The sequence below is a fragment of the Vigna unguiculata genome, chromosome 2 (genome assembly GCF_037176805.1).
Source record: "Vigna unguiculata cultivar grain cowpea cultivar isolate G323 ecotype 2 chromosome 2, ASM3717680v1, whole genome shotgun sequence".
NCBI lineage: Eukaryota > Viridiplantae > Streptophyta > Magnoliopsida > Fabales > Fabaceae > Vigna > Vigna unguiculata.
Window position 1 is genome coordinate 22,332,619 of NC_140793.1, and position 144,179 is coordinate 22,476,797.

Sequence of the window (144,179 nt, forward strand, 5' to 3'; positions counted from 1 at the left end):
TTTCTAAGGAAGAACTAGGTGTGTTAGTTGTGAAAGAAGCTTTATCAAAAGGTGATGGTGAGTGTGACAAAAGAAAGAGGAAAGAGTGTGTCTCTGGTGGAACCAAAAAAAAAAGGAGTAGCTTATGAGTGTAATTGAGCAGCAAGAACATGATATTCGTGAACTTGGTGGAGCCATTGCAAAGTTGAAATCAACTTTGGATGAGAGGAAAAATAAAAGAACTGAAAATGATTTTGTTTCTCCTATTAATTTGAATGAAACGAATGTTCCAAGTGAAGCTGCAGAAGACAAAGATGTAACCAACAGCGATATGTACGTGCGTATGAGGAATCATCTACGGTTACGGTTCAAAAGCCGAGTAATCCAAACTCCGTTCGCAGGTTATGGTCCAAAGAAGAAAAGGATACCAGCAATATCTATCTATTTTGTTTGATGGAATTGAAATATCATTTTCATTTGTGTAATTGTAATTCAAATGTATGAAACATGTAGTTATGAAAAATTTCTTTTGTTGTGTTTTTGTACTGTTATGGTGTAGTTAATGAATAATGACTTTTCGAAAGTCTTTGTGGTTATTTGTACTGAAATTATTTAGCAGATAAATCTGGTAACTGTGTGGTACAAAAACCACATCTCAAAAAGACACTTATTGAACTTTAAGAAGACATGTCTTGTGGGAGATATTAATAGACTCTAGTTGAGATGTGACTGATATTTGTATTTTTTTTTTTTGCAAAACTTAAAGTTATGTACTTAAAACAAATTGTAATGAAAAATAATGTGTTTATAAATTGTCATGTTCGTGAATAAATTTTTTTTGTAACAGTCATCATGAATAATTTTTTTTAACTGTGTTGTACATAAAGCACATATGAAAAAGGCGGTTATTGTATTGTAAAAAGACACATATGGAACTCTTTTTTAGGTGGTTCATATGAGTTGGGAATTATTGTTTAATTCTTATTACAGTAATAAGATCAAGAATTTGTGTATTTGAAATAAAAAAAAAGTCTTGTTGGTCAACAAAATTTTTGACATGTTTGTACATAAAGTACATATGAAAAAGACAGTTATTGTATTGTAAAAAGACACTTATGAAATTCATTTTTAGGTGTTTCACATGAGTTGGGAATCATTGTTTAATTGTTGTTACAGTATTAAGATCAAGAATTTATGTATTTGAAATTTTAAAAAAATGATTTTTGTCAACGGAATTTTTTAGATGTTATTTGTACATAAAGTACATATGAAAAAGACAGTTATTGTATTGTAAAAGGACACTTATGAAAGTCATTTTTAGGTGCTTCACATGAGTTGGGAATCATTATTTAATTGTTGTTACAGTATTAAGATCAATAATTTATGTATTTGAAATTTAAAAAAAAAGTCTTATTGGTCAACGAAATTTTTGACATGTTGTTTGTACATAAAGTACATATGAAAAAGACAGTTATTGTATTGTAAAAGGACACTTATGAAAGTCAGTTTTAGGTGTTTCACATCAGTTGGGAATCATTGTTTAATTGTTGTTACAATATTAATATCAAGAATTTATGTATTTGAAATTTAAAAAAAAAAAGTCTTGTTGGTCAACTAAATTTTTGACATGTTTGTACATAAAGTACATTATGAAAAAGACAGTTATTGTATTATAAAAAGACACTTATGGAAGTCATTTTTAGGTGCTTCACATGAGTTTGAAATGATACCTGAATTATTGTGGCACCATAGTGGAGTGATTTATCAATCAAAAGCAATGAAGTGCAGAAATGTGAGAAGGTAATTGTGCTTAATAATGACTATCATAAAAATGACATATCCTGTTTTGCACTATCATGTTCTCTGTTCAAAATATGTTCATAAACAACACACATATCAAATCCAAGAAAAGCAAATACCGTACAAAATACATAATTCTGGTTTTTTGTTCATTGCAAAAAAGATCAAATGTCATTAACAAACAACAACCACATAACTTAGAATGTGTTTGTCAATGTCATCAGACTTCAATCATGACAACGTCCTATCCACCAAAAAATGTGTTATTCATTCAACTTGCAACCTAAAAAAAGTATATAATTTGTTACATTGTGGTTCATGTAATAGAGTAAATATTTAATGAAATTGATATTATATTACTATACCATAATTGCGACGATGTTGTAGACATTTGACTGTTTAACTCGTTGATTTGAAGCGAGGTTAATAAGGACATGAAACCTGAATTTGGAACACTTGAACTCTGCATCATATGTAAAGAACAGTCAGCCAACGAAGTGGAAGTAATAATTTACAGTGCAACTTAGTAAATGTTATGTACACAAACCCATTTAGGTGTATTTGTTCTTTGATCATTAGAATGTTGGTTCTCATTGCAGACATGAGCATCCATAGGTGGCTACAAATTATTTGAATGTTGTTAGTGGCATACTAAAAAAATGGTAACGGTTATTAAGCACAAATGACTTACATGAGTGTTGCAGTGTGTTTTTAAATTTGGTTGGGTAGACTTCTTTTTCTTGGAAACCTTCTCGACGGCTGATTTCATCCTTAATACACGTGGGTGACCTTTTCTCTTCATAGTAATGGGGCTCCGTACAGTTGTGTTAATTGTTCCAACGGATGTGGGGTAGTTATTTTTGTTCTGCATAATCGCATAACATTGTCCAGTGCTGTTGCGTAAAGACTTTAATTGATTAAACAAAATTTCAGTCCCAAATTCAGTTTTGCAAGCGACATCCGCAAGTTCAAAGAATTCTTTGCACAACGCTTGGTACTTGAGCATTTGTGGATCGTCATTTTTTGTGTTGTAAGCAGCTCTCATTGAAGTGTATCTCCTCCGAATCAGTTTACTCCACCTAGGTATTATGTATCTTGAGTGTACAATTTTGACTTCTTTTTGTGCTAGCACTACCAAACAGTGGCGGCATAATATTCCGCGAAACTCAAAAAACAAGCAAGTGCAACTGATTGTTTCGATTTGACAATTGTATACAACTTTGTGGTACTTGTTTGCACAATTGTCGTCCCATAAACACTCTTGCAGCACCACGTAATTGGAGACAAAGTCGTTGACAACAATATTTTTTATGACACAATTTATTTTGGATCTAAACTCATTTTGGATCTCCCCAAACTTTGCATTTGTGTAATTTTGTTGAAATCGGCGTTCTATCAAGGAATGAGTTGCACAAAGAATAGTTGTGTTGATTGACACAAAGTCAGCTTCACATTCCTTTTCTGCTTTATGTCTTAGTGCGTTGTCATATTGCACAACAAATTGATGCAATGTGGTTGTGGAATTGATAAATCCATCAAAGAAAGCATTTAGGCCCTCACTTCGCTGTGTGGTTGACATTCCAGCCCAAAATTTGGTCTTCAAGTACGCTGACACCCATCTAGATTTGTAATCATATAGTGTTCCTAGCCATTCATTGTTTTGTAATTCATATTTCATCATGAATTGAGTCCAACCACTTTCAAACTCAAGCACATTCACACTCTCGTATACCAATTTCTTGAATTCGCACTTAATTCCTTTGTATTGGGAGTACCCTTGGAGCTTCTCGAGAATTTTTTTTTCATTATGTGCCTAAAGCACCCTCTATGTCTTGTATTTGGAAAAACAATTTAAATTGTGTTTTGCATAGCTTTGCATTAATCTATGCCAATTTCGTCAAGTGACTTATTGGACATGCATTGACGCTAACACTAAAATAGCCAGACAAAGGTGGATGTATCTTCTGATGACAACAATCCACATCCTAATAATATTGACTGCTCATGGTGATTAACACCGACAAATGGTGCAAATGGCATGTCATACTTGTTGGTCAAATAAGTTATGTCGAATGATACGACATCTCCAAATTCTTAGCATGTTGCACGACGATGCGCATCAACGCAAAAAACGTTTGAGATGCGATCATCTGAATTCAAGTCAATGTCATAGAAGAAGTCACGGTTCAATTGTCGCATGTTTGAGAAGTGTGTTATCAGAGCCTGCGCATCACCATCATTGCACAATCTCTTGTGTTGCTTTCCAATGTAATTTCTGACATCACGCTCAACAAATGGAACATTTTTAAAGCCACCTGCTTCACAAACTAATGACTAGAAACTCTTGTTAATGCGCACACCAGCTTCATCATTCATATCTAGTGTCCTCTTGACCTGCATGGTTATTTTTTTGTTTCCACGTATCAACCTCGACTTTTTTGGACTAAGATCGTGGTTGTGGACATTTTTAATGTTGCGTATATACCACTGCCATTCCTTTTTCACACCACTAATTCTGGCAGGACAATATGTTCTCTATGTTGGGAGACTTTTTAATTCTAGAGGAATTGCAGAGTGACACTTTCCTTCACGACTGCAAACTAATTTGATGAAGCATAACTCATTGTCTTCTCCTTTTGATGAACTTCTAATTTTGACACCAAACCCACATTTAATAGCGTACTTCCTAAAACATTGCTTCAGTTCGTCTACACTTTCGAAAGTCATGCCAACTTGAAATAAAGGAATGTCTTCAAGAGATATTGGGTTAACATCTTGGCATGTAGTCATCACATTGACCCTATTAGTAATATTTAAATGAAAAATAGTAAAAAAATAACATCCACCAAAGCAAATAGTAACCACACACATTGCACATACAAACGTTTCGTTTGAAATTAACATTCCAGTACATTGCATTTTAGTATTACCATTAAAGTAACAATTTTTATGATTTTTTATTTAGGTCAAAGCTGCAAAACGTTAATAATAATGACAATATTTAATAAACTAATAAATGACCAACTAACCTTTCCGCAACAGTAACGCCATGTTGTCCAAACTCAGTAGATGTGCATCTTGGTGAAGCAGGTTGTTGAAACCATTCATGGTTCATAGAGTATAAAGCATTGGTGGAACAAGAGTATACAACACTTCGGGCAATGAAACAAAGATAGGAGGTAGGTGGGAAATAAAGGTGGTGGATAACTTAACTTTTGCAATAAGTTAATGAAGGACAATATTGTCTTTTACGACGTTTAATGTTTCTAAAAATATAAAATTATTTGAGCCTACAATTAGAAGCAATTAATTGAATGCATTCACTCTCCAACATTGCAGTTGTACCCACACGTAGGTTCTTCGCAAAATATCATATTTACTTCTCCAATTGTTCAAAATATTATTTTACATTGACATTGTTTGCCTTTTGTGTTAGTAGATCGTTCTAAGAAAAAAATAATTCGACGAAATGGAAGACTTGGAAAGTGTTGATGGTGGATAAGATATTTCAAAATCTTATTTGACAGCAATTTGCACAAATGGAAAAATGAAACAATGTGAAGATGGTGTTCATTTCGAAGGTCTTACGCCAACTCTATTCTGAATTGCATACAACACCATATTAAGGAGTTTGAAGGAAAAAAGTTTGTCGGTCTTTGCATATACCAAATGGTAATAACATTAACAAGTTATGTTACCGGAAACCAACGATGAATGAAAAAGGGTGTATAATTTATAGTGCTGCTGACTTATCAACTGATGAGGAAAATATCGCAATGATAATGAGTAAGCCCACATTTCCCATTAACACGATTATTGAACTTTTTGTCACCTTCACAAGGTCACCAGATGAAATACTTCATCTATTACATAAGACTCCACATTGTTCTTCATCAGATCTTAAAGAGAAACAGCATACGAGGATGATATTATATTTCAGCGGACATCTGAAGTGGGCAATTATACTAGAGTTCCATATGGACACGGTCTAATGTTCAGATCCAATGCAACGGTGTACGTCTCCCATGACTTCTATTTCGCTCACCTATTGGATAAAATCTCACATGGAATTGGCTGCAGAGATTGAAAAGAAATGATTGAAATTAGCTACCATCGCGCGGTTAAAATAGTGAAGAATTATTTGTTTCATGACATAGTTGAAATCAAATGTGATAACAATGCAGTCCAAATGATTCAGAGGTGGAAGGATGTCCAATGTATAAGTAAACATGTCATTCGTCCACACACTTCGACTGACATAGAACTGTTCATACAAACAAGGGACATACATCCACCAACACCACAAGAATATTCCGAAGATATCTAACCTTAGTTGTATAAGAATGCTAGAGGAGGATCATCACGAAGAACCAGATTGGATTATCTTTAGTTAGTTGTTTATTAACTTTTGTAAGAAGTCAACAATATGTCCGTCAAAGTTGTGTTTTTTATGATGCAAAATATTAAGGGAATTTAAGACCTTAATTGAATGGTTGTCATTGGTTTCGAAATATTTAAATTAAATAATATTGCATAATGTCATTGTTTGACTTTCTTTTTGAACCAATGGAACCATAATGCCACAGTTTGTGTCATAATGACATTCAATATTGTGCACAACCGTTTTCTTCAACCACATCAACTGCCACCTAACAAATATAAATATGTTCAAATGTTTAAACTCCTTCAATGCTCGTTAATGTGTCTATTTAATGTGTTTCATGTGGAACTCATCTCCCTATCTCTTTTTGTTTGCACATTATTTTTAGACCCATATTCTTGTTGAGATATGGCAGCCACGGGAAGTGCCAACAGCAGCAATATATTATGGACATTCAACACAATTCACGTCGCCTATATGGTAAGTACAGTTGTGGACCCATAATATAACATTTTTAAGCACCAATATTGTGTTTCCAATTGTCATCACTTCTATTTGTTGAAATGAGAACGTTGCATATATTGATCGCCATTTTGCGGTGACTTTTGAGGATGAACTGGTTGAGGAATGGGAGTTAGTCGACAGCAAAGGCCAAATCCACTTCGTGACCTATAACTTGGACGTCGACTGTCCCAAAATCACTCATGGCTGAATGGACATTCGGAGAGATTATCACATTTTCGGTGATCGTCATGTCCAGTTCCGCTACACTAGGAACAATTGTTTTGAAAACACCATCTTTCTAGGGACATGCACTGAACTTAGCATGCAGAGGTATTTGCGCCATGCCGCCACTGAGTTTCATGACACAATCTTTTGTGTGAGGTTGACCAAATATTAAAGTTGGGGCTCTCATCTGGTATATGTCATTTTCAAGTTTTCTATTTTCATTAACCAAATGTTAACCTCACATTAATTGGGAAACTGAATTTTTTTTTATGTTTTTTGGCAATTAGGACCTTAACACCAAATTTGCTACCTTGATCAAGAGCAAGCATATCAATCAGGTCGTTCTTAGTGGTTCTAATAGTGTTGTAGTATGCAAACTTCTAATTTTAGATTCACCATGCTCCACCAAGATTGGGAAGGGCTGGAAGGAATTTTGCAATGACCATCAATTGAAATGAGGAGATTATGTGCTCTTTGAAGTGGATCACACTGATGTAGATGAATTCATTATAGTCTTTGTCAACAAATATTTATGTGACGAGTAACTATGATTTTCCAACAATTAGTGATGTTATGTATGTTACCATTTTTTATTAAATCTGATATTTGTGTTTTGTGGTGAATGAGGTTCTACCTTAATTATAAACATCTATATTCACTAACATAAAAAATTCTTTTAACGTCCGATATTTTCGACATTTGACGTTTGTCCAAACACCAACGTCGTACTAGGTGACGTTAAAATAACATCGGAAAACAGAGCAGATGTCACTTAACGTTGGGGCAATAGGGGTCTGACGTTATTCAACGTCGGGGCCAAAAGCAGCAAACGTCAATTTTTGCGCTAAATGAAGTCAAAAAATAGAGCAGTTTGACTTTTGTTGGGCTTTGACAAACGTTAAATAACATCAGCCATGGCAAGCTCCGACGTTAAAGAATGTTTGTCAAAGCACCACCAGACTTTAAATTGCTTTGTTTTTTTTTTAAATTTGGCTATTTTTACAACATTTCCACACTTGAAAATCAACAAATTCTCATAACAGTTTCATAATAATTTCAGCACAATTCTGGAGTTATAGTTATATCTAATAACACTTAAGTTTCAACATATATTATAAACTAATATAAATAACACCAAACTAAAAGTTTCAACATGATATTTTTATACAACAAAGTTTTTGAAAGGAGTTCTAATTCATGTGGTATCAACTCCATCTTTCCAATAGATATGTTGTCCACTCCTATCTTAGTGTGTGAATAATGTCATCTGGTAGAGGTGATGGATTCTTGAACCGCTAAAAAATTAATACAATTTCATTATGTATGAATATCATTCTTTAAAGTTTGATATGATTTATAACATGTGAAAGATATATATATATATATATATATATATATATATATATATATATATTATCTATATTCATTCATCTTTAATTGCAGTTCAAATGATTGTTCTTATCCAAGACATGACATAATATCCACATTTCCCATGAATCTTCTTGGTTGTTACACTAAACATTACAAATAACATAAACACATATCAAAGTCATAAGTTGACATACAAAAATTAATAACTTTAAATTGAATGAGTTATAACCTTTGGACATAATACTTTAAGTTGTTGGCCTCTAGGCTTACCCACAATTCTAATGAAATTTTGGAAACATAAAACATATGTTAGTTTTTATAACTAAGTAGATACATAAGTTAGGATTGAAAAAAAAGTAATACTTACTCTTGTAACATGCTTTTCAAAGCAGGTGGAATCTTCCTATGACATAAATAAAACCATACAACCGTGCATTGTCTTGGAATGATGACATGTAGTTCCCAATGATACCAACCATCAATCACAAGTACTTAGGAGAAATAATTAATAATACTTCATAAAATATTACTAGCAAAAACACCTATGTATCATTGTATGCCGCAAAGTAGATCTTTCTATTTAACTCAACCATCCATGTTTGCAAATAAATTTTGATGTGGTCATATGAGTTTCCCAAAGGTTGATTGGTTTGAGGTTCAATGAATCCATAGACGGAATATCAACCTTGGTCCACAATGAATCCATAATAAATCTACACACATAAAATAAAAATTAATGCAACAATAATATTAAAAAATCAAATACAATTAGTCCAATTTTACAAATAACAATAAATATAATTTTATTTCGTAATTTTACAAATATTATTATAAAAATTCAATTAAAAAAAGAAATAGGCCAAAAAATATTTTAAGATAAAAATTATAATTGAAAATAAAAAAATACAAGCAATTATATACATACAATGAAAAAAAAAAGAGATAACAAGCAAAATAATCTCAAAACGATGCAAATAGGGATGAAAACACATAATACTCGGTTGAAAACGCCTAAAATCAATCCACAATCAAATCCCAACCAGTTTGGTGGTGAAAAATGTTCGAAACTAACCTAGAGGAGGTCAGAATAATGGTCGTCAACGGGAAAGATCGCGAAACACTTCAAATGGGAATGAAAACGGAAAATATTGAGTTCAAAACGCCTAAAATCTATCCACAATCATATCCCAACAAGTTTGGTGGTGAAAAACGTTTGAAAATTACCTGGAGGAGCTCAGAATGGTGGTCGCCGACGGAGAAGCTTCACGAAAAATTGGTGCGTGACGAAACAATTAGGCTTTGTGCGTTTCGTGTAGAGAAAACCCAAAAATTGACGTTAGAGTTGCGTGGTCAAACGTTACTTAACGTCGTTGCAGAAGGGGTTAGATGTTAAATTAAGTCGAGGTAAAGTGGGTCAAACGTTAAATTAAGTCGGGGGCAGAGAGCTCAGACGTTAATTTTTACATAACTTCGGGGTACTGTGGGTCAGACGTTAAATTACGTCTGTGTTGGAATGGGTAGACGTTAAAAACGTCAAATAATTTACAAAACTGTCATCAGTCATTTTTAACGTGGGACTTTTTCTGGGCTAACATTATATGGGTGACGTTATAGGGCTTTCTTGTGTTAGTGATTGGTCTTTTAAATTATATGTATTCTTCTATTGTGACTAACATTGAACCTAAAATAAACAACCAACATTGAAATGTGTGGATTAACGTTAATTCATCATTAGTAAACAACTCAAACAAATAACTAAAAATGAACATAGAAAAAATACCCAAAATTTGTGGTCTTAGAATTAATTGTATTCTTCTGTCTCAATAAGTGTCTTTTTGAAGTCTACATTTGGTACGAGTAATACTGGAAGTGGTTTTGAAGTGTCTTTTTACAAAAACAGTGCTATGGACCCAATGCAAAGCACATCCAAATAATTCCATTGATGTGAATCATCAGTAAACAATTCAAACAAGTAACTAAGAATGAACGTAGAATCAATAACCAATATTTGTGGTCTTAGAATTAACTGTACTCTTCTATCTCAATAAGTGTCTTTTTGAAGTCTACATTTGCTACGAGTAGTACTAGAACTGGTTATGAAGTGTTTTTTTACAAAAATAGTGGTATAGACCCATTGCAAAACACATCCAAATAATTCCATTAACTTGAATCATCAGTAAACAACTCAAACAAGTAACTAAAAATAAACATAAAAAAAATAATCAACATTTGTGGCCTTAGAATTAACTTTACTTTTCTGCCTCAGTAAATGTCTTTTTGAAGTCTATATTTGGTACGAGCAGTACTGAAACTGGTTTTGAAATGTTTTTTAAAAAAAATAGTGGTATGGACTCATTGCAAAACATATCCAAATAATTCCATTAACGTGAATCATCAGTAAACAACTCAAACAAGTAACTAAAAATAAACATAGAAAAAATAACTAACATTTGTGGTCTTAGAATTAATTGTACTCTTCTGCCTCAATAAGTGTCTTTTTGAAGTCTACATTTCGTACGAGCAGTATTGGAACTGGTTTTGAAGTGTTTTTTTACAAAAACAGTGGTATGGACCCAATCCAAAATACATCCAAATAATTCCATTAAGGTGAATCATGAGTAAATAACTCAAACAAGTAACTAAAAATGAACAGAAAAAATAACAAACATTTGTGGTCCTAGAATTAACTGTACTCTTCTGCCTCAATAAGTGTCTTTTTGAAGTCTACATTTGGTACGAGCAGTACTGGAATTGGTTTTGAAGTGTTTTTTTACAAAAACAATGGTATGGACCCATTGCAAAACACATCCAAATAATTCCATTAACGACCATTGATCAATAAACCTCTCTCAATGAATGAAGTAAAATTCAATTAAATCAAAAATTAACATTTGTCTTTTTAAAATTAAGTATTCAGCCTGTATTATTATGTTTTTCACATGTACATTTAGTACAAGAAATACTGTAACTCTCATTGAGGTCTATTTTCACAATAAATTTCGTTTTCCATCAATGACATTCACATTCAAATGGTTCGATTACCATCAAATCATCAATAAACCTGTCAATGTACAAACTAGCAAATAACTCCAACAAATGATTCAACAATATATATTATTGTGCCTACATAAGTGTTTTTTTCAATGACACTTTTAGTTCAAACACTGCAGAACAATTTTAATTATCAATTTCAAATCTGTCTTGGCAAACAATATGGTTTGGCCTCATAATGGATACATTTCGGACAGATTGCAATTCAAATAACAGTTTCCAATCAAATTCAAATAATGCATTAATATGACATATATATTACTGTGCGAGTATTAGTGTCTATTTCATCAAAGTTTCCGAACAAAATAAGTATATTCATTTCCTGCGTCTACTTCATTCTAACTATACATATCTACAATTATCTACATCCCATTTCTCAAAAACCATGTTATTGCATTCCATCAAAGATATGCCCACATTCATAACCTTAGTCTGCAAAACAGTACAGTCATAGAATTATGTTGTATGCAAAACCACAAACTTCTATATTTACAGCAGTTATTTCTTCATGAGCAGATCATAGTGCTGAATAACGTCATCCCGGTGGACATTATCTTCATGTAAAACTCAATCACAAATGAATTTCTGCCTCATTAATTGCAGTTCTTCCTAAAAAGAACAACATGATAATGTTACCAAATTTAATCTTCAAAGAAACACTAAAAACAAAAAAACCTATTATATAAATAAACTTACAGTACTGTAGTAAGGTAGAGCTTTGCCATCAAATTTGCTTACACCATCCCACATCTCTATAAATTTCAATACGAGGACTCCACAATCATGATTGCAAAATCAAATAATAAAAAAAACATATATAACACATACAACAGTATATTCAGACTTCATTAAGGTGTGATAAATTTCACTGATTGAACAAACAAAATGTCAGAAGTTACCCGTTAGGTTGAATTGGAGTGTCCACAGACTGCACTTCAAAAGATGGCTTGTTGTCTGAATCACAGTTTAATAACATAGAGAAAAAAAATTTCATGTTACGGGTCTGCAATATAAGTTGGACATATTATGGGAAACAATATAAGAAATTAAAAATGTAATAAACATATACAATTTCTACTTACAATACAGTTGTCTATCCTTGTGCGGTTCTTTCTACTATGTTCAAGGGAATCAAACACAAAAAATTTCATTGTCTTACAATTCACACAGTAGTACCACCAATGATCATCATGGACAATTGGAGCAAACAACTACAAAAAACATACAAGATTTATTTATTTGTTAAACATAAATAACACAATGCACCAACTTCCATGGCAACAAATAAAAAATGTACAAGAGTAATAAAATTTATACAAATTCAGCACTAAGGATGTCTTGCATGGCAACCAGCAAGCTACCAAAAAAGGTATTGTAGTCCCTTAATTTCCAAAAATGTTTGTTCGCAACTCTTTTATTGTTGTCATGTAAAACATAATCCTTTATTCCACAAAGCACTTTGTCAATTTCATATAATTGTTATCAAAATATCAAGTTCAACTAAATAATATAATAATACCGTGTACATGGGATTCATTATGATTCTTTGCACCCGTTGATGCAACTTCCTTTCATTATGCATCATAATGTTTGGTGCAAACAATACAGCCTAAAACAACACAATAATCTACTATTAAATTATTGTACATTATAACTTAATTACTAACATGAACATGTAATTTAAGTTCTTACCATGTTGCATACGTAACCCGTTGGTCAAAAACCCATACAGTCCTGGATCGTCAAGATTTAACCATTTATATTGCAAACAATGCTACAAAATTAAATTAATGACTATTATTAATTTAAATCAAGTAAATGAAACTTATAAGAGTAAAATAAATGTCGTACCGATATGGACAATCAACACGAGTCAATGTCATGTACAACTTCATCGCATCCACATCCAATAAATGACAATCAACTTGAATGGGTTCAGTTCTTGCTTATGGAATGGATTCACTTCTTCCTCCTACAATGGGTGAACTTGTTGCTGCTGGAATGGGTGAACTTGTTGCTGTTGTTGGAACAAACTCAATACTTCTGTAACGATATTCATCAAAGCTAACAATTTCTACTTTAAATGGAGTATATTGTCGTTTAACTTTTGCCTTTTTAACACTCTTTAGTCTAAAGTCTTCAGAAACCTTACTGATGTCAACATCATCATGAACTTTATCTCCACTAACTTTTTTCGCATCATCAAAATAAGAAGGCTTTTGTCCGCTTCCTTCAAAAATATCACCTTTATCATCTCCAACATTAGTCTCTTCTTGGGACGACCATTTACCACGTAAGAACATGGTAGTTAGAATCGTTAGAATCGTTAGAATCGTACGATTCGTATCGCGATACGGTTCAAAATTTTGGTCCAACGAAACGTATCAGTAGATGAATCGTTTTCTGACTTGAATCATGTTCTGAATCATATGAATCGTGTAGGAATCGTATGATTCCCGATTTAGTTTCGTTTCAGTCGATTCTGCCCACGCTTACACTTCCCCAAAATATTTCTCAAAATACACATCTCACGAGACACATTACCTACACGCTACTCAGACCTGCTACTCACACCGGATGAGCTTCACGCAACATGCAATACACATCGAAAATGAAAAAACCCAAACTAAAGAGTCACATTTGGAAGGATATTTAGTTATAAATTAAGAAGGGAAAGAAATATGAGATGCATAAGAAGGTGGAGAAGAAGCATAAAGTGAAAGAGAAAAGAAGAAGCATAAAAAACCTGACTGCCGGTGAAGAAGAAAGCACCGCGTGAAGAAGAAAGCATCCTGAAAGCATTTGGAACAATGTTTTTTGTCTAAATGTTTTTTGCCCAAATGTTTTCAAATGTTTTCTGCCGCTGGCTTTTTCATATATTGCTTTTTATGAAGTTTCTAGATTTTTAATTTTAATAATATTTAATTTACTGTAAAAGTAAATGTATATCACATCAACCTTTTATTTCACTTTTTCGGAAACCTTCACACACACGTGATCTTTCTTTACGTTTTTGTTTTTTGTTTTAATTCCATCTTTTTAGCATAAAGATCACTGTTTCTTTTTCAAATAAAATATATGTTTTGTACTTTAAAATAATTTAGCATAATTTACTATTCGTTTTCATAGTTTACTAAAACATAATTAATCTTTAAAATAAAGTATTCGTTTTACACTTTATATTTTGATAGTTCTTTTTATATTTTTTTTATTCTGAATGTTAATTTAAATTTTTTTATTCTGAATGTTAATTTAAATTTTTTTATTCTGAATGTTAATTTATATTTTTTTTATTCTAAATGTTAATTTATATTTTTTTTATTATGAATGTTAATTTATATTTTTTTAAGAAGAAATATTAGTTTGAATTTATTCTTATTTGTAGAATTAAAAAGAGTATGTCTCAAACAAAGAGAAAGAAAGAAATAGATATTACATGGAATCATTGTGAGAGTGTTCCTCCTCATAGACTTTTAGTCAAGTGCAAATATTGTTCACATACTTGTTGGGGTGGTGTAGCAAGAATGAAACATCATCTTGTTGGAACAAAGGAGAATGTCATTGCTTGTACATCTGTTCTTGATGATGTTAGAGAAATGTTTTTGAAGTTGTTAGAAGATAAAGAAAAAATAAAAGAAGCAAATCGGGTAGACTGTTTTGAAGAAACAGATATTCAATGTAGTAAGAAGGGGAAACAAGGAGTTGCAAAACAGACAACCATAAATGAAATGTTTAAAGATAGAGAGTTGGTGATTCAAGATATTTGCAACTGCATATATGGGAATTCTTTGCCATTTAATTTGGTAAAAAGCTCTTTATTTTCCCAAATGTTGAAATCTGTTGGGGAATATGGAAAGGGTTTAAAGCCTCCAACTTATCATGAAGTTAGAGTATCTTATCTGAAAAAAGCGGTTGACAATATCCAAGCTAGTTTGGAGAAATATAAGGTTGAATGGGAAAAATGGGGATGTACTTTGATGTGTGATGGTTGGACAGATGGAAAAGGGAGGTCTCTTACCAACCTTTTAGTTAATAGTCCAAGCGGAACAGTGTTCTTAAAATCTATTGATACCAGTAATGTGATCAAGGATGCTAAACAAATGTTTGAATTGTTAGATTCTGTGATTGAAGAAATTGGGGAGGATAATGTCGTGCAAGTTGTGATAGATGGTGCTTCTAATTTTGTGGCAGCAGGAAAGATGTTAGAAGAGAAGAGAACTAAACTATTTTGGTCTCCGTGTGCAGCTCATTGTATTGACTTAATTCTTGAAGACATTGGTGAACTTCCAGTATTTTACAATACGATTGCAAATGCAAAAAAAGTCACAACTTTCATTTATAGACACACATGGGTCCTAAATTTATATAGAAAATATTCTAAAGGAAAAGAATTAGCTCAACCAGCAGTCACAAGATTTGCAACTGCTTTTCTAACCCTTCAGTGTATAGCACAACAGAAAAATGCTCTTCGAGGTATGTTTGTTTCAGAAGCATGGACAACTAGTAAACATGCTAGTAAGACTGAAGGTAAACAAGTAGTGAGCATTGTTTTATTTGATGTTAGATTTTGGAAATCTATGCAATATTGCCTGAAGTGTGTCACTCCACTTGTAAAAATACTAAGGCTTGTGGATGGAGACTCAAAACCTGCGATGTCATATATTTATGAAGCTATGGATAGAGCTAAAGAGCAAATAGCTGCAAATTTCAAGAATGAAGAATCTCGTTATAAAAAGGTATGGAAAATAATTGATACTCGTTGGAATTTGCAGTTACATATACCTCTTCATGTTGCTGCTTACTACCTTAATCCTAAGTAAGTAACTAACACTATACTTTCTTAATGTGATTTTATAACGGAGTATTTTGTGATTCCTTGATTTGTGAAGTGTATTTTTAGTTGAATTTCGTTTGTTGTGATTCCTTATTGTATTATTATTAAATTTTTATAGGTTGTTGATGAATCATGGCTGGAAAGAGTAGAAAAGAGAAAGTTGTAGAAGAGGAACGAGTGAGTGTGTTGAATTGATGTTTTGCATGCAAAATTTTAAATTGTGATATAAATAGTTAATAATACAATGTCTTTTTTTGTTTTTAATGAAAGGTACTATTAATTAATTTTGTGGACACAAAATATATTGTTCAAATGAATAATTTGTTGACGGATGCACACCGTTCACGGATTGGAGAGACACCTTTCAAATGGTGTTTGGAGTTGGAGAGATCTTTAGATATTTGTACTCCTTTAATTCAGCAAATGGTTCGTCGATGGGATTCATGTGAACAATCTTTTCGTATCTGACAGCGTCTTGTCCCCTTTGGTGTTGTTGATATATGTATGAGCTTGGGTTTGAGTGTAGTTAAGGAGGAGGTTGAGTTTGATGGTTATGATTGTGGTTGTGTTGGTTAACTTTTTAGTGGTGAAAGTATAACAATGAAAGTTATTGTTAAACTAATTAGTTCTACAATAGGCATTGAGCAGGATGATGTTGATAATGTTTGTTGGATGTATATATTGTTGTGTTTTGTTGTCTTGTACTTTCCAAGAAATTCAAAATTTGTGTGTAACATGTCATTTAGGATATTAGACAATCTTGATACTTTGGTGAACTATAATGGGGTGGGGCAGTTCATAAATTTTTGGTTAATGGACTGAGTCGTGCTCATTTGATGGATTCCAAGCAAAAAAATCAACATAACATAACCTTACATGGATGCGTTGTGGTGTTAGAGGTAATATGTTTTAATGCATTGTTTATTTATGATGTTTAGTAATTGTTGTTGTGTTCTGATTTGATTCATTTGTGTTATGTTGTAGATTTGGGCGTTTGAGCGACTTGGATTAGGCGGGCCTAATAGGGAAATTATTTTCCCAAGAATTTTGCGATTGCCAAGTTTGAAGTTAAGGACAACTAACATTGAGAGGCTTTTGATTAAACCGAAGGTAATGAATTTTGTCATTTAAAATTTTTGATTTGGTTATATTCATTATTTTGACATCATTTGTTATGTTTTAATTATATTTTTAAATTGTTTTGTAGATTATTTGGGATTGGGCATTAATGGTTGAATGTAGATCAAATCCAATTGTTTGGGCTGCACTGAATATTGATGGTGAAGCAATCAATGAAGATGAAGACGATAGTGGTGAATCTAATTTTGAGGAGGCTTGCATGAAGAAAGTCAAAATGAATGAAATGGAACTAATTGCCATGAAGAAAGAGCTGAAGATGTTGTAGAATGAAGTATTCTTACGTTGTAAATGATCGTCCCAAATTCGGCACATATCAATAAAATTACACACAACATAGTCAAAAACCAACAAACTAACTTTCTAACATCCAACAACACAACTGCAGTTCGCATTTTGTACCCACCCAAACTTAACTGTCGAAACTCTTCTTCTTCAAAAGCATTCGCACATTTGAACCATTTTTGCTTACAAAAACTCGTTCACATTTTTAATTAACAATCCACAACAACATTTAGGATTGAGAGAGCATCGATTTGGGGAACAAGAACACATAAAAATGACATTTCATTTGGGGAACAAGAACATACGACAATAGGGTTTCATTTGAGGAAGAACAACACAAAAATACGGGAAATCGGCCGAGGAAGAAAAACATACCAAATTAGCCTTTGATTTGGAGAAGAACAACACAAAAATTAGGGTTTGCAATTGTGGAGGAAGTTGCAGCAGCGATTGGCAACGTTGTTCGATAGAAATAACAGCCACAAAGTCCGCCTCTGTTTTCCTTTCTCAAAATCGCACTATTCACTTATTTTTTTTTCTGTTTTCTATGCGAATGTCTGACCTACAAACCATTCTTAATCTTACTTTCTTTTCTTATTTAACAAAACATTAAAATATTCTATGCCACGTAAGCAAATAAAAAAAATCAAATAAAGGGATCACTCTATCGTTTTCCGGTTGAGAAAGAGAATAATATTAAGTGTTTAGCAAATAAGGTATATATCTATCAAGAATAACCCTTTAGTCTTGTCTACACATTTTTCAAGGCAACAATAGTTTTGCAAGACAAAGTCTCCTGTCATATCGAGAAACATGGTTGTGTTCCCAAGTCCCCACCTGAAAAAGTTTCGCAATTTCAAGGTAAAGTTAAAAACCCATCGACTGTGTCTATTTCATCTTCACTTGCGAGACCTGCAACTACGAATTTGAGTTTGAGCAAGAAGAGTTCTCCAAAGAGATGGGTTCGATCTTTCTCTCCTCCTAGAGTGGCAGCGAGATTATTAGCTTCAAGATTGGCAGCCAGATTTGTTTCAGCGTTGAAGAGCAAGAAAAATGCATCGCAAAGTGGTGGAATAGTAAATGGAGTGAATCAACGGCCAGCAGCAACTGTGAAATTCCCTCCTCCAAAAATTTGAAAATTCATATTATATGTTTCAGTTTAGCAGTTCTATGATGACAGTTTTATCTCGAACGTCATTAACTTTTTTAAGAATAAAGACTTCTAACTTCAAAAATAATGATACTTTGTGATGTTTTGATCCTTTTCTAAATATTTGTTCCCTAAAAAGAGTCTGTTAACGTAAGCTCATGGTTAACCGAATTAATATACAAACTAGTATTTTATTTATTACTGGCTAAAAACATGACATTTTACCCAAATAATTTATAGATCAGATTGGCTGGGAAAAATGTTTTTTGTTATATACTTTATAATGGATAAAATAATATTTCTTTCATATTATGTTGGTAATGAATTAGTTTGGTATTTTTCTATTTAGTAGAAATTTTACAATTAAGAGAGAAAGAAAGAAGAATGTAATGAATGTGAGTCCCTTTTTCTGTCCCAAAAAGGGCTGGGCCTGGCCTTTCGTAGGCCCAAGGTCAGCCCCTCTGAAGGACCCCAATACCCTGTCAGCCCCTCACAATCTCACTTTACCTTTGTTTCAGAAAAATAAGTTTTCCTCTTATCTCTCTCTACGAAAGCAGAAGCTCTGCTAAGGCATAGAGAAACTCCATCTTCGAGCTAGCTCAGTTGTTCTCCTCTGGTAAGTTACTCCTCGGATCTGTAGTGGCCTTTTTCCTTCTCCTTTTTCTAGTAGGGTGCTTTGTTGCATCTAAGGTTCTTTCTCTTACTCGTTATGGGTCTTGGGGTTTCTGTTTCAGCTCTACTCCAGCTCTGGGAGTTGTGGTGCTCCTTAGTTTCGGACCTGTTTGCGTTAGTTGCTCTCAATACAGGTAAGGAAAGCTAGGTTTTCAAGTTCTAAATTTATTTTTGTATGCTTGCGAGTTATTATGGGTTTTGGTTGCTTGAATGGTATTTTAATCATGTGTAAATGGCTGCCTTATATTCTGGATGTTGCTCTATGTCATTTCTGCCTTGCATGGGTGGAACAGTGGGGGAGAACTAATATTCTCGCCCAGGCGAGCTCGTCTCGCCTAGGCGAGAATACCAGCAGCTCGCTTAGGGTTCTACCTCGAGCACTCGCCCAGGCGAGGGGCTGCGTTTTGAGCGACAGGCCAGCTCGCTCAGGCGAGACAGCCTCGCCTAAGCGAGGGATCGTGAAACTTTCCAAGACCCACTGTTGTAGGCTCGCCTAAGCGAGAGCCCGTCGCCTGAGCAAGACAACTTCTCTCGTCTGGGCGACGACTCCTAGCTTGAGCGAGGCTGCTGCAGCGGGTGGCTTCAATTCTGTTGTTCTCTTTGTTTGATGGGTGAATTGTGTGATTTATTTACTTACCCTTTTTTTTTCAAAACCTAAAGCATGTGAATATATATGGTTGCTTGAATCTTATGAACTAAAAGTTGGTATGTTGGCATGAGTAACACATGGATTTTGGTTGGTTGGTTGAGAACTTACATGAGAATTGGATGTATGAAATAAAGGTGGTGGTTGTGTTATAAGAGACATGAATTTGGTGTGTGATAGGCGTAATTCCATGAATCTCGTGGAGAGACCCCATGGTGGTGTGTAGTGTATATGTTAAGATATGGATTCAAGTAAGGACCGCATCCCGAAACTCTAATGGGTCAGTGAGTCTCAGGTAGAGCAAACTGACCCAAGTGATGAGAATGGCGGGAGGCCCTAGTCTCTGGCAGGATAATGGCCTTAGACGTTTAAAGGCTAACCTTGTGTGTGGTAGGGTGAAACCCATTGGCAATGGCTCTGCAGAGCAGTAGAGGCTACCACAAGCGCAAGCGTCCAGTAAATCCGATCTTAGCATATGTATTCAGATAATTGAGTCATAGGGTCCTGCTTGTTTGCTATAACATGATTCTATGTGCCTACTGTGTTGCATGCTTGGACTGTTTAAGTACTTATCTGTTATACCATGATAAAATTTATATTACACTAGCTTACCCTTGCATTTCTGTTTATGTTCCTGTTATGTTTTCTTTTTTGCGATGATCACCCTTGGTGGGAGCAGATGGGGGAAATCCTGGGAGTAGGCCTGGTGGTAGGAGTGGTGCAGCTTAAGGGATCAGTATGTGTGACTCTCAGGAGCAGTTATGTGGCCCTAGTGCCTTTTTGTAATTTCATACTCTAAAGGAGCATCGTCTTCTGTAAAACTGTTAGCTTTCCTTTGCTTTTGTTATGGCATGGTGGTATATCCAAGTTTGCTTTCACAGTATATACTCTTAGATGACTGTAATAGTTACCTTTCTTATATTCTATGTTCATTCTAATTGCTTCTCATTATTATAACTATATGTGATGATTTATTTTAGTAGATTCTACCCTGTTTTAAATGGGATGTCACAATGAATGTTAATTTTTGGGAAGATAATGATATTAAGGTGTAGAAAGTATTATTATATAAATATAAATTATTGTATGACTAGATACATTAATGACAAAACTCTATCTAATTTTTTCGAGTTTTATGTCAACTTGTATTGCCGAGTTAACCTTTGTCTAATCTAAATCTACTATTGTTGGCCAACACTTAAACTTTCAGCAAGGTGCATTTAATTAAACAAGCAGCACATATTGTATCAGTCAGAATATGAAGTTAAGTAGACCGATATTTGTTGGTTATGTAATATGTGATTTTGTGAAATGTATTACTCTTCTCCGTTCTTCTTTGTGACACATGTACGCCGGAAATATTAAAATGATAAGTAATTTATTACCTTTTCTCTTTAACAGATGGGATCCAATTTCTTATACCGCGTCACCTCTCATGCGTTCCTGATTAACCTTTCCAGAATACATTTTTTATATTCTAAAAAGTCCATTCCGAAATACATGAGAAGTATCAGAAGAAAATTATGGAATTAAAGAAAACTTTAACCTCTATGTGCCTCACCTATACCAGAAAACAATGAGAAAAAAAATTACACGCAAAAGGTGTAAGGCCAGATTGACTGTTCAAGTCCAATAACCAACTAACTAGTTCGCTTCTCTAACAAAATAATTATGTTCTATTCTATAGAAGTTGACTATTCTGAATAATAGTTCTACTTCTATCCATGACAAGTTTCCTATCATCAATAGTTAATTTCGTACTGTAGGAGCAAAATCAGATCACAAATTATCATTGAAAACCAATTAGCGGGGGAAAAGATAGACAAGTGGCAACAGATTCATAGGCAATCTTGTGCCACATAGTTCTGATTATTTCTATTTTCATAATACAAAAAGGGCATAAAGTTGACGGCCATGCATCTCTAAAACCCCAAAGAAAAGTAAAAAATTTCAAGTAAAGCATGCATAAAAAGCTTTACATGGCACAACAATACGACAAAGATTAGCATGTGAACTTTTTTATAAGGCAAAAAGGACCTATTGGATATATAACATTAACGACCCCAGGAAAACTGCAATAACACGTGTTTGCAATCTCAGTAGTTAACGCAGTATGAACGCTCTAACGAGTTTCTTATTTGCTAGGAGAAGCAAATCTTGTTCGTTCCCTCTGCCGATGTATAGCTCGATCCTTTGGAGAAGATGTCTTTCCGCCCATGCCAGCCTGACGCATCATTTCTGCAATATTTGTCCAAATCAACTTGTAAATTAATGAATCATACCAAATTCAGCTAACATATTATGTTTCAATTATCTTAAGAATAAAGTAAGAAGGGAGTTTTAGAAAGAATGTGAGAGAGTCGCTAGCATTCTCTGCTCATGAGAAAGAATGTGAAAGACAATGACAACTTTGAATTCTCTGCTCATGTCTCTTGCTTACATAAAGAGTCAAATTGAGTAAGAGTTGTAAATTATAAACTTAATCCTTAACATTAGCATCATGGTCAATTTGGTATCGGGTATTACAAGGAAAACGATTTTTTTTTAATTGTAATAACTATCAATTAATTTGATTCTTGAAATTGACAGTCAATTTGGTTCCTTCATTATCAAATTTCATAGCATCATTGCTCAATTTGATCCCTGATATTACAAAAAAGGAGACTTTATTGACTGTAATAAATAACTATCAATTAATTTGACTGTTGAAATTGGTCAATTTGGTTCCTTTATTATCAAACTAGTCAATTTGGTTCCAAATTAGTCAATCTAGTACCAAAATTCGGCAATTCCGTCTACTGGATACTTATCAATTAATTTGATTATTGAAATTAAAGCATCAAATTGGTCAATTTGGTTCCTTAAATTATCACAGTAGTCAATTTAGTACCTATATTTGACAATATATTTGACAATTATCGCCAATTTGATACTTCAGTTTAACTAAATCAATTGACTTAGTACTAGATATTAGGTATAAAATTAAATTGACTAAATATGTACTAATCTTAAGGATCAAATTAACTAATACAGCCAAACTTAATGACGGTTGCAAAATCAGGAATTATAGAAACTTGTTAGTTATTTTAGTAAAATGATTTCGAACCTCGCTTTCTCTCGAGCTCCTGGTCAAGCTCTTCTTTCCATTTTCTCTGTCTCTCCGAAAAGCTTAGACTGCAAGTACAACATACAGTGCTTAAATTACTTTATATTTCTGATTCAAGCTTAGAAAAGCAAAGCAAGGCAAAAACAAACAAACCTTGGGCTACTAGGCTGCTGCTGAGAGTCAACTATCACTCCTTTCCATTCGTTAAGGGGAGATGCTGGAATATCGTGAGAAGTATGGTTATTTACATGGCCAACAGTTGATGAGGACTGGCCATTACTTCCAGGACTTCCAGTATTATCGATGGCTTTAGATGGTGTACTGATTGGTACTCGATTAGGTGATCTGCTTTTTGGAGGTAATTTCAAAAATTTTCGAGAAGCAGTATCATCACTTGTACTGTCAACATTGGGAGAAGAGGATGTATTTAAACTGTTGTAAAACTCTTCATATAAAGGTGTCTGTAGTTTTTTCAGTTCAAGAGCCTGTCATAAATGTATGGTCAACATTATGGCACAACAGTTAGTAGACAAAAAAATTGATGAATTTACAGCGGAATGACAAACTTGATTTCAACATAAAGCAATACCTTCTCATCCAAAAAGGCTTTGATTTTTGACTCTGTGAGTTCATCATCTTCCTCTGAAAGAGATGGAACACCTGGAAAGGAAAAATCTGGCTGCCCCTTATCATCCCCTGACTGATCAGGTGGCATGTAACTTTCATCTGTGACAAAATTGACCTCTCGATTTTCCAGTTCTGAATTTGCATCAAATTTACACCCCCAATCATCAGAGGGATCAGACATTGGGTTGAAACTCTACATGAAATAAAATGTGCCTGAGAAGTCATAAATTTCATATTTAAATAAAACAATAAGGACCTACAATCACCTCAATATCAGTTGACATCAGTGATTTGTATTTAACATCATTATGCGAGAACTCTTCTTTGTCGTCAATCACACACATATCGTCATCATCATTGCTCATTCCCCACAATTGTTTATTTCCAGAGTCCAGAGGATTTACTGTTGAAGAGCAAAGGCTACATAAATTACAAAAAAATTGCTAAATAAAACCATATTGCCGTTCACTAGCATCAAGAAAAATATAATATTGAAAATATAGCTCCATTATATCTTCCACGTAAATAACTACCAAATCTTACAAGTCCTTGAAGGAAATATTCAACACTTACATGGATTCATCATTTGGGGCACATGATGGTGAAGCTATAAAATTTTCCTGTCAGAAGTGAAAGCGATTTTTCTTAAAATTGGTTTGTAAAAGATGCAACAGCAATCCAAATATCACATCAATTTTACATACCGTGACATTAGATGACAGACTAAGAGAATTCATATGTTCACCAGTTACAAAGGGATGCTGCAGTCAGTTACAAACTTGAAAAAATTGTTAGGGAGAGCTGAAATATTTCATGCAAAACACTATTAACAGCAACAATAAGAATAAAAAAGTACAGTCTTCTACCAATCAATGGCCAGCATTCCTAAAATGGCTACACAAAAAATATTATACACTTCAGATGCGCAGTCTAAAAGAGAAATGCTTAAAGAATCACCTGCAGCAGTTCTGATGCTGATGACCTCAAAACCGGTTCCCTACAAAAGGATTATAAATTTAAATGATTTTTGTAATCTGATAAACTAACTTTGAAAAGAAAGCATACAAGGCATATATTCTCTCTTTTAACCACAATGCACATATTGAATGTTAAGTCACTTTTAATATAGAAATGTGCTGATGGATCTTTCTCCCCAAACCCCCTTCGCACCCCGCTCCACCCACCAAACAAATAAAAACTCAATAATGCTTAGTTGATCAATCTTCTATCATATACTTTAAGACAAGTATTAATCACAAAGAAACACACTAAAACTAGGAATCTGTAATGCAAGAAAAGCATATGAAACCTACTTCTGCAAACATTTTAGCAGAAAATCTTTTGCTGCAGCCGATAGATGATCAGGGATTGGTGGATGAGACTTAGTTGTCCCTATATGGAAGAGAGCAGCAACCTGAAAGTTTTTTCTTTTATTAGATTCACAGAGCACCTTAAGCATAATTCCAGGATTAATAATGAGATACCTCTTGTTGGTATTGCTGACTCCAGGGAGGCTTTCCAGTGGCCATCTCAATCACAGTACAACCCACACTCCATATGTCAGCAGAGCTGAAATGAAAACATTTTTATTTAGCATCAAATGAAACACCATTTCGAAAAGATATATTATACACTTGCACAAAACAACTAACAAAATAAAATTCAAAAAATACACCAAGAACAGTATATAAGAATCTCCTAGTAGAATTTCAAAGGTAGATCTGTGACCTTGAATTTGTAAGTGCCATTCATCTAAAACATACAACTATTTCTACAAGACACGACAACTGAGACAACCAGTTATGACTCTGCTTCAAATTGCTTAGGACTAGAAACTTTAAAAGCATATTTAGCCTATGTATCTTGCTGAAAATTCCTGCCACTAACTTCTTCAATATCTCAAGCAAAGATTCATATTTCTAAAAGAAACCATTATTGTATATTTAAGGCAGGAAGTTGTAATACAACTCCATATACACAGAATGGTACACCTGGAATCATAAACAGTCAGTCACAACTACGACAGCAAGTGATATCTGACCAGAAGAAACTTCCAGTTTCTCAATCACGTTAAAAGCATCCTAATAACAGAATAACAAGTTAAAATATGTCTACAGAGTTAATGTCCTTACAAGCTATGCCCAGTCTGAAGAATAACTTCTGGAGCCATCCAATATGGAGTACCCTTCATAGATTTGGCCCCGGAAATGGTTGCCTAGATAAAAAAAAAAAAAAAACTGCTTAAACAAATGTTCAAACAGAAGAAGCCTCACAAAGGTAAAACAATATAAATAATAGTAGAGCAACAGATAAGACTGAGATTACCAGCTCAACGACCTGTTTGGATGCCCCAAAGTCTGCAAGTTTTATGCACCCTTTATTATCTACCAAAATATTGGCCCCCTGAAATTAATTACAACTTGAACATCAGCCACTAGATAAGAACCAAGATAACATGAGTATCAGTGAAATATAATTCACCTTAATGTCTCTATGCATGATTCCATTTTTGTGCAAGTACTCGAGTCCAAGTAGTAGCTGCTTCGTGTAGGTTCTTATTACCTGTTGAATGAATTAGTTGAATTGATTTACCTTATAAAAAATAAAATTAAAAAAATTAAAAATAAAGTATAGCAGCTCAGTAACTAAAACTTACAGCCTCAGGGAAAGCACCAAACTTCCCCAACAGCGATGATATGGATCCACCAGGAACAAACTCCAAGAGAATATTTAGGGTGTCCTCTTCTCTGACCGTACCCAAATATCTCTGCAGCATAAAGATATAGTCAGTCAAGAAATAGTCGTCTGAACTAATTTTGCCTAAAGTGTCTTTCATCCATTGAATATCATACTCACAACAATGTTTGGATGTGAAAGGTCTTTAAGTAATTTAACTTCTTCTTCTAGCTCTTTTATATGAGCCTGTCAGTAGTATGTCAAAACATTAATCAAAGAACCGCATAAGGAAAGACTATATATAACAAATAAAATAGTAATGCCTTTAGAGAAAAGGAAATTGTAACAGCTAACAGCAAAAAGGAAAATTCAGATGAAAAAATATATGTAATGCCTTTAGTGAAAAAAAAAAATTGTAACAACTAACCGAAAAGGAAAGATCAAACATCTATAAGTTACAGCGATCCGGTTTAACATTTAGAACTGTATAAACAACTAACAAACGTCTATAATATGCAAGTTACAACAATTGACTGGCAACAAATGGCTTAGTCGATGAAATCAGAAGTAGTTGGGAATGGGATTTGATCAGACAACAAACCTGTGCCTTCTCCTTCGAAGCACTACTCGCCGCAATCAAAACCTAAAAACCAGACAAGAAAACGAAATCAATTTAAGCGATAAAGCTATAAACGCAGTAATTTCAAATTATTGAGGATCCCAATGACAGACTCGCCTAACAAAGCCAATTCCGATAAAGAATCATGCGAAAAAGAATAAACAAGCAGATGCTAAGAACTGAACTCCAAAAAATAAAACTATTCTAAAAGAAGATAAAACTAGAAAGCATAAATTAACGATGAAGTCAACAACGAACAAAGCACGGAGAAAGTAATTGACCTGTTTAACCGCCAGAAGCTCTCCGGAATCGATATTCATTCCAACGTAGACTTGGCCAAAGGCACCGCAACCGATCAACTCGCCTTTCCGCCATCGGATCGGAGGCGCAGCGTCCTCAGGAATAGACGGCGACGGCGGCGAAGGTTTGGAGAAGACTCTGGAAGTTCGTATACAATAACTGATCTTATCGACGAGGCTTCCTCCAACTCCGAGCGAGGTCTCGTCGCTCTCCGGCGAACCGCGGAATACCAGTGATCTGCGAACTGATCCGAAGATGTCTTGCATTTGCGATCTTTCTCGCGTTCTCCGTGAGAGTGAGAGTGAGAGATTGAAGAGCGATGCGTGTGTGCGAGAGACGTTGCGTCGGCAACAACAGAACTGAACTATACAAATACAAAGGAGAGAATAGAGGGAAAAGGGAAAGCGGACAACAACTTCAAATTTTGGGTGATTTTGGAATATAATAAAACTAATGTTTGGGGCTGTTTTGCTAATTTTTCAGTTTTTTTGGACTTGTTGCTTAATGTGAAACAAACACTTCAATTTCCTTTTCAGCTTTCACCGCTTTTCACGTACACCAAGTCCACCCTTGTTGAACTCATGATTATTGACTTGACTCTCTAATTTTAGAATTTTACTGCTTCAAGTTGTTTTCTTGTTCCTCTTTCGAATTCACCCGTAGCATAGAAATATGCTTTAACAGAAATAAATGAATAATATTATTTCACTCAGAAATATTAGTGGCCTGTTTACACAGATAATCAAACTAAGTTTGAAATTATAGCTAAACACAATATTATTTAATTGTGTGAGCAACTTATTTAAAAACGCCAATAATCACTCTCTTTTAATTGATAATAAATTTGTGTAAGGAAAAGGCCCAAATGCAGGAGCAATTGAATATAATTTTGCCAGATAGGTGATTGAATTTGAAAGCCTAAAGTTTTCATGCCATCATTAGTTATAAGCATCAAAGAGGCCAATGACCTCCATTCCAATTTTATAAAATTTCTTTCTTTAAAAAATTATCATAATTCTCTCTATTCTCTTTAGGTTTGATACAATTTCTCATATTTTCTCCGTAAAGGATAAATAGAGTTTCGATACTTTCAATTGCTTGAGTCTTTAATTGATATCGAGGTTGGAAGTAGAAATTTATGAATTTAATAATTTGTTAAAGCTTTGAATAAATTAGTATCTTAGTTTTGTTTGGATTTTGCACTTAAATCATAGGCAACCAATTAGAGTTAGATTTGTGAGTTAGAAACAAATTATTGATGTTTATAAATAAAAAGTAATTGTATAATAGTGTTTGTATCTTGTTGAAAATGTTGTAAGCTTTTGGATTGATTTTATGCATTGTAAAGTGGTTATAATTTTTTTTTCAAATCTCTGTTTCTAGTTTATTTTTGTTGAAGTGGGAGATTTAAAATATGTTGAAGTGTATAATAGTGATTAAATATGTGTTTACTTTGAGGATGTGAGTTATGTTTTTAAGATGTGAAGGTGGTTGGCTTATTGATACTTTCGTCAATATAAACTAATGTTTACATTAATATTAATTAATGTTATTTATATCACTTTTGTGTATATATGGATAACTTCGATCATCTTGATATGTGAAAAGTGTGACTTCCTATGTAATAACATAAATTGGTAATAAAGAAATTCAATCAAACAACAAATATTTTATTCCATTAGTAATATTTTTGAGATATTTTTTAATATATACGTAGATGTTGAATTACCAATGAAGTTCATCAATAAAACAAAATTTATCAACAAATTTTAAAATTTTAATTACCAATCCAAATATAATGGAAAAGTTCTACTTACTAGGTCATCACAAGATTAATAAAAATCTAAGTATGGTAAATTATAAATCGTACATTCTTCAATAATGAATTCATATCACAAAGGTATTTCAAAATAAACTTTCTAATATAATAAGAGGACTAACAATGTACAAAATAGATTTACATATTTAAACTTAAATTAAACAATTTTTTACCTAGGCAACCTCGTGTTGCTCCTCTCTTGAATCTGCACAATCTTATGTTCACGTGAAAATACACGATCATCACAGGTAAATATTACAACAAAAAACACGGGATAAGGTAGAGTAAATTATAAATATACTACTTTCTATAGAAATTTAAGTCACAACATCCACAAAATATCATTTTCAACTTAAACATCATATGTCAATTGCTCAACATGTCACACAAACCTAGCTGTAATGGCTTAGCCTTCACGACTCAACTTGAAAAAAAAAACATAAGACTCTATTTATGGAAGTTTAATATATTGAATAAACTTAGGGACTTTGCATTTGTCATCATTTGACCCCTGCCAACACACAAGAGTTATAACTATAATCAAATAAAAGCATAACCATGTTCCTCACTATATGAATACGACAAGGTAAATCTTTACATCGATTATGTATGGGTCTGCCCTCCCACATACGCAGATGTAAAGACCTCCTTCAACTCTCGCTACTAAGTGTTTTTCTCTATGTGAGTCAAACACTACTAGAGTCAAGATCAATCTCCTTCCAAAATCACAATCCAATACACCAATTGTCATCGTTAAACAATAGGATCCATTCCTTACGAACATCCCTACACTTTCAAAGCACGCATTCATACATTTTCAATTATGTTTCAACTAATCATTCACATGTACATAGCAAATATAAACAAATTAAAACATTAACTCAAGCAACAAATCTAAGAATTTTGAATCTAAGAACTTTCGTCCAAACGCCCCTAAATTTTCACTCAGTACAAACCAAAAAGAGGCCTAAAAGGTTTGCATCCAACCAAGGTGGCGCTCAACGCCCTTATGTCACTTAATAAAAGTAGAACAATGTAACATCCCTACTTTTAATAAACTATATTATTTACTTTAAATAAAACACTTAGAAAATCTTCTATTTTTACTAATGTTTCGTATTTTATTATGATGTAGTTTAAATATTAAAAATATATTTGATCATGATGTAGTTTTTACTTATTGAAAATAACAATAAGAAGAAAACAAAACTAATAAAATATGTATGTGTGTGTATATATATTAAAAAAATATGGTGTAAAAATATATTAATTAAAATATTATTAAATAGGTGTGTGTATTAAAAGAAATCTTCTAAGAGATAAGAAGATAAAGAGAGAAGATAAGAAGAAGAAAAAAATAGAAAAGATAAAAGAAAAGAAAAATGAAAAAAGAAGAAGATAAGAAGATAGGAACATGAGAATAAGAAGTGATAAGATTGCATTTAATGCGTGCAATTATCACTTTGAACCTAAGTATGTGTGAATGTGATAGGAAAGAGAAAAATAAATGAGGAAAGGGTGATTAGGTAAGAGAAAAAAAGAAGGATGAAGCTTGTCTCTTGGTTAATGAAGAGAATCTTTGCATTAATGAAATTTGCACATGATTTGCTTATAAATGGATGGAATGAAAGAGAAAAATGTAAAAAGAATGAAGGTGAGTTGCTTAAGAAAGTAAAAAAGTAAAAAAGTGAGAAAGAAAGAAAGGAGGAAGAGGGAGAAAGAAAAGGAGAGAAAGAGAAAGAAGAGAGAGAGGAAAAGATAATAGAGAGAGAAAGTTTAGAGCAAAGATTTGAAGAGATCCTAGTTCTCTACAAATATTATTAGTGTGTCCTTCAATCAATAAGCTAAGGAGAAGTGAGGTTAAGTTTTTTTTTATATTAAGCTTTTTTTATATTAATTGATAAACTTATGTGTGTTATATTAATCTCTTATTTATTTTGAATCATATAATATTTTATTTACTTCCATTTAACTTATTTTCATTTACTATGCTCTTATATTTAATTTAATTTATTTAATCTTCAGTTATGCACTTATCCTATTTATTTATTTAATTTAATTTATCTTTAGTTATGCACTGATCCTATTTATTTATTTTATTTAATTCATATCCAGTTATGCATTGATCATGTTTATTTATTTTATTTAATTTATCTCTAGTGGTCATATTTATTTATTTTATCTCCATTTATGCACTGATCCTCTTTATTTATTTTATTTACTTTATCTCTAGTTATGCATTGGTCCTCCTTATTTATTTTATTTAATTTATCTTTAGTTATACACAGGTCTTATTTATTTATTTTATTTTATTTATCTCAAATTATGCACTAGTCCTGTTTATTTTATTTTATTTACTTTATCTTCAGTTATGCACTGATTCTATTTATTTATTTATTTTATTTAATCTCTAGTTATGCATTGATTTTGTTTATTTATTTTATTTTATTTATCTCTAGTTACGCACTAGTACTATTTAATTTATATTTTTACTATTATATTTATTTATAACATTCTAATCCTTATCTAATTATTTATTTAAAGTTCTTGCTTTGATTCGTATTTTATCATTATTTTATAATTAAAAAAAATGTAAAGTAAAAGTAAATATTATTTTGTTAAGTGAGATTGGATAAAAGAAAATTACATGTACATTTTATTTTATTTTATATTCTTTGTGTATAGTTTATACAATAACATGATTTGATAGTCATCACATTTTATAACCTTTGAAAACATCTAAGAGTGTGTCAATTAAGTCTGGTTTCAATAAGTTGAGATTAAACCAATGTCAGAGTGTTTGTATTTGGGAAGTCACAATTTGGTACACTACGGGATGAAAGGCAGGGACCATGGTGGGGTCTAAGGAAGTTTTACCAAGTATGTGAATATCTGGATAGTTCAGAATAGCGCACTGGACTAGGATATTCATAGGCCAAACTTGGGACTATCCGATACCTGCTCGGCATCGTCAAGGTTAGGTAGTGAGTATATATCTCTTTTGTGGGCCGATAAATGACTAATATTATCGAGAAATAAATAATTATGACTGTACTAATATTTTATGAGAAATACTCAACTACCTAATCACTTCCCAAAGTAACTTTTGATGTCCATAATGGATCATCAAAAGTGGAATATGGATTCATATGTCTGGTAAAACAAGATCAAGTTTTGTGGTTGTAGGTCCAATTCTAGGCCTCAATGTCTCTATTGTTTGTTGAGTTTATTAAGATTGATATTTAAGGCTTATAAAGACCTCACTCCTTTCATATTTTTCTTTCATATGTACCTGTTGCATGAGTAGAAGGAGAACCTGCTTAGTGAGAGTTTTTCAGGATATTATTGGTGGATTTTCTAAAGATTTATTCGTGGATAAATTTTAATATCTTGATGAGATATTAAAAATATAGATAATCTTCTATTATGATATAGAACTTTTAATATTATACAAATATATATTTTTGTAATATTTCATGAACAATTACATAGATGTAAATTATTGATATATATATATATATATATATATATATATATATATATATATATATGGATATGAAGTTATGTTATTGTTAGTGTTCTCTCAAGAAAAATTTGATTGTACAAAAAAAAAATTAATTTCATATATTTTTCTTAAATAATAATTATTTAATACAGTACTCGGGGTATCACAAACAACGCCGAAGCCCCTAGAGCTCCATGGAAATGAAATTCCAAGTCGCACCCAACAATCCATGAGTGACATTCAACACTAATAAAACAATGAGCTCATTGTTGCTTTTGCACCCAACGATACTAAGATTTCACCCGACGCAATTAAAACAGAGGGACATTGTGTAATTGGCATCCAACGATGTTGTAGGGGCGCCCGACTCTACATAAAGGTTGAGTTTCATGTGAGATTTGATCGATCAATTTGGTTTTTTTAAGCTTTTTATCACTTAAAGATTTCTTGAATGGTGTTCTAATAATTACAATTGTAAAGAACAAAATGATCATTTATAAACAGGGGTAAAATGGAGTTTATGAATTTTATAAGGACGCAGGAAGAAAAAGAAAAAGGGGATACAGATAGAAACTTCCATGTAAAGCAGGAATGGCTGATTAAATTGGGCCAGATTCGGGCCTCATCGATTTCGGCCCATACAACCCTGCGCGCCGAAAAGAGAAAAAAAAGAACTAAGCGTGAGGGAGAAGTTTCAAGTTAAAAAGACTTCTCCTAACTACCTACCGCCAAAATAAATAGACCATAGCTTCTTGTTTCTCTCTTGGCTCCTCTTCCACGAAGGAACACAAGTGAGTGTAAATCATGTCAGATTCACAGTCCAGTACTGAGATCTTTACCATTCGGATTGTCTCCATCGACTATTACATGGCGCCGCCAATTCCTGACGCCGATATCTGTTATAGTAGCTTCCACGGTACGAATCCAGCCCTATGTTTTTTTTTTTTTCACTTTCCAAGAAAAATTGAAATCTGTCCAAGAACGAACAACAACAATTTAGGGTTGATTCCGCGTTTCAAAGTTTTAGTGTTCATTTCACTGTGCAATAGTTTGCGTTTCATTGTTTCATATTTTTACTTAGGTGGAGAGGTAAACGAGGTTCCTGTGATAAGAGTGTATGGTTCTACTCCTGCTGGCCAGAAAACTTGCTTGCACATGCACCGAGTAAGATCACATGTGAAATTTCTGTGTTGTAAACCATATTTGGTTTAGAAACTATGCATTACTCGTTATGGTTTCATATTTACTTCCCTCTTTTCCTCGTTGAGTTTAATTTAAAGTGATATCGTTTTTTCTATCATAAATGCAATACAAATAGTTTTTCTATTTTGTAATAAGCGAAGGTGTGACTGTTTCTTTCATATTGTACTGTTGTTACACTTAAATTATTTAATCTAATTATTCATTGTAGGCTTTACCCTATTTATATGTGCCGTGTTCGGATATACCACTTCAACTGGACCAAGGTAATAACAAGTCACATTTACCAGTATCTTCATATTTATATTTGAATTTGTTTGATTTCATTCTTTTGACGATTTTGATTAATAAGTTACTTATGTTTTAAGTTTTTACTGTTTTTATATGCTGTATGCAAATTTTATTTATTTTTCTTTTCTGTATTTTTACATTGTAGGCCAGTTTTAATAATCTGGATGACGGTTTTGATTTATCTAACTTTTTGCAGTATCCATGCTTCAAACAAATCTCACATTTTCATTTACTTTCTTGTTACGAGGATTTAATTTTTTTGGTTGTGCACAGGTGATGCATTCACCTATAAGGTAGCTGCTTCTCTTGAGAAAGCCTTAAAGGTATCCTTGCATGAGTTAGAAAGTGCTTAGTATCCTCTATTTCAATACTTTCTTTGTTATGCTTAATATATACGGTTTCTTATATTAAATAATAAAGATCCGGCGTCACATTTGGTTGCAACTTCTACAGCTTAAAGGCAGTGCTGGTTCTACAAGACAGCATGTACATGGATGCAGCATTGTACGAGCAAAGAAATTTTATGGCTATCATTCACTTGAGGAGTTATTTGTAAAGATATACTTGTATCCACTATTCTGATAGTTTGTACATATTTTTTATTTGTGAGATGTTTCCACGTGCATATATACCACTCGTATCTACAAGCTAAGATGATGCTTGCTTAAATCATGGAAACATTCTTACCCAAAAAAAAGTAAGCCTTGACCGGTGCTTAAGATATTATCCTCAAGATGTCTCTCGTGCAGCTAGTCTTCTCTTGGTATAATTTCTGGACATTTCTTATAAGTTTGATGCCTATAACTCGGTTATCACTTTGTTCAAAATGTGCAATTTTTTGTTCTCAAGTGGAAAGTATTTATTGAATTTATTGCAATTTAATTTGATGTTATACAGAATAAGCTTTACTTTTTCAGGCTGGTGCTGTTCTTGATAAAAGTTTACAGCCATATGAATCACATATTCCCTTTATTCTTCAGTTTCTGGTATGTACATCCGTATGATTTATTGTATCTGAAGGTTTATGTTAAACTAAAAATGACATCATGATTAAATTATTCATTGTCCTTGCATAGCAGCTCACAAACCCCAAAATTTTTATTTACCTGGCTGCATTCATCCGCTGGAATTAATCAGTATAATTTTCTGTTTTTCCATTTCTTTTATGGTTTGGGTTTATTTGATTGGGTTTGGAACATCCAGCTGCTGTCATGTGCTTGGAACTTATGTTATTTGTTAATTTTGATTAATCTATTGTCTAATGATTTATTCATTTCTTTTTTTACGTTTTGATAACTAATTGTTAATGGTTTGTGTGGAGTGACATTTGATATTTGTATTGAGGATTATTAGGATAAAAATATTCTAATATCTCCATTGCAATTAGGAAAAATTAATCCTTAGAATCTTCACATGCATTCCATCAAATTTTATTTTCTTTTAAGAGAATGTGATTGTTACAAATAGAGGAGTTAATAATGTAATTAACATGATTGTTATTAATAATGTATTTCTTTATCCCCTCTCATCATTCAAGTATGTTCAATTGGTTTATTGACATTTCCTAGGGCTACTTATGTGAACTATCAGACTGAATGTATTTCTCCATGAATGTTCAATTACTTTGATTGCAGCCCAAATGAAAAATTGTGTAACACATTTTTGCCTAGTTTTTCTTGTGTTGTAGATATATACACTTTGTTTTTGTCGTGTTAGGTTGATTACAACTTGTATGGCATGGGTCAATTGCACCTATCAAAGATGAAGTTTCGCCATCCAGTACCTGACACTTTAAAGAAATTAAATATTGATGGCCAGCATACAAAGGTGTGTTGACTTTCACATTTTTTATTTTCAAGTCCCTCTAATTTTCTTGTATTGTTTAACTAACAAACTGTTATATTTTTCAATGATATATGTGTCCCTTATTTATATTTGATACTGTAATATTTTGATTAGGCAGATCTACCTGCTCATGCATGTTTAGAGTCAAAATATTGGATGTCTTCCACGATTCCATCTGAGTGGATATGGTTACCCACAAGCAAATTCAGTGCTTCTTCAATTGATGAAGGTCACTGTCCTAAACGCCAAAGCATCTGTGAGCTTGAAGGAGATGCTTCTGTGAATGGTTTGTCTGGTTTCATGGCCATACTGACACAAGCACAAATGTGCATGCAAACGTATATGCTTAAATATGTAATATTGGTATCTTCTGCTACTGTTTTTTTCCTTACGAAAACATATCTGTTGTGGCAGAGATTCTTAATCAGCAGTTTAAAATGTATTCATCTCTCTCACAAACATGCTCAGATATCAACATGGTTCAGTCACTTGTACCAATATGGGAGGTAGTTTATCATGATTGATCTTCCTGTATCTCTATTCTGCATGTTATTTGTTTGGTTTTTATCTAAATTAATTGGCTTAATTGTTTCAGGAACAAAAACGAACTGGGATTCATGAGGCTACTATGCCGTCTGATCCTGGCAAACCACTTCCAGAAGATGTTATGAAACTTTTCTCTGTTGGTCTTGACTTTGAGAAAAAATTTATGGAATTATGCACTGAAGTTGGAACCTCATTATTTTGTACTCCTTCTGGGAAGGAATCGAGGTTTGTATTATATGATTTATTATTACATGATAGAAACTTTATTTCATGTGTTGAAGCATTAAAACCCTTAAATTGTTTCAGGGAAACAGACATAATAGGATCAGCATCACCACCTGCTACATTATGCAAAAATGCCACATTGCAAACAGAAGGGATTGACGCCAATCTTGAAATGTTGACTATGGATGAAATTCAGTCAACTGAAATTATTGGATCGGTGGACATAAAAGCAGTACCTTTTTCCATGACTTACTTTTAAATTTATTTGTTGTTTTTCTTAAAAATAGTCCTGGAACAATATCTGAAGGACTAAATGAAGGCACAGTGATGTTATATTTATCATGGCACCATTCAACCTTTAATTTTCTTTTAAACAATTTGGTCTATTAAAATTTTCTCTTGGATTTCTGTATTTCTTGCTTTTTAGGCTGTTGACAAGGAAGCGAAAAATCTTCTTAAGTGGCTTGCAACTTCTCAAGCTGTAGAGGATATAAACTCTGATGATGATCTTGCTTATGAAACAATCTTGACTCCCTTGTTGCCTGCTGCAACAATTGATAAAGTGTTGGAGGAAGCTAATAACGCCTATGAGAGTGAGTCCCAGAAGGAGTGTCAGGATATTCTAGATTCAACTGATGATATGCTTGAGTTGGAGTTACCAAAGGAAAAGCCTTCTCTTTCCTTTGGTTACAATTGTCCTAATGGAACTTCATCAAATTGGAAATTACCCCAAGTTGATGGTTCTAATGATGATGAGTTCTCAGGTCAATATGATAGTTTGGCTGGAACCTCTTCTCTAGCAGATATAAACAGTGAATTCAAAAGCGCCTCTGAGTACCATGTTCTGCATAGTACTGGCACGAGTACAATTAGTAAAGATAGAAGGAATAAAAAATGGGGGTCTTTGCCTTTGTCTGTGATTGATCAGGTTAATAATGATGGAGAACGAGCTAATTTACTTGTGACTCATCCAGTTGAAAGTGCTATTGGAGATTCTGCTTGCTCAGATCACCTAGCCATAAATGAAGTTAGAAATAGTGCTTGTATTTTAAGGAACAAGGACAAGAATGCTTCAGATTCGAAAGAAGTAAACAGATCAGTTACCGGTTCTTTGCGGGACTTGATGAGGCGAAAGCGATCGTATCGACTTGAACAATCTGAATACGACTCTGGAACTACTAAAAAGCTTCTTTTAGACAGGCATGAGGAACAAAATGCATGCTTTTGGCAAAAGCAACTGGATTTAAAAACAATGCAAATTGATGAAGAAGAAATGGAAAACCAAAAGATTTGTGAACTTGAAGTTAGCAATCATGCTAATTTATTGCATGGGAAACTGCTCCTTTCACCTGGCAGTGATGGTCCTTTACAAGGTAGTAGTCCAAAAGATGAATGTTTTGGTCAACATGAAATGGAAGGTGTAGAAGAAAGTACAGTATTGAGGAACTGTACAAAAGGAGGTTCTGCTTTAATGCATGATGGACCAGGGCTCCATAAGCCTGAAAAATTATGTTTAGATGATTCCATAGATCAATTTGTGGTTTGCAGGGATGAAAACCTTAAGGGTGGGTTGACATTTAGAAAACATGTAAGTTCTGATGCCTATATCCAAAGTCCCGTTTTAGACACTCAATTGATAACAGCTGCTGTTCATGAAGTCAGAGCTCCCGAGGGCAGTCCACAAACTGATTCTTCTGCTTCAACTAGCGTGCAAAACTCGTTCATTATTGATAGAGTGTCTGGTAAATATAATTACGTGCATCAAAGTTCTCACCAAAGCTTATCATTTGTGCAACATGATCAGATGACGTTTTGTGAGAATTCTGTGAAGAAAAGTGATGCAAATGATATGCAAGGACTGCTTAGTGAAAAACTGGATAATCACAAGGTGGGTGAAAATTTGTTGCATGAGATCATTGACTCTGAACCCACTGACCTAAAGGGTAATCACATGAAATTAACTGAAATAACCACAAGCAAGAACCCTATGGCTGATAAGAATCTTGAAAGTACAACAACCTGTAATTCCTATTTACATCTGGATGAAGATAGCTCTGATGTAATGACAGGTTTTAGCTTTATCCTCTTTGATCCAATTTTCTTCTATTTTTCCCTTATTTGCATTTGTTTCTATTTTTTCTGTATACATTGAATTGGTTCTGGGTCTGTGTTTCTCCAAAGGAATTTTGGTGAATCTGAGATGTAGTCTCATGGTATACCTTGTTAAAGAATTTAGCCTATCTCATCCTAGGTTATGTATTAATATTCAGCCAGCCTTTTCAATATTTTTATGTTGTGCTTAACCTACCATTTTCTAGAATGGCCAGTGTACAGCTCTTACAAAGGACACTGAGATAGTGCTTTTATGTTGATCTATTTTTGTAGAAGTCAAACCATTTACGAGAAGTTTATAACAAGTATCCTTTCATAGACTTCGTACACTTATCATTTGGATTTAATGCTGATTTATTTGAAATTGCCACTTTGTCAAAAAAAAAAATAAATCACCGGTGGATACCTGCTTTTTTGGCATTGTTTTTGCTAGAACACAAATAGGAAGTAGTATTGTGAATGCTAATATCTGATCGAAACTCACGAGGCTAGCAAAGTTTTTGTGTAAACAATTATTTTGTTAATGGACTTCCTACTCTTGGCATAGGAAACTTGCCTATTTAAATGTATGTCTTCATCATATCTACATTTAGAGGCACACTATCATCTTAATGAATCTTGGTGACGTGGTTGACCCACCCATTAAGTAACCTTTTGGTTGGATAGTGAATTTTACAATTTTGCGGAAATTCAAATACATTAAATATGAATTGTTTTCCTTTGAAATTGTTTAAAATTTTAAATGTCTTGTTTGGATAAGACAATTCACATTTGTTTGAACTTTAGTTTTTCTATTTGGATAAAGCATTTTAATTATCACTGTATACAAAAATTCTCACCAAATAACATTAGTGACATCCTTCGAAAAACAATTCCTGCAAACAATTCTCACCAAATAACCACTACAAACTTCAGTCAAAAAAATCTGGTAAAATAGATCCATTGAACTTGGTTGATAAAAACCTAACAAAATGTTGGGAGAATACACTTCAGTTTAATCCCACAAGAATCATCTAATAATAGAGAAATAAAATATAACAAGGATACAAAATCAAATATAACATGGAAACTCCAAATACGGAGAAAAGACCACAGCCATTGTCAAAAGACAACCAGAGAATATTTACTACGTGCAAATTTGTACTACACACAACCTAACTCTCAACCCTTGACTCTAAGTACACTCACACTCTTCATACCAAGAATTTAGCTACATCTCATAACACTCTACTTACAAGAGTATAAGAAAGCCAACACTAGCTCAAAGTGTTAAGACTTGGTGCAACTAAAACCATGAACCTAGTGTCCATTATCTAACGATGAGCACTCACTCCCTTACTTGGTGCAACTAAAACCGTGTAAAAATTACTCCTAGGAAATACTCATCCTAGCATTCATAATCTACCCAACCAGATGCCGCCATGTGTCAAGTCTTCCACTCTCAACCGGAGCTGCCATGTCATAATCTTCTTCCTCCAGCAATATGAAAAAACACAACCGTTCCTTCGTCCTCATCGCCCAACTATCCATCGAGCACTCATCGGAATAACCCAAAAACAACACCCTTCATCGGAACCACGCTGCAACCCACGATGGAAAACCACCGCTGACAAAATAGCTCTGCACAAAACTTTGGAAACCCACCGAGGAGCTCTAGTCACCGCACCTTGCAGCCACCGTCGATCTCCGCGAGCCACTGTGCATCAACAAAGTAGATCAGAGTCGCAAACACAGTGTCGAAACCACCATTGACGGAGCGTTGTTTGCACACTTGTAGCAAACTAGTTCGCATCACACCAGATCAAAGAAATAAAACCCAAAAGCGCATTAGATCTGTGAACTTCGCAACACACCACCGCGCCTGTTCAAACCAACAGCCATGAAGGAGATGGAAATCGAGACCACCGTTCGAGAAACCCAAAATCGCGAGACCAAGAAACGAAGAAACCACGAACCTCCTTCTTGCACTTTGAACCATTTCACGGAACCACCACAGATCGAAACAACTTTGTTCATTGTCACATTACTCGAACCACCGTGACTCCACCTCATTGGAAACGCTATTGCACCTTTGCACAACACTCCAAAAAAATCGCCCCACCGTGCCACTGCTCCAACCCTGCAGAAAGGACAAGCTACACCGCAGATCTTATACTCTTGTAAGTAGAGTGTTATGAGATGTAGCTAAATTCTTGGAGTACCCTCGAAGTCACCACACAACCATGACCTCCTCCGTAATCTAGGAGTACCCTCGCCAGGAAACACGAACCCCACTGCAAATTCATCGCGCCAACATAGCGCTGACAGTGATCCTTCCTTCAATTTCTCATTGCAATTGCAACAAACATAGATGATTCTTCCATCAACAAGGATTCATGTTTTCTGATGTGGAAGATCAAACTAAACCGTAACCACAGAGCATTCTGAGAATATCCTACTGAACCATAAGCTCTGATACCACTTGTTGGAAAAAAACACAGTAGTTTAATCCCGTAAGAATCATCTAACAATAGAGAAATAAAATATAACAAGGATACACAAACAAATATAACGTGGAAACTCCAAATACGGAGGAAAACCACGGTCGTTGTCAAAAGGCAACTAGAGAATATTTACTATGTACAAATTTGTACAACACACAACCTAACTCTAAACCCTTGACCTCAAATACACTCACACTCTCCAGAGCAAGAACTTAGCTACATCTCACAACACACTATTTACAGAGTTTAAGAAAACCAACACTAGCTCAAAGTGTTAAGACTTGGTGCAACTAAAACTATGAACCTAGAGTCCATTATGTAACCATGAGCACCCACTCCCTTACTTATCCTAAGAGAAGTGAGACTTTACAAGATGTCTATTTTCATCATACTCAACACAAAGGTCAACCTAGAAATAGTTTTGGCCTACATCGGCACAATAATGTCTATTGAAAAATAACTTCTATTTGCATTGATTGGAATACCCTGATCTACACCGGGAAAAACAGTAATCTTATTGGCATCAATAGAAAAACTTTGGATGATATCCGGGAAAAACAGTAATCTTATTGGCATCAATAGAAAAACTTTGGATGATATCGATAGGAGAATAGTATTTCCAATGTTGGTTGAGAAAAATTCGATTAATATTGATCAACAAATAATCTTATTTACATTCTGGTTGACATTGGATGAAAAATCATTTTAGTTGATGTCAATCGATAAAATCATGATTGACATCAATCTAGACAACACGTTAATGTTGACAAAGAAAAGCCTAACTTAAATCAAATTGAACTAGGTTATATTGAAAAATAAATTATCTTTGGCAGTGACGATTAAAAATAACTCTGATTGACCTTAACTTGATAGAAACTTTGTCGACATCAATTGAAAAGATAATGTTGAGTTGACAAAAACTGCAACTTGGGCCGGGGTTAAGAGAATATATGAAGACAAGAGATAAATTTGACAGAGGAGAAAATGTGGAGAACTTCAAATTCTTACATTTTAGGTGGACGTTGAAATTCTTTAATTTTAAATAATCAAATTAATTTTATGTATCATATTCCTGTTTACAAATTGATAGCAGTGTGTTAATATTTGAGACAAATTTGACATTGAAGGCTGACAAACCTTCCATCATTGCCATGGCCACAAACACCTCCGTCAAAAAAAGATGAGCTACCAAAATTTCCTTGAAAATTACTATTGTGATCTTGCAAGCTTGAAGAGTGAGGATTTTCATAGGAGTGCGAGTAGTTCACTGAAGGAAGGAAATCATGCTTGACAGTACAATTGATTCTAGCAAGTTCATCAACAATGGACTTATTCTGTACCAAGAATTCACATGTAGTCTTGTTTTGAAGGGAGTGGACATGTAGATCAGCTTGAAGCTGTCTAGCACACGCCTTGGTATGGGCAAATAAGTGATCATGAATTTTTTTCCCACATTTGATATGAGTGGATGACTCTAAGAACACGAGACAAGTTGAACTTTGACTGTGTTGATTGAAGCCAAGTAAGCAAAAAAATTTCATCAGGAAGGAAGCACGGAGGAATCACTGGATTTACAACAAATCTGTGAAGTCTGACTTTGTGAGAGGTTCAACTTGTTTCCAAAGGAGATAATTGGAATCATCAAATTTTTCAGCTATAGAATTGAGAAAAAATTTGGAAGCGCATGGGAGGGAGTTTGAATGGACCATTGCAGAACAATTGCTGGCGCAGGATACCATATCAGAGTTTTGATATGAGGAAAAACAGAGAAAACCTTAACAGAAATAGAACTGAATATTATTTTACTTAATCATAAAGAATACACTACATGAGCATATAAAGGCTCAAAAGAGTGTACACAATCATAACAAAAAACAGAAAAGCTAACATCCAGTTGAATAATTGAGTGTTTACATGTACATCTCTAATATTATAAATTCGTAGAAGTTTAATTTGTTTTAAAATGTCCTCTCCGAACAACGTATTTTTGTCATTAAACATTAAAATTCTCTACAACAATGAATGGCCTTTTAAAAGTTCTCCATCCAAACACACGACAAAGCATTTTATGAAATTTCTACACTCAATCTTTGCCTGTTATGTAGCTGATACCCATGTGGTGGAGACTTAGTGATAGTTATTGATTTTAGTTTGTTATGCTTCTAAGTTTGTGGTCTGATCTTATTGTGTGTTTGATGAAACTTTACATCAGATTGTGTTTGTTACTTGAAGGGGATGATCTGAATGTCTTTCTTCCGATTTCTGCAAGGAATTCTAAGAAAGGGATGGAAACTTGCAACGAATATATTACAAATAAAACCCTTACATCTAATGGGACAAAGGTTGCCAACACTCACTATCAAAATGATGGCTCTCACCTTTACCTATTAACACCTAATATTTTGCCTCCTTCTGTGGATACTGTGCAAAGATGGCTACTTTGTAATGAAAGAGGTATCTACTAAACCATATGTGCATTTCGTACTTGTTCTAGGAAATTCACTAAAGAAAAACATTGGCTTCTTATCTGAAGAGTACAGTGTTTTTCTCAATTTAGTATGTAAGTTGCACACTGGAAAAATGTTGGTTTTTCTTCAGCCAGTTTATTATTGTTAATAAGAGATAGTATAAAGGTCAAGAATGGAGTTCATGTCTTGGTTGGACAGACATTGTTTTTATTTTTAGTAATTAAAGAGAGCTTGTTTCCTAAGCTTTTATACAGCTTATGAAAAATAAAATAATGCATACAGCTAAAATATGCAGAACTTAAACATACAACTAAGACAAATAAAACATTTTTGTGCATCTATAACAATTATGACAGGGTAATACCTAGATTATATTAATCTTCTTTCATCAGGGCATAGTGTTGAACATATACATCAAGAAACAGATGCAGAGAACAAGGATGTACCTAAATGTGCTTCTGAGACTGAAGCTCCTCTTAGGCCTAAGCTGCATGAGGATGCTGCAGAACAGAGCCCTCCATGCAATGGAGAAGGACAAACAGAAAGAGTGGAAACACACCTAGATGACTCACAAGATACCTCTCAGATATCTGCCCCTGATGGAAAATCAACCTTCACCCCTCTAAGTCAAATTGGATTTCGAGACCCTGCAAGTGTTGGCTGTGGACAGCAACTGACATTACTTAGTATAGAGGTATTGGAGATTGAACTCTCCTTTTCTTTCAAGGCAATATGTTGTAGCTTCTAAAGTTCTTCTGCATCTTTCAAATTTGCATGTTGGATTCTTTTGGTGTTTAAAGCAACTTTTTCCTGTCATTTCCTATGAACCAAATCCTTGATACGGGTTACAGTCAAACATGATGTTAATAACTTAGCCAGCATGCTGAGTTCTTTTGTTACTCGTTATTACTATTATTAGATACTTTATGGTGTTTATTAAATCAACTGGCTATAGTTATAGTGAAAAGATTATGCCTTAATTTTTTACTATATTGATTTAAATGCAGAAGGGTACTGGTGCTTATACTAATACTTTAAGTAGGGATCAAATTTTTTTTTTTTATAATAGGATTATGGAATGTATTTGTCTTAGTGCTTGTTATTAAAAGGTAATGGTTTTTTGGATTTTTTAAGTTTTGTTATCTTTGAACTACATTTTTAAATTTTAAATAAGCTTTTACTTGTTTTTTTTTAAATTAAAATCTTTATAGGATTGTTTCTCTCATAGGTCTAAACTTGACTGTAACTTGTAGATTCTTGCAGAGTCTAGAGCAGACCTTTTACCTGATCCTCAATTTGATGCCATCAACATTATAGCTCTTGGTATTCAGAATGATAGTGATTCTGTTGCTGAAGTTCTAGTTCTGTTACACAGTAAATTTGTACCTTGTCAAAGGTATGGTGATGTCTCTTTTTATACCCATTTTCTTTCTTGATTAGTTTCTATCGTTGACAATTTTATTTTATTTTTGTGTATACTATATCTCACAGGATGATCACATTTAAAAAAATTGCTGTTCTTATTGTTCGTTGGTTTGCAGAAATTTTGATGGTCTATCTGGCTCTAAAGTATTGGTCTTCACTGATGAAAAGGTATTGTTAAAAGAATTTATAAAGATTGTGTCTTCATCTGACCCAGATATTTTGATGGGTTGGGATATTCAAGGGAGTTCTCTGGGTTTTCTAGCAGAAAGATCATCCCATCTTGGTTTGGGATTACTTAATAATCTGTCTCGCACTCCATCTGAGTCTTTGATTTCTTCTGATAATATGAAAACTTCTGAAAAAGATATCTTGGAGCTGGACATTGATGACACTCCTAGTCTAGATTGTTGTGTGCCAGAAAATTCAATAATCGAGGATGAATGGGGACGGACACATGCTAGTGGAGTTCATGTAGGAGGCAGAATTGTTCTTAATGTATGGCGATTGATCCGTGGAGAAGTTAAGTTGAACTTATATTCAGTTGAATCTGTAGCTGAATCTGTATTGAGGCGGAAAGTTCCTTCCTTTCACCACAAAGTGCTGACAAAGTGGTTTTCAAGTGGTCCTGGACGAGCAAGATATCGGTGTATCAAATATGTTATAGAGAGAGCAAAGCTGAACCTTGAGATATTAAACCAACTTGATATGGTAAGGTAGCATTATAGGCTTATTGTCGAAATAAAAATTTTCTTAACTACTGTTTCAGTGCTTGTTATGGCTACAATATTACCAGAATCTTGTCATATTTGGGTGCATTGAAATCTCAAAAACGTGTTTGCAGTTATTTACACATGCTTTTGAAGTTTCTCACAAGTTATTTTAAGCTTCTCTCTTTTAAATAGAGTATTAGATGTGTTCAGAGAGAGAGAGAGAGAGAGAGAGGAAATGAGAAACTTATGGTGATTGTGTTTCTCAAACAAGCTTTTACACAGTCAAATACGGAGAATAACCATTACTACAGTTACCATAAATGTACATACAAAATCTCATGATATTTTCTTATTTGCAATATTTCTAACAAGGTCATTCATCCATATTGTTCATGCAAGCCCATGTGTGCTTGGATTCCTTAATTAGATTTGTACTGCTTTAAGTAACATTTACATTTTCTTCTCTAATTTGTAAGCTTTCCTTATTCTTGATTATTTTTCTTCTGCAGGTGAATCGAACATCAGAACTTGCTCGTGTCTTTGGCATAGAGTTTTTCTCTGTTCTCTCTCGAGGATCACAATACCGTGTCGAATCCATGTTTCTGAGGTTGGCCCATACACAAAACTACCTTGCTATCTCACCTGGAAATCAACAGGTTCTCACAAGTTTCCTTTATTTCCTTTATATTTGTAGATAACTGGTTATGATGTTGAATGTTTGTTATGATATCATAAACCAAGCCTAACAAGATTTTATAGATGTGCTGTCCAGACTCAATGTATCATGCTCTCTCCTTGTGGGGTCTGGGGAAAGTAAATGTACGCAGCCTTACCTTTGTTAGCAGAGTGGCTATTTTTAGAATTTGAACCTGAGACTTCTATATCAAGACAGCAACCTGACTGTAGCTCCCTAAAGCATAATAAAATTGTATACTGTAACATTAGTCTGGAGGTCTTGTTCTTATCTTGAAAGTGCTGAGTTAAACTCTGTAACATTTTCAATTGTCCACCATCCTCCTAACATGATTTCGTTTTTCATTTGTGATATATGCTTTTGCAGTATTCAGTTATTTAACATGTCATGCCATTTTTTATTTATTTTATTTCTTTTAGATGATGTTGTTATAACTAAGAAACCTTCTTTGATAAACTGGTTTTCTTTGACACAAGGAAGAAGTAGATCTCAAAACTAAAAATATACAAGTTTAAATAAGATGTTAAAACAGAATTTCACCCACCTTTCCTCTGCTGCCACGGCCAACTCTCCCATCAATACTCTCCCAAGCTTTTCCTTACCCACCCATACCCAAACAAAAAACACATAATTTAGAGAGGGGGAGGAGGGAGGTTCTTCAATTTTATAATTCATAGCATAGCCTGCATATTTACTACTAATATTGAATGCAATAAGACAACTATGTTGAAACCTGTCATTTTCTCTCCTCATTTTTCAAATTTCTTTTCTGTTATTTTAGTTAGCAGAAAGGAGGGTTTTGTTTAAAATGTTCTTGGGTGGGTTTTGTATTCAATGCATCACGAGGTTACTAACCCAATCATTTTGTTTAATTTGTTTTTATCTCTATCAACATTTGTCTCATTCACCATTGAAAACAGTTTTGAGATCCATTGCTGTTCAATTTATCAAGTTGTCCCTTGTATTTTTGTTATTATGAGGCTTCCTTTATGGTCTTTTTAATGCTTGTTTTCATCACCCGTACCCAAGGGGTTAATAAATAATTTTTGTGTCATCTAGGTTGCTTCTCAACCTGCTATGGAGTGCCTTCCTCTAGTAATGGAACCAGAATCCGGATTTTATTCTGATCCTGTTGTTGTGCTTGACTTCCAGTCTTTATATCCATCCATGATAATTGCATACAATCTTTGCTTCTGCACTTGTCTGGGTAAAGTTGTGGGATCAAAGGCTAATACACTCGGGGTTAGTCCATTCTCACCAGAGCAACATGTTCTGCAGGAGTTAAAGGATCAAATCTTGCTCACTCCAAATGGTGTTATGTTTGTACCTTCCAAGGTGATTCAGTCAATATATTTTCTTCTCCTATTCTCTAGACCCTTTTATATTTTGAAGTCCTAATATTAATGGAACTGAACGAATACCATAGATTTGTCAACTGCAAATTGTGGGGCTAGTTTCTCATTCAATCTCTTATTTTTTCTGTTTAGTGCCCTTGAATCTTGACCCACTGTCTTTCATCTCCTATGTAATTTATTGTGCACACAGATGAAGAGTTCTTGAACTTGATATTAATGGAGCTGAATGAATGGCTTGTATTTTCTGAACATTTAATTTCTGAAAATTATGTGGATAGTTTCTGTTTATCTGGTCACTTTCCATATCCCAAAGACCATACACAGCATTTTCTTTCATCAAGATTACTACCAGTTATTTTCATTTCTCTGTACAACAAATTTTGTATCTTTTTAGCCACAGAAGTTCATTATTATTGTAAGTAACTCTCGTGGAAAGGATGAAGTGACTTTAATCAGGAATGTGCTGTGTCATACTCATACAGGTTCGAAGAGGTATACTGCCCCGCTTATTGGAAGAAATCTTAACTACTAGAATTATGGTAAAACAAGCAATAAAAAAATTGGCTCCTGCAGAGAAAGTTCTTCAGCGGGTATGGAATTGAATGCCTTTTCATTGTGCCCAATGTTTGTTTGAGTACAAATTTCAAGAATCTATGCTCTTTTGTTTTATTTTGTAATATTTATTGTTCATATTGTACAAAAGAAAACACTAAATTGTGATTCTTGTAGTCCGGAGTATTTTCTGAAATCCTCCAATTATTTTTTGAAAAAAACAAGAAATTCAGAAATTTTATAAAATATTTCAATCGAATGCATGTTAAATACTTTTAACCCTTATCAGTTCATGAATGAATTTACATAATCTTCTGTTTGTGATGTTGGACATGATTCTTTTATTTGATTAATTCAAAGATTTAAAGTATTTACTCAGTAATATAATTATCTTTTCAGATATTTAATGCGAGACAGCTTGCTTTAAAGCTCATAGCGAATGTAACATATGGTTACACTGCTGCTGGATTTAGTGGTCGCATGCCCTGTGCAGAACTTGCAGACAGTATTGTTCAGTGTGGTCGTAGTACACTGGAAACGGCTATATCATTTGTAAATCAACATGAAAAGTGGAATGCTAGAGTTATTTATGGAGATACTGATAGGTAACTGCATACCATGTGTAAAGGCATACCCAGGTCTCTTATTTTGGAAGTTTACTGATCCTCATTTCCAAGTTTTACTTCTAACAAAAGACTACTGTTAGTTTGATTTTAGGAATTGAATTAGAGATTGGTTTGGAAGTGAAGTAGGGTTTTAGAAACCTTCAGATCTGAAGATATCTTATGACTGCTAAAAGCTCCCTTTATTCTTTGACAATTCCCTATAAATATAGTTTAGCAAATAAGTAAAGGTTACAATGAGGACATTCTGCATGAAAATTACATTAAAAAATCCCGTTTTGTCTAACAATGTTTTATTGTCATTACACGTGCAAAAAATGTTTTTCTGTCAATAATTCCATAATTGAGAAGTCGTTTTTTTACCAAAAGTTATTTCTTTGAAACTCATTCTTGTTCTGTGTTAAATATTTTCCAACAGCATTTACATACTACATACAGAGTTGGTTGGGTTCTGAAACAATGAAAGATAGCCGATGGCCAATTTTTACCGTAGTATCATTTCCTTCCTTCAAGATTAGTAAAGTGGCAGGACTGTAATTAAAAAAACTAATTAAGTGATTGTGTTTTCTGCAGTATGTTTGTCCTCCTTAGAGGACGCACTTTGAAAGAGTCTTTCCAAATTGGGAATGAGATTGCCTCTGCCATCTCTGCTATGAATCCTAATCCTGTCTCCTTGAAGATGGAGAAAGTTTATCACCCATGTTTCCTTCTTACTAAGAAACGATATGTTGGCTACAGTTATGAAAGTCCTCATCAAATGGATCCTGTTTTTGATGCTAAAGGTATTGAGACAGTTCGCAGGGACACATGTGGTGCAGTTGCAAAGATAATGGAGCAGTCTTTGAGACTCTTTTTTGAGCAACAGGATTTATTGGAGGTATAAATGCTAGCAGATTACGCCGTTTATATATACATCAAATTGAAAATAATAGTCTTGGTGGAAAGTCAATATTCTAGATCCTTTGTACAAGCAATGTCTTTGTTAGAAGAAATAATATAAAGTTTGTGCTGGATACTTCATCTGATATGAAAATTACAATATTTGTTTCGTCTGAATTCATGTTTGTTAAAGTGAAAGGAAAAACAGAGACATGATAGATAGAAAGCCCATGTTTGAGGACGCCAGTTATTGCTGTATATAGGTTTAATACATTAAATAAGAATGATTAGAGGATATATAGTTTCCTCTAGATCTGAAATTTTGTTGCCTATAAATCCTTACACAATGAAGGCAGAATATTCTATTCTAAATTTCAACAATGCTTAATACTTTTTATTTGCTGTCTGCAGGTGAAGACTTACTTGCAACGTCAATGGAAGAGGATTCTTTCGGGCAAATTCTGCCTTAAAGATTTTATCTTTGCAAAGGAGGTTCGCTTGGGCACCTACAGTGCAAGAATGTCATCACTTCCTCCTGCTGCAATTGTGGCCACTAAGGCAATGACGGTTGACCGCAGGGCAGAACCACGTTATGCTGAGAGAATACCTTATGTTGTAATCCATGGGGAGCCTGGAGCCCGTTTGGTTGATATGGTTGTGAATCCCTTGGAAGTTTTGGCAATTGATTCCCCGTATAGAATAAATGATTTATATTATATTAATAAACAAATAATACCAGCTTTACAACGGGTATTTGGGCTTGTTGCTGCTGACCTCAACCATTGGTTTTCAGAGATGCCTCGTCCCACAAGGGAAGCTTCTGCAAAGCATAAATTAACTTCAAATTCCCATCGAACCAGAATTGATTATTACTATCTTTCAAAACATTGTGTATTATGTGGTAGGTTGGTCCAGGCATCAACCCATTTATGCAATCAATGTTCAGAAAATGAGGTAGCTGCTGCAACAGCAGTAATTGGTAGGACTTCGAAGTTAGAGAAAGCGATGCAACATCTTGTTGCTGTAAGTATTTTTGCATGTTTTTTCATCTATTGTTCATTGTGTTAAGTATTTTCTAGAGATTGTGTACTCTTGATTATGGGATTGTTTGTCATTCCATGCGTGGGGGAAATTTGCTGCAGTATGATAGGTCTGTTGATTTTCCACTTCTGCTATCAAATAAACACCTTGTTACTTTTTGTAAATCCCTTAGATTTGATGCTTTGTGATGCTTTTTCGTTGTTGCTCAGATGATAGTTATATTTTTAAAACTCTTGTAGATATGTCACCATTGTGGAGGCGGGGATAGGCTTCTTGAAAATGGTGTGAAATGCACGTCCATTTCATGTTTGGTGTTCTTTGAGAGGCGGAAGGTTCAGAAAGAACTGCTAGCTGCTACCCATGTTGCTGCAGATAAAGACTTGTACCCGAGATGCACAGTGGAATGGTTCTGAAAACATGTTTTGCACTCCTCTACAAAATGGTAAATTATCTCCATTTTTCGATAAAGCAATTCAAATTTGTATAATTTTGTAATGTAATCAGGTGTAAAGTTAAGTTAATCCCCACCGATGTGCATTCAGCAATGCTGCAATTTTTGTTTTACAATTATCTTTCGTCAACGCATAGGGTGTATATTCCTGAGATGATGTGCTACACAATCATAGATTGTCTGTTCTTTATAGGATTTTTTACCAAAATAGTGTAATCCTAAAAAAAATTAATAAAATAGTGCAAATTTTAAAATACTTAAAAAAATGAGTAAGTCATTCAAAATATTTCATTATGAGAAAATTGTGCATGTTACCACGATTTCAAAATATTTAGGAAGTCGTACTATGACTTTTTGTAATGAAATTGTGTTATGTTAGTCCACTTATCTATTTTTGTAAATTTTTTAAAAATTGACCTTTTACGTAATTTATTATAGGAATTTCCTTAAAAATAACATTTTGTCTGAAAATTTAGTTCTTTGTTGAAATGTTTTGGTAACCTTTTTAAAAGACAAGCCTAGAAACATTTTTTTTTTTTAGATAATATTTTAGGAACATTTTATCTAAAATTTTATCACGTTTTAAGCTTAAACAACTGTATCAAGCAACGCTTGTTTTAGCTTCTATGAATTTGTTAAGTAAAATTAATTAATGCTATAAAATCGTAGTATGTGAAATTGACCAGTATATCTGCTTTGCTTAAGAATTTAATTAAAATCTATAAATACTGATTTTTTTTTACATCATCATTTACATATGAAGTGATGTGCATGATAAAATTATTGATGTGGGTATTAAATTATTAAATGTTAAATTATAAAGTCTGAATGTGAGTAGTTGAGTAGTTAATGATATATTTATTTTACGTTAATATTGTGTTAAAATTAAAGTTATCATTAAAAATAAATTGTTTGACAAAAGCATACATGTTTTTTCATTCTACTTTTTTTGTTTATAATCGACTAATTCAGAGAAAAAAAAGTCTTTATTTGACACTGCATGTAAAGAAAGTTATATTGAATTATTGTGTAATTTAGTTTCTTACTTCTAACTGTTTATATCTAGTTCTCATAATTTCTCAGTTGTTAAAATTGAAGCCATCATTTTAGATTTGATTTAAAAATTTAGCAAATGTGTTATTTATTTATTTATTTATTTTGACAACAAAAGGATCCTAACATATTTAAATAGAAATGGGAAGAATATAAATGGCTTCAAAATGTAAGTTATCAGCTGTATTTTTTTTTAATTTTAAATGTTTATTATATTCTTGTTCCTTGAATTTGAGATAAAACAGTTAAGTTTAACTATTAAGAAGTTAACAAATTATTATAAGTAAATTCCATCCAAATAATTTTAGTTGTGCATAAAGTTACTCATAAAATTATTAATTTCAAAACTCTTTGTCTCGATCAATTATCACACACAACTTAAGTTAACGAATTAGCTATTAATAACATAGCTAATTTTACTTATTAGAGTTCAGGATAATTACATAGACCAAAAACAATGGAATAAGAAAACAAATATATATATATATATATATATATATATATATATATATATATATATATATATATATATATAGTCTATCGTCAGGAATAGAAAATGTAAAACTATCTGATTATAACCAATGTTCTTACGATCAAATCATTGAAGACGTTAATCTATAATTCGTACGTCCAATTGTGGTCAAACCAATATTTGAGGTAATGAAAATAAAGTAAAAAAAAAATGTTTTTCATTTTATAAACGCTGAATACTAACTATTATTCTGCGGAATTGGCATAAAATGGTTTTCATATCACAGTCTAATGAATAGCTGAATACTAAGTTTAAAGTCCTTCAATTTTACCATTAACCTTCACTGTTACAGCCCTTCTCCCCCTGTTCCTTTCTTTCTGTTACAAGTGCGTGCTCACCTCATGAATATCTGTCCATTATATTTAGGGATGACAAAAGAATTTAAGGTCACATTTACCAAGTAAAATTTGCAACGGATACTAGTATTTTAATTGTCCGCTTGTTATCTGGATAAGTATAGTTATCATGGTATTTAAACTGCAGATACTCACTGCTCATTGTTGGAAATTTTTATATGAATATCTTTTTTAAGAAAGAAGTGACCAAAACAAAGTTATTGATGAAAAAACAGTAAAAATTTAATTGTTTTATAAGTTTATGTTTTTATTTATCTATACTTATGGAATTAAATTTATTTTAAATAAATTACTTTTATTTGAGTTTATACTTTGCAGTATAAATTTTTTAATTTGTTTTTTGGAAAGACTAATTATATTTTTTTAATATTTTTTTATGCAAATTTATTTGGATTATACTTTAAGGTCCAATTTTTATTTGAGTTTATGTTAAAGAATTATTTTTAAATAGTCTTATTGAAAATTAAAGAAATGCCCAGAAATATCTATAAATACTCACTGGATAAATACTCACTGGTATTTTTCATGCGGGTAGTGGATAGATACTAGGACGTTGTCAGGGTCATTGGCGGACCTTAAGAGGGACTAAAGGACTATGGCCTTCCATTTTTTTTACATTTATATATTTAATATAGAATTTTTGATATATTTTTTAAAAATTTAATATTTTAATATATTTTATATATTTAATATTTTTAATAAAATTATATATATATATATATATATATATATATATATATATATATATATATATCGTGTTTTATGTTTTTCAATTTAGTTTTTAGTTGAAGGTTTGAAACTAATATGTATATATGTTGTGTTATATGTTTTCCAATTTAGCCATATCTCGTGTTCGTTGTATACAATGACGGAGCATCTTAAGGGCTGGGAGGTTCGTTGTATGCAATGGCGGAGCATCTTAAGGGGGGGGCCATGGCCCTCTCAAGATTTTGAATTTTTTTTAAAGTTATATACATTTTGAAAATTTTGAATTTTTTTTTTAACTTTTTAAATTATAGGTAATATATTTTATAAATGGATGAAAATTAAATTGTTTGTCTTTTTATTTCTTTTATAAAATATAACCAATTAATGTTAATAGATAATAAAACATAAAATTAAATATATAAAGAATAAATATATTTAGGTTTAATTAATTTTTGGGTTACTATTTTTATCTAAAAATGTCAAGTTGGTCATTAAGTTTTTTCTAGTCTTAATTTGATCTCGACCTTTGAAAAATTGATGCAATTTGTTTATTCTCGTTAAATTTATTGAAGCGGATCAACGATTTTCATCAAGACTGATAATGAGATTATGTTAATTACACCAACAAAACAAACTATTTTTATTTACAACTTTAATTTTAATGAAAAAATATTGGTCCGTTTCAAGAAATTTAATAAAAATAACTAAATTGCATCATTTTTCAAAATTCATAACCAAATTGAAACTAAACAAAATTGGATGACCAATTAACATTTTTGAACTAAAACAATAACTAAAAGAATAATAAATCAAATATTTATTAAGATATTTTTTATGTCCTTTTTTATTGTCTTCTTAGTTTTACAAAAATTGTATTCATCTCTCACTATCATATTTTTTTAAGAGAAAAGGTAATTATTTTTTCTCTCATTTCTTATTTCTTTTATTTATTTCTTGAAGAAAAGAAAAGTAATTATCTTTTATCTTATTTGGTAATGAAATATTAATTTAATAGTTAGCATTGATTCTTTTATCTCATGAGCCTTTAGTATATTCATTTTTTATGAATATAAAAGAAAAATAATATATTATGTATTTTTTCATAACCGATTTTTATTTGTGACTTAACTATATTATATTTTTCCTTTAATATTAACGCTTCTCAAATTTTTCTCAAATTTTTTAGTAATGTATGATAAATTATTTTTAATATTATTTTAAAAAATAGGTATATTGATGAAGAATTAAAGAATAAATTCATTATTCAAAAGTGATAAAAATGAAACTATTCGTGATAATGGAAACAAGATAGATTATATTTTTCACATTATACTAAAGATCAAATTATTCAGTTAGAGAAACCAATCTTTAAAACATTATACTAATGATACAACAAACTAATGATACAACAATTTAATGATTAAAGAATTATATTATTTTGGTCCCTCCAAAATTTGTAGATAAAATCCGCCACTGGTTGCATGCGTGTCCATATCCAGACTAGATAGGTGCAGATACTCATGTCATAAATGAAGAATTCTCTTCAGGTAATAATGCTCAACATGGAAATCATAAGGGGTGGGAAGATAATCTTCATAAGAAACAAAGACGAGGATCCCCTGATGGAGAATATGGTAATCGTGATATTTAAGTGATAACTCTTTTAACAGAAAAGATAACCTTGAGTAAAGGGTGTCAATGAGAATACATTCAGTCTACAGTAATTCTGTGAGTACCTCACACCGTAGGGAGTTCATAGAGAGATTGGTTCGGTGTTAGCAGAAAGTTGAGACGTGGAATGGTTGCTCAGGGCATAGCAGGGGTGGCGAAGTGCTTGATGTACAAGAAAAGAAATCCTTCACATCACAACTACCCTAACAAGAATCTGAACACATCACTTAAAGAAATAATTACCTCTAGATGAAGTTGGCTATATGGATCACACAAAAACCTGAACACATCACTTAAAGAAATAATTACCTCTAGATGAAGTTGGCTATATGGATCACACAAAAACCATTGGACTTAAAGCCAAAATCATTAGGAATATTTTTCAACATGAGATCACTCATAAAAATTTCTCCATTGTCCTTCCAGGTCTCATTCTCCCCATTTTACGAGGGTAAAACACCATGCAATCTACTTTCCCCATTAGGGCTTCCAGTTTTAACTTGAAAATGAGAAAAACGCTCTAAAGTAAACTCACCTTTTAGCTTCAGCAAAGAGCTCATCCAAAAACTAAAGAATGGCAGAAAACATCCATTAGTCTATATAAACTACAAGATCAATGAAAGTCCAAAGGTATCAGGACATAATAATATTAAGAAATGTATCTGAATACCTCAAGAAAAATAATCTTTGGTCAAACATGGGCTTAAACTGTGAAAGCCGCCATATTTTCTTTCTAAACTTAAAACTGGCACTAGTGCAGGAGATAAATGAGGTGCAAGTGCAAGAAAAGCCTTGACAGAACTCTGGTGAAATCATAAATTTGAACAAAGTTCATCACCAACTTTGTCAAACATAAATAATCATTTCATTTTGGAACAAGGGCAAGGGCCGTATATTCAATCTCCTAATAAAATAATCTGAATCATTCCAGAGCCACAGCTAATGTATATGGACAATGTTGATGACCCTAATCAATTTTTTCTCCCAATGGTTCATAGCTCCAGTACGCCCTCCATATTATAGGTGCTAGAAGCCGTTCTGTTTTCCAACCTAATGACTTGAGCTGCACATATTAATATACCATTTAGGATATGAATTTCAGTAAGAGCAAGTGACATGCTATCGCTTTTTAGTTTAATTTCCGATGGCATGTCAAGAGAGGGAAAAGACTAATATATCGTACTGTTAAAATAATACGAAAATATGGAAGAAGCAAAATCAAATTCAACTAGAAGCTTAAACAAGTACCTTGGTAATAAATACTTCATATTGATTATCAACCCACTTTTGGCCATCTGAATGCAAGGATTTGCTTTTATGAGCATTCTTTGCCAAGACCAGAGCATGAAAGAATGACTTTAGGACATCAGCAGCATTTGAATCTTTATGCACAATAACATCAATGATTCCCTTCCTTTCCACAAGTATATACTTGGCTATACACAGAAACAACAAATAGTGATACAAGGTTTCAGACCACAGATGGAATGGAGAAAATCAGAAGTAAAAGTAATGAGGCAAACTCAACCTTTTGTGTAGTAAGATGCCGCAGAAAGCAAATGCTCCTTACTGTTAATGTCAAATGAAAAAAGAACTTGATCATTAAGCTCTGGTAATGACATTTCAAAGGAACTATTGCACAATAATCAAGTCTCAATCATGGATGGCTCAAGACCATTGATATAGGCATGTCAAGGGCTAATCAATGCTTTCAATCTTTAATAGATTACTCGATCGAGCTTTGTTAGCTAATGATAGCAACATAATAGTGCAATATTATGACTAGGGTTATTAGAAGTTATAACAAAACATGGTGTACCATTTACCCTGAATGTCATTTGGATTTTGCTAATGGAAAAGAGACTAATAATACAATGAATAAGGTGTTCAGGTAATACACCACATAACTGCAAAACTATAGCTTTGCACTAAGAACAAATATATTTTCTGAATAAATTGGGAGTCAGACCAAATTTTAGCCACTCACATTTCCATGTTATCGAATGAAGAAATCCTCATGCCTAAACGTACTTTCTTATGCATATAATTAGAATTCCTTGAACTTGATGAAATGAACCGTATGGGTAAAACATGCTCCTGTGAAGAGACCTGTTCAGGGGAGAGAACTGGCAAAAAGTTTAGAAGCAAGCATTAATATACATAGCAATAATTAAAAAGGTCTAATATGGATATTGAGATGATGGAAATTATGTTTCCCTGTACAAGATGCTAAATTTGGGAGATGGTTGAGGAAGGGGTTAAAGATAGACCAGACAGAGCAGAGACCTCAATGTGGGATCCCCAACAAAAATTAGACTATACCTTGTCTCAAGGTGACAATTTTTCTCTTAGATATCAGAGATATGTTGTGGATACAAGCAATGAAGAATGGAAACAGACAATACCTTGGCCAGTCTCCATGAAATGATGCAAGAGAATAGAGCTTCTTTCAAGGTTTATTGAATTCAATGCCAGGCATCGAACAGCTCGGTAATTTGCTGCATGGAAAAGAGACAACATTTGGTGTTCATATATAATGTCGATGCTCAGATTACAAGCAGCAAATACTCATTCCATCTCCCTTCTAGCACAAACCACTAACACACTTTAACAACATTTAAACATTAGTTACAATAAAAAGAAACTATTGTCTATCAAAGAAAAAAATGGATTACATATTTGCAAGCTAATAACATCTATCTAAAACCTCCTTTTACTACTGGAAATGGTAAATTATAACAATGGATTCCCTCATATTTTTTCTTGTAGTTTGTACAACCAAAGCAGTATTGTAGAGATAGGTTTACACTTAATACCATACTGCTGTTCACAATTCTACAATGCAAAGGATATGCATGAAACAAATTATAATTTAGAGGCTTACCATACATGTGAAACACTGTCAAAGATAAAAATGAAAACCATATGGCCAGTGGGGATCCAATGGTGATGCGAGCAAGAAGCATTCCCATCGCCATGCCAATCATTGTGGCCACAGTTTCTTGACTTCCTTCCTATAGGTAAATCTTATCAAGTCAAAATACACTATATAAAGAATATGCCCAACTGAACGAAGACATAATTATCAGCTAATAATCTAAACTTTCATAATAAATGTTACTTGTACCTTAGCAGATATATCAGCAGCATTATCCTGAAGAGCAAAATGCTGAGTTAAAGCTGCTCTAGTGGCTCCACTAGCAACACCAGCTATTTCAAAATCATATTTGGAGAGAAAATATACACAGAATGGAATTAATAACAAACAAAATGTCAATCAATCAGCAAATAAAAGAGAAAAATGTCTTGATCTTGGATAACATCATATTTTTCTGCATAACATCTTTTTTAATTAGGAAATGACAGATCACAAATGTCACACTAGCTTATATTTCTTGCATGGAAAAAGAAGAGGGAACAAACCTACAGCCACCAACTAACTTTAAATCGCATTAGTGATTAGTGACTTAGTTTTGAACTTCCAGCAATGTAGGAACTTACTGAAAGATCTTGAGATGCTTCCCAAGCAAACAACAAACACAAAAGCTGATGGAAACAGAGGAGAAATGAGGTCCATTAACATTCCTGTAAATAATGAAAAAGTCTTAACAAATCATGCGATATACAAATATGAAAGTTCAAATTTAACAGAGAGCAGCCTCTTGGAAAGATACACTTTTGAGCTACTATTAACTTTTAGTTTAACAAAGTAAAGTATGATTCATGTAGAATTTCTCCTTTACTTATAATCTCAGTATACTATCAATATACTCATAAGAAATGCATATCCAACTCTGTCTATGTGAAATCAAAGATATAATGAATGCGAATTTGCAGCAATATTCATATTAGTTGAGAACATAAAAAATTACATCCAACAGGGACAACCAATTTGGAAGACACTGCTAATGTAGAAAATGCCTGCACAATTTTTTTTCACATTTTGTTTAAAAGATAAATGTGAAAGAATCTACCAAGGTCATTCATAAAATCTGCAACCAAACGCCACATTTTTGCATTGCTATCAAGATTTGATCCCTGCAGCATATAGGATAAATATAAATATACCTAAAAAGAATGGACTCAGAATCATTCAAAAAGAGAGAACCAGCTTAAGCCTATCGGTTGGTCCACATAAAGCTAGTACCATACATTTCAGTTCAAAATTTATAAGGATAGATGAACATATTTGTATGGGAAACGCATACCTGGTAAAAAGTGAACAAGATTCCTCCAAGCATACCTGTTAGATCCCTCAAAAACCACTGGAAACAGTTTCAAAGTTCAATATCCTACTGTCAATGCATAAGAAACAGAGAACACTAAACGCACCAAAACAAGATAAAGTTAACACAAAAGGCTTGAACTCACAATCCCCATCTAACAAACAAGGTTTCAATCATTAAAAAATACAAAATATAACATCTACTACCTGAAAAGTAGCACCAATGACAGTAGCTGATTTTTCACCAACCCCAATAGCACTCAGGAGAGCCTGAAAGGGATTTCATTGACCACTCATGTACTTATGTCTTTAATGACAAACACTATAACTAAATAACCAGTTAAACAGGGCCTTACCTGGGTAGAAAGCATGGTCCTTATATACGTTGAAAGGCCCTGCCACAGTGAATCCAGGATTAACTCAAAAACATGATTTTGATATAACGATAGAGTTTAACTTCTATGCAATGTAAGTAAAAACTGTTTTACACTATCAACCTATAAAAATTCATGGTAAGTTTGACTTTTTAAGGTGATTTGTTAAAGTCTACAAACTCGTCATACACCACAATTTGTGATTAGATAATTAAAATCATTTACATTTTGCACCATCGGTACATACACTATCTATTCATAATAACAACTCAATTACTCTGTTTCTCATTTGGTATTACCTGCAATGAGTCCCATATTTGAAAAGGAACATAATCTGCAGTCACACTGCTTGGAAAACCCTGTATGTTACCAGCAACAAGAAAAAAGAGAAACCATTTTCAACAATGATGAACTTAAAGAACACCCACATGATGAAATAGCAGTGGCATACAAAATTTCAGTTCTTTTTTCATTTCTAAGAGACGGTGTGGAATAAAATAGAAGCTTGCCTCAGGGACAAAAGCTTGAAGTAAGCGTCTCCAAACATGGCTAAATCGGGCACCAGATCTGTGAATAAGAAGAAATAGAAAGGGTGAAAGAGAGAGAGGCTATTGAAGATGGTGAATTGGTGACGATGGGAAAAGGGAAGTACCTTGTAATGGTTACAGAGGAAGAAGAAGCCTTGATGGTAAAAGTCTTAGAGAGCTTTGTGGGTGATGAACCGTTCCATTCTTCTAAAGTTATGGTCTTATTAGACACGGATGAAGATGATTCCATGCCCAGCCAAACCTTAATCACTTCGCAGTTCGCAGGTTGTTTCTGGAATCTCAAAACTCAACTCATCACCAAGTAACTTTGACCACATTACAACTTCTTTTATTTTTAAATTACGCCTAATTCGCATTATAAATTGTTTTATTTCTTCTAAGATCTAATTCCTTCTCAAATTTATTAAACAATTTAAATTTATTATGTCTTGTCTTTTCGATAAATTTTTATAATTTAACAAATTTTAGTTAATTTTAAAAAATACTAAAAAAATATTGAAATTGTGATTTTTACACTCTTCAAATTGTTATTGGAAATTTATTCTTGCACTCCATATTTTTTTACTGCACCTCATAATCAAATTAAAAAATTAAATTTGTCTGTCTTTCTTTTTCCTCCTCCTTCTCACAACACTTCCATTCTTTTCTCCACTTCCACATGTCTTCTCTCACCTTCATCTCCGTCTTCACTTTCATCCTATCTTTTCTTCCACCTCCATCTCATAATCTTTTTCTACCTCTACCTTAATAAATGGAAACACCATAACAATATTAAATGTAAGAAAAAAGATGAGAACTTGCAATACAGATATGGAATATAACTTCCGCATTTCACAATCTGTGTACATTCCACATTTTACGATTGGTATGTTAATTATATTCCAAATTGAAATATCTACATATTGTAAACAAGGATATAATTTAGAATTTAAAAAATGGTGGGTGTATGAAAAAAATATGGGATGCATGAAAAACATATAGGCGTGCAAGAAGAAATTCCAAATGATGTTTAGAAAATGCCATAATTGTCTTTTTGCTTTTATTTGATCTGTTTAAAAAATCAAATATGAAAAAGTATATATTGAGTTGGTATAAATGGATGGAACGCTCCATTGGGTGAGTTTTTCTCACAAAATAGTTTTAAATTCGTGCCTACGGATGGATTTTGTGTTTTTTTTTTTGTATTTTTTTACGTTAATAAATATATAATATTAAAATAAATTTAAAGTTGAGGAAATAAATAATAATTATTAAGTTTATAATTAAGTTTTGAATAACATTACTATAAAATACTACTTATATAAGAAGAGACTGGCCGGTGGATCCGATGCCCAAGCAGAATGGGCGAGCCTGGCGACCATACAGGTTTAGCGGGTCAGATGATCCAGATGTGTCGGGCATGCCCAACGATCCGATCGACTCGTTGATCCGACAAATTTAATTGACTCGTTTCCAAATTTTTCATGAACTCAAAACATAATTAAGCCTAAAATAAATATTGATAAAATGAAATTTTATCTCACAAGATATTCAATTATTTTATCCAAACAAGAAATTGAAATGTAAGATATTTTAATTTCTTTATCCAAACAAGTTATTTAGGAAATGATGAGAATTTAATTGGAAACAATTCGAATATAATGTATTTCAATTTCTCCTTGATGTAAACCCACCCTCGACTTCTACTGAAACCTCGGATTCTAAAAACTAAATTTTCCTATAGCTAGTTATAAAAAGAATTCATTGCAGGGCACAACACAAAAAATGGAACTTGAAGTGTTTGATAGTATTCCATAATAAAACAGGGAAATTTTCAGTCTAATCATCCTGCTCATAGCCATTGTAGTGGACCGGTCTAGGACATTGCCCAAACTGTCAAAGCAGCAAAGAAACTCAAGCCAGGTTCACAAGAAGGTGCACCCCAGACCATTTCTCCTGTACTCCCAAAATTTTTCTTATTTCCAATTTTGCCCATAATTAAAGTTAAATGAAGAAAGAGAAAAAAATAGTAAAAATATTCAATTGCACTGCGTTTCATGCGTCTTTTATATGAAACAGATTACAAAATCCGTTTCATGATTTTTAGAAACAGATTCCGAAAGCCGTTTGTTGAATATTGCATTTTTTTATATGAAACGGATTACGCAATCCATTTCACAACTTCTAGAAACGGATTTTAAGATCTATTTTGTAATTTGGTTTTGTTAATTCTGAGACAGATTTTGTGTTCTGTTTCATGTATTTGGGAAACGTATTTTAGTATTCGTTTCGTGTTTTTTTTAATATTTTATTTTATTTCAGTTTTAATATTTATTTTGTTGATTTCATGGTTAAGAGAGTGATATATATATATATATATATATATATATATATATATATATATATATATATATATATATATATATATATATATATATATATATATATAAATTTAAAGTTGAACCCATTTTAAATTTTATTTTTTATTTAATTTATTTCTTAATTAATTATATAAAAGAAAAATTGTAAAACAAATTAAATTAAAAATACTTAAGCTGTAAATTAAAAAATTATTCATTGTATTATAACTATTTTTAATTTATTTAAAGTATATGTTTTTTAAATTTTAAAAACAGAATTCGTGATTCGTTTCAGAAAAGTATAAAACGGATCCCAAAATTTATTTCATAAAAAAACATGAAAATTTATGAAACGGATTTTGAAATTCGTTTCATACTTTTCTGAAACGGATTACGAATTCCGTTTCTAGAAAAAAGTTTAAAATTTGTGAAACGGAATTCGTGATCCGTTTCAGAAAAATATGAAACGGATCCCAAAAGTCGTTTCATAAAAAAAAATATGGAAACTTCTGAAACGGATTTCGAGATCCGTTTCATACTTTTCTGAAATGGATCACGAATTTCGTTTCTGAAAAAAAAAATACCAAACGGATTTTGAAATCCATTTTGCTTTTTCTTGAAACGGATCACGAAATCCGTTTCACATAATAAAAAGGAAAAAAATACAAAACTGATATTAACACTCAGAAAGCACAAAGGACTTGGAGAAGAAACGAAGAGGAGAAAGAAGTTGTGGAAATAATTGGGGGTGCAACTCAGACAAAATACGTTGTCGCAGTAAATGATATTTACTGCTCTTCCACCCTTTTTTCACCCACTGCCAACTACAAATTTATTAGGGGTAAAATGGTAAATTTGGAGGTACTGAAGAAGACTTGGAGGTGCAGGGAGGAGGCGCCTCACAAGAAAGATCACTAAGCCCACATTAGACGGATAACTTCGTTAATTAGGCCCACATATGTGATTGGATACCAATTCCATCTGTAATTATGACTGTTACAGGTGTAGGCTGTAGATATTCAGATCATTGAGCAATAGTCTTAATAAGGACTACCTAACTTGTAATAATACAGGAAAATGATTTTTAATTACTAAATTTTGACAATTTTCTCTTACAATCTTAGGTGTCATTTTTTAAGTGGTTTTTCATTTTTTCTTTTTCTCATCCTCAATATTCAAAAACCACTTAGAAGATGACACATCATGTTGTAAGAGAAGGATGTCAAAATTTAGTAGTCAAAATATCATTGTCCTAATAATACATTAATGGTACTTTTCTTTCTCTATTTAGATTTAACTTAGCATAGCCCTAATTACTTAGTATATTATCCTTCTATCATAGCCACAACAGCATCCACCACAATACTACAAAACAAATGTCTTATCTCCCTCTCACACTTCCTACATATATCTATTACATACAGCTTACAAGAATGATAAGACAAACTTTCAGTTCTAAACTCTAGAATGATTTCTCCAATAAGATCTTGTCTCACTTCTTTTTGCTCACGAGTGTATTCATGCAAGAGTATACACTATAAACACAATCTCAGTTTGGTTCAGTACACAATGTCTCGCTTGAAAGCCCAAGCTATGAACTAAATTGTACATTTTTTTTTCTTAAAATCAAACCAAATGAAACTTTCGCATTAAGAAGAATGTAAATTGAACTAGTGGTATGTACCTATATCTAAATGTCTTACAAGCTATGAAGCCCACGCACGGACACAGACACGACACGGGAAAACGTCTAAACTGAAAAAAAATGTAGGACACGAACACGACGATATATATATATATATATATATATATATATATATATATATATATATATATATATATATATATATATATATATATATATATATATATATATATATATATATATATACACACGATTACAGTTCATAGTTTAACAAATTGAAGATTAATATTTGTATAAAAAACAATCTATCAATTATACTTCATGATCTAATATAAATTAAGACAAAGAGTTTCTTGAGAGAAGACAAAGATTACTATGAACAAATACTAAATCTTCCGCCCTTTTGGGAGTCATCTTATTTCTTTTCAAAGAATGTATAAAAGAGTAAGTACTTCAATTCCTTTCACAACAAGAAGAAGAACAATGTTGTCCAAGTAGCTTAAGAGCTATCTTTTGAAGTGTTGGGGCCTAAGATCGATGAACAATCCACCATGATTTTGCATCCATTTTAGTTCTATCCCTTATAGCGTCAGCATCTGCAAAATCTTCTCTTTCATTTGAAAAGCTTGCAAACTCTAAATTTGTTTGTTATTCACATCATCAAAGTACTTCATAAAACATTTTTTTCCTTTCATAAGTAAGTTCTGCATTTTCATGTGGGACAAGTCTTTGTGAATCTTCACTTAACCATTCATCACTATAATATCTACAGTATTGAAGAACACAAGCATAAATTAACTTAATATTATATATTATAGATAAGAAATATATAAAAAAATATAATAATAAAATAATTTAATAGTATAATTACCTTGGATTTAAAGAATAAGCAAGACAGTGAAGAGATGTGCTACTATTAGTCCAACGATCAATTAATACTGAGTTTACTGCCTCAAAAAAAGATGAATGTTCAACTTATGCCTTTCTTTCATGTTGGTATATGATCTTCCTCACAACCTCAATCATTGAATCCCACATTTCATACACTAAATGAAGAGTAGCAATATCCGTATCTATTTTTCTGAGAACATCATAAATAGGGGCAGTAAAAGCATGTATATAGTCAACCTTCATCCACTAATTATCATTCAATAAAGTTTCTTTGATTGTTCGAGCATTATCAACATTATCCTCTTTGTAATCAGACCATTCATTACTAATTACCATCTCTTGGAGTCCTCTTTTCAAACTTCTAAATCTTTTAAGTATGATAATGGTTGAAGCAAATATGGTTGGAGCAACAGAAAGCAACTTCAATGAATTGAAGTTATTAAACATTGACAATCTCATAGAGTGCCCCATAATGAAGTTTTTAATAAATGTAGCATCATCAACAATTTGTGAGATCCAATAAAATTCTTCATAAAGATCACTATTTCTTTTTGTATTTTTTGCTGCAAAAATATTTTTCAATGCAAGATTCAAGGTGTGCACTACACAGGAGTCCAATAGATTCAAGAAAATTCTGATTCTATGATCATACCTACTACCTTACATATTGTTGCATTGTTCGTGATAATTTGTACCACATTTTTTGGTCCAACTTCCATAATTACATCTCTCATGTGTTTGGCAATAAAATCCTTGTCTTTTGTCTCACCAGATCCATCTATTGTTTTCAAAAACATTGGTCCACTCTCATTGATAGCCATAAAATTGATAAGAGGTCTTCTTTGAGGGTCGCTCCACCGGTCGCTAACAATTGTCACACCTTTTTGCTTCCATGAATTTTTTTATAAGTTGTAGAAGATTTTCTACCTGACTTCTTTCTTTTTCAAGTAGTGGACCTCTCAATTTATTATATGATGGTGGTACATATCCACTAAGGTTAGAAGTATTGGCAGGGTAAGAAAAGGCACTCCTATAATAAAGAATTCTTGTGAGATGAAATGCTAATTCTGAAGAATAAAACATCTTTGCAATTTCACACTCAAGAGCATCTCTAGCTTGAATGTTGAAAGAAGCTTCTAGAGGACCTTTGAGTTTTTGGTGAACACCACCACTGCTTGTCTGTTTTCTTTCCTCAGATACAGGTGGTAGAGAGAACTTTTTCTTCTTTGAATTTTCTATTTTCAAAGTTGCTTCATTATCTAATCTTTTAAGCTCTGCAAGTTTTGACGGATTCACCTTTGGACAAATTTTAATCCCTTCTCCCCTAATTTTTAAGAGATGAGCTCTCACTCGAGTGTAAGATCCATTAAATTCAAAATCATACAAACTACAATTGACCATATAGTTCCCACCACTAGTATCTTTGAAAAATATCTCCAAAAAGGTTTTGTTTCATCTTCTTGTTCAGTAGCTTGATTAGGTCTACTCATCTTAATTTTCTATAATAAAATAAATTAAAAATAAAAAATTTACTTAATATTTATAATTTAAAAATAAAAAAAAGTATATAATTTAAATAATTTTCATACATAATATTTATAAAATTAAGTTCAAAATATAAAACTTATAATTTTATGTTTATAATTTAAATTATAAAATAAATTAAAATTATGTAACACATATGTATATATTAAAATCTGAAACTAAAAACTAGTAAAGTATTATGTATAATCTAATAATAAATATAAAATATATTTATTTATAATAGAATATATTTTTAAAGTAATATTAAATTATTTTATATTGTAAAAAGAACAAGGAACGTAGTACCCTCACATGATACAACACACTAATATAACCCATTACCACAAATATGAAAATATGTATAAGTTATAGCAAATATGATGGATGCATAGAATATGATATTAAGTATTAAAAAGTTAAATTATTAACATTTAACTGATGGATTCAATAAGTAGAAGGAAAAGAGGGTGTGAGAAAAGAATTTAATAAATAGAAGGAAAAAAGACCTAAAGAGTACTTACCTTTTTCTACACATTTTTTTTTTCAATATCTACTTCTTTCTTCTACTCAAAATATATTTCTTTTTATTCTTTTATCCGAACTTTTTCCTCCTTCCTCTAAAAACTTTTTTGCAATGATCATATATTTCACTCGCTAAATCTCAATGTTTCTTTCTTTTTTCTCTAACTGATTTTTTTCTTTGTATATTTTGTAAGTCTCTTTATATATTTATAAGACATGTATACGATGTTTATTATTAAAAGATGAGATATAAAGATATTCAAATAGATATATTTGAAAATTATTTTGTTAAAATTTTTAGTTTTAATTCTATATAAGTTGTTAAGATTTTAGTTAACATTATTTGTGTATTTATCTTTATTTTTATTTTTTATATAAAATAATTTATTTATATTTATTTGAAATACGGGACATGCATATATCAAGTAAAATATATTAATTATATAATCATATAAAATTAATGTAATAGAAATTAAATTATTTAAATATAAAAAATAAAAGATGTCATAGATTAAAATTAATTATAATATATTATATTATATACTAATAAAACAAATTAAAATTTCTTTAAATAAAATATATTATATTAAGAAGCAAGAAAATATAAATAAAGTGAGAAGGTGATAGCTGAAAATAATTATTTTGGAATCCGTGAAATTAAAACAAATTTATTAAATAAAATTATTAAATTAATAAAAATATGATTAGGTTTTGTTTTCTTGTTTTTCTTTTTCACGTAACTTTTTTTACCAACGCAAACGTATATTTTCCGTGCGTCCAGAGAGAAGGTTGTGTCCGGCCCAAATAACAGTGTCTGACACCGCATCGTACGCGCTTCCGGCAGGTGTCCGTGTCTGGTGCGCCTCCGAAACAGGGAAGCGCGGTTCCAACGCCGTGTCAGAACTTCCTAGCTTACAAGATATTCATATTGTCTAGGACTTAAATGCATTCCAGAATATGTCTGCTTACAACCCTGAACATATAAAAAGTTGACCATGTTACACAGTATGAAATTGGATGAATAACTTAGGAAACATAGAACTTATCACAACTGCTCATGAGCACTTACATGAACAAATCGTCAGGGATGTGATCCTCCATTACTATCAAGTGTTCTGCGTAGCAGTAATTTTCCCTCTTTCCAGGCTGCTATAGTATGAGTCTCAAGTTGTTCTTGAGTCAAATTCGAACCATGATTTCCCAGCTGAAATTATGTTTGTCGAATAACAACTTAATTTGAAGAAATATACCTCATGAATTCCATTATAAGACCATATATTAGATGCTGAAAAACCAACAACAAACGATTATGATGACAACATGAGGGTTCTTAAACCATGCATATCTAACATTGGAGGACTAGAAGATATTTACCTAAAGACAATAGCACCAACGAGGTTCAAGAATGCAAATACTTTCAAAGTTTTTTAAGAAAATGCCTCTTTAAATTATTTTATATTATTCTACAGCAGTTAAATAAATGATTTATTATTAGCCTAAAATGACGTAACAGATTCTTTTAAAATTTTCATTTTTTTACCAGTTTATAAGTTTTTACTTTAATCAATTTGTGACCGGCTCTTAAGTACCTTAAAATATCAATGTTATAAAATTATGTTTTGTAGGACACAGATCATGACGTTTACCAAAAACAGGCACAAGAGAGTTGCATAAATGTTTTTATTCCCCACAAACCTCTTTCAGTATTAGAATGAAGTCCATTGCACTAAGAACTCCAACAAACTGACTCCTGCTAAAGTCCCATAGAGGAGCCATAGATACGCCCTGAAAGCAAATTGCATTCAAATTCATACAAGGTAAACTCATACGTGCAGAGATGGGTATAACTTCCACAAACATGGGCATGTGCCCTCATGTAAGTTAAAAGGAAAAGAGGGGGAGGCCCAGTAATAAATGGAATAAAGAGGCCTGGAAAACCTGTTCATAAAGAACATGGAATGCTTGCTTCACAGGTAAATTTATATCCAAGGCAATGATCTGCAATGATAATAAACCAATCAAGAAAAATTAGTTAAAGCAAAGTAAATTTCACATTCTTATTGAATAAGGAGGAGGGAATTGAGAATGTAAAATATTCAAACCTTCCCTGACTCGGGAAGCAAATCATAAGCAGTATGTGTAGACAAGAATACAGATATACGCTGGCGAGAGAACACTAGATCAGACACGGGCATCCTGGAATTAGCTTCCTGTTAAATTGTGAGGTCATGTCAAGTAGCCCTTTTGTACTGCATATAGTCTAAGACTACAATAAATTAAGAAATAAGGTATGAAATATGATACTATTTGAAATGGCATTCATGTGAAGAAAAGTTAAGATGTATAATTATTCAAAGCAAAAAGAAGACTAAAAGATCCAATTCTTTTCGGCGTCATTTTTTTTTATTTTATATAAAATAGTTAAAGGAAGAAAAAGGAGAATTTAACCATAGAACCATAAATTATGAGTGTGTTTGTTATAAGGTTTGCAACTTAAAAGATAATTTAACCACAGAGCCATACATTATGAGTGTGTTTCAAGATTTACAACTTTATTCTTCGAAATGTAAACTCAGGAATGCAATATTCCCATAGCAAAGTCAGTCCTCACCATGTAAGATTAAATAATACCTAAACCATTTTGTGAGATGGCATATATGGAGGCAATCCTATTGGGAAAAATCTAAGTCTCACATTTACTACAGATGGCAACAAAATTCAGTATACAGTGGAGGCAATCCTTACCCCTTATAAAGTCGGTTTTGTATAGGGTTGAGTTAGGTCTAAATCACTTTGTAAGATATTGCAAAGAGCAGTCTCGGGTGTCAAGCTCCAGTCTCAATGAGAATACTATCCAAACACAAAAACATAGTAACAGCAAATGGAGGAAAGGAAACTTACCATATTGTCAATCTCCATTTGGAATCTACCAGGTGCTTCATTACTTAAGATTGAAGGTAAGATATCTGGTTCTCTCACTAAATAAATAGTATTCACTACTCCACAGCTTCCACTTACAGATGGCTGCTGCTCATCATGCCGCCACTCACCATCTACATTAAATTTGTACTGCACATGACTGGAAACAAGATTTTCCCTGTCAGAATAAATCAGTTACTCTTTCCATATTGTGTTTAGCAGTACTTTAACGTTTCCTAAAGCATCATAGATATTATATCAACTAGATGGGTTATATTAAACATACCAACACTATAAGTGGTTGTGAAAGGAAAGAAAGTGAAGTACCACATAGATAAATTAAATATTAAATTTTTATTTACATACATACGAGTTATGGAACATTTCAAGAAACATGAGATAAACAAATCTGGATGTGAAAAAAAATGTGAGCAAGAGTTCTATTTATCCAACATTTGTTCCATGATAAAACAAAATACAAACACAACCTGCCAAACTTCTTCAACTCCTACAATAAGAAAATTAATTCCCAAGAGAATACGGAAAACAATCATACAAATGGCAAACCATTTTAGTGACACTAAAGAATTGGTAGAACTTATCAAAATATCACATTGAATATTTATTCATGAGTTTGAATAATGATCAAATAATTCTTGCCAAAGTAGCTTAAACAAGAGTTCAAAACTTATACAGACTTTCAATTGTACAAATAGGAAATAGCTGCAAGTCAAATTGAGATCATGTAAAATTGATAGGCTGGCAGCTCCAGCAATATGACAGGCTTCAAGCCCATGAAGTATAGTTGTTGATAGAGGATAGTTTGATTGGAAATCTAAGTCATAATAAACTTAAAGAGTTAAATGGTTCTATTTAGTCTAATCTACCACAAAATTGATCATCCTTATTCTGAGAAAACAAGCTTGCTTGATTTCCTCAATAGTCAAAATGACAAAAATTACCCAAAGGTTTTAGCATTTATCCAACCATCAATGTTTACTGTTCACTCTTTACAAAAACTCCAACGGGGCAAGACCTACTTCCTTGCCTTCCATGAAGGCCATGCCAACTTTTACCCATCAATTACTGGTACAAACTCCTAATGAAAGTTTAAAATTATCAAGGGGTTCCTTACCAATTTCCACAAAATCTAAATTTACAAGCACACTTCTCTTATTTGGTTTTCATTTTTCCCAGCAAGATCAGCAAACACAATTTGACAAGATCATCCCCTCATACTGATCTTTCAAAGAGAAGCGCATGCTTTTGAACATAACGGCCATCAAGCACAAACGTACATACATGCAAGTAAACGATGTAAAAGTGCCAATCATACTGAGGATTATTTCCTCGTGTTTGCCAACCAAATTCAAATAGGCAAAACAACCTGATGAAACCCCGGCATTAAGTTGCAAACAACTTGAAACACAGCAGGGCAACCCTCCATCGGAGACATAGCTATATGATCTGACCATCTGCGTATACAATACAAGTCAGCATTAATAAATCAATTCCCATTCGTGACATCACAAAAACGAAAAACCACAAAATCCCGTATTCACATCCATAACACTAAACGAAAAGCTAATCTTCTCCTTTTGACGGGAACAACTGCATGGTTGGAATTACCTGATCTTGATCTTGAGTAAACTGATGCTTTATAGTCCTTTTTAGCTGATTATCATTAGACACAGAGGTCTTCCTATTTTCCAAGCTTTGGACCATTTTCTTAGCATTATTTTGGTTATCAGCATTACCAATTTTCATTTTGCCATATACCAGCATACCAGCTTCCATTACACTTGGTGAATCATCATAGTAGCTACCCTTACTTTCTCTTAAATTATCAAACACCTTAGATTCATCTTCCTCTTCAATTGGCAGATATTGCAGTTCTCTCACCTGCAATAACTTTCCTTCACAAAGTACACTGGTACCAGCCAACTTTTGATCAATGTTTTCAGAAATGTTCTTGTTATTGTTTATTTCACTCATATGTTTGGCCTATTCATGTGTATCAGCAACATTTACCTCAACTTCACCCACTGGATTAACAGGTACAGGTTTAAATTCTCTTAAATCAGATGGTTTCCCTCCATGCACCAAACTGGTATCAATAACCGTGAATTTTATCTGATCTGTATTGTAAGTTGAAGCTCGAGGCTTGAGGTAACTTTGACGATGGTAATCAGAATCATCATCCTTATCAGATCCCCTTGCTGGCTCTTCATCATCACAGCTACCAACTTTAGCTTCTTCAAGATCAAGAAGATTCGGCTCAGCTACCACTTTGTTCAAGACATCACTAGCTGAATCAAAGTAATGATCACCTTTCACAAGTTTTCTCCTTGAAAAGGTCTTAACACCTGGGATAAGAAAAACCAGATAATAATCTTTGGAGCTCACATAACCTCTATTTTTTGGATGCTCAGAGTGCCACCCTCTTGCTAGTAAGCGAGGCCAAACAGCTTCCCAAAAGAGATCATTACTTCTAGCCTTGCTCAGTCGAAATCCTGTTAAAAAATTCAAAATATCACTTGGTTCAAGAGAAGACCAAGCTTTGCAAGTTGGCACTGAAAACACCTTATTGTTCTTCACAGGTTCCAGAACAAGAGTAGTAAGATCATCCTTCTCCTTACCAATACCAACTGCTCCCATAAGAATACCGAGTCCAACAGTGGATTTTATAGAAGATATGTATTCTTCTAAAGAAGTTCTGCCCTCAGTATATGACTTAGAAACCTGATTAGAGCAAAAGTAAAGTGAGAGTGAAGCATATAAATATACAAATGAAACGATAAACAAATACATGTCCACTGGCCATAAAGGCTGAATCAATCAACCACCATTAGACCACAATAAGAACATAATACAATGTATGTTAAACAGGCTAAGTCACTCATCCAACAAATGAAACATACTTGTTGTAGTTCAATAACAACACTGAAGATGAGATGACACTGTTGATACCTGTAGCAGAGTATCTTTAGATTCTCCTGAGACAAGGGGAATCAAGCTAAAATACACAGCATGCATTACTCTTTTTTCCCGCTCAAAGTCAAGTGTTTCAGCATAGATAAAGGAACTAAGAAGCAAACATCAGAAAGGATGTAGTAACCCTGGAAATTCATCCTTGACATTCTAAACTAATTTCCAGTCTCTAGAAAATATACAAAGGTCCATTTTCTAGTAGAGAAGGCACACGGAAAGGACAAAGATGAAGAAGTTAAGTTTTCTGTACTCAATAAGCCAACTTCATGGGAGAAGAAGTCCCCAAGAAGAATGAAAATGAACTCAACATAATCTATTCATCACACTTTATACAAGAAACCCATAACTGTGAATTGACTGAAATTGACCAGACCTGCCATACATTTGTAAAAGCAAGTCATAAGGCTGGAAATGATAGCACATATATATAGAAAATGAATGCAGATGCAGAATCTGTACCATTGCAGTGTGCGGACTAAGAAAACTGTTTAGTGGAGGAAATTGAGAATAGCTATTGTAGTGTTCCAAAACTCAAGTTTAAATTTAAAATTTAACTACGTCTATTTGAGCTCTTTACATTGTTTTCCATAAAAATAGAGGTTCAACTATCATAAAAGATTTCTTGCATATGCGGGATGCACATATTATTTGTTTACAGTCGTCATAAACATAAATGTTCTAGGAAAATAATTACCAGAGCAGAAGACATCTGCTCCAGACAAATCACCTGGCTATTCCAACATGAATCAACCTAGAGATAAACCGGTGAAAATCCACAGTTCAGTAAACAAATTCAACAATGTCAAAAGCAAGTACAAATGCAACGGAGTGGATTCAATTTCATGGAACAAAATTTATAAGATGCAAATATAATACATAACCAGCTGCATTCAAAAACAAATTGGAATGTATCTATTGCATCAGTTCAGAAGTAATGAAAGTCATCACATCTCATGGTACACAATTTAGAGTTGCAGATGTAATAATACATAACCCAGTAGTGTTAAAAGAAAATTGGTACACAAAGAACGCCTTTCAAATTTCTCCTCTGTAACCTCCAGATCCAAAATAATCCTTTCTATTATTTGCAATCGCCATGCTCTTCTGATGTTCTAATTTGGGACAATCACGGATACGATGACCAAGTCCACCACAATATGCACATCCCTTGACTCCACTTATGCCTGTGATTTCATCATTATCTTCCATTGGATCGTTCAACTCAGCCAAAACTGGGGGAATCCTTTGTTTTGCTTCTTGCAATAGGTGTTTCAAATCAAGTAATGTTGTTTCACTTTGATTCTTGTTTATAAATGTCGTAGCTATACCAGTTTTCCCACACCTACCAGTTCGTCCAATCCTATGGACATAATTTTCAATTTCAGCTGGCATGTCATAGTTAATGACGTGCTGAATATCAGGAAAATCCAAACCTTTGGATGCAACATCAGTTGCCACCAACACATCTTTCTTGCCAGCCTTAAAAGCTGCAATGGCATACTCTCTCTCTTCCTGATCCTTGCCACCATGAATTGCCACTGCTTCCACTCCTTTCAAGAGAAGGTATTCATGGATGTCATCAACGTCAGCCTTATTCTCACAAAATATCAGAACTGGTGGTGGGGTTTTTTGTAGGCACTCAAGGAGATAAACTATTTTTGCCTCCTGCTTAACATACTCTACCTCCTGAATTACATCAAGATTTGCTGCCCCTGCACGTCCCACATTGACAATGATAGGTTTCACCAAAGCACTCCTGGCAAAGTTCTGAATTTTTGTTGGCATGGTTGCAGAGAATAGAAGAGTCTGCCTTTGAGCTTTGAAGTGATCAAAGACTTCTCTAATATCATCTTCAAATCCCAGATCCACCAGCCGATCAGCCTCATCTAATGTTAAATACCTGCAGTTGTCAAGATTCATTTTCTTCTTGGCCAACATATCCTTCAACCTCCCAGGAGTGGCAACAACAATATGAACACCCTTCTTCACAATCTCAAGCTGCGATCTCATATCCACTCCACCAATACAAAGCAAAGGCCTGAGCTCCGGATATCCGGCTTCTTTCAAAGGTATCAAGAATTGTTCCACGACTTCATAAGTCTGCCTAGCCAGTTCCCTTGATGGGCAAATAATCAAACCAAACGGGCCTTCTCCAGGAACAATAGGCATCATAATTTCCTCTTGCATTGCCACCATGATCATTGGTAGCACAAAGACAAGAGTTTTTCCAGAGCCTGTGAATGCAATCCCAATCATATCCCGGCCAGACAAGATTACAGGAAGTCCTTGCACCTGAATAGGTGTTGGTTGCACAATCCCCTTAGCTTTCAACTTCTTCAAAACTGGGTCAGGAAACCTCATATCCTTAAAATTCTTAATTGGGGGTGGGATCTCTCCACCATCAACTATTATATGCCACTGCTTCCGAATCAAATCACACTCCTTCTTGGACATCCTTCTTACATGCAAAGGTGGCTTCCACCCTGTTGGCAAAGGTTCCGAGTAAGTGATTCCCTTAGCCAATTCTCGGACAGACATGAGAGTTTTTCTATCCGACAAGTTTTCAATCATCTCCTTCTCCTGCTGAACAATCTGTTCCGTCACACTGATCTCGGGTTGTTCTCGTTTCATCTGTGAAGCTTTAACCAGCAGACTAGGCTTAGATTCGGCCACTCTCAGTTTCTCTAAATCATCATCAGTGACCAAAGGGGCCTTCCCCTTGCGTTGGAGAATCTTCTGAGCCTCAATGGCCCGACGCTTGGCCACGGGCACATACTCCTCATAATCGTCCTCTTCTTCCATTTTTGCCGCCAATTTGTGCTCAAAGGAACAGTTCTTCTGGTCCTGTTATTATTCTAAACAAAAAACCTAAAGTAAGCAACAAAATCACACAACAAAATAATCCAAAGCATAAGAGCTAAACCTAATATATCCATGTATCACAGCAGCACAGTCGACAACAGCAGCACAGGATGAGAATGAATTATTTAAAACCCTAAAAAGAACTATCAGTGCAGCAAGAGTGTTATGCAACAGGATAAAAAAAATTAAGAAATCAAATCTTAGACTCATGCCTCCATATATTCCTTCACCCAAAACAACCCGAGATTAAGTTTGAGAATCTTAACAGAAGCAGACATTCTTCCGAGCCGAAAAACTAAATCAACAGATAAAAATATTAAACAGAAACAAACATTGTCAAATACATACCCATAAACTATTTGATTCGGTCAAAGTAAAATTTGCAATTCGTGAAATGAAATTCACCCTCTGAATGAAACCGCGCAAAAGAGGAGATATAATATCGTAATATCGATGTTGGAACGAGAGAAATTACCTTTGATATCCGAGTAAACTGTTCTAAGGGTTGAGAGAGAAGAAAGGAAAAGAAGGACCAAAGTACAGAATGAATGCCTCTTGTATTTATCTTACAGAGTTGAAGGAAAGGGAGAGACTATGGTACAGAATTTATCAACAAAAGCATGGTCTAGTGTTTTGGTTTTGTTTTAAAACAATTTTATTTGGTATTAGAAACATATGCGTCTCTTTTTTTTTAAATAATTAATTTAATTAGATAACGCAATGCATTTCTTCTGTTTTGGTAAGCCATTTTGCAGATTTGAGATTAATAGTAACGTTGACGATAACTACATTTTGTCAATATAAACACAGTTACACAAATGCTCTTTGTCCTCTGTAGAAGAGTAGAGACCAAAAGGAGAAGAAGTACTACTGCACCACATAAAACTCAATAATCTGAAAAAGAACCTAATTTCACTGTCAAAGGGAACTATCAGAAACCAAACAATATACTCAGTAAACAATTACTACGACCAAAACCTGTAAGGAAGAAAAACTAAATGTTAGACTTAGAATACTAGTAAATTTTATAGACAAACTTTAAAGCATAAGGAAATTAACAAAACCAAAGCTTAGTGAATATTTGTCCCAACTTTTGAAGGATGAAGCACTATAGTCATTGAAAGTAACTCTATAAGTTGCTTAGTTGTTTCTTATATTTTTGTTTTGCATAGTTTATTTGTATAAATATTAGTTATGTTATGTACATGCCTCTTTTATTATAAATTTTATTATCCATATATATATATATATATAATGGTATGTTGAGTTAACATTTTGTGAATTAAGAACGATTTATACTTAATGGTATGATATTAAAAAATGTTTTTCACAAATGTAGCACACTATTAATATCATTAAATATTCAACTTAGCATTTTATAACTGTAATATCCTAATTAATTATATTTACACTACTAAGTGAACTACTACAAGTTCATGAAATAACATGTATTTATAGTCGTCCATGAAATCTCAATAATACATTTTTCCAGAATATATAATTTTTTTCAACGGAATGGAGTATTTATACAATACAAAATTATACATTTGTATTAACGATACTCTATTCGACTATCATTATCCTCCTACCTGTATTATTCTCTGTTTATATATAACATACAATCATCCTAAAAAAAACATTATCAAACAAAAAAACAAGGTAAACTAATAATATTTTTTACTATCACATATTATCCGTATGTAAATATTTAAATATAAATATCAATCCACAGTTTACACGTATCATCACATTTAACTATTTATGACTAAGGCCAAATTTTCATTACATCGGAAACATTCTCACTTTTTCTAGCACTTCTACATGAGTCAATCTCCGATATGGTTTCCTTGAAATACAACTAATCTTATTTTTACTTATAAATTTAATCTTTGATGGTAATCACGTTATTTGACTGTTTAAAAACAACATCCAAAATGCGACCTTTAATAATTAAACTGATTAAATTTGAATACATTTTTGTAACTACTTTATTTATACTAGCATTTTTTTAATTTTCAAGAAATTTAAATTATGATCAATAATAAATATATAATTTTTAAAATAATTGTTAATATAAAATTAAAAAAAAAATAAGATACGTAAAAAAATTATTAAAAATAAATTATTTATAAAATAATTAATTTTTAAAATAACTAAGGATAAAATAGGTATTATGAAATGTAGACACAAAAAGAAAAATATTTTTATTGTTATAGATAGATATAGATAGATAATATATGAAAATATATCTAAAATAACATGAGGTCTCGTCATTAAATAAGAAATTATATATTTATTTGTGATGTAGTGTATTTTTTTTATCTTGAACACATAAAGAAAAAGAAATGCAACTCTTAGTAGGTAAATATAGGAAAGAAATAATCAAGTTAATATTATTAATTTTGCACACAAGATTAAAGAAAAATAATATGATAATTATTCAAAAATATCAATACAAATACGTATATAAAAGGAAATACAAATGTTGACACGAATGAGAATAGTTAATTTCAGTAATTTCATGCATCAAAATTAAAGAAAAACAATGTCATAATTATTTCAAAATTTCTATAAACTTATACTCCTAATATATATATATATATATACACGAATTGAGAATAGTTAATTTCAGTAATTTCATGCATCAAAATTAAAGAAAAACAATATCATAATTATTTCAAAATTTCTATAAGCTTACACTCCTAATATATATATACAAAATATTATTTAAATCCGTATTTTTATCTTGAGAGTTTGATGCAAATTTAATTGAGATGCAGACTTATAAAATTTTAAGAGTCATATTACAATATGAAATATTATGGGTCATATAATTACAATATGAGATATTATGAGGTTGATAATTTATAGAGATTGTAAAAATACGAGAGATATAAGATATAAGTGGCAAGAGGGATATTTTATTTTATTCATATATTTTCTTTCTTTATCTGTCCATCTATCCATCTATCTATCTATCTATCTATCTATCTATCTATCTATCTATCTATCTATCTATCTATCTATCTATCTATCTATCTATCTATCTATCTATCTATCTATCTATATATATATATATATATATATATATATATATATATATATATATATATATATATATAACAAAATGTAATAAAATATAAAGTGAGATGACTTTACGTAATTTTTCCAAAAAATAAAGTCACAAATTATTGATCCAAAAAATTTCTTTTTCTAGACTCAGACTTAAATAAGTGCGGATTTAAACGAATGTTTAATATATATTACAAAAAAATAAATATACAATTAAATATGAGAGAAAAAAACCTAATTTTGTATATTTCATAAAAAATCATTATACATAATATTATTGTAATGTCTCATTTAATTATTAAGCGAAATTAAAAGAAACGTCACACATATATAGTACAATAGCGCAATCATGGGGTCTCAGACACAACCCTTACAATTCTAGGCACACCACGATGCCAAAGAAAACTGGATAAAAGTATAACAGAAGGAAATAGAGTATTAAGGAGTCAAGCAATACATGGGCCCTAGCCCTAACAAAATCCAAAAGAAACATGAAGTTCAGCTCAAAGACTATGCAGCGGGGTCGTCTCTCTTCTACTGACCACGAATGCCTCTCGCATCTGCTCCCATCAATAAATTGATGATCATCACAAGAGTAGAAGAACACCATACAGAGCAAATAAATAAGCAAAGGGTAAGCTAGAGCCAAAACCAGTTCATCACAGTAATCAGATACATATTCACAGTCCATTTCACTTACATCACACAAGCATGTTAAGACCCTCCAAACAATACACTAAGACTCGACTCATCCGGATACATATAACCTAGTCGGATTCAGCGAATGCTTGCACTTGTGGTAGATACCTTTGCTAACCCCCGAGCTGCTCACCCCCGAGCTATATGTTACAAGTGTTACAATGAATCAATTTCCCTCACCACAAGGTCAACCCTTAATGAATTTCAGGCCTCCTGCTACTCTCACCACATGAGTTAGTCTGCTCTAAGTGAGACTAACTGACTCCTTAGAGTGTCAAGATGCGATCCTTACCAAGTTATATAGATGGGGCACCACCATGAACACCCACTAACAGGGGCCATGGAATTACGTCCCGACCACTGAAGCACGACCCTAAAATCCCACCTAGAGACTTAAAGGAATTACGTACTAACCCCATACCAAATATATATACAAACAGCCAAGCAATAGATACATATATCATGCATAGAAACCTCATACCAACTTCCATAACCAACCCTCATTTATCACAGGTTGAATCAATGCCAACTCGTTATTCCCAACCATGCATAAAGTACTTTCACTCATACCAATATCATGCCATCAGACTACCAACCATCAAGGTCCATTGTTGCTCATGCCAAATTCGTGACCCCACACATATATACATATATATACATCCAACCCCTCATGTACAATTCATATAAAGATCAAGCCAAGCTCACAATTTCCCACATATAATCCTCTCCCAATCATGCATAATCATTCCCATTAAGCCCTCATTCAGTAACTCAAACAAGCACAAGCTAAACATCCAAACACATAGGGAAAATCAACTCGGGACGCATCCTTACCCAACACTTCGCTCAGGCTGGAGGGTCTCGCTCAAGCGAGAAGGACTCTTGCTCAGGCGAGCTCCTTTTTCGCCTAGGCGAGAGCTCGACAAGGAGAATAGTAGCCCCTGCGTAATCTCGCTTAGGCGATATCCCCTTCGCCTAGGCGAGACATCTGCTCACTCAAAACGAGTTTTGGTCGCTTGAGCGACAACTCGCGTAGAAAGCCCTAAGCGAGCCTCTGCTCATCTCACCTAGGTGAGACAAGCTCACTTGGGCAAGATTATCAGTGTTCGCCATTGTTCACGCCTACATCACACATAAACATACACCAAATAGGAAAAACCAGCCAGCCCAAGCATCCATGACAGTATATCAAACTCGAAAATCATGAAACTAAAATGGTACAAATCACAATCACACCAGACAAGGGGGTTCTAGCTTCCCTTGCCTGGAATATGCTAGTACAGAAACTCAACCGCAAACACGGACACCACGACTCTAGGGTATGCTTATGAACTGGGAAAACAGTGGAGCAGATTACAAGATAAGCTCACTACAGAATCCTAGCTGAAAACAAATATGAAGAAACACAGAAGGGAGTACGAGCACGAGTCGGAATGGACTTACGAGAAGCGGAAAAAAACTGGTTTGAGCTCACTTGATGCGAAAAGGCGGCTGAACCCTAGCAGAGCTCTCTCTCTCGGAATAGAAGAAGTGACGACTGATTATGTGAAGAGTGAGAGTGAGTGTGTTAGGGTAGATTAGGGTTTAGTTTTATCACTTGGACCAGCCCTAAGCCCAATTACAAGGGGCAGCCCTTTACTTTAGGGCAAAAATGAATAAAACAATTTTTATGGACCTTACAATTATGACAATAGGTTTCCATATATATATATATATATATATATATATATATATATATATATATATATATATATATATATCCTAATTTTAATATTTTAATTTTGGTATACATAATTTGACATCTAATGTTAATTAAAATATATTAATACAACAGTGTTAACGTCACATGATAATGTCATATATTACTTTATGATCATCACATCACATCACTTGAAAGAATTAAAATAGATTATCTAATGGTGATTGAAGGAGTGGGTTAAAAGTGGGTTAAAAAAATACAATATTGAAATTTTAACCGCATTGGAGTTGACTGGCAACGATAACTCTTCCCCATCCATCCTTATGAGAATTAGTGCCCCAACGGAGAATGCTTTCGTCACCACATACCCATATACAAACAAAAATAGGAAAAAAAAATGAGTTAAACTATATTTATCTTCTCTCTAATATAACGTAAATCAGTGTGAGGATGTAATATTATGTATTCTAAAACCAAATATTACCAAATAAAACTAAATTTTAAATATTTCATTTAACTAAAATAAAAACTAATTTAAATTTAATTTACCAAATATAAACCATCCTATCATAAATTAAATATTAACAAATAAAATTAAATTTTAAATATGTTAATTAACTAAAATAAAAAATAATTTAAATTTAATTTATCAAATATAAATTATTCTATCATACTAAATAAAAACGTAATTTAAAATTGTTTAACAAAATTAAAAATTATCTAATCTAAAGAGGTTCAAAATGTTTTTGTGTTTTACTAACTCAGTTTTGCTGATCCGCGCTTTTATCATCCCTACTTGTCTAGTCGCATGAAAGATAATATATAAGGTTAAAAGAAATCTATATTTTCATATGTATTTTTTTATTATTATCTTTGTTGGATTATTTCTTATATTACAAAATTAAATGATCATATCACCCTTTAATCTATAAAAATGATATCAAATTTATGAAAGAAAAACTTAAAATTTATTATTATTTTTTTATTTTTATGTAATGACACTAACACAAAAAAGGCATATAACATCTAATGTATGCTCAAAAGAACCCCAACGTTTAAAATGATCGGTGACATTTTTGTAAATTATAAAACTTTTTAAATGTCTATCAATTCTATTATAGTAGATCAAACGTAATTTAACGTCTGTCCCTTGAAACTCAAGGTTATTTAAAAAGGATGTTGGCCCACACTACCCCGACCTCATTTAGTGTTGGACCAGAACCAACCCCGACATCATTTAACGTCAGACACAATACCCATGATGTTAAACTTTGCATAACACTACGCAAAGCGAAAAAACCCTACATTGTTTCCTCGCGCAACCGTTGGTTTTTCATTCATTCCCTGCCGACGATCACGATTCCGACCTCTTCCAGGTGAGTTTGCATCGTTTTCCACATTTGAAGCGTTTTGAGATTCGTCCCCATTTGGCTAGTAGCACATTGAGACCCTAGTAGCACACAGAGACCCTAGTCTCCCTCTCCAAGTTCATCTTTCAATTTTGGTATAAGAGGTTAGTTTTTCATTTCTTTTATTTGTTTGTTGTCTCTTGTTCATAGTATGTATATAATTGTTTGTATTTTTTTATTTCCCATTATAATTTTAATCTTAGAATTTTTTTTTTGGTTAGTTTTTTTGGCCAATTTCTTTTTCTATTTGAAATTTTATTATAATATTTGTAAAATTTGGAAATAAAATTATAGTTATTGTTAGATGTTGCATGTTTAAATAATTCTAATTGTATTTTACTTTTTAATATTATCGTTGCATTAATTGTTACTTTATATATGTAGATTTATTATAATTTTAATATACACCGAGCGAAACTTAGTTTTCGTTTGAGATTTAGTACAAATGATTAAATTTTTAATCGTTTGTATTAAATCTTGAATTGCTCCAACGTGTACATTGAGGTTTCTGCATAAATTTCATAAAATTTCGATTGAGGTTAATTTGTGTTGTTCTTTTGATGCATACTTGATTGTGATCATGACTGATCACTTTCATTTCGTGTACTTCAGAGACTAATGTGAAATGTTGTCGAAATTTTGTGAAATTTATGATGTTTGACTTCTTTGGATACGTGTTAGCAAATTATGAACAATATATTTTTTTCGAATGGGTATGGCCTCACCTTGTAAGAGTTAAAAGTTTGAGATTGATGGAGTTTTTTACGAACATAGTATGGATCGAAACTGGATGAATGAGCACCACATCAATGAAGAGTATGAAAAAGGGGTTTCTGAATTTTTGCACTATGCTCAAGAACACAAAATCTCAAGTAACAGGACATATTTTTGTCCTTGTGTTCGTTTTCTTAATCAAATATGTTACGACTTGGGCACAATGTGTGATCATCTATTTATCTTTGGTATAATGAGGAGTTATACACTTTGGACTTGGCATGGAGAAGTATTAGACAAGCCTACGACGTCACGAGGAACAAATTATGTAGACGACTAGATGAATGATCATTTAGAAGAAATGGTATGTGATGTTGTGAGGAGAATTTTGGAAAAGCTTATTTATATGATTCTCTTTAGTCTGATTCAGAGGAAGAGTTGTACCCAGGATGCACTAACTTTACGCGATTGTCAGCAACTTTGAAATTATTCAGTTTAGAAACAAGGAATGGATGGACGGATACAAGTTTCACAGAATTGTTGGAGTTGTTAAAGGAGATGCTTTTAGAAAATAACGCGTTACCTATCCGTAATAATAAGACGAATAAAGTTTTATGTCCAATGGGTTTGGAATGTCAAAAGATGCATGCCCAAATGATTGTGTTTTACACAAAGACGAGTTTGCTTCACTAAAGGCGTGTCCAACATGTGGTTTATCGCGGTTTAAAAAGAAAATTGATGGAAATAGTGGTGATGAAGACAAAGATGGTCCACCTACTAAGGTGATGTGGTACCTTCCTATAATACCTAGATTCAAACAACTATTTTCCATTAAAGAAAATGCACAGAAACTGAAATGGTACGTTGATGGAAGAAAGTGTGATAATCTTCTTCGACACCCAACTGATTATCCACAATGGAAGAAGATTGATGAAACATTTCTAGAATTTGGTGCAGAGCTAAGAAACTTAAGACTTGGACTTCCTATAGATGGTATGAACCCTTATGGAAACTTAAGTAGCAAACATAGTTCATGGTCAGTTTTGCTAATGATTTACAATTTATCTTCTTTGTTGTGTATGAAGAGGAAATACATGATGTTGTCTATAATGATATTGGGTCCTAGACAACATGGACATGACATTGATGTGTACCTAAAGTCGTTGATCAATGATTTGAAACTTCTATAGGAAGAAGGCATCGATGTGTACGATTCATATTCTCAAGAATCTTTCTATTTGCGTGCAATGTTATTTTATACCATAAGTGATTTCCCAGCATATGGAAACTTGAGCAGTTACAGTGTTAAAGGTCATTTTGCATGTCCCATATGTGAAGAAAACACGAGTTATATTCAATTGAAGTATGGTTATAAAACTGAGTATACAAGATATCGAAAGTTTCTTCCTTGAAAGCATCCTTATTATAGAATGAAAAAAACATTTAATGGAAGTCTTGATGATGAAGTTGTAGCGAGACCCTGCAATGATGAAGGAATATACAACCAAGTGAAAAACATTGATATTGTGTTTGGAAACACATCCAAATAAAAAGACCACGAAGAAAAAACCTTTGTAAGAAATGACCAGTCTTCTTTAATCTTTCATATTGGTGTAAACTTGAGGTACGACACTATATAAACGTGATGTACGTTGAAAAAATGTATGTGATAGTGTCATCGAGACTTTACTAAATGTAAAAAGGACTAAAGATGGAGTAAAAGCATGACAATATTTGGCTGAAATGGGGATTTGTTCTAAGTTACATCCACAATCAATTGGAAGACACACCTACTTGCCTCTAGCTTGTCACACTCTTTCTAGAAAAGAGAAGCAATTTTTTGTCAATGTTTAAGAAGTGTGAAGGTTCCCCAAGGTTACTCTTCAAATATTAGTAGCCTTGTTTCTATGCAAGATTTAAAGTTAGTCGGTTTAAAGTCTCACGATTATCATGTGCTGATGCAACAACTTTTACTAGTAGCTTTTCGAGCCATCTTACCTACTTTTGTTATAGGTATTCTAACACGTTTGTGTATGTTCTTCAATGCCATATGCAAGAAAGTTATTAACCCTCGAGTGTTTGATGATTTGAAAAATGAAGCCATTAGACTATTGTGTCAATTGGAAATGTATTTTCCACCTTCATTTTTTGATATCATGGTTCATTTGATAGTTCATCTTGTGATGAAAATTCAATTATGTGGGTCAGTTTTCTTGAGATGGATGTACCTAGTGGAGAGATACATGAAGATCTTAAAGGGACATGTCAAGAATCAATATCAACCAGAAGCTTCAATTAAGAGCGATACATTACAGAAGAAACCATTGAATTCTACTCAAGTTATATGCTAAGTTGTGAACCAATTGGAGTTCATAAGACTAGACATGAAGGTAAATTGGAAGGTAATGGTGTGCGTGGAGTGAAGATTCAAAGTGTTAGTAGACAATTAGTTGATCAAGCCCATTTGTACATTTGTACATCTTAAACAACATTGTATAAGTGATTCTTTACATTTCGCAACACATTAATGAAATGAAATCTGCACACCCACGAATGAGTGAAAAATGGGCACTTAATGAACATAACAAAACTTTCTTATCATGGTTTAAGAAAAAGGTTTACGCAACTCCAAATGTTTCTAAAATTTTACTGAGGCTAGCTCGTGGACCGAACACTGATATCATTACATATGGCAAGTACTACATAAACAATTAGTGTTTCTATTCAAATATGGAAGATGACAAAAGTAGAATTCAAAATAGTGTAGTTACAAATCAAGTTAAAGTTGTACATTTTGTCAGTTCTAAGGACAAAAATCCAATTATAGCATCCATGAGTTACTTTGGAATAATATAAGAAATATGGGAAGTTGACTTTGTAACTTTTAGAGTGTCATTTTTCAATTGTAAATGGGTTGATAGTAATTCGGGTGTGGGGACAAATGACTTCGACTTCACTTTGGTGGATCTTAACAAGATGAGTGATGCAGATGAACCATTTATTATGGTTAGTCATGCAAGACAATTTTTTTATGATCGTCTATGGATTCATTGAACCTCAAACCATTCAAAATTCGGGAAACTCACACGATCATATCAAACTTTATTTGCAAACATGGATGACTGAGACAAATAAAGAGATCTACTTTGTGTCATACATTGATGGGTAGGTGTTTTTGATTTTAATATTTTATGAAGTATTATTAATTATTTCGGCTAAGTACTTATGATTGATGGTAGATACCATTGACAACTATTGGTCATCATTCCAAAACAATGCACGATTGTATAGTTTTGTTCATGTCATAGGAAGATTCCACCTGCTTTGAAAAACATGTTATAAGAGTAAATATTACTTTTTCTCAGATAATCTACTCTGTTATTTAAAACTAACCTATCTACTTAGTTATATTAAAACTAACATATGTTTTATGTTTCCAAAATTTCATTAGAATTGTGGTAAGCCTATCGGCCAACAACTTAAAGTATTATATCCAAAGGTTGGAACTCATTCATTTTAAAGTTATTAATTTCCGCATGTCAACTTATGACTTTGATATGTGATTATTTTATTTGTAATGTTTAGTATAACAAGCAAGAAGATTCATGGGAATGTGGCTATTATGTCATGTCTTGGATAAGAATAATCATTCGAGTTGTAATTAAAGATGATTTGATAGATGTAATAATATATATATATATATATATATATATTTATCACATAATATAAATCATATCAAACTTTAAAGAATGATATTCATACATAATGAAATTATATTATTTTTTTAGCAGTTCAAGAATTCACCACCCCTACCAAATGACATTATCCAAACACTAAAACAAGTGTATGCAACATATCTATTAGAAATATGAAGTTGATACCACCAAAATTATAATTTTTTTTAAAAACTTTGTTGGACAAAAATTTCACGATGAAACTTTTAGTTTGGTGTTATTTGTATTAGTTTAGAATACTTAAGTGTTAATAGATATAATTGTAAATCCAAAAATGTGCTGAAAATATTATGAAATTGTTCTAGGATTTTTCTGATTTTGAAGTCTGAGAATGTTGTAAAAATAACCAAACTTAAAAAAAATAATAATATTGTTTGACGTTAAAAGACGTCCTGCAAAGTAAACCCCGATGTCATTTAACGTCTGGCAAGACACTACTAGACGTCAAACAATGTTATTTTTTGGCACCATTTAGCGCGAAAATTGACGTATGGACTTTAGCCCCGATGTTGGATAACGTTGGACTCCCTTGACTCCGATGTTAATTAACGTCTGCTCTGCTTTCCGACGTTATTTTGATGTCACCTAGTACAACGTCAGTGTTTGAACAGACGTCGAAGACAAAAAAAATCGGACGTTAATTTTTTTTTTTGTATTAGTATGGATAAATAGGTAAATAATAATAATACATATTATATCATTTTAATTAACGAATAAACTACATTATAAAAATTTAATTAAAAAGTTTAAGAATTTAATATAATAAAAGAATTTAATTAAGTTCTAATTCAAAATACTCAAATTTTTAAGACTTTAAACTAATTAAGCTTAGTTTATATCATTTTCTACATTTATTTAATTCATTTCAAAATAATCAAATATTTTAGATGAATCTTTATTATTGTGTATTATTTAAATTCTAACTCTAATTATCTACTGATATTTATTTAAATTTTGATTGTGATCGAAATGGTAACTTAAAAGTGTATAAAAAGAAAAAGGATTAAATATGTTTTTGTCCCTCAAGTTTCAGCGAAATTTGAAATTAGTCTCTCATTAAAATTTTTGACCAATTTGGTCATTCATTTTTTAAAATGCATGAATTTAGTCCTTTTAATCAAATTTTGTTAAGTTTTTCTGACGTTTCAAACGCAGTATTTGAATTATTTACACCATTTGACACATTTTTGTTTCAATGTTAACTTATATATTATCATAAAATGCGTTTAAAATGTCAAATAAACTTAATAAAATTTGGTAAAAAAGATTAAATACACGCATTTTTAAATATTTTTAAAGATAAAAAATTAAATTTATAAAAAATTTCAAAAAAAAGACTAATTTCAAAATTTACTAGAAAAAAACATATTTAACCCAAGAAAAAAAAAAAGAAGTTAAATATCATTTTGTATGCGTCTCGTCCGTTACATTCTTGTTATTGTCTGCGTGAGTGGTTCAATTCAACTCTTTAACCGCAAAGAAAGAAAGCTGCGTCAGCACACCTTCTTACACTCTGACCTGAAACACTGCGTCACAAAATAACAAACGCACAGAAGAACGAAGCTCGGTGACGGTGGTCCTTTCAACGGCGACGCTTCTCTCAACGGTGGTCTCCAGCCAGCGGCGCGACCCTCCCATCTGCAGTCCACCGCCAGCGGCGCTCCTAAAGCGGTGGTCCCGAACAGCGGCGCAACCCTAGCAGCAGTGGCAGTCCTCGTCCTCCCCAGCCAGCGGCGCCTACTCCCTCCCTCCCAGCCAGCAGCGGCGCAACCTTTCCAGCGGCTTCCCTGACTAGTGGCGCTTCCCTCCCAGGATCTTTTACTGATTTCTATCTTGCTGTTCCTTCTGCTCAGTTCCCCTTAGGTTTCTCTCCAAACTAACTCACTTCATTGTTTAATTTTCATTGCTTATTTGTGCATTTTACAACAATAATAATAATAATAATTATTATTATTGTTATAACTTATTTTAATAGTAAGTTTAATTAGTAAAAATATCCATAAACAAGGTATTATTAAATTAAAAATAATTTATAATAATAATAACTATAATTATAATAGTAATATTCTCTGAACGAGTTTATTTGTTTTCTCTGTTTCTGAACCATCATTGCTGTATCCAAAACCGTGGTCATAGTCCAGCAAGTAATGCCTGGAAGGCTAGCTATCAATCATGAATTGGTTTGACTTGAATGGATTTCTAATGATTTGTATAACATCCTTTTCCACTCTAATAAGACGGATTGATTGCGCGTTTAACTTGCATGTAACAAATCTTTGTTGGGAACTTTTCATGCCACAAGAATAATAGGAATGCAGCGTTGATAGAGTGACAAAATAGGTATCTCATCCATCAGTCTGTTATGTGTGTGTGCAGAGATGGAAAGCTGTACCAGCAACAGCAGTGATAACAACAATCACTGGAGAGCCGAGGATGCCATTGGTGGCAACGCTGAAGCTCTTCAGGCCCTTAGAGAACTCATCATATTCCCTCATCATTTCTCTCGAGAGGCACAGAAGCTTGGCCTTAAGGTTCAAAATTTTCCTTCGTTTATTATGTTTTTCCTTCTATTATCAGTGGGTCTTGTTCTTTATAACTGTCAATTTATCCCTTTGTTTTTTTTTTTTTTAATTTCTTTTATTTCCTTCCAGTGGTCCAGAGGATTGCTGCTGTACGGTCCACCAGGCACGGGAAAGGTGGTTTCTTTTGAAAACTGATCCCTTTTTTTTTAACTTAACATGAAACCGAAATATACTGCGAATTTTTTTCTTATTTTCCAATGTAGTCTTTTCTGTTTATTTAATTATATATAATTCCTTGTAGTGGGTATCTGTTGAAGGGATAAAGGCAACATTTGTCAATGGGAATGAATGAAAATAACAAAAAATAGATAGACAAAACAATACAGGGTTGGATTTGATGTCTTAATGTGGTGCAGTCATGTTATAAGTTAAACGTACATTTTTCTTGGTTTATGAAGTGTATAGTTAGTTATATCTTTGACTGTATGGTGAATTTTGTTCAGACAAGTTTGGTACGAGCAGTTGTTCGGGAGTGTGGGGCACATTTGACAATTATCAGGTACTAGTCTTTTGAATGGAGTTAAATGGATCTAGTGTATGGAAGTTCTCTGACCTTGAATCAATTGCTTGTCATTGTGTCTGTTTATGTATTTTTCAGTCCACACACTGTTCACAGAGCACATGCTGGTGAGAGTGAGAGAATTCTCCGTGAGGCTTTTTCTGAGGCATCATCTCATTTAGCCTGGGGCAAGCCATCCGTTATCTTTATAGATGAAATAGATGCGTTGTGTGCTCGCCGAGATTCCAAGTATGAAATAATTGACTACGTATCTGCCAAATAAGATAAATTTTGTCTTTCAACACAATTTTGATGGTGGTATTCTCTAATTTAAATTGAAACATCTCCTGCAGGAGAACTCTCTAATCTTGCATAAAATTATATTCTCTTTGCTATAATCTTTTCACCTCTCATTAACTTGTTTTAAATCTGTTACGTGTTGCCCTAAATATTTTACATTTGCCTGATTTGTGGATAGGTTGTAGCCTGCATGTCTGTCTGTAGAGTGTCATCAAAATTCAGAAGTTCAAATGTTTTATTTTAATATCTTTTCTTTAATATTTTGACTAGGTTGTTATTTTGTCAATATATTTTGGGGCTAATCCACTTACCCTAGGAGTAATTCTTGTGCTACTTCATTTAATATATTCTCACAGTAGACATTAAATTTCATGAATCGAACTGTAAAACTGAATATTTCATCAAGTAGCTCAAATTTACAAAATTTTATAAATTATAAATCTGTTTGATGCTTTATGAAATATCTTCATTGTAATGAAAAAAAAGGTAAAATTGACTATAAGATTACATACCTATAAATGTTGACTATGTAAAATTTGTTGTACATGGTCATTTTAAGATGATGAGACAAAATTAAATGGTTGGCTGATGAAATTTTGTATTTAAAACGTGATAATAAGCAGAGTAAGTGTGTAAGAGTTATTCCTAAAGTATGTGGATCCCTTCTACACACGCATATTAAAAATAGTCATGAATGCTGTGAAATATTAACATCATTCAATGGATAAAAAGTTACAATCCTTAAACAAGTTATTTAAAAGTTTTTAAAATGGTGTACCTGTTGTTATCAGTTGCATTAAATGGGCTAGTGTTGGATGTTCTAGGTCAAGTGAAGTGATGATGATCAAGAGTTTCGTTTGTTGATTATTTTTGAGGGGAAGTTATCAGAATGATATCAGTTGCTGCTTAGCTTAACACACAAGACGACTTCCTTGCACTTGATTTTCCATACTTTGTCATGTGTTTCTTTTGTTTGTTTAGGAATGTGACTTCTATATGAGGTTTTGATTGGTGAAGAATAGATTGGGATGGGATAGGGTAGGAGAGAATGGACATCTTGAGTTATCTGGGATATACTATATCTTTGTCTCTGGTTTTTACACAACGTGGAGGAGTTCTACTAATTCCCTACAAGCTTATCATTTTTATTCATACCATACTGATACAAGATGCATAATTTAAGTAATAATACGTATTATCCTGCTATTTCTGGACTAGTTGTATGAAGTTGCCTTGAACTTCTGTTGCATTTGTACAATTCCTTCATATTATAAAGTGAAACACGTGGGCCTGAATCTAGTGAATTCTTGAGTTTTATTAGGGTATATAGTTTAATAGGGATTTGTTTATACGTGTGGCAATCTCATTGATGACATTATTTTAAATTGTCTACATGCAGAAGGGAACAAGATGTTCGACTTGCCTCTCAACTATTTACTCTGATGGACTCAAATAAACCAACCTATTCTACACCAGGTGTAGTTGTGGTTGCATCAACTAACAGGTTAGCTGCTGCATTCTCAATGATTATTTATGATTCTTTAGAAATATAAATTATTGGGAATGAATGCAAATTGGTTCTCGTATGAAATTCAATGTTAACACATGCGCAGCCTTTTGAACCTGTAAACTGTTTTTAGAAGTCTAATATCACTACTTTAAAGTTTTCATAGCATGTCACTGAAGAAGTTATTATTGTTTATGGATGGATTAAGTAGAGCAGTGATTGTTGAAGTTGTACTTTTCCTGATGGATCAATAAGAGCAGTGGGTGGTTTCAGTTGTTTTCTGTATGTTGATGGGTTGTTAACAGTGCTGTTTCATACATTTGATCCTCTATTTTTTGATGTCTGGAACCTCTGAATTTATCTGTTGCGCTCTATGAATCTCCAACACGGCTAGTGCCGCGCTTCCCTGCTTTAGAAGCATTTCCAACACAGATACACCTTTGACACGTGCACAACATGTTATACAGTGACTGGGGTTGGACACGGTTCCGATGCATTTCTCTCTTCATGTTTTCTTAAAATCTATGGATTTAATAATGTAATAATGGTCATTTCTTAGCACTGCTTAAAGTCACTCACCTACATATGATCTGGTTTTTTTCTGATGAATTTCATGCATCTGGTTTCTGCATATAGAGTGGATGCAATTGACCCTGCACTAAGAAGGTATGGACGTTTTGATGCTGAAATAGAAGTTACTGTACCAAATGAAGAGGACCGCTATCAAATTCTGAAGGTAACTTTTAATGATATAAAAATTTTGTCTCTTTGATGATTTAGTTATTTAGACTATACAACACCAGGGTATTTCGGAGTCCTTACCTTGTTCTCAATCTTAATGTGGAAAATCTCAATGAAGAGAGAAAAATGATTTTCTGTGATAATTTCAAAATGATATTACACATGTATTCATAGCCTACGAGGCTCCTACAAGGACACTGACTAGGACATGACTAATGTCGAAGAGTCACCACTGATATATTATCAACGTGACAAGAGTCTCAATTGAGAATTAAGGTTTATATAATATTCACACTAATTTGATACATTTTCCTGTAATAAAATCCTTCACAATAGAATTCTAAATTAAGGAACATGTATCTTAATAGTTAAAAGAACTGGTTAAGTCTTGTGGAATGAAACCCTAAAAAATGTCATGAGATATTTATAATAATGTTGTTTTCTTTTAATTTCTTTTTCCCCCTTTTTATTAGAGTAGTGTCTAGGAACTGTTTAGCCAAGAATAGTCATGCTCAAGCTGTTTGAGGTGTTCAAGATGTGTTGAAGAGGTGTTTGGGCTGAAAAAAATGATTTTTAATTGTGACATGGTTGAGGAGTGTTGGACACATGTTGAAGGCCGGTTCGTCAAGTGAGTGTCATGTCCAAAAAGCAAGCTAGTCTAAATCAAGATCTTAATTCAAAATCAAAAAGGGAAGTATGGATTGTAAATCAGGAGGTTGCAACACAGGTTGTAAGATCTTATAAAATTTATGAAATTCATATATAATATAACCATATATATGTGCATTCAAAGTAACAAATAATTTTATATTACTTGAAACTCAATTGAATTTAGTTCAACGTGAACAAAAAACTATAATTCTTAGGAAAGTGAAATTTAAACTTAATTAAGTCTCACAATTAAGGATGTCAACGGGGCGGGTAGGGTACGAGTAGTAGTTCCCCTGTACCCTATCTGCAGGATAAATATCCGTTCCGTACCCGTACCCATATCCGTCGGGTATTTATAAAATTATTTAAAAAACAAATATTTAATCATAAATTCAAATAAAATAAAATATATCAGTGTCATAAATTTTAAATAAAGTTCAAATAAACTCAAGTTCATATCAGTCCAAATCATTATAAAAGTAAATATAAAATTATAATACCCGTACCCGTCCCATTAACATGTGGGTATCAAAAATACCCGTACCTGGTAGCGGGTATCCATTTTTAATATCCATTTTCTACCCGTTGCGGGTTTTATCCGTGGATACCCGCGGGTACAGATTTTTTTGACATCCCTACTCACAATTTACTTGTAAAGCTGAAGTTTGCACTCGTTTATTTATTATAACTTGGTCATATCTCTAGTTGATGTGGGATATCCAACACTTCCCTTAGGATGAGGATTGAAAATCTCAAATAAGGGACTAGGGGACCCGATAGTAAGTGACATAATAGCCCCAACAAAGTTGACTAGGATAGGCTCTAAATGACTTTGATACTATCTTAAGGAAGTGGAATTTAAGTCTACCTTATCTTCATAAATGAACTCCATGATTGGTTTTTTATCTAACTGATCACAACACTTCAATAAGAGGCACTTCTTCCTTTTATCCAAATTATGATATTCCTCCAAAAGTCCTTATCCAAAACCACATCCTCTACTATTTTTTCATCCTTTTTACCAAACCAACTAGACTTCCATTCATTACCCATAAACATTCTAATTAAAGCTTCTTGTTCCTATGATGACCCAACCCAAGGAAATAACCTAGAAGCAAGCACACAAGAAATTCTGCTTCTATGCGAGGTACAATCTTCAAGGGTTTTCTAACGAGATCCACCAAAATGGTGACCTTGAGGTGGTGCAAAATCGGAGAGTGCAGAGAAAATGGTTGTCATGTATGATCTTATGCTCCGGAACGTGATTATTACTACCTTGCCAAGAAGGTTCGGATACGGCAACAAGTTATTTTATAGAGGTCTTGGTGCTTCCTAGTTTGATGGTAGAATCTCCAACGGAAACAATTCACCACTAAATATCAGAAATAATCTCCTAATATTCAGAAATAACTTCCTATGCAGTCTCCTAAACTGAATCCCTTTATTTCAGGGATTTCAAATCTGATACACAAATATTTAATTGTAATTTGCAATATCTCCATTTACAGCAATGCCGCATATAATTAAGTAAAGTTTAATTGCTGGTTATAGTGGGATTCCGCGCTGTCCACACTTCAATCTTATGAGGTTATGTGGGCATGGGTTGCATATATGTAAGCATTCACGGCTCCACTCAACAAATTTCACATTTACGGCCCTGCGCTCAACTTTGTTAGTGTAATTTCAACAGCAGTTGGTTAGGAAGAAAGTTCAATGTTAAAATCTTTTCATTTTTTGCTTATTTCATTGAATTCTTGATTTCTGAAGTGTGACAGCATGGGTTTATGTCTTTTTCATATGAACTTGTTACAGTTGTATACGAAGAAAATTCCCTTGGATCCCAGTATTGACTTAAAGTCTATTGCTGCATTGTGCAATGGGTATGTTGGAGCTGATTTGGAGGCTTTGTGTTGTGAAGCTACCATGATTGCTAGTAAAAGATCCTCAAATGCAAAAGATGCTAGTAATTTCAGTCTAACAATGGAAGATTGGAAGAATGCAAGGTCTGTTGTTGGTCCCAGTATAACAAGAGGTGTTACTGTGGAAATTCCCAAAGTGACTTGGGAAGACATTGGTGGATTAAAAGAAGTAAAGGTTTGTTAAAATTTGCATTTGATTTGAATTTGACTGTGAGAATCTTCATTGATACCGTTTTTCATGAACAGAAAAAACTCCAGCAAGCTGTCGAATGGCCTATTAAGCATGCTGCTGCATTTTCAAGATTCGGAATATCCCCTGTACGTGGAATTCTTCTCCATGGGCCTCCAGGATGTTCCAAAACTACGCTTGCCAAAGCGGCTGCACATGCTGCTCAAGCATCTTTCTTTTCCTTAAGGTTTTAATATTTTTAATGTTTTAAAGTTTTATCTTTGTAGTGTGGGAAAAATGGGTCTTGGCATTATTACACAGAAGTTTATGCCTAACATGAAATGGATCCTTTCCTTGTTTTAGGGAACTGATGACTATTTTAGAGAGAAAGACAGTCTCCTGTGTTAGGACCCACTATTCTATTTTCAAGTCCCTTTAAACCCTTCTCATTCATCTTTTTCAAATGAGTATCCAAATCATTCTAGGATGCATGGTTTTCATAAAAGAAGGGAGGAAAAAGAGTTGTAAGGTAATACATGCCAAAGGAATAAAAGAAATTAGTTTGAAATCCAACAAAATAAATTGTCTATAATAAATAGGTAAACTGATATGACTAGATTATGGGCAGCTATTTTGAAACTTTAAAGCCATGTTAACACTTTTTCCTCTATCATCTCCCACCCATTCTGTTGATAAGTAGCACGTGTGTTATTTTCTGTATTGGTGATGCTATGCTTTGATATATTCTAGATTTCTAGTTCTACAGTTCTATAACTGTTATAATTATAGAAATGAGGAGCAAATCTTATATAATCAAGAATATATATATATATATATATATATCTAGATTATATATGTATTATTAGAAATGTTTTTATTTATTCTCCTATCATATCTTTATTATTAGAGGATATAAAATCTTGTCTATTTATTGCATTGTTGCCTTTTTCTCAATATAAATAAAGCATCAGTGTTGTCTCAAGAACATACAGTTCCAGCTTAATGTCTCTGTTTCCTGTAGTTTAACATTAACATTCTGATTTATGTGATCGTATTTTTTTTTCTTCAAATCTATTTTTTGGCAATACAGTTCCTATAAGAAACTGATTTTTAAATAATGGAAAAGTTTACGAGTATGAATGATGAATTAGTGCTGCAGAATTGTATTCAATGTATGTTGGAGAGGGGGAAGCTTTACTTCGGAAAACATTTCATAGAGCACGCCTTGCAGCACCCAGTATAATATTCTTCGACGAGGCTGATGTGGTAGCTGCCAAACGGTTCGTAAAATTTCTTTATTTGAACATTTTACCTGTTAGTGTTAGAATAGTTTATCTTGTTAGAATAGGTTAATTTATCTTTTGTCTATTTATAGGAAAAAGGTTGTTTTGTGGTGCCTATCTATTACCTAGGTGTAGTCTTTTCATATCTTTGTGTACCTATGGTGTAAGGACTCATATAATACATGATTTGCTGAGGTATGAATCATTTGTGAAGCATTCTTTCTCATTTTCATTCTCAAGTTGATGTCAAAGCGATTCGGTCCAACCTGTCTTTCATTGTCTAATGAGAAAATTGCGGCCTGCTGTTGGCAGCCTCTTTTGATCACCATTATTTTTTCGTTGGTGAGCATTGGGTTTGGTTTGTTTCGTCAAGTAACAGAGAACCCATTGTCCACCATCACTGTTGCTGGCCTCCGTTTTTTGTCAGCTGCCTCCAGTGACCAGCATCAGTTTGAGTACCAAATCTAGTGCATCTCGCCAAGCAACAGAGAGCCCAAAAAGTCAGAGGCTAAATTGCTTCCACATGCGTCCTCTTTTCACACTCCAGCCAGGCATATTGAAGCCATGCACCACCCTCTGGTTGATCACTAGAATGTTGTCATTTGCAACCTCGTATGCCTCAAAAAGGATTGCTATATGAAGATAAGAGAAATATTCAAATGTTGAGTATTGTGATGTTGATTGGGCAAAAGGTCTCCTACAGACACAGATCCACTATTGCTTACCTTATTCTCATTGGAGATGTGGTTGCTCAATCTAGAGATGTCAGTCACATGTGATTTTCTGTTTGACAGAGTTCGTTGTTCTGGGAAATTTGCTAGCCTCCAATTCAGTTTGCAAATATTTTGATTAAATTCTTGACAGGACCTCAAACTCAACTTTTTATGTTCCAAACTTGGCACATACAGTTCATTGTCCTGGGAAATTTGCTAGCCACCAATTCAGTTTGCAAATATTTTGACTAAATTCTTGAGAGGACCTCAAACTCAACTTTTATGTTCCAAGCTTGGTACATACAATTCAGTTTTTATTTATTATTTTTTTTTTAAGGAAAATGTCTTCACAAATCTATTAATGCTGAACACTAAAGTGCGGTGGCTCAATGATTAGTCTTGGTAGTTATAATATTTAGCATTCTGTAAAGTGGGGTTGCATCAGACCACATGAAGTGAACTGTTCTTGGTCAATTTTCTGCTTAAAAATGTTACATGCATCTAAAGTTTGATGTTGAATTCTATGATTTGCAAGATGGGAACAGGAACCCTTCTTAATAGTTTTTAGTCAATAAAATTATATTGAGTTTTCACTCGATTGTAGGGGTGACAGTTCAAGTAATAGTGCTACAGTTGGAGAGAGACTTTTATCCACACTGCTAACTGAGATTGATGGCTTAGAAGAAACAAAAGTATGTTATGCCTTTTTCTTCTTTTGCTAATTGTTTTAATGATATTTTAGCCGTCCTTTTTCTCTATTTCTGAAATTCTTCTTTTATATAAAATAAGAAGTAATCATAATACTAGATTCAAGAGATGGTAGTTAGCATTTAGTTTGTATCTGCCTGTTAACCACATCCTTTTTCTTTCAGGGAATTCTTGTTTTAGCCGCTACAAATCGTCCTTATGCAATTGACGCTGCCCTAATGCGTCCTGGGCGTTTTGATCAGGTGAAAAATAATACCCTCTACCATACTTGTGATCCAGCTTGAAACATGAATTCTACATCTTAATATGTACCAAAGATTGTGTATCTACAGTCGTAGAAGAGTTTCACAAATCACATATAAAATTATTGCTGAAAATATTACTCCAAGCAACTCTGTGACTCTGGTCTATTTTTATGGAATGGTAGGTTCTGTATGTGCCACCACCTGATTTAGAGGCTAGATACGAGATACTCTGTCTTCATACGCGGAAGATGAGAATAGGGCATGATGTTGACTTCAGAAGGCTAGCAGAAGACACAGAACTGTTTACAGGTGCTGAACTGGAGGGACTATGCAGGGAAGCTGGAATTGTAGCTCTAAGGGAAGACATATCTGCTGCTGTTGTGTTTGATCGCCATTTCCAGATTGCAAAGAGTTCTTTAAAACCAGCGTTAACAAAACAAGAAATTGACTCCTACTCATCTTTCAAGAAGACATCATCTCGAGTTTTGCCTAGCCACTCAGAAGCAGGTTTGAAAGCAGACAAGGGCAAAAGAAACAGGTCAGATTCTCTGTCTTTGGTCAAAATTGGGGTTGTTAGCTGTTTCTTAGTGGCTGCTGCTAAATACATATATCTATGGGGAAACCAAAGTCTACCTGACATACCTACCTGAATAGAACTTTCCTTTTGTAGTTTTTGGATCAATCCAATTTTTATTTGTTGGCATAGCATTTGTGAGTAAAGTTTTGGTTACAGTATGATTTCTTTTGTTATATGCATATTCTTCGCACGTTATTCAATATAGATGTGATTTTGCATAATTGTGGTCCATCTTCTTGGTATTTTTCACCGTATTCTTACACCCTATCAATACACGTCTATAAAAATTACGGGAGATTTTTTACAAATTAAATTAATTTAACAATAAAAAATATTTTTTATTTTACACTCAAACTTACCCTAAACCGAGAGAAGAGCAATTGAACAATTCCAATGATCAATTGTGTGACAAACAAGGAAAAACAAAGGTAATTAAAAAGGGGTTAAAATACCTTTTTGGTCTTAATTTTCGTTTTGTGTTCAAATAGTTTCTAATTTTCGTCAATTTTGTTCAATTGGGTCATTTTTAGCTAACACCATTTAAATCATTAACGGCCATGAACAATGACGGTCACGTGTCACTTCGTGGTTTTTTTTTTATTTTTTTTATTTTTTTAAAATTTTTTAAAGTTTTTAAAATTTTTTTAAATGTACACGTGTTAACCCAGTAGTGTGTCAAGTGTCATTTAGTGGTTTTTTTGAATTTTATTTTATTTTATTTTAAATTTTTTAAATGTCCACGTGTCAACCCAGTAGCGTGTCACGTGTCAAAGTTAATGTTCTATATTCAATTTGATCCCTATATTTATTATTTTTATTCAATTTAGTCTCAATTTTTGTTAACATTAACCAATTTAGTCCCTATCAAAGATGTGATCAAATTTATTTTTTATATCAAAGTTATAATAATGTGAATTTTAATATATTATATAAAAATATTTAATAAAAAATGTGAATTTTAATATAAAAATTAAATTTGGTTTCAATTTGGAGAGGGACCAAATTGGTTAATGTTAACAAAAATTGAGACTAAATTGAACAAAAATAACAAATATAGGGACCAAATTGAATATAGAAGATTGACTTTGACACGTGACATGCTATTGGGTTGACACGTAGACATTTAAAAAAATTCAAAAAAATAAAAAAAATTTTAAAAAATCACGAAGTGACATGTGGCATGCTACTGAGTTGTCACGTGTACATTTAAAAAAATAAAAAAAATTATGAAATGACACGTGACAATCACTATTCATGACCATTAATGATTTAAACGGTATTAGCAAAAAAAGACCCAATTGAACAAAATTGAAGAAAATTGGGACATATTTGAACATAAAATTAAAATTAAAATTTATTTAAAAAAACTTGACAAAAATTGAGATCAAAAAGATATTTTAACCTTAAAAAGATAACATTATCTGCTTTTATTTTTCTTTTGCACAAGATTAATTTGTTTTAGCAATGGTTATCCCGCTACTAAACGACATTTATCACAATAGTGCTAAATGTTTTATTAAATAATAAATATCAAATTCACACAAATATCAATAGTAAGAGAACGGTGTGATTAAAAAATAAATAAAAATAATAGTTTTATTTATTATCAATAGCAAAACCCTAATTCTTGAAATCATAGTTATAAAATAGTTATATTTCTTGAATTATTTTTATGTAATTTGTTTAAATCATTATTTTTCTATATTAAAACATATCTTCTAGAATTCTAGTAGATTAAGATTTTTAGAATGGTCAATATTTTTATTAGTTACTTCAAAAGAAATGATATAGTATGTTTATTAAAATTCATATCACTTATGAGTGTTCAAGTCAACATAACGATAATTTATAGCATATTTTGAGATATGTCTTTTAAAATGTTGGAGTTCAACAGTTACAAATGAACAGTGAAATAAAAGTCAAAAGAGATTACTTTTAGTGAGAACATATGTTTTAAAATGTTTGAGTTCAACACTGTTACAAATGAATAGTGAAATAAAAGTCAAAACAGATTATTTTAGTGAGAACATATGTTGAATTATATTATTTAAATTGAGTTATGATTTATAACTTATCTCTAAATTTACTAGATTTTTAATATATTACAATAATTTAATTTACTTTGGTTTACCTTGCCACTCTTTAGAAGATATCTCATCTAGAGTTATATATTCCACAAAGCATGTTCATAAATAGTCGTCCCAACTTTTGATTGAAGAATGAAGCAATATAGTTATTGAAAGTAACTCCATAAGTTGTTTAGTTATTTCTTATATTTTGGTTTTGCATAGTTTATTTGTAGAAATATTAGTTATGTTATGTAGATGCCACTTTTATTGTAAACTTTATTATCCATATATATAATGATCTAATTTTTTGTGGGGCATTACATGAGTTAAAATTTTGTGAATTAAGAACAACTTATATTTAATGGTATGATATTAAAAAATGTTTTTTATAAATGTAACACACTATTAATATCATTAGATATTCAAATTAGCATTTTATAATTGTAACATCCCAATTTAGTATATTTAAACTACTAAGTGAACTGCTACAAGTTAGGTATTAAGCAACGAACCATCACATAAACAAATAACATGAATTTATAGTCGTCCATGAAATCTTAATGATACAGAATATATCAAATTTTTCGATTGGATGGAGTATCTATACAATACAAAATTATACACCTATGTATCAACGATACTCTATCCGACCATCGTGTAGTCTCACTGGTTCACTATCCTCCTACTTGGATTAGTCTTTGCTATAACATACGATCATCGCAAACGGATAAACCATAATTAAACACAAAAATAAGGTAAGCTAATAGTATTTTATACCATCACATATATAAGATCCTAATATTTAATTGAAATCCTGAAATGTCACTATCATGTAATGGTACTTGGTCTCTCTCCCTCATGACAGGGTAAGTTCACTTATACCTTGACAGAAAAGGGGTCCCCAACCTCAGATCCTGTTATAGGAATCTCATTCACTCTTCACCACCTAAAACTCGTCCTGTACATGAGTATGTGAGTCTATTAGTTAGGATGGCTTCAAAAATTTATTCCTTACTCAATGCATGAAACTACGATAACTATTATGCAATTCCTCCTTGGAACACCATAATACTACAATATACACAATCATAAATATACAAATCATCTCATATCTCACGCAAGCAAGCAAGCCTCCCCTGCCTATCTCTCAAACTCAATTGACACTCGCTCAATGAGCAATTAACTAACCCAATAGATTATTTATCTCCTCTATAAGAGTCTTGTTTGTCAAAACAAGACCATTTTATTTAAAATGACTCATTGGAGCTGAGAGTACCACTTCATAGTGCCAATCCCAAAGATCACAACTCAATGTTCACAAACAATTCATAGGATAACAATTTGTTTAACATCTACCTGTTCATAAACAATTAACATGATAACAAAAAGAATCAATTCAATCTTAAATTATCAGGCATTCAGTTTGAACAAAATATATTAAATTGCATCAAAATCATATTAGTTTCCTTTACTTTGGTTAAACAACTCTTTATCTTGTAGTGCTTTTTAGAGTGTTATTTCTCACATTGCTTTAATACACAAAGAGAACTATGATCAATGATCCGAACACATCTTTACAATTTTAGTCGAATAAAGATTGACTTTGAGTCCCTTAACATCACATGCAAACCCCTATACCCCAAATACAAAAAATTTCTTAAAAGATAAGAAAAAAGGATAAAAGATGAGCTTACTATCTTGTAGATTCTAGGTAGGATTGCATGCTCAACAGTAAGAGTCTTATGGTTATGGTGTACTTCAATTTTCAAACATAAAAAAGATGGATTCAAAGATCTATAAAAAAGGTAGAGAAAGTGTCCCAAAAATGTTTTAGAATATGGTGATTCTTATTATATATAATAAATGAAACTCGATTAAATAAAAAAATCTATTTATAGAATGACTTTTAATAATAAAATAATTGAATATTCTCTTTTTAATATCACTGCTGATCTTACAATAATAATAAAGTATATAAAGAGTAAAACATTGCTGATCTTACAATAATAATAAAGTATATAAAGAGTAAAACATTGGATAATTGAATTTATAGATACATGATAACAATTTATAGATACATGTTAGTTTATAGATACGTGTAGAAAAATATATCGTTGATTAAAATTTATAATTAAAATTTTGAGTTATATATTATATATATTACATTAAAATAAATAAGTATTCACTAAGTTGTTAAAGTAAGGTGTAGGTATATTTTTTGTTATGGATCCCGTAAAAAGTAAATACATAATCAAGTCAAGATTGAGCTTAAAATTATCAATAAAACATGCATAAATACAAAAAACTTTAAACAATATTTAAAAATAATTAGCCATATGAAATTATAAAAAATAGTTAAATTTGAAATCTTAAAAATAAGTGATATATGTGTATAACTATATATATAGACGATTTACTCTTTTATTTTCACAATTACCTATTCCTAATTTACCATTTATAATATAATTATTTATCCATTCTTTAAAGAGTAACAATTATTTTTACATCTATAACAATATATAAAGATGATTCCCTCCTTTGTATCCACATTTCAAAATACCAATTTTATCCTTTAAAGTATAATTATTTATTATATTTTTGAAAATTAACCGTTACTTTTACAAGTTTTTTTAAAAAATCCTCTATATCTGCTTCTTCTCTTTTTCTCTTTTTATCGACATTTATTCTTTCAACATTTCTGATATATTTCACTTTATTTTAATAATAATAATAATAATAATAATAATAATGTTAATTGTGATACTAATACTACCTATATCTAGAGATGACAAATAAACTCGTTTCCGTTTTGATGGAAAATCTTCGCATTAACTGGATATGAGGATGTACATATTCCTGCCATAATACCCATCCCTATCATTCTCCCTCTCCATTTAAATTATTAAAATATTCACAATTAATTAAATAACTCATATATATATATATATATATATATATATATATACACACACACACACTTATAATACTTTCAATTATTTATTTCTTCTAATTATTTGGTTTGTCATGAAACTCATTCGCATCTCCGATATATTTTTTATTTTATCATAACCTTTATGTAATTATGTTAAAATGATGTATGTCAATTAAAAAGTTTTATGTCTCACATTTGAATATTTCTATTACTTTTTAATATTTTTATTTATTATATATTTTCCTTTCACATGAAAATATTTAGTACTTTCAATTTAAGTGTTTAATAACATAAACATTTCATTTACTAGGTAATATAAAAAAAAATTATTTACTTGTTATTATTTATTTTTGTTTCATTTGAATAACTCTTTTGTTTCGTTAAAACAATTTTCGTTATTTCTCAACTATTGAGTATATATGTTGATATTTGAAAAGTTTTTTTAGATTTCTAAGGTATTTTTCATCTTATCATACCCTTAATTATGCATTTGTTTTTCTTTGTATGATTTATTTCAACAGTCTCTCAAATTATTTTCTAAGACACATTTGTTAATTTTTTAATACTTTTATTTGTTGTTTATTTTCATAATGTAGAATATTATTTTGATATATTTTATCTAATTTTTTTTTTATTTTCTGACTCATTATCAATCATACTGTAATTTTTTTCACTATAATTGTATAAATAACTTTTATTTACTAGAATATAAAAATTTAAGGTAATTGCCATGAATATTTTTTTATCACCATCCAACATATATTGGAGTTCAAAGATGCAAGATCTATGTCAAATTTTTTTTATTATGTTTATTATTTGTTCTTTGCGACATTTTGATAAAGTGATGCATTATAACTTTTATTAATGTATAAAAGAGAGATTCATTAGAATTTAAAAAACTGAAATAAACAAACATATAAAATATATTTTAATTTGAATATTTGTTTTCCTTTTATATTTTTTTAAAATATTTTTTAATTTTATCAACTAGGTTTCATTAATGTTTGCAAATTTAATAAATGTTTTGGTTTTCATGAAATTTTATTTGGTATTCTAATATAAAATGTAAACAATTATAATTTATTTCAAAATATTTGATATCGAAGAAACAATCATCCTCTTAATATTAAATATTTGATAATATTATGTTTTCTTAATCGTAATTTTTTATTATTTTATAAAAAATAATTAAAATTAATATCGAAGTAGTAAGAGAACGAATACGAGTATGGGTACGAGATTATACCCCGGTGAAGATGGGGATGAGACAAGAGTTCGATACTCGTTAAATTTGAAATTTGGGTATGGGGATGAAGATGAATTTTTTCTACGGAGATGAGTATGGGTAGGGATGTCAACGGAACGAGTAGGGTACAGGTAGTAGTTCCCCCATACCCTATCCGTTGGATAAATATTCGCCCCATACCCGTACCCATATCCGTCGGGTATCCGTTATGCGGGTACCCGCCTATTTTTTTCATCTCCGCGGGTATCCGCGGGTATTTACAAAAATATTTAAAAAAAACAAATATTTAACCGTTAACATGCGGGTATCAAAAATACCCGTACCCACGGGTAGTGGGTATTCATTTTTAATATTCATTTCCTATCCGTTGTGGGTTTTATCCGCGGATACCTGCGGGTACGAATTTTTTTGACATCCCTAAATATGGGATAGCGAAATCGGTCCCGTTGCCATCCCTACCCATATCACTATGATTAAGAGTAAATTAATATTGAAATTAAAATTTTAAATGAAAATAATAAAATATAATAAATATCTTCAATAAATATTAATTAAAAATTTAAATTATTAACGAATAATTAAAGGAATGATTTAAAATAAAATATATTTATTGATTAAAATAATAATAACATCAAAAATAATAATAATATTATTATCGGTTACCAATCAAAAATTTCATCTATAACTATATATAAAGGGGATTCCCTCTTTTGTGTCCACATTTCATAATTCCAACTTTACCCTTTATAATTTAATTATTTATTAAATTTTTAAAAATTAATGGTTATTTGTATAAGTTTTTATAAAATTATTTACTTATCTCCTTTTTCTTTTTTTCTCTTACTATTCATCAACAGTTATTTTTCTCTTATTTTCTCCGTACATTTTATTTTATTTTTTATAAATATACTTTTATTTTATTTATTAACTTAATAACATTACAACATCATCAATTATTAATATAATTCAAAAAAATGTGTACACACAAGCGCGATAGCGCCTGTGTTTACACTAGTTCATAATAAAAGAAATTTAAAATAATTAATAAAATCAACTAATTTATAAAAATCTTTAAAAATTAATCATATAATTATTAATTACAATTGTATAAATTTAAAAAAAATTCAAAACATATGAAATAAAAATGATCCATCCATAATTAGAAAATTAAAAACAATTAATAAAATTAACTGATGAGTTATTGAAAAACAATATAAAAACAAATTATATGATTATGGATCGTAAAAGTAAATATTTTAACCATTTAAAATATTTTCAATCATGTTTCAAAATAAAATAATTATTACTTTGAAGTAATAAAATATAATAAATATTTTCAATAAATATTAATTGAATATTTGTGACTAGTAATTAAAAAGTAATTTAAAATAAAAAATACTAATTAATTCAAATAAAAATAAAAAAATAATACCAAATATAATAGTATAATCACTTAATAATAAAAATTCCATTCATAACTAAATAAATTTAAAATAATTAATGAAATAAATTAATTTATAAAAAATTCTTTAAATATTAATTATATAATTACTAATTACAACTGTATACGTTCAAAAGGTTTCAAAATGTACAAAATTAAAAACAATCCATTCATAATTAGAAAATTAGAAGCAATTAATAAAATTAATTAGTCAATTATTAAAAATAAATCGAAATAAATCTAATAATTATGGATCGTAAAAAATAAATCTTTTAATCCCTTAAAATTATTTTCAATCATGTTTCAAAATAAAATAATTATTTTTTAAAGTAATAAAATATAAAATACTATTAATAAATATTATTTCAAAATTTGTTCACCAATAGTTAAGTGAATGATTTAAAATAAAATATATTTATTCATTCAAATAATAATAACAAAAATAATAACAATTATAATACTATCAATATTGTCAATTACCAATAAAAACTCCATTCATAATTAAATAATTTTAAAATAATTAATGAAATCAACTAATCAATAACAAAATTAAAAATTAATTATATAATTATTAATTGCAACTGTATATATTTAAAAGGTTTCAAAATGTATACAATTAAAAACAATCCATTCATAATTAGAAAATTAAAATCAATTAATAAAATTAATTGATCAAATATTAAAAAAAATTAGAAAAAAATCATATAATTATGGATCGTAAAAATAAATACTTTAATTAAAAATATTCTTAACCATGTTTCAAAATAAAATAATTATTACTTTGAAGTAATAAAATATAATAAATATTTTCAATATTTGTTGACTAATAATTAAAAAATAATTAAAAGTAAAAAAATACTAATTAATTCAAATAATAATAACAAAAATAATAGCAAGTATAATAGTATAATCATTTACTAGTAAAAACTCAATTTATAATTAAAGAAATTTAAAATAATTAATGAAATAAACTAATTTATAAAAATTCTTTAAAATTTAATCATATAATTATAAATTGCAACATATAAATTTAAAAGATTTTCAAACGTATGGAATAAAAAAAATTCATTCATAATTAGAAAATGAAAGCAATTAGTAAAATTAATTAGTCAATTATTAAAAAAAATAGAAACAAATCTTATAATTATGTATTGTAAAAAATAAATGTTTAATCCCTTAAAAATATTTCCAATCATCTTTCAAAATAAAATAATTATTTCTTTAAAGTAACAAAATATAAAATATTTTCTATAAATATTATTTCAAAACGTATTGACTAATAATTAAGTGAATGATTTAAAATAAAATATATTTATTGATTCAAATAATAATAACAAAAATAATAGTAATTAAAATATTATTAATTACTAATAAAAAATCCATTCATAATTAAATAAATTTAAAATAATTAATGAAATCAACTAATTAATAAAAAAATTAAAAATTAATTATACAATTATTAATTTCAACTGTATACATTTAAAAGGTTTCAAAATGTATGGAATTAAAAACGATCCATTCATAATTAAAAAATTAAAAGCAACTAATAAAATCAATTGATCAAATATTAACAAAAATTAGAAAAAGATCATATGATAATGAATGTAAAAATAAATGCTTTAATCCCTTAAAAATATTCTCAATCATGTTTCAAAATAAAATAATTATTACTTTGAAATAATAAAATATAATATTTTTTTTAATAAATATTAATTTAAAATTTGTTGACTAATAATTAAAGAAATGATTTGAAATAAATTATATTTATTAATTCAAATAATAAAAAGAAAATTTATAACTATTATAATAGCATTATCAATTACTAATATAAATGACATTTATAATCAAAGAAATTTAAAATGAAATCAACTAGTGAACTAATTTATAAAGAAGCTTTAAAAATTAATCATATAATTATTCATTGCAACATATAAAATTTAAAAGATTTCAAAACCTTTACAATAAAATAAAGTCCATTCATAATTAAAAAATTAAAAGCAATTAATAAAATTAATTTGTCGATTATTAAAAAAATAATAGAAACAAATCATATAATTTTGGATGTAAAAAATAAATATTTAATTTTTTTAAAAACATTCCGAATCATGTTTTAAAATAGAATAATTATTACTTTGAAGTAATAAAATATTAAATATTTTCAATAAATATTAATTCAAAATTTGTTGACTAATAATTAAATGAATGATTTAAAATAAAATATATTTATTGATTGAAATAATAATGACAAAAATAATAGTAATTATAATATTATTATCAATTACCAATAAAAACTCTCTTCATAATTAAAGAAGTTTAATATAATTAATGAAATCAACTAAGGTTTAGAAATTAATCATATATTTATTAATTGTAACCGCATATTAAAAGATTTCAAAACGAATAGAATAAAAAACAATTCATTCATAAAAAAATTTAAAAATAAATCATATAATTATGAATTATAAAAATTAAATATTTTAATCTTTTCAAAATATTCTCAATCATGTTTCAGAATAAAATTATTATTATTTTGGAGAGTCTAAATTTATATAAATTTAAAAGAGAAATTACTATATACAACTTTGTCATTTAGTACGAAGGGCAACAAAATCAATAAATCATAAAAGTAGAAGAGATCGATATTTTTGCAATGAACCTAACTTAAATCAAAATGGTAAGTTGTTTTTATTAAACTAAAACATCAATATCCATTTTTACTATTTTTCTTCTTAACAATAATTTTCTTTTTTTTACAAATGACTACTTTACCAATAAGATTTCATATTACTTTACTTCAACACTCCTACTCCTTGTAAGCATGGCTTCAATCTCGTTAGGATAGCTTTTGTCTTTAAAACCTTGAATGGTGGCGTCTACACAAATAAATATCTCAAGTTCAGTATTAGCAACAAACAAAAAAGAAATATGACACTCTTAAACCAACTCACCTGATAAGATGCGATTATAGTGTCTGCATCATTTTCTAGGTAATCAAGGTTCACATGCTCCATTTAGTTGTTAGTATTATGGTGCTTGATTTAGTCCCACATCGCTTAAAATTGTGAGATATGATTATCTATTTTACTATATAAGAAACCTTATGTAAAGCTTGAGATACACCAGAAATAAAAATACTTCCTAGTAAAATTCTTGTGTCGTTTATGTGGACATAGGCATATACATTGTATGCCGAACCACATTAAATTCCTGTGTTGTTTATTTTTCTCTCCTTATTCTTTCTTTTATTGCCTTGTTCCTAACAATTGGTATCAAGAGCCATTTTTCTTAGTATGGTTTGTGGTTGCAACATTATCTGATCTTCCATATCAGAAAAGATTTGGCAGGAGCTTTAGTCAAAAGCAGCAGGAGCTTTCGTCAAAAGCAGCAAGAGCAATGACATTAGAAGAAGGGAAGGTGAGGATTGAGAAGTTTGATGGTAGTGACTTCGGGTTCTGGAAGATGCATATAAAGGACTACTTGTATCTGAAGAAGTTGTGTCTACCCTTAACAGGGCAGAAGCCAATCGACATGACGTAGCCATAATGGGATTTGTTAGATTGACAGACACTCGATGTGATGCGGTTGACATTAGCCAAGAATGTTGCGTTCAACATCATGAACGAGAACATAACCGTAGATTTGATGAAGGCGTTGTCAAATATGTATGAGAAGCCATCTGCAGCCAATAAAGTGTATTTGATTCGCAGGCTAGTCAACCTAAAAATGGGTGAAGGTAACTCGATTACTAATCATATTAGTGAATTTAATACAATTATTGTGCAGTTGACATTAGTGCAAATAACATTTGATGATGAGGTGAAAACATTAATTTTATTACCATCCCTTCGGGAAAATTGGAGTGCATCTATTATTGTAGTTAGTAATTATGCAAGTAATAGCAAGTTGAAGCTTGATAACATTTGTGACTTAATCTTAAGCGAAAATGTTTCCAGGAAAAGTTCAGGGGAATCTTCCAATTCTAGTTCTAGTTCAGCATTGAGTACTGAAACTAGAGGAAGAAGTAGCCAAAAAGGTTGTAATCAAGACTGAGGCAGATCAGAGTCTAGAAGGAGATCACAACCAAAATTCCGGAATGATATCACTTGTTGGAATTGTCATAAAAGGGGTCACTTTACAAATCAATGTAGGGCTCCAAGGAAGCACAACAATAAGAAGCAAGATGATGATCAATCGGCAAATGCAACAACTAACGAAATTGGAAATGCACTATTATGTAGTTTAGGTAGTTCTATTGACTCATGGATTATGGACTCAAGTGTGTCATTTCATACTACACCTTCCTTAGAACTATTATTTATCTATGTTCCAGGAAAATTTGGGAAGGTCTACCTTGCAGATGGAAAATCTCTTGGTATTATAGGAAGAGGTGATATTAATATCAGAACCTCTAATGGAAGTGTGTGGAGTTTGAATAATGTCAGACATATTCCTGTCTTAAAGAGAAACTTAATATCTCTATGGCAGTTGGATGATGAGGGGCATTACACCACCTTTGGAGATAGACATTATAAGGTAATCAAATGTAATCTTGTTGTTGCTCGTGGAAAGAAGCAATGATCTCTTTACATGATTGCAAATGAGGGTATGATATTAGTTGCAGAAGTTGGCAACAATTCCTCTTTGTGGCATCAGAGGCTTGGGCATATGAGTGAGAAAGGAATGAAGCTCATGGTCTCAAAAGGTAAAATACCTAACTTGAAGCATGTTGACGTTGAATCTTGCGAACATTGTATATTTGGAAAGCAGAAAAATGTTAGCTTCTCCAAAACAAGTAAGTCGTCTAAAGTTAAAAGACTAGAACTAGTGTATACAAATGTTTAGGGGCCAACTCTAGTGAAATCCCTTGGAGGGTCACAATATTACGTAACCTTCATTGATGACTCTATAAGAAAGGTATGGATTTATTTTCTTAACAATAAATCTTATGTGTTTTCTGTTTTTAAAAGGTGGAAAAAGGAGGTTGAGACTCAAACAAGTTTAAAGATTAAATGTTTGAAGTCTGATAATGGTGGAGAATATGAAATAGTCAATTCAAGGAGTTTTGTTCAAAGAACGGGATCATAACGATCAAGATGGTTCCAGGAACACTAGAGCAAAATGGTGTGGCAGAAAGAATGAACATAACCTTAAATGAGAGAGCAAGATGTATAAGAATCCAGAAAGGATTACCCAATGTATTTTGGGCTGACGCAATAAGCACAACAACTTATCTCATAAATAGAGGACCATCAATTCCTTTACATTATCAATTACCTGAAGAAGTATGGTTTGGAAATGAGGTAAATCTTTCACATTTGAAAGTTTTTGGTTATGCTTCATATATTTTGTTGAACTCTAATAGTAGAGATAAACTGGACCCTAAGGCAAAGTGATGCTATTTCATTGGTTATAGATCTGACATGTATGGCTACAGGTTTTGGGATGACCAAAACAAGAAAATTATTAGAAGTAGAAATGTTACTTTTAATAAAAACATGTTCTATAAAGACATGACTGCAAAATTCGCAAATGCAAATAAACAGCCAGAGCAGGTATCATTAGAAGATATTTCAGAAAGCGATGTAGTCAACAAAAGACAAAATACAGAAGTAGAGCCTGAGTCAGAACCTGAACAAATAGTAGAGTCAGTAACTCCCTGAAATACTGATTAGAAGATATAGTAGAACAATTGTAGCACCACAAAGGTACTCTCCTTCATTGCATTACTTGTTGTTGACTGATGCTGGTGAGCCAGAACATTTTGCTGAGGCTATGCAGAGAAATGAATCTATTAAGTGGGAGCTAGCAATAGAAGATGAGATAAAGTCTTTTCAGAAGAATAAGACATGGTCTTTAACTAAGTTACCAGAAGGAAAGAAGGTTTTGCAAAATAGGTGAGTCTATCGATTAAAAGAAGAACTAGATGGCAACAAACGATATAAGGCTAGACTCGTAGTGAAAAGGTTCCAACAGAGACAAGGAATTGACTTCACAGAAATTTTCTCTCCTGTTGTTTAGATGACTACCATCAAAGTTATCTTGAGTATAGTAGCTGCAAAAAATCTTCATCTAGAGTAGTTAGATGTGAATACTGCATTCCCACATAGGAATCTTGAGGAAGAAATCTTTATGGCACAACCAAAAGGTTTTGAAGTACAAGGAAAAAAGAATCTTGTATGCAAGCTTCATAAAAGTTTGTATGAATCGAAACAAACACCGAGACAATCGTACAAGAAGTTTAATAAGTTTATGAGAAACTCAGAATTTCACAGATGTGAAGAAAATCATTGTTTTTACGTGAAGAAATATGTTAACAACTATATCATTCTTGCCTTTGTATGTTGACGACATGTTGATTGCTGGTTGTCAACACCCAATTTCGTCCGAGTAACAATGATAAAATAATAATAGAAAAATTAATTAAAGTTCAATTGAGAAAAATAAATAAATAACTAATAAAATAAAAAAGTAAAAAAAAACATTTTAGTTCGAAAAAGAATAAATATCTATGGTTATTTTATTTTATTTATTATTATTTTATTTTATTATTTATTTATTTTATTTTTAATTTAATTCAATTTTGTCTTTTTGTTTTATTTTATTTATTTATTTGTGCTTTTTATTTTACTTTTATTTTTATTATTACTATTATTTTATAATTATATTATTTTTCTTTTTTTTTATATATAGTTCCATTTTGTTTTATCTTCCTGATTCTAGTTTAATAAAAAAAGAAGAAAAAAAAAGGAAGGAAAAAAGAAAAAAAAAAAAGAGAGAGCTAGAGGTTAACGTAAGATCTTTGTTATCAGCAAACCCATGTCTTTTTAGAGCATACCTATGCCTTTTTGCTATTGGCTAGTTGAAAGATGTTCAGATGTGCATCAACTATGCCGTCTGAATTGGGAATTACATGTAATAGCTAGCTGGCCATGGTCATGATTGTTGAAGGAGTAAGAAGCAACATCTGCTGTACACAACAGGAACAAAAAACACACCCTTGATCAGACAATTGCATCCAGGAGGAGAACATAGTGAAAGAGATTTTACAACAAGGTAAGTCTTTAGCTGCTTAACTTCTATTGGCTTTGTCTAATTATGATGCTTGTGAATGTATGCGTTGAATTTATTTGAATTTAGCGTTGTTATTATGTTTACTCTTTTCCACGCTCTCGCACATGATCATTCATTCATAACTTTCACCTCCTCGCCAATTCCTTCGTCACCATTCTTTCGTTCTCAAACTCATTTGATTCAATATCCATTTTCATCCAACACGCACGAAACCATCACCATTGCCACGCAATCCCCATTTCTCGTCTTCCTACATTGAACCTGAACCACTCTCACCCTCGTATTCTTTGCTCACCTGTGTAAAAACCAAAGAAATAGAGACCCAAAAAAAGATATCCAAATGCAACATCCAAAACGAACCCATCACACCTACATTCACCTTTTCCAATCTTCTTCTAAATAGCCACTAACAGACCTCCATCACCAAACAACATATTCAATTTCAGAACCTTAATTTCTTTCCCTAACACCCTGCACGATCATCACGAGAACAACAAACCAATAATCCAAAGGTCCGAAAGGGTGAGTACAAGCAATCCTTGATGACATCGTTGGCGGCGAGTCGGAGTTCGAACAGAGGGGTGTGGTTGGAGACTCGACGGTGTGGTCATGGCAGCAGCTCCAATCTTGATCACCAACCTCGTTGTTAGGGGGCTCTATTCGGTTTTAGAGAGCTCGCGAGTTAGAGAGGACGAGCCTCCTGTTCGCACTGGCAGTGCCGGTAATTCCCTCGACGGCGATGGCAGGGTCGACGACGGCCTTGAAGCGGCAAGAGGAAGCTTAGGGAGATGTTGTTGGACAGTGACGAGAGGGACTGTCTCGCGCGCAGGAGAAGAAACGAGAAGCGCGAAGATTTGGGGAGTTGGGTTCTCGTCGACAACGCCTCCGGTGGTGGCTAGCGTCGATAGTGACGTGTCTCGCCGGCCGTGGGATGTGTAGTGGCAGCACCTAGGGTGGAGGTGCGGCGACTACAAACTTTGCAAGGAAGTAGCCGCGTGTGAGAGGTAGAGAAATAAACCCTTTAGGGTTTCTGATTTAAAAAAAAAATAAGAGGTTAGGTTTGGGCTGACAGACCCATCTTTACTCCACGCACCTCCGTCTTTAATCTCTGCGCACCCCTAATTTTTTATCTATACGCACCCCCTTTTTCTTAATATGTGCACCCTTGTTTTCACTTCATACACCTCCATATTCTGATAACTCGCACCCCCTATGTCTTTGTTTCTCATTTTTGGGCATGTGTTTATGTATTACTCGCTGCACCCTCACATTTACTTCACACACCCCTATGTCATTGTTTCTCATTTTTGGGCCTGTGTTTATGTATTACAGGATGCACCTTCACAGTTACTTCACGCACCCCCTATGTCTTTGTTTCTCATTTTTGGGCTTGTGTTTTATGTTTACTTCATGCACCTCACACATTACTCATGCACCCTACTATTGCTGTTTTTTTCACTTTTATCTTTTTTTTTGTTATTAAATTTTTTTCTAAAAAAAATAGAAAAAAAAAATTTAATTATAAAAAATTACAAAAAATAGAAAAATCTAAAAAACGAAAAATGTTCTTTTTTTGCTTTATTGTGTCTGTTCGGTTGCCCGCACCGTGTGACACTCATTTTAAAAAATACCAAAAATAGTTTTCTTTCTCTTTTAGTAATTCAAAAACAAAAAAATACAAAATTTTGAAAATATAAATATATCAATATTTTCAAACAAAAAAGGTCATTTTTTAAGAACTATGTGATCCTTGATTCTCCATTGTGAGATACGTAGGAGCAAGGCCAGTCCTTGTCATGTTCACTTCCAAAAAATCATTTTCCAAATAGTTTTCCAAATATCTTTCAAAGAACTACGTAACCTTGATTTCTCATTTTGAATGAGAATACGTAGGACCTGTTAAAAACAGATCTGTCTAATTATCTTAACCACAAAGGGATCTGAATTGATTAATAGGCTTTTATCTGGTTTAAGATGAATCTTGAATAAATCTTTAGGTTTTAAAGCTCAATTAATCAATTTCACGGTTCTGGGTTAATGGACTGTTTAAATCAATCAAGAAAGATTATGAGAGAGAAGAAAGAAGAAAGACACACAATTTATACTGGTTCGATTCAAGGTGAATCTACATCCAGTCTTCTCCTAAGTAACACACTTAGGAGGATACCACTAAACAAATAGGATCCAAGAATTACAAGCACACCTATATAATTCTAGAATCTAAAATCCAAGAACTTGATCTACCAATCAAGAACTCCCCCTAGGAGCAATGCATCCACGCAATTGCACCTAGGCCTACACTTCACACAATGAAGCAACTGTAATCAGGAATACAATAAACAGAATCAAGAAACGAATACACCTATGTTGTGCAAATTTGACAATATGCTCCTTGATTCAACCAAGACCCATCATGGTAGAATCAACTATCAATCTTCTTGGATCTGCACTTGAATGATCTTCCAGAATGATCAATCTCTATGTGACTATCAGAAGGCTCTCTCTCAGAAGGAAAAACTACGTGATTTGTCAATGCTCTCCTGTCCCAAAACAGATTCTAAAACTAGCTTTTATACAGAGTTTTCTGCTGTCATTAATTGATTAGCAATTTACCTAATCGATTATCGTGAGTGTATTTTCACTGCCTTAGTGCAGTACTCACAGCTAATCCATTAGTTAAACAGCTAGCCATTCATGTTTGCACCAGCAAGAGTGTAATGGTCCAAAGCAACACAAAACAGGCCTAATTTACATCTGATAAAGAAAAACTATTAGCCTAATGCATAACCTAACTAGACCAAATCTATGTTCTATTCTAATCCAGTAGACATCATCAAAATCATTCTTCATTCATAGGTGAAGTAGCTCCCCCTACCAACAGGACCAAGGTCAATCCTTGTCGGGCGTAAAAAACAAAAAAAAAAACATTTTTGTTTCTTTTCAGTATTATTTCTGCTATATTTTTAGGGTTTATTTAAAGGTACTGCCTTCGGGCGGGCGTTGTAGGGTGTTAACATCTTCCCTACGCATAATCGACTTTCGGATCCAAAATCTGGTTTTTCGCAGACTTGCTTTATTTTCATGATTTTCCATAGTTTTCCAGAATAATTATGGTCGCGACTCCAAATCTCTTTTAAAACTCGTTTTCTTTTTTGTTTTGTCGTCCTTTGCGATTCTGGTTGCGACATTGGTGCTAATATGACCGAAATTGACAAGTTGAAGAAACAATTGTCAGAAAATTTTGAAATGAAGGATGTTGGTCAAGCCAAGCAAATTCTTGGTATGAGAATCTCCAGGGATAGATCTGAAGGTATTTTGAACTTATCTTAAGAAAAATATATAGAAAAATTGCTTAGCAAGTTTAATGTTGGAAATGCTAAAACCAGAAATACACATTTGGGAACTCACTTAAAGTTCTCAAAAAGGCAATCTTCTCAGACAGAGGAAGAAGAAAGTCACATGTCTAAAGTGTCATATGCATATGCAGTAGGGATCTTGATGTATGTTATGGTTTGCACCAGACCTAACATAGCACATGCAGTGAGAGTTGTGAACAGGTTTCTATCAAATCCCGGAAAAGAGCATTGGGAAGGCGTGAAGTGGATATTGAGATATTTGAAGGGCACTTCAAATATGCATTTGTCTTTTAGAAGAAGTAATCTCAATTTACAAGGGTTTTCTGATGCAGATTTAGGTGGTAATTTGGATGGTAGGAAGAGCACAACAGGTTACATTTTTACGTTGGGTGGTACAGTTACAGTTTGAAGTCTAAACTTCAAGGAAGAGTCTCCATCTCAACCACTAAAGCTGAGTATGTAACTATCTCATAAGTAGCGAAGGAGTTGATATGGTTGAAGAACCTTTTAAAAGAATTAGGAAAACAACAAGATGACTCTCCGTTGTTTAGTGATAGTCAAAGTGCCATTTGTCTTGCTAAAAATCCAATTCTTCATTCCAGATGCAAACACATTGAATTGAAGTATCATTTTATCAGAAACTTTATAAATGATGGCGACTTGTTTTTGTTGAAGATTCCAGGTGCAGAGAATCCAACTGATATGTTGACCAAGACTGTCACAACAACTAAGTTAAGGCTTTGTATTGCCTCAACTAGCCTTCGAGAAAATTGATGATGAAGACACTACTACACTAGGTGGTAATGTAAATCAAATCCCAAGTGGGAGAATTGTTAGTATATTATGGTGCTTGATTTAGTCTCACATCGCTTAGAATTGTGAGATGTTGTTCTCTATTTTACTATATAAGAGACCCTCTATAAAGCTTGAGATACACCAGGAACAAAAATACTTCCTAGTGTAGTCGTGGACGTAGGCATACACATTGCACGCCGAACCACATTAAATTCTTGTGTCGTTTATTTTTCTCTCCTTATTCTTTCTTTTATTGCCTTGTTCCTAACATTAGTAACTCAATCATTATTAACTCAACTTGAAAATGAATGACAATGGTAAAATAAAAAGATGTCATTTAACTAAGCTAAGAAATTTAACGTTGAAAGAACTATTTAATAGTAATATAGATACAAATAAAGTAAATAGAAACGGAAGAATCACTGAAAAATTGAGATACATGGATATAAGGAAATAGAATAAGTTAATGTTTAGTGATACACGAATAGATAACCCAAGGTTAGTGGGGGATTTAAGTGGAAACTCGCTAACCTAAACACAAGGAACCTATGAAAGCTGGAAAAGGATTAAACAAATGAATTTCAAGAAACTTTGAATTAGGAAGAATTAACATTGCATTAGAAAGCCAAAAACCAATGGATAACAAATAGGGATAGCAAAACTCAATATTATCACATCAAAGCTATTGTCCTGAATCTAGATGATAAAGAAATCATAATGTTCAGTGATGATGCAAATGAGTTATGACAAAAACTGGAGAATTTGTGAAGGCTAGTTCACTAAAATTAAGATTGAAAATAACCTGATTGAGGCAACGTGTAACCCTTTAACAACATCTGGATATTTAATAACTCCAATTGGTTTATTGATAATCCCCTGAAAGCAGCGCAACCTTTAAGTTAGACATGCAAAATTGTCCCAAACTACAAACTTGATGAAATGGCTCTAAGTAAGCACAAAATAACAACTAAATAATCCCTTGGTCCTGATAATAAACACAAGGCAGATTGATTAGTCAAGATAGATATTCAAGGTACAAAAGACAAACCATGGTCACTCCAATCGTTACCATTTTTTTTGAACAATTCACCATAGTTCTACACTAATAATGATTTAATCAAAGCATAACTATACATAAAATCACAACTGACAAGCAAAACTAAATTCAAATAATAAATTATAGATTAGCACGCACATTTGACATAAAATAGTGTAACTTTGGAAGTTTTAGGTAGTTATGGATATCACTCATAACTTCATATTCATGAACATCTTCCAACTACTGGTTAGGAATGTGAATTAAAATTTGGATCTCTACTTGATTCAATCTCTTAAAAACCAATTCATAAGATCATTATTCTACAGTCAAACATTCTATTTTCATTATATCATAACTTTAAGTAATATATAAAAGAAATGATAAGAGAAACTACCATTTTATGATGCTTCAACAATCTACAATGTATACTTGATTGACATATATCACTCTGCTTTGTGTTTAGGTGGAGCTTAGCATTGAGAAAAAAAAGTTTTTGCCTTCAAGAGTGCATACACTTCAGGACTGCTCTTTATCAACCCGAGGTATTTGTCTAAGAAAAACAGAGCAATAACAATGTGACATTAGATCTCAATACACACAAATATATACAAAGAAACAATTCAAATTGTTCAAACCTTGCTCCGCCCTAGTCTGAACTACATCAGTAATTTGTTATTTCAAAAAGGGTCAGCTTTAATGCATGAACCACCTCACCAAAATTTACCTGCATAAAACATATGAAAGTTGACTGTCAACATGGAACTATAACACAATACACAAAAATGATGTGAGACAGAAGTACACCCCATAAGATGATTAAAATAATAATACTGAAAGAGAAAATTTAGTAAGAAAGGTAGTTAAAAACAAAACAAATGAAAATAGCAATGTTTACCCTTTTCAAACTTATAAACACGAACACACACAATGATATCAAAGAAAATCAAGATACATTTGTTACCTTATTTGCGGACAATGCATTAGTGTAGACATTGCACAACCATAGTCCCTATTAGCAAGAATCTCAGGACCAAATAGATCAACCTATAAAATACAAGAATATATGCCAAAGTGTTGATGGAAGAAAAGATGCTTGGAGGAGAGATTTTGCAAAACATCAGATTGCAAAGAAAAGTGAACCATCAAATTATAAGTTAGAACTTGACTATAACTTGGAGGAACCAACACTACCTGATTCAGATGAAGAATTTGACATTTTAGTTTGGTGGAAGGCCAATGGGTTAAAATATCCAATTTTGCAAATGATTGCAAGAGATTTTCTAGCCATTCTTATCTCAACAGTTGCTTCTGAGTGTTCTTTTAGTACTTGTGGTCGATTTCTTACTCCACATCGTAGTATATTACAACCAGACACTTTAGAGGCATTGATGCGTGTTTAAGATTGGCTATGGACTGACATAGAAGGTAATTAAATTAGCACTTCAAATAACATATTTATATTCATTCAAATGATTAACTATGACAAATAAATTGATTTTCCTTTTCAGGTTCTTCAAAATTGAAAGTGGACAAGATGAAACTTAATACAATACTAGAGGAGATAATTGATGATGATGTTAGTAGTTTTATTTTTAAGATTTTATTCTAATTTTACTAATAGTGTCACTATGTCATTTATTGATGACTTTATTTGTGTTTTATTTGTTTCAGGAATCAAGTGGTCAACATGAAGATATTGGAGAGGAAACATAGATCTTAGACTGTTATTTTTAGAAGAATTATTTTTTAAATTTCTTATATTTGGGATGTATGTTTTTGGTACTATTAATTTGAATTTATGTTTTAACTTTTATTTAGTTGTTCATTAAGTTCTATTTAGATGTATGTATAATTTGTTTTTCCGCAATTTAATTTAGACCTCATTTAAAAACTAATAATTTTTTTTTTAAATCTCCGCGGGTATCCAACGGGTACCCGCGGGTTGAAAAATATCCACGGATATTTTTTATGCGGGTATCCAACGAGTAACGGGAAGGGTAACATGTACAATTTTTTCTTGTGGGTCAGGTAGCGGGAAGGCACTATCCGTGCCCGACCCGACCCGTTGCCATCCCTAGGTGGAGCTTGAGCATTGAGAAAAAAATGAGTTTTTGCCTTCAAGAGTGCATGCACTTCAGAATTGCTCTTTATCGATCCATGGTATTTGTCTAAGAAAAACAAAGCAATATCAATGTGACATTAGATCTCAATACACACAAATATATACAAAGAAACAATTTCAAATTGTTCAAACCTTGTTCCACCCTAGTCTGAACTACATCAGTAATTTGTTATTTCAAAAAGGGTCAGCTTTAATGCCGGAACCACCTCACAAAAAATTTACCTGCATAAAACATATGAAAGATGACTGTCAACATGGAACTATAACACAATACACAAAAATGATGTTAGACAGAAGTACACCCCATAAGATGATTAAAATAATAATACTAAAAGAGAAAAGTCATTCAGAAAGGTAGTTAAAAATAAAACAAATGAAAATAGAAATGTCTACCCTTTTCAAATTTATAAACACGAACACACAAAATGATATCAAAGAAAATTAAGATACATTAGACTCGTTACCTTATCTACGGACAATGCATCAATGTAAACATTGCACAACCATAGTCCCTATTAGCAAGAATCTCAGGACCAAATAGATCAACCTATAAAATACAAGAATATAAGAAAGTCACTGGACATGCCAAATTAAATATATCAATACATAAAGAAAGAGTCACCTCACGGGTGATAACAATATGACCAAGTCCAAGCTTTGGAAATAGCCTTACAGAATCTAAGATGGGGAAAAAAAGTTGAAAACGAATTTAAATGATAATGTTACAAATAAATCAATTACAAAATAATTCCATACTCTTCCATTTTCGACATAGTTTGCTTTATCCAAATCTAATATGAAAACAAATAAAGAAACACCAAACTTAACTCTACATAGGTCTCAAACATGAGAGAATTAGAAGCTGGTACTATTCTCCACTCTTCAGATCTATAACAACATTAAAAAATTCCATATCTAACAAACACAATTATTGAGTTCAAATTTCATAATAAAAAAACAATATATAAATAAAAAAGAAAAAGGTAGGGTTTAGTGAAGAATACATTGTCAGTGTCAGATGAGAACAACCTGGTAATGGTGTAGGAAGGTTAAGATTGTCCTCCGTCGTCGTGGTAATAGTGGAGGTTGGAAGTGAACAGCCTGGTTCGTGGTCTCAAAACCTAACAGAACATTCTCTCACAATATATGTGGAAAATGCCAAATGGAAAGCACAAAATGAAATTTGTAGAAGGCTCTGTGTGTACTCTTTTTTCGTACTGAACTTCTATCCACCAATCGGAAAATGTAAAAAACAACCAGAACAACCATCAAACCAAAACAATGAAAATGGAAACAAACAATCACCTGATGAAGAAGAACAAAACCTTCACAGCAAAAGCCAAAAGAAAAAAATATAAAGCTAAGGTTTTAGAAATATGAGTGGGAGAAAAACAGGGAATGTTCGAGATTTCATCTTACCAAACCACAACAAAATATAACAATTCAGTGTTGGATAGAAGAGTCCTTGACAATCACAGCAAAAGCAAAACGAAAAATAAAAAGCTAGGAATCAGAAATAAGATGAGAGTGAAAGAAAGCAATGAAAGTTTCGAGACTTCATCCCATAAAAGCAAAAGGAGAGCAAAACATAAATAATTGCTCAATACTGCCTAAAAGCTTCTTCAACTTTCCCATTTTGAATTTGAAGGCAGTCGCTTCGACTACAGTGTTGGCTCCATTGGATATGATGAAGGCAAGTGCAAGTGAACTGGGACACTAGAAAAGTTAAAAAAAGAAAAAGAAAAACAAAACAACACATGTCAGTAATATAAATAAGGGTGTTTTGGTATTATCTCTACTAGTTTGTTTTCTTATAGTTACTAGTATGAGACCCGTGCGTACGCACGGTTTTTTTTTTGTTGTTTTTGTGTTATTGTTGTTATAGGTATTTTGTTTAAATATTATATAATTTGTTGGTTAAAAATTAAATTAAAGTATTGCTATTATTGATATAATTTATGTGAATTTGTAAATATATCATTTAGATTTTGGCTAATTATGATAATCTGCTTTATTATCTAATTATTCAAGACCATTGATTATGTTCATTATATGTTAATATAATCCATAGTTACACAATACATGGTTTATAGTTACACTTAATTTATATTGAAATATTGAAATGACTACATTTGAGAATAAATATGAAGGATGTGGTTTTTGCGGCAAGGTATAGTAATCAAGTGTCTTGTGAACTTTTGTTCTGTGCATATTACATATCGTTATTAAAATAAAATATTAGTATATTGTGAACTTTTGTCTCGTACAAAAGTATTGTCCACATATGAATAATCAATTTAAAGAAAAATGGAAAAATGCAAACATATTGTGAAATGCATTGAGTTATATATTTTATTGAAATAAAATGCATATGTACATATTGTTGTTAAAATAAAATATAGGAATATTAAGAACTTTAGTCTCGTGCAAAAGTAATGTCCACACATGAATAATCAACCTAAACAAAAATGCAAACATAATGTAAGATTGATGTTAACATTTTTAAACAAAAATAAATGTAGGTATTGTTATCAATGTAGACATTAAATTTATAATAACCAATTCTTGATGGGCACATAGTTTTTTTTTTAAAATGTACATTGAGTTGTATATTATATTGAAATGAAATGCATTTGTAGATATTGTTGTTAAAATAAAATATAGGAATATTGAGAATTTTGGTCTCGTGCAAAAGTAATGCCCACCCATGAATAATCAACTTAAACAATGCAAACATAATGTAAGATTGATGTTAACATTTTTAAACAAAAATAAATGCAGTTATTGTTATCAATGGAGACATTAAATTTATAATAACTAATTCTTGGGTACACGCATTTTATTTTATTTTGGTTTAAAATGTACATTGAATTATATATTATATTGAAATAAAATGCACGTGTACATATTGTTGTTAAAATAAAATATAGGAATACTGAGAACTTTGGTCTCGTGCAAAAGTAATGTCACCACATGAATAATCAACTTAAACAAAAATGCAAACATAATGTAAAATTGATGTTAACATTTAAACAAAAGTAAATGCAGGTATTGTTATCAATGTAGACATTAAATTTATAATAACTAATTCTTGATGGGTACACACATTTTATTTTATTTTTGTTTAAAATGTATATTGAGTTATATATTATATTAAAATGAAAGGCATATGTACATATTGTTGTTAAAATAAAATATAGGAATATTAAGAACTTTGGTATGGTGCAAAAGTAATGTCCACACATGAATAATCAACTTAAACAAAAATACAAACATAATGTAATATTGATATTAACATTTTTAAACAAAAATAAATGCAACAATAATATTTGGATTAAAATTTGTTTGTGTTAAATTATAAAATTGACGTAATAATTTATGAGTCATATGTATAATAATTATAGTTGTTAAAAATATAATTATAATTATATTTGATAATGACAATAATTATAACTATAATAATTATAATTATTATTAATAAAAGTAATATATATATATATATATATTTATAAACTTTATAGTTTGGAAACTATTATTTTATCTAAAATTATTAATCAAATATTTAACCTCTAAATATATACAAACGAATTAAATAAGATGATATAATAATTCTTTCAAAGTACACTCTTAAATTAGTTGTAAACAAAAATACACGTAAATGTTGTTATCAACGTAGACATTGAATTTATAATAAAAATTAAATATAATACAATAAATACGAAAGTATTATAGTAATTAATTTTTTTTAATATTCAATAAATAATAATATATAAAATAAATAAATAAAAGTCAATAATAATATTTGATTTTAAAATAGATTTCATCATTATTATATATTAATAAAAAACTAATTTAAATGTTTATTTTTATCGGATTAATTATATATAATTATTAATTCATTATTTTAGCATAGAATTGATATTATTATATATCAATACGAAAGTCTTCTATGTTTATTCATTAATATTGCTCATGTCTTTTGGTGAATATAAGAAAAGGTTGATGCCATTCGATGTTAATTCAATAATATTGCTCCTAATTTTGTTCAACAGAGTAAATAAACTTTTTTAATATGACAATAAACTGTGGGGAGTGAAAAAATCAAATATTTAATTAAAATAAATATTTATTATGATTAAAAATTTAAATATAATTTAAATTTTTTGTATTGTATTAAAAAAATAATTAAGTTTGATTAAAGAATTTTGAATACTATTTTTAAATATTTAAATAGAATAATTATATCTTATATGTCCTAAAAATTTTAATTACTTTTTAATGCATTAATGTATATATATATATATATATATATATATATATATATATATATATATATATATATATATATAAATTTATAGTTTGGTAACTTTTAACTTTTATTACATTTCAATTTATGATGAATAAGATTTTCATAATAAAAATAGTACTATTACTAAAAGAGAAGTTCCCCTGTTCTCTGTCTTGCAAAATTGCAAAGCATGCAATATATATAGACCCAAAGAATGAAATAATTACTCCTATGATACATTATTATATCTTTATGCAATAAAGGTATAAGTTTAAGAAGACACTCGTAAAGGCATAAAATACCATAATAAACATATTAGTGATCCTATAAATTTAAAAACGTCTTTATTGGAAGTTGTGTTTTTATGAGTTGAAATACGCTCAGGTTTAGTAATTTAGTAGTAGATTTAGTAATTTAGTAGTACAAAGATTGTATTGTTTCATGAGCAGTCATAACTTGCACATTATATTGGATTACGTTTATTTGCAATGCAATCGAAACAATTATAATCTTGGAATATGAAACCATTTATGAGTTATTTATGTAAACCATTTAATAAATATTTATTAATGAATTGGTAAATGTAAACAGTTTTAATCTTGGAATACGAAACCATTTACTAAATTTGTAATAATATATTAATTACTTGATTTATAAAATTATTTTATTTGGAATATGTTTATATTTAATATAAATTTTAATATAAATACTAAATAATATTTAGAAATAAATAACAAAAATAATTATTAATCAACCAAATTTGGAAATAGATGATGACAAAAACTTAGTTTGGTAAATTAAATATAAAAATGAAATTTTCAAGTCTTTCTGAAAATATATTTTGTGAATATCATTTTCAGGTTTTTTTTAAGTGTTGGAATCTGAATATGTTAAATGATGAAAGCGTGTGAGAGAGATTGAACAATATCTAAAGTAGTGCATTGATGATTAAACAGAGAAGATAAACATAAATGAAGTGTGAAATGTGAAGAGAAGTAAATGTATATTTTGAATATTTTAATCTGAATAAGTTGAATCATGAAAGCGTGTTGGAGATGAAACAATAAATGTAAATGAAGCAGTTGAAATACCTGGACTAGTGCAATGATGATTATCTTGAGTAGTGTAAATAATAATGAAAAAAAATATTTATACAAAGGTGCACCATATTCGAATATCAAGAGAGATTAATGGATTATTTTAATATTTAAATCACAATCATCATCAAAACACGTTGATTTCGAGCAGTTCAAATTAATGGAACGGTTCAATTATCTAGACCAGTGGTGCAATAATGATTATCTGGAGTATTGCAAATAATAATTACAGGAATTTATACAAACATTTATTCAGATTCGTATCCATTATATAGACGTTATAAGAATACGTCTAAATTTTTTTTCATTGGAAGTCGTGCAGGGTTTCTTGAGCAATGATAACTTTAGATTTCCGATGCGATGCAATCTTTCATATTTATCTTGAGCAATGATAACTTTAGATTTCCAATGCGGTGCAATCTTTCATATTTATTAAATCTTAGACTTCTTGAGCAGTGATAAACTTTACATTAAATGATTTTGGAATGTGTTTATTTTCAAAAATTAATATTTAATGTTTACGTTAAATGATTTTAATAAAAAATATTTAATAACTAATATTTAATGTACGCCAGTGACATTTTCATTTCAAATTTACTTGAAAATATGTTTCAAATATTAATTCTAGTTTTTAAAGTAAACATATTTTATAAAGTTCTTTAACTTTTTTTTATAATTAATTATAATTATTTCAAAATATGTTTAACATTTATTTATGGTTATTTAACATTTTTTATTTTTAGTTATTTGATTCAAGAGTTTAACAATTTAATTATTGATTTTGTGAAAAATATATAACATGAAAAAAAAAGACACATGTCTAATGGAAACATGTTTGAGATTACCAAACCAACGACACAAAGCATAAGAAAATGTAACAAGAAAATTTCATATATGAATAGGTTAAATCCTCATTGGTAGTTGGCATAATTCAAAAGAAATATGATAAAGGTGGATCCTAATAAGAGTCAAGTAAGGTAAATACTGTAAGATCCGAGAAATTTAAATAAATAAATAAATAATTATTTAATATATGCGGGTAGTAGGAGTTTTTAAGGTATTTAATGCAAATTGCTATGATGTGGAAGAGTACTAGCTCAAGTGGTTGAGAGTACTTGGATTGTGTGAAAGGACTTGGGTTTAAGTCTTATGTATGTCATTTATGTGCTATTTAATTTATTATTATTTTAAATATGTGCTTGATCATGTCGAGTGATAAGATAATCATAGAATTATATTAATCATCATGAAATATGAATTAGTTAAATGGTTGTGTATTGAGTTGGCATTGGCATGGTCATAGGTTCAAACCTTGGTAGAACTATATATAGCTTCCTTTTTGCCAAAATTTCTTACCTTGTGGCATGAAGGTGAAGGGGCATAGGGACCCTAGCTAGCCAAAGAGCAGCCAAGAGTGACTAAGGGAGGAAATTGGTGATCAAGGAAGAACTCTAGAATAATCTTTTTTAAAGCGAGGAATCCAGGTTAGGGGAGCTGGAACCGAATCTTTTATTTCTTGTTTTTATTTGTACGAAATGTATGAGAATTTGAATGCATATACTATGCTATTTCATGTATTTTTGTATTTTCTGCAATTTTCCAGAAATCGCTTGGCGGGTGATGAATCACCGCCAGGCGACTAATCTTGTTTATGGGTAATTGGGGGTTCTAGAGACGGAACCGCCTGGCGATACGGGCTTAACCGCCAGGTGGTGCATGTTAGAGTACCCAGTTTTCTGGGTTTTATGAAGGGCCTAGCGGTGACGAATACCCGCTAGGCGACGCGAGCCACTTTTGGCTCGATTTTGATGTTTCACAGGTTCTGGGAGGTTTCTAATCAAGGAGAAATTGCGTTCTAATATTTATGAATGATTAAACATCGTATTTCATTGGAAATTCGTGGAATTGAGGTTTAATTGAGAAGAAGATTGCATGAAGGTTATCTTAGGATTGATGAATTGGGGATTTCGAGTATGGGAAGGGTGAATGAATTCGGGTATGGGAAGTGTTAGAGAATGAATTGTAATCCTAAAAGATGGAATCGTATCCTATAGAGTCATAAATTGGTTGAACTCAGAGTTGTTGTGAAAGGGTTGAGGTTCGCAGGTGCAAAGAAAAATGTTGGGGTTCCTAGAACAGCAGGAACCGCTTGGCGGCACGTTGGTTACCGCCAGGCGCCATACCAGTGAGGCGTGGTGCTCTGATTCATGAAAAATGCTGTTTTTCATACTTTTCGTGGAACAGGAACCGCCCAGCGCTAGTTTCATGCCGCCAGGCGCCATCGATTTTTCTGGTCTGCGCAGTTTTCGTAAAACTGCATTTGCCGATTCGTTAACCGTCTGATTTAAGTGAAATTTTTACAGGTAGTCCATAACATGTAGTTCTTCACTGTGAACGGTGGAGATTTGATTTCGGGGACAGTAGCTAGAGATATATGTCACGCATGATTGGTTGTTTGAATTCCCTAATAGTATGATTACTAATGGATGATTAAGTGTTCTCAAGTGTTGGTATGGCCTTGATTGGTGAATGTATATATAAATATATAAATGTGTGATTGATGAGTATGTTTTTTGTAGTGCTTGCTGAGGCATGTTGAATATATGAACCTATATATGTTAGCTCGAATGTATGATGTTATAAGTGTGTGAATAAGACCACTATTAATGATACCACTATGACCGAGTGTTGAATGATCATGACAGGTTTTGGGAAAGTATGGGAACATAATAATCATACTTTGAATGTAATAGAATTGCGAGGGCATGCAGAATAAGTATATAGCTTTGATTGTGTCTTATGTGGAGTATGTGAATTGTAAGCATGCAAAGGGTTGGAAAAATGAGAAGGGGAAATAAAGTATGTGTTGGAATTGACTTAAGAGGTAAGTATATATGAATTATAAAAGAGAGGAATGTGTGCTTATACTTGAAAGATGCATGTGTTGTGATGTTGTAATTTGGAATATATGAATGTGTATGTTGATTTCTGGATGTTTGAGAATTAAATGGTTGAATTCTAGGAAATGAATTAGAGTACCTAAAACCAGTAGTGTCACATTACTGGTGTAGCGCCTAGCGGTGTAGACTGAACCGCCAGGCGATAGTATGAAACAAGAATGTCTTATAAGTTGTGGCGCCCGACGGTGATGTGGAACCGCCAGGCGGTCTGTACTGCCATTTCGTTTAGCGGTGCTTAGGCTACGCTAGGCGATGGTGTAATGGCAGGGTGCATTGTGATATGTTTTGCATGGTTTGTTGTGTGGGTCCTAGTCTGGGATATGCTTGATGTTGTCATGAGTGGGTAGGTTCATGACTGGTGATGAACACGTGATGATATGAGCGGGGAGGTTCATATCCTATTACTCTCGTGTGGGGATATGAGCGAGGTAGGTTCGTATGTTCCGTGCTCACACTTGAGAGATGCTGCGTGCGGGGAGGTATGTAGCTGGTGGATCACGTGTGTTGGACTACGAACGGGGAGGTTCATAGAGTTGGACCACGAGCGGGGAAGCATTGGAATCCCTAAGACCAGCTTGAGTATGTACCTTGTGTAGGGTAGTGTGCTTTGCTTGTTTTCGTTATCATGCTGTGATATGAAACTTGGATCAGGGGATGTTGTGCCATGAGCGGGTAGGTTCATGGATGGTGGTGAACACGTGATGATATGAGCGGGGAGGTTCATATCATGTTACTCTCGTGTGGGGATACGAGCAAGGTAGGTTCGTATGTTCCGTGCTCACACTTGAGAGATGCTGCGTGCGGGGAGGTACGTAGCTGGTGGATCACGTGTGTTGGACTACGGGCGGGTAGGTCCATAGAGCAGGACTACGAGCGGGGAGGTTCGTGTGAGGATCATAAACCCTGAATCTGAGGCTAACTATTTGTGTGTTTTAAGGGTTGAAAAGCCTTGGGGATTAAAGTCTGGGCCAAGAATTAACTAGAATAAAATAGATGGGTGTATATTGACTTTTTTATTAACTTATATGTTAATTGTTTATGAGCTCACCCTATCTGCTTGTGTTTGGCGATGATCGTGTAATGCGTTACACGGGAGTAGATGATGTTGCAGGTGGTGCTGATGAGGCATAACATCGGAGAGAGGGTTAACTGGGAAAAGCTTTTACTAGAGTTTTATCATTATTATTTTTATGAAATTTGTAAACAATATTTTACTTATTTGTGAATTTGGATACTGTATTGGAGTTTCATAAATTATGGATTTTTGGATAACATCCGATTAATAAATGTTTTAAAATTTCTCGCGGTTTTGGGAAGCAAAGTATAATAAATGAGGTTTTCATCATATTTCTTAATTTTTATTACTTAAATTAGTAATATCCGACCGGGATGTTACAAATACAATATTTGAGATTACCTCCTTGTCCAATAAAAACATGTATGAGATTACCAAACTAACGACACAAATTATAAGAAAATGTAAGAAGAAAATTTCATCTCTGAAGAGGGTCAATCCTCATTTGTAGTTGGCATAATTCAAAATAAGTATGACAAAGGTAGACGCTATTGAATAAGAGTCAAGTAAGGTAAATACAACATCAGAAATATTTAGAGTAAATTTAAACTCCTATCTATGAGAACATGTTCAAATTGCTCAAAAAAATGCCACTATAAAGCCATGACTTATAGACTTGTGATTGTACAATCTCTTTATGATGTTAAAGATATAAACCACTTCCTAATCATGTATAGGCTTTGGTTTTCAGACAACCAAAGCTTATACCTTTGCGACTAAGATAAATATTGAGAGCGTATAGACATTGGTTCCCAGGCAATTGAAGCCTATTCATGTAAAGGCTTCGATTTTCAGAGAACTGAAACCTATACATTTCCAATAATTTGAAAAACGTCATCACGATTTATTTTTTCTTAAAGTCGAGACATATTAGGCGAAATCAAATGATTTTTTACCAGTGAACCAAAAAAAAAAAACTATTTTAAGTACTTAATGAAAAGAAAATTTTTAATAGATACTCGATTATAAATAGTTAAATTTATAAAATACTTAGAAATTTAATTAGGCCTTAAATATACTTACATAGAAGATATGTTAAATAAAACAATGTTATATATATATATATATATATATATATATATATATATATATATATATATATATATATATATATATATATATATATATATATATATATATATATATATATATATATATATATATATATATATATCGAATGTAACACATTACTCATATACAAATACATTGTAAAATATATTTATGGAACAAATAACAAGTTGCATTATAGTTATTATATATCTTCCAATCATATTCGAAGGATTCTTTACATATTAATAAAAGAATGAATGTTTTAATTTTATAATAATTTAATATGAAAAAAAAATAAAGTTGTACTTGTCAAGGATCTGACGTTGGATGGATGAGGGGGGCAGAATGGTTAGTATCCTCTAAAAACCGACCAAAGGTTGAAGTTACCTAGGGAGGAAGATTAAGATCGTCTCAAAGTTGATCAGATGCTGAAGGTGCATCAAGAAGAGGATTGATATCGTCTTAAAGCCGATTAGCATAAAGGAAGATTGGGGTCGCCATGAAGCTGATCCGATGATGAAGGAGTATTAGATCCTTGTAAGGTTGATCTAACACTTTCGATGCGTGGAAAGGAAGAAAGTTAGAAGTAGTTGCTGTCTCCATATGACCGAGGTTATTACAATGGGATAGATGTTGGTGATGTGTCATGTGTCATCTGTGGACCGACCTATTAATATTAAATTGTATTTGGATAAACAAAGGCATGAAGAGATGAAATTTTAGATTATGTTAGGTGGTTATAAGATATATAATGTCAAATATTATTTGAAGGAATATTTTGGTTGTTGTTTAGGACGATACTTTGGATTATCTTTAACGCTATTATCATGCGTTAACTGATTAGGTGTATTTTATGAATATTTGTAACCAATTTGCCTTCTATAAATAAGAATGTTACTCCCATGGTCAAGGGACAAATGATTTTTTGCCTAAGCAAGTTTTAAGCTAGGGTTAAAAATATTTCTTTCTTTTTATTTTTGGTTAAAAATTATCTGTCACTTTTCTTGACCAGAACAAATTTGTAAAAGTAAATTCCTGTATAAACATTGTGGTAGATTATTATTGTAGACTCATAATATAAAAATGTAATATAATATAATAAATATCATTAAGTTTATACATTCATCATATACTCTATTAATGGTTTCAATATATAGAGCCAGTCATTATACCGTGAATTTCTCGGTTCACTTATATGGATATTGTGACCACCATTGACCATGAATATACAATAAGAATTGAAAAAATACTTTTGAGCACAGATGGTTTTATTTTTCTATAATTTGAAACGACAAATATATTATTATTTTAAATTAAAAATGGTTAACTTGACAATAGTGTGTCTTGTTTAGTCAAAGCTCTAAAGCAATGCCCACAGTGCACAACCTTCTATAAGAGTAACTTTTCTCTTTCAATGTTAGGGTTTGCTTTGCAAGGATCAGTGTTCTTTATTCGATATTCATTCACAAATACCAACCCACTTGATCCTCCCTTTTAAACTTTCTTAAAATCGTATCATCCTATGTTAACCTGAAAATTAGGTAGAATCCCTTGTGAAGAAAAAGTTTCCTTTGTCAAATATTCTACAAAAAAGAAAATAATACCCAATGATGGTGATGATGACCTTAGGAAATTAAAGCAGGTAGCACACAAATTATTGAACCACCACTTTTCAAAGTTCATTTTGTTACATATAATACTGTGATACATCGAAATGATAATAATATTTTGATTTTTTGTGTGTCCATTTTTAGTTTATATTTTGATTATTCTTAGGTCATCATATTATATTATTAAAAAAAATTGAAATAATTAATTGAAAAGTGATTAGAATGATAAATTAAAAAAATAATCAAAATATTATTATTCGTATAGAGAATACTGATAAAAGTGAGAAAAAAGAAAATGCATGTTAACTTGAGATGATTGAGATATTATTTAGGTTTGTGAAGATGAATAATATCATGAGAAGATCTAGTGAAGATCTAAGTGAAGATAGGAGAGATGAATATTTGTGTGTTGAAAACAAACCTCTTGTTGTCAGTGTCAAGCCAAAGGATAAGTAATTAATAACAAACAATTAATGCCAAAGTTTAAAGTTTAAAAAGTTTGGTCCCAACTAGCACAACTTGATAAGAAGTGGTTTTATATATCATCATATAAAAGATTGATGGGTAGGGACAGAGAGAAAAGGGCACAAAGTGTATATAACTTTTTTCATATTTGCTTTTAAAAAATTATATGCAGGTTTCAGATGAATAAATATTCTTATGCTAAATATTGTTGCATTGTGATATTTAAAAATGTTTTAAAACTAGCTATTCACGCTTTATACTCCATAAAAACATAATCTAAACACTCATTTTTTGTTTTAGTAATCATTTACGAACTGATAACAATCTAAAAGATTAAATATGTTTTTTATTTTTAAATTCTTTTTAAAACTATATTTTTTTTAAATTAAAGTATATATCTATTTTATATTTGTATCTGACATAAAATGTAGATATTATATTATAGTTTATCATACAGTTCTGTTTATCATATGAAAAATACGTATGTACTGTTTATAAAAAAGATATTTTATATAACTTTTATAAAATATAAAAATAAATATATATATATATATATATATATACATAATTTATTCAAAAATAAAATGTTAGTTTTAAAAAATATAATATTTATCCATAGTTTAAATTTGTAATTTTACTTTATAATGTTCTTAATATTCCATCAAATATCAGTTCACAGAAAAAATGATTGGAAAAGTAAAATTTTAAAAAGAATCTGTCACCATATATTATTTAATGATGTCACAGGAATATAAATGTGGCATATTAGATGTCATATTGAAGTGTTGAAATACACATGTTACATGACATGACACAAACCATTTTAAACAATAAAATTCATAAAAGAATCAAAATTAATAACTTAATTAAACATTTTCTATATTCTTCCTGTTTCGTTAAAATTATAATATTTGTTTAAGCTTAGAAATTATGTAATATTTTTATTTTGAATATAACTTTAAGGGTTTATCTATTATATATATTTTTTTCATTTGCATGAATAAATTTTTCTTTTCTCATATTAATTAAATTAAGGATATAATTAAAAAATATTTTCATAAATTTAAAAAAGACACATAACTTTAAAAAAAAATACTGACCATTAAAAAAAGTTAGGGAAAGGTAGCAAACATAAAATATATTCCCAATTTATGATATAAGTGGATAACAAGCACAGTACCCTCATGATTAAATGCAAATAACTCTTTGCATCACATTCCTAACTATGCAAGTAACTAAAGCATTTGGTTTAAGCCCTCAAAAAAACAACAACAAAATATACTCTTTATTATAAGAGAAAATAAGCCTTTTAATTACTCACTTTAAAAAATGTTAAATATAATGTTAACTATATTGTTTACTGGAACATAAATGAAATTTTCCTATGGGTTACATTTTAACAAATATTTAAATGAGTTAACATATTATCAATTAAAAAAATCTTATACAAAACGAATTTAAAAAACTTTAATAGTCACTTAAAGAGATTGAAAAATAAAAAAAATTAGACGAGAACAAACCTTAAAATCTTTATAAAAAAAACCTTTCTAAAAACTCAAGATGTGATAGAATGAGATACAAAAGTAAATTTGAAACACAAGCATTTATTTTATCATATTTTTATGTGTGCAATGATAATGATAAGAATCAAATAAGTTAAAATAGTATGATAAATATTACAGTCGTATAATAATAATAATAATAATAATAATAATATAACAATAATGATGATAACGTTGATGAAAATAATAATTTATGCTACTATATAAAAGGAATATACGTTTATTATAGCAATTTTAGGTATATTTGTTTTACTTAAAAGATTTTTCTCTTTAATAAAAATGAAAAATATTTTTTCTAATAAAGTAAGAAATTGAATAACTTCTCTTTATTAAATATAATTATATAATTCCGTAAAAATAACCGATACATATAAATTATTCTTACAAAATTATATACATTTCTAAATTATATCATTTTACTATTAGTTTTATAAAATTATATTTTTTTAAAATTATATTTTTTTTAGTGCAATATAAATATAAATACACATGTGGAAAGATGTATTTTCATTAATGATAATAATGAAAAATAATTAGAACTAATAAGAGTAACTTTAATAAAAACTTATCAAAAGAAAATACAATTTTGTTAAAGATACTTTCATAAAATGTAAGACAAAATGTTTTATAATTTAATTTAAAAACAAAATACAATTTTGTTAAAGATGCTTTCATAAAATGTAAGACAAAACATTTTATAATTTAATTTATAAACAAAATAAAATTTTATATAAATAATTTAAGAAAAAAAATATTTAATCCCAGTAACAATCACAACATACATTGATAAGAGTGAAAACACTTATCACTATGGATGATTGGGATCGACCAAATGTTATGTTGTAGCACATTGTTGTCCAACAAATGCCATGATTCTATACATGTTCAAGTAGGGTTTCCTTCCAAGTATGTGAATGATCAAAAAAACATTACCCTTTCAACAATAAACTTGACACACAATGGAAAAAAGAAAAGAAACAGATAAAGATTGGGAATTTAATGCCCCTATATTTAATATTGTTTGATGGAAGAACTAAGCAAAAATGGAGAAAAAGGAAAAAGGAGCTGCAAAACTAATGTTTTTGTTCCCTCAATGTAAAGTATATTACAGCCCTAAAGTTGAAGGGATGGTGACTAAAAGGGTGCAGCAGAAGGGTTGACAACAATGTGCCTAAGAGGGTGTGCAACATCTCCACCACCAGCATGTTTAACAAACTCTGCTGGAGACAGAAAGTTTCCATGGCACACACACATGATCCTCACTTCCTCTCCCTTACCATATTTGTACAATATTCCCTCAATCCTTCTTCCATTAGGACCATCCCCTTTTGTGAACACACAAGGCATGTCTTCCATTGAGTTTCTCCCAATTTGCTTTCCCATTATGTTCATGTTCTGGGAATGATGAGATTTGTTACATGGATTCTCCATCTCTGCTTTCCAACTTCTACCCACATTCTCATTTCTCTTAGCCCCTAAACCCACACCATCTTGTGCTGATTGATTGCTACCAGGGCTTGCTTCACCACCACCACTACTTGTTCCTGTCATCATTTCACCAAAATTACATAATCAAATCTTCCTTTTCTCACATTTCATCTTTTCATTTCCCTCATTTTCAGATAACTTTTACGATATACATATAGACACAACCACATGTTAAACCAAAAACATTTTGTTCGGAAGTGAAGTCAATCAAACATGCCAAGACATACTCATTTTGCAAACAAGGCCAGCTAGTTACTATTGAAGTGATCTTGCAATATCAGGAAAATTAACTAATAATCTTAGTCTTCAACTGCTTATCTTAAATGACCAGAGCTTAAAATGGGAAACAATAAGATTAAGGGGTCATGATTTCAATGTAATTGATTATCAGTTCAGCAACTAGTGATGACAGTTCAGTTTAATGCTACTATAAAAAGATGTGGATACTATTAACTTGAAAACCTGTAAGATCATACCATAGCAAGCATAACATTTACAGTGGCAATCCATCTCAAATACATCCAATAATATATTCAATTGCTTTACTAGTAAAGTTAACATCTTATCTTCTGTTTTGATATCATAGTTAATTCAAATATGAGGCTTCAAATAATGGTATCACGCAATCGTGTGCAAGAGAAACTCCCAAGTGACAGAATAAAAGTGACTGTTTCACAATGCAAGAATGGTGAAAAAGAAAACCTCACAATCACGTATACGTGCAAAACATAATCCCTTTCTGTGTGCTGTGGTTTCTAGGTGATTATTACAATGAGACTAAAGGGGAGAATTGCCCACAAGTTTATGATCATTCCAAATTTTCAAACATATAGTGACTAAATATAATGAGAAGCCCCAAAAAGGAAGAGATTAACAAGTTCACAGTTTCAGTAACTAGATTTCAATACAAGAAAACAACAGTCTTCATGGTTGAATTTGAAGAAGATTAAGTCCCCTTACAAGTAACAAATCATAATAGTACTTTGGTGACATAGGTGCTATTAAATATTTTGTGCTCTTTCCATCATCATCACTCTTGTTAGTAAGCAATTCACAGAATCGATTAAAACATCAAAACATGCAAGTCATACCTAAAGAGATACACAAATCACAAATACACATCAGAACAAGTCCCCATGAACCATCACACACTCGAAACACAATCACCACCATAACCACATAAAGCAGCACAATGTCAAACTCCAAGGTTCACACCAAAATTTACATTATATTCCAAACAAGAGAAAAACTCTACTCATATGTACAGTAATCGAAATTTACCTAAAAAAGTCTTGCTATCCATTTCGGACACTGATGAAGAGCTTCCACCTTGCGAATCTGCCGAACCCTGAGAAGATGGCTGCCCAAACAGACCTTGAAAACCCTTTCCCTTCCCTAACACATCACCGAGAACAACCTGCTTTGGTGCCGCCACACTCCACCCCAGAGGAGGCGGAGCCAACGTGGCAGAACCAAATCTGGTCAACCCCATTGCCACCACACTACCACCCTCCACCTCAGCAACGGCCTCCCGGGATCCCTTCTGCTTCTCAGACCGGCGTCTCTTGGCCTCCATCCGGCGCAGAGTCTGCATCTCCTTCCTCCGCCGCCACTCCTCCTCCGTCTCGGTTGGCAGGGAAGACGTTCTCATCAGCGCAGGGAAAGCTGCAAGCGGCGGCGCCACCGCATCGTCCTCCCTGAACAGAGGCATTGTCCCCACCACAGAAGACGAACGCATAAGCTTCTTCTTTTTTGCGTTCTTGTCCACCCCAAATCTTCCTCCGAGAGAGAGACCAAGGTTCAACTCAAGCTCTTCATCCTCCTCCTGGTCTTGTTGCTCATGACCAGGATGATGAAGAGGCTGCGATACGCTACCGCTAACGTTATTCATACTATCATCCCTAATGGTAATACCCCTCATGACAAATCCCTGAAGCAAATCCCTCGGGTACCTCTCCATCCTCTCAGAGTCCTCGTTCCGATTTTGCTGTTGCTGAAGATGGGTTTGTTGATGCTGGTGCTGTTGAAGGTGCCGGTTCTTATAATCCTCCATCATCAATGCCCGTTACAAAACGACAACAACATAGAACATCGTGAAGTAGTAACACCTGTTCTACCGCATGTTCTTCACACAAAGCGCGTGTGCAGCAGAAAAGAACAAACCTTTGTGGGGTGACGAGTAGCAGTGATTGAAATCAGAAGTAAAACCCATGACACCAAACATGCCTCCTCATCAAATGATGCCAAAAGCAGCACACAGAACACAACTGGATTACACAAAAACCCTTTCTTTCCTCTCAAAACAGTCGAGATTTAATGCAATTAATACAAAAAAGAATTTTCCTTTATTCTTCCAGACAGCAATCAATCCTCACCCAAAACAAATAAAAAAAAAAAACATCAAAATCAGTTTTTTTCTTCCTCTTCTTTACTCGCACGTGCCAAACCCAAGCAAAGGAGAAAAACCCAACTGGACACCAATGATTCAAGAAGAATAAAGAAGAGAAAGAGTGAGGAAAAAATGGGAAGAGGAAGAAGAAGAAGAAAGAAGAGAAGAAAAAGGTGTTGTTTTGCTGAAAGAGGAGAAAAGAAGAGAGAAAGTGAAAGAGGAGGAATAATATTTATTTGGGGACGAAAGTACCCCTGGGATGTGACCGGTTGAGTGAGGAGGAAGAGACAAGTGGGTATGGTGAGAGAAGGGCGCGTGGGTGCCACGTGGCGACAGTGACATGATTTTTTTAATGTTAGATGAGATTGCTGTCGAGAGGGACAGATGTCAAAAGGAGGGTGGGGATAAACCCGTTGCCACGTGTCGGTGAAGATCCCGGAAAAGGAAAAGAAGACGCGTGGCTCCAACATTAATAATGATTTATTATAGTTTGTTTGTCGTGGTTGTTGCGGCTTGGGGTTATGTTGTGTTGTGTGTGCATTAAGTCGTGTCGTGTTCTCTTAGGTCAGGTCCTATGCGGTTCCACTTTTCCTCAATTTGTCAACCTCTTTTGGTTTAGTCACTCACTGCCACCCATGTGCGAACCTCAACTCAACCCCCATTGTTTCTTTCTTCTTCATTAGCTGTACCCCATCACTATTTAATAATATTTTCAATAAATTTATGATTTAATAAATTGTGCAAAATTTCACAATAGACACGTGGTTACTTAAAGATGTATTAAATAATAATGAGACTAACCTTATAATGATATGTACCTTGTAGGTTGAGTGTGTTTTTATTGCTGTTCTCAGTTAATTAGAATTATCTGTCTGGGCATGTAATTCATAATTCATAAAGTCAACTTTATTGTATTTGGAAATTTGTGATTGAATTTTTTTTCCATTTTTATAAGTTGTTAATTCAAGAAAACTTGTAAATATTATTTTAAAACAATTATTATTATGTTTGTAGATGGAAAAACATAATTAGAGAAATTTTGAAATTGTTAGTAAGGTTTTTTAATGGACGAATACTGTAAATTATAGAAAACAATAATTCTAAAACTAATTTTGTGATAAATGATAATTTGTAATTAAATTATAATTTTTTGAATTTTTATACATTTTCAATAAAAAAAATTACTTATATTAATAAACACAAAACGTTGTCGCGTATGTGTATTCGTATTTTTTAATTTTTAAAAAATTTATGTTGAGATTAATAATAAATATATAATTAATGTTTAAAATAGTTATTAGTTGTAAAATTAAAAAAAAAGATATATAAAAAAAATTAAAATAATAATTTAAGACAAAAATACATTTTTAAAATATCAATTAAAAATAAATTATTTATAAAATAATTAATTTTTAAAATAATTAATTTTTAAAATAATTAAAAATACAACTAAAAATAATTTTTCTATATATTATTATAGATATTTTTAGATTATTATTATTATTATCAATAAAAATCAACTTTATTATTTGTATGCTTTTTTTTCACCAGTCAGTTGAAAATATTTATAATTTTATTTTCTAAAGCGGTTATATTGAAGTTAATTTTATTATATATGGCCATTTGTGATTAAATCATAATATTTTATTTTGGTTTTAAATGTTAATAGTTAATAAAAAGTAATTATTGGTATACTTTTCGGGTAATCATTCTACTTTTTTAAATTCATTAATGTATTTGACAAATGTTAACCCTCTCATCCAACTAAAACGAGATTGATATAATTTTTTTCACAATGATTAGAAAAGTTAAATTTATTATATATGGTAATATGTAATTAAATGGTAACATGGTTGCTGGCATGTTTTTTAAAATAATTATTATAAAATTTGATTTTATTATATACGGTAATTGTTAAGGGATTATATAATTTAAAAAAAAAGTATGTTTATTTAATTTAAAATAAGTATTCATATAACTTTTTTAAAATAATTATGATAAAAGTCAACTCTGTTAGGTATAGTAATTTTTTAAGTAGAAAGACCGTGTAAACATAAAAAGGAAAAAAATCCACTACATTTTCAATACATACAATATTTCCTTGTATTATATTATGAAATTTTATTTTTTCAGAAATAAAAAATAAATTTTCTTTATTTTCTTCTAATGCTTGTTTCATTGTGTCTCACTTCCTTTTCACATGTCTGACATAAATTTATCAAAGATTAATTTGAATGTATGTTGTCATGTGCTTTAAAAAAATATTACATTTATTTCTCATTTAATCATTCTAAAGACAGTTGTTCACCAATTAAAGCATTAAAGACTATTTATTTATTTTAATCTCTCTTCTATAAATATTTAATCAAAATTACTACGCCAATATCTTTTAAGGAAGAGGACATTTTCTAATTAACTTTTTTTCTACTTGTTTTAATGTATATATGAATTTGTTTGACAAATCTTTTCTTTTTATGGATTTCATTAAATCTAATACACTTATTTTGGTTATATTTTTATTGTTTCATCATTGAAATTAATGTATTCGCATTCCATCAAATAAATAACTTATTAAAATAAAACATATTCTAAAAATGTGAAAGGTCGGCTCAAAGTTTTAAACTCTTATCATAATATAAATTTATACGTGGTATGTTATAATTAAAAAGGTTAAATATGATTTTTTCTCTTATTGAAATTTTGGTTTAATTTAGTTTTTCAACTTTAAAAATATGTAAATTTAATTTTTTTAACCAAATTTTGTTAAGTTTATTTAATATTTTAAACTCGTATTAGGATAACGTTTGAGTTATCTGGACTTTTTGATAATTTTTACTTCAATGTTAATTCTGAAACATATTTGAAAATAATATTAATCATAATATAATCAGAAACATTTTTATTTCAATGTCAATATATTTTCAATGAAAATAATAAAAGTTACTTGTCATTTTATATTAATTATAATATAATTTTTAGAGTTAAGTATGTTTTTTGTCGCTTAACTTACACTAAAATTGAAATTAGTTTCTTCTCGAAACTTTGGACCAATTTAGTCCCTCATTTTTAGAAATGCATGAATGAATTTAGTCATTTTCACCAAATTTTGTTAAATTTATTTGACGTTTTAAAAGCGTTTTATGATAACATTTGAGTTGTTTACATTGTTTGACACATTTTCGCTTCAATGTTATGAATCTTGTTTAAAACGTCAAATAAACTTAAAAAAATTGATTAAAATGACTAAATCCATGCATTTCTAAATATGAGAGACAAAATTTATCCAAAGTTTTGAAGATGGATGGACTAATTCCAATTTTCACTAATAGTTAAGGGACCAAAAACATATTTTACCCTAACTTTTATATTAATCACATAACTTCCTATTTTTTTTAATCCTTTGAAAACAAGTAAACAAAATGGTGGGATAAAATAACACTCATTTCACCTAATGAGAAAATTGAGCATCAATAGTTTAATTAAAAAAAATTAAATACTTAATAAAAAAAGAAACTCTATTGAAAATACTCAAATATGACAAAACTTAATAAAGCCAAATAATATAATTTTTTGATTATCTAACATTGCTATTGTGAAATAATATATATATATATATATATATATATATATATATATATATATATGAAGTACTATTTTTTTCACTTAAACAAAAGGTTATTAGTAAACTTATTAAAATTTTAATTAAATGAATAAGATTGAATTATAAACGAATGTTTTAGAACAATCTTATGAAAAAAAAAATCAGAACTCAAAGAATAAGAAAAATACTCTTTGCTCGAATAAATGTGAAGACGATCCAATGAGTCCTTAACACATAAGACATTATGTGTAGACGAAATCCTCTAGACGATACATGTTAGATGAAACCATTAAACAAGTCTTAGTAGACAAGCTAATTAGATGAGTATATTAGACGAGTCACTTAGACGAGCCCTAATAGATGAGTCCATCAAATGATTGCATAAGATGATACACCTAGTATATGATATCATCAAACAATAATTGCAATACACTAAATAGACGATTCTAGTGAAGGACGTTAGAGGAATATAACAATGTACTCACTACACGACTTCAACAAATAAGACAATATGTTGACTAAATGACTTCAACAACACATTGCCTGTATGACTTA

At 31.7% G+C, this 144,179-nt stretch overlaps 8 protein-coding genes, 2 long non-coding RNA genes and 1 pseudogene across 24 annotated transcripts; 5 read left to right on the plus strand and 6 right to left on the minus strand.

Annotated features, from left to right (window-relative positions):
- Positions 1-11,583: 11,583 nt before the first annotated feature.
- LOC114173226 (uncharacterized) lies at positions 11,584-18,097 on the minus strand. Its single transcript, XM_085669033.1, has 8 exons — positions 17,943-18,097; positions 13,163-13,328; positions 13,004-13,085; positions 12,831-12,920; positions 12,394-12,522; positions 12,211-12,265; positions 12,008-12,063; positions 11,584-11,920 (listed from the first exon to the last, which is right to left on the minus strand). The coding sequence occupies exons 3-8, from the start codon at positions 13,004-13,006 to the stop codon at positions 11,879-11,881; spliced, it is 375 nt and encodes a 124-aa protein (XP_085525159.1). The 5' UTR covers positions 13,007-13,085; positions 13,163-13,328; positions 17,943-18,097; the 3' UTR covers positions 11,584-11,878.
- Positions 14,710-16,205, plus strand: LOC114174548 (uncharacterized). Its single transcript, XM_028059384.2, has one exon. The coding sequence runs from the start codon at positions 14,710-14,712 to the stop codon at positions 16,129-16,131; it is 1,422 nt and encodes a 473-aa protein (XP_027915185.2). The 3' UTR covers positions 16,132-16,205.
- A 115-nt stretch (positions 18,098-18,212) lies between the features above and the next one.
- On the plus strand, positions 18,213-20,983 carry LOC114167282 (uncharacterized). 3 transcript variants are annotated; one of them, XR_014986600.1, is made up of 4 exons: positions 18,213-18,676; positions 19,236-19,333; positions 19,452-19,523; positions 20,715-20,983. It is a non-coding gene; the product is annotated as an uncharacterized LOC114167282 (long non-coding RNA). The 3 variants fall into 3 exon arrangements; XR_003600162.2 differs by having other exon boundaries at positions 18,213-18,428; XR_014986599.1 differs by having other exon boundaries at positions 18,218-19,333.
- An 817-nt stretch (positions 20,984-21,800) lies between these two features.
- Positions 21,801-27,766, minus strand: LOC114172645 (mitogen-activated protein kinase kinase kinase NPK1-like). Its single transcript, XM_028056981.2, has 17 exons — positions 27,345-27,766; positions 27,046-27,087; positions 26,625-26,690; positions 26,425-26,535; positions 26,250-26,330; positions 26,094-26,171; positions 25,901-25,983; positions 25,253-25,337; positions 25,082-25,182; positions 24,726-24,765; positions 24,473-24,529; positions 24,342-24,388; positions 24,035-24,188; positions 23,731-23,961; positions 23,295-23,626; positions 23,142-23,209; positions 21,801-22,273 (listed from the first exon to the last, which is right to left on the minus strand). The coding sequence occupies exons 1-17, from the start codon at positions 27,627-27,629 to the stop codon at positions 22,170-22,172; spliced, it is 1,965 nt and encodes a 654-aa protein (XP_027912782.1). The 5' UTR covers positions 27,630-27,766; the 3' UTR covers positions 21,801-22,169.
- A 5,638-nt stretch (positions 27,767-33,404) lies between these two features.
- On the plus strand, positions 33,405-51,777 carry REV3 (recovery protein 3). The gene is made up of 24 exons (XM_028055362.2): positions 33,405-33,603; positions 33,769-33,851; positions 34,099-34,153; positions 34,452-34,501; positions 34,632-34,744; positions 34,899-34,941; positions 35,096-35,164; positions 35,895-36,005; positions 36,138-36,309; positions 36,438-36,529; positions 36,619-36,794; positions 36,876-37,026; positions 37,222-38,863; positions 43,622-43,843; positions 44,250-44,551; positions 45,111-45,253; positions 45,399-45,990; positions 46,502-46,648; positions 47,746-48,021; positions 48,524-48,631; positions 48,993-49,198; positions 49,790-50,093; positions 50,507-51,118; positions 51,376-51,777. Exons 1-24 carry the CDS (start codon positions 33,492-33,494, stop codon positions 51,547-51,549), a joined length of 5,955 nt encoding a protein of 1,984 aa, XP_027911163.1. The 5' UTR covers positions 33,405-33,491; the 3' UTR covers positions 51,550-51,777.
- Positions 51,778-56,520: 4,743 nt separating this feature from the next.
- On the minus strand, positions 56,521-61,388 carry RUS3 (root UVB sensitive protein (Protein of unknown function, DUF647)). The gene is made up of 15 exons (XM_028058952.2): positions 61,159-61,388; positions 61,016-61,073; positions 60,806-60,865; positions 60,489-60,527; positions 60,340-60,402; positions 60,116-60,172; positions 59,882-59,945; positions 59,409-59,492; positions 59,035-59,117; positions 58,792-58,921; positions 58,313-58,405; positions 57,895-58,033; positions 57,436-57,476; positions 57,156-57,343; positions 56,521-56,970 (listed from the first exon to the last, which is right to left on the minus strand). The coding sequence occupies exons 1-15, from the start codon at positions 61,281-61,283 to the stop codon at positions 56,875-56,877; spliced, it is 1,320 nt and encodes a 439-aa protein (XP_027914753.1). The 5' UTR covers positions 61,284-61,388; the 3' UTR covers positions 56,521-56,874.
- A 7,239-nt stretch (positions 61,389-68,627) lies between these two features.
- LOC114173530 (sucrose nonfermenting 4-like protein) lies at positions 68,628-74,831 on the minus strand. Of its 7 annotated transcripts, XM_028057994.2 has the most exons (8): positions 72,524-73,540; positions 72,282-72,369; positions 70,877-71,044; positions 70,078-70,185; positions 69,914-69,973; positions 69,671-69,760; positions 69,045-69,179; positions 68,628-68,948 (listed from the first exon to the last, which is right to left on the minus strand). In XM_028057994.2, exons 2-7 carry the CDS (start codon positions 72,348-72,350, stop codon positions 69,057-69,059), a joined length of 618 nt encoding a protein of 205 aa, XP_027913795.2. In that variant the 5' UTR covers positions 72,351-72,369; positions 72,524-73,540; the 3' UTR covers positions 68,628-68,948; positions 69,045-69,056. The 7 variants fall into 7 exon arrangements, 2 of the variants coding, with proteins under 2 accessions (XP_027913795.2, XP_085525990.1); XM_085669864.1 differs by lacking the exon at positions 68,628-68,948 and having other exon boundaries at positions 69,045-69,260; XR_014992999.1 differs by lacking the exons at positions 68,628-68,948; positions 69,045-69,179; positions 69,671-69,760; positions 69,914-69,973 and adding an exon at positions 74,580-74,831 and having other exon boundaries at positions 70,107-70,241; positions 70,877-71,054; positions 72,524-73,203; positions 73,306-73,407; positions 73,534-73,636.
- On the minus strand, positions 74,775-77,402 carry LOC114173529 (DEAD-box ATP-dependent RNA helicase 35 pseudogene; annotated as a pseudogene). 2 transcript variants are annotated; one of them, XR_014992994.1, is made up of 2 exons: positions 77,223-77,402; positions 74,775-76,740 (listed from the first exon to the last, which is right to left on the minus strand). The product of XR_014992994.1 is annotated as a DEAD-box ATP-dependent RNA helicase 35 pseudogene, transcript variant X1 (transcript). The 2 variants fall into 2 exon arrangements; XR_014992995.1 differs by having other exon boundaries at positions 77,096-77,386.
- A 12,106-nt stretch (positions 77,403-89,508) lies between these two features.
- On the plus strand, positions 89,509-100,189 carry CDC48B (cell division cycle 48B). Of its 4 annotated transcripts, none has more exons than XM_028058476.1 (13): positions 89,509-89,937; positions 90,451-90,605; positions 90,726-90,770; positions 91,100-91,155; positions 91,255-91,404; positions 92,855-92,959; positions 93,599-93,698; positions 96,167-96,442; positions 96,520-96,689; positions 97,594-97,722; positions 99,043-99,130; positions 99,311-99,388; positions 99,574-100,189. In XM_028058476.1, the coding sequence occupies exons 2-13, from the start codon at positions 90,453-90,455 to the stop codon at positions 100,039-100,041; spliced, it is 1,818 nt and encodes a 605-aa protein (XP_027914277.1). In that variant the 5' UTR covers positions 89,509-89,937; positions 90,451-90,452; the 3' UTR covers positions 100,042-100,189. The 4 variants fall into 4 exon arrangements, with proteins under 4 accessions (XP_027914277.1, XP_085525991.1, XP_027914276.1 ...); XM_028058475.2 differs by having other exon boundaries at positions 89,511-89,937; positions 96,167-96,448; XM_085669865.1 differs by having other exon boundaries at positions 90,451-90,770; positions 96,167-96,448.
- A 14,387-nt stretch (positions 100,190-114,576) lies between these two features.
- On the plus strand, positions 114,577-121,784 carry LOC114170795 (uncharacterized). Of its 2 annotated transcripts, XR_014990202.1 has the most exons (4): positions 114,577-114,709; positions 120,381-121,342; positions 121,426-121,493; positions 121,589-121,784. It is a non-coding gene; the product is annotated as an uncharacterized LOC114170795 (long non-coding RNA). The 2 variants fall into 2 exon arrangements; XR_003601179.2 differs by lacking the exon at positions 120,381-121,342.
- A 15,338-nt stretch (positions 121,785-137,122) lies between these two features.
- Positions 137,123-139,979, minus strand: LOC114173799 (ninja-family protein AFP3-like). Its single transcript, XM_028058408.2, has 2 exons — positions 138,916-139,979; positions 137,123-137,690 (listed from the first exon to the last, which is right to left on the minus strand). Exons 1-2 carry the CDS (start codon positions 139,688-139,690, stop codon positions 137,281-137,283), a joined length of 1,185 nt encoding a protein of 394 aa, XP_027914209.2. The 5' UTR covers positions 139,691-139,979; the 3' UTR covers positions 137,123-137,280.
- Between the last annotated feature and the right edge of the window lie 4,200 nt (positions 139,980-144,179).

Excerpts from the sequence above, each read along its gene's own strand:
- LOC114173226 (XM_085669033.1), bottom strand. Across the intron at positions 12,523-12,830 it reads TAATGAATCCCATGTACACG|TTGTTTGCTCCAATTGTCCA; the intron begins GTATTATTATAT and ends TGTTTTTTGTAG. Across the intron at positions 12,064-12,210 it reads ACTCCAATTCAACCTAACGG|AGATGTGGGATGGTGTAAGC; the intron begins GTAACTTCTGAC and ends TGAAATTTATAG.
- LOC114173799 (XM_028058408.2), bottom strand. The coding sequence starts at position 139,690 with ATGATGGAGGATTATAAGAACCGGCACCTTCAACAGCACCAGCATCAA. Across the intron at positions 137,691-138,915 it reads GGATAGCAAGACTTTTTTAG|GAACAAGTAGTGGTGGTGGT; the intron begins GTAAATTTCGAT and ends AAATGATGACAG.
- RUS3 (XM_028058952.2), bottom strand. The coding sequence starts at position 61,283 with ATGGAATCATCTTCATCCGTGTCTAATAAGACCATAACTTTAGAAGAA. Across the intron at positions 57,477-57,894 it reads TCATTCGATAACATGGAAAT|TAAGGAGCATTTGCTTTCTG; the intron begins GTGAGTGGCTAA and ends TGACATTAACAG. Across the intron at positions 57,344-57,435 it reads GGCATCTTACTACACAAAAG|CCAAGTATATACTTGTGGAA; the intron begins GTTGAGTTTGCC and ends TTCTGTGTATAG.
- LOC114173530 (XM_028057994.2), bottom strand. The coding sequence starts at position 72,350 with ATGTCTCCGATGGAGGGTTGCCCTGCTGTGTTTCAAGTTGTTTGCAAC. Across the intron at positions 70,186-70,876 it reads AAATGGAGATTGACAATATG|GAAGCTAATTCCAGGATGCC; the intron begins GTAAGTTTCCTT and ends ACAATTTAACAG. Across the intron at positions 69,974-70,077 it reads TGCTTCCCGAGTCAGGGAAG|ATCATTGCCTTGGATATAAA; the intron begins GTTTGAATATTT and ends TTATCATTGCAG.
- LOC114172645 (XM_028056981.2), bottom strand. The coding sequence starts at position 27,629 with ATGCAAGACATCTTCGGATCAGTTCGCAGATCACTGGTATTCCGCGGT. Across the intron at positions 26,172-26,249 it reads TCATGCATAGAGACATTAAG|GGGGCCAATATTTTGGTAGA; the intron begins GTGAATTATATT and ends AATTAATTTCAG. Across the intron at positions 25,338-25,900 it reads CTTCAGACTGGGCATAGCTT|CTCTGCTGACATATGGAGTG; the intron begins GTAAGGACATTA and ends TTTTCATTTCAG.
- CDC48B (XM_085669865.1), top strand. The coding sequence starts at position 90,453 with ATGGAAAGCTGTACCAGCAACAGCAGTGATAACAACAATCACTGGAGA. Across the intron at positions 96,449-96,519 it reads GTGGATTAAAAGAAGTAAAG|AAAAAACTCCAGCAAGCTGT; the intron begins GTTTGTTAAAAT and ends TTTCATGAACAG. Across the intron at positions 96,690-97,593 it reads GCATCTTTCTTTTCCTTAAG|TGCTGCAGAATTGTATTCAA; the intron begins GTTTTAATATTT and ends ATGATGAATTAG.
- LOC114174548 (XM_028059384.2), top strand. The coding sequence starts at position 14,710 with ATGTCTCAAACAAAGAGAAAGAAAGAAATAGATATTACATGGAATCAT.
- REV3 (XM_028055362.2), top strand. The coding sequence starts at position 33,492 with ATGTCAGATTCACAGTCCAGTACTGAGATCTTTACCATTCGGATTGTC. Across the intron at positions 33,852-34,098 it reads CTTGCTTGCACATGCACCGA|GCTTTACCCTATTTATATGT; the intron begins GTAAGATCACAT and ends TATTCATTGTAG. Across the intron at positions 45,254-45,398 it reads AAATTTGTACCTTGTCAAAG|AAATTTTGATGGTCTATCTG; the intron begins GTATGGTGATGT and ends GTTGGTTTGCAG.